Source organism: Melozone crissalis, unplaced genomic scaffold (genome assembly GCF_028551555.1).
Source record: "Melozone crissalis strain CALT ecotype California unplaced genomic scaffold, PUWL_Pcris_2 ptg000042l_1, whole genome shotgun sequence".
Lineage (NCBI taxonomy): Eukaryota > Metazoa > Chordata > Aves > Passeriformes > Passerellidae > Melozone > Melozone crissalis.
In genome coordinates, this window is record NW_026535820.1 from 51,543,621 (window position 1) to 51,684,289 (window position 140,669).

At 39.9% G+C, this 140,669-nt stretch overlaps 1 protein-coding gene across 2 annotated transcripts; it reads left to right on the forward strand.

Moving 5' to 3' along the window:
- Nucleotides 1-18,051: 18,051 nt before the first annotated feature.
- LOC128942753 (cadherin-6) lies at nt 18,052-115,387 on the forward strand. 2 transcript variants are annotated; one of them, XM_054285434.1, is made up of 12 exons: nt 18,144-18,227; nt 69,372-69,728; nt 91,025-91,319; nt 92,727-92,846; nt 94,810-94,977; nt 96,500-96,687; nt 98,018-98,271; nt 104,023-104,159; nt 108,659-108,780; nt 109,580-109,697; nt 109,785-110,036; nt 113,842-115,387. In XM_054285434.1, exons 2-12 carry the CDS (start codon nt 69,501-69,503, stop codon nt 114,330-114,332), a joined length of 2,373 nt encoding a protein of 790 aa, XP_054141409.1. In that variant the 5' UTR covers nt 18,144-18,227; nt 69,372-69,500; the 3' UTR covers nt 114,333-115,387. The 2 variants fall into 2 exon arrangements, with proteins under 2 accessions (XP_054141410.1, XP_054141409.1); XM_054285435.1 differs by lacking the exon at nt 69,372-69,728 and having other exon boundaries at nt 18,052-18,227.
- The last annotated feature ends 25,282 nt before the right edge of the window (nt 115,388-140,669 follow it).

Here is a 140,669-nt window from a genome sequence, read left to right on the forward strand (position 1 = left end):
GTTCGTATATCTACTTTAAAGAGACTGTACCAGCTGAGAATCAGTAGCCAAGATTCCCAGATTTGAGGGAGCATTATGATGCCTTTGTAACTAGTTCAAAACGTAGCCTTCTGAACTACTCTTAATAAAACAAAAAAAGTCCTTGAAAGCAAAAGCTTTGGAATTTTGTAGATGCCAAACATTATGGTGAGTGTTGGGCCCTGACACTGCTCACTGCACGGCAAGCACTTGGTCCAGTGAAGTCCTTCCCATTGGCATTAGCAGATCTCCAGGTATGGCTTGACATTGCAGCTTCACCCATGGCTTCAGCACAGTGTGGAGAGACTTAATCAAGTTTCCACCCAATTAGTGTGAGTACCAGGCACAATAAACACAGCAACACAAAGCTCAGTGTGGGTTATTCACCCACACTGAATTGACTCCAACCCACACTAGTCCTTGCATGATAACTTTTCAGATGTAGTCAGTGCAGCAGAACCAGTAGACTAGAAGTCCTGAATAAAGTCTGAATATAAACCCACATGCTTTCATTCTCTCTCTCTCTCTCATCCGTTATCTCTAATCCCAGAGTTTGGCAATACTGAGATGCACGACTGCAGCACACACTCCCCCACATGGGCCAACCTGCATAATGAGCTAACATAACCTAGAAAGGCTTCAGAAAAGCATGCTTCCCATCTGTCTGGGATTGGAATACACAGTTTGCCTCAGGTAGCAACACTCTGTATTAAACATATCTAAAAAAACTCAAAAACACCTGCAGCAGCGCTTCAGAGACAGCAATGTGCACTCTAACCTCCAGTGTCACTGCCAGATTATCCACTGCATCCTTCTATCTCTGTCACCTGTTCTTTTTCCCTTTCCCTTTCAACTCCTAACTGCTTCTGTATTTGAAATCACTGGGAGCATTGAGAATCCAAGCACTGTGTGAATGCATTTCACTCTTTCTCCTTTCTAATGTATAATATTTTGGTACCCAAAACGTGCTTGTTTTGGAGTACTTGAACACATAACGTAGGGGGAAAAGCACAAAAACAGAAAGGAAAATGGTCCTTGGCTAAAAGTCCAGCAGTTTGTGAACGACTGCAAACTGACAGGCATGAAGTAGCACAGTTTGCTTGGAATAATTTCACAGAATCACACAATGGGTCAAGTTGGAAGGGACCACACTGGGTCACCTGGTCCAACGTCTCTGCTCAAGCAGGATTATCCTAGAGCACATGGCACGGAATTGTGTCAGGGTGCTTCTTCAATATCTCCCATGAGGGAGACACCAAAACACCTCTGGACAATCTGTTCAGTGCACAGTCACCTGCTCAGTAAAGAAGTTCTGCCTCGTGTTCAGGTGGAACTTTCTGTACATCAGTTTCTGCCCATTGACCCTTCACCTGTTGCACAGCACTGCCGAGAAGAGCCTGGACACCCTCCCTTAGATACTGATAGACATTGATGAGATTTCTTCTTGGTTTTGCCTTCTCAAGACTGAACAGGCTCAGTTCTCTCAGGCTTCCTTTGTAAGAGAGGGGGTCCAGTTCCTTAATCACGTTTTTCGCCCTACTCTGGACCCACACCGGGAGCTCCCTGTCTCTTTTGTGCTGAGGAGGCCAGAATGGACACACCAGGGCTGAGCAGAGGGGCAGGATCACCTCTCTTAATCTGCTGGCAACAATGCTCTTCCTAATGTACCGCAGGATACCTTTGTCCTTCTTGGCCATGAGGACACACTGGTGGCTCATGGACAGCTTGTTGTCCACCAGGAGCCTCAGGTCACTCTCTTCAGAGCTGCTCCCCAGCAGGTCAGACCATGCTGGTCCATGGGGTTATCCTCCTCCAGGGGCAGGACTCTGCCTTTGTTGAATTTCAGAAGGTTCCACTCTGCCCATCTCTCCAACCTGTCGAGGTCTCTCTGAGGGGCTGCACAGCCCTCTGGGGTTGGCCTACTCCTCCCAGCCTTGTACCATCAGTGAATTTGCTTATCTGGAAGCAGTTTTTCTCATTAGAGGAGGGCTTGTATCACACCTATGAAATGTCCTTCAATTTTCTTCTTTTCTTCTGGTTTTTTTTCCATACTACTTAGTTCATGGAAGAGTTTGTTTTAAATACCTCTAGTGTGACAAAAGGGGAGAGAATCCATATGAGCAAGACATTTCAGGGTGCGCTACCTACATCTTTAACTGAAGAAGTCCCTCTAAAATCAAAATGCTCTGTAGACTTTAAACCTAATTTTGATTAGAACATAAACTAAGACAAAATAACATACAGGAAATCTTGTGTACATTTTAACCTGTCAAGGGACATTTACCAAAATAAATAGTTCCATGGCAGAAGTGCTGCATGCCTTCAGTGAGTCCCACCTCAGAGCACAATATGAACTTTTTCTGATGAAGTTACAGTGAATTGAAAAAATTCACTGTAACTTCATAATACCTCTTAAATGCTCAGATATTATGATATTACCCATGCAAATAAATAAATAGATAGATTAATTTTCTTTTTCGCAATTGAGATCCCTGTTTAGCTCACAATTCTTTTTTACTTCAGTCAATAACTTTTAAACCACTTCGCTTTTAGTATTCTCTTATCCTGAAAATTTCCAATTAAATTTATGGTTGGAAATTATAGAGCTTTATATAAAAAAAGATTGTATTGTTCAGCTCACTCTACAGTATAATTCAATTGGCAGCCTACAGCTTGATTCCTCAGAGATCCTTGGACAGGGGAACAGGGGGAGCATTTCTCAATTTCCTGTGAATAGGCAAAAGCAGAAAGATAATGGCATCTGCTGGAGTACTCAGCACGGCACTCTGGGCAGATGCCACTCCTGCCACAGAGGCATTGCTAGTTCATTTTCCTACTGTGGAGCTGCACTGTCAGCTGGAAAGGGACCTGGGTAACCTTGCTGCCACTCCACCCTCTGCAGGAGTATGTAAAACTGCATATTCTCAACAATAAATATTGCTGTCTAAATGTGCAACTTCACCCTTTGTTCATACACCTTGACTACTGGTAATGGCCTGAACTGGAACTAATCCCCATGGAACTGGAGAAGTCTTGACATGTGTTTAAACTTTGTTGCAGAGTTGGAATGCTCTTGATTTGAATGCAGTGGCAGGGCAGGAGTGAAAACAGAGCTGTCCTGGCAAATTACGGAAACTTCTCTTAGGTGATTGTCTTTCAGGAGCAACATTTTGGAATAGGTTACTTTGCATAATTACAGATTGCTCATGCCTGGTTAAATCAGAGAATAACCAAATCAAAGAATTACAGAATGATAGAATGGTTGAGGCTTGAAAGGACCTCTGGAGGTCATCTAGTTCAAGTCTCCTGCTTAGGCAGGATCACCTGGAGACAGCTGTCCAGGGCTACATCCTGTTGTGGTCTCACAAGCACTAAATAAAGGGGAAGGATCACATCCCTCTACAGGCTGGCAATACTTTGCTGAATGTAGCCCAGGATAACCTTAGCTTTCTTAGCTACTAGGGCATGTTGCTGGATCACATTCAACTTGGCCTTCAACAGAACCTCCAGGTCTTTCTCTGCAAAGCTGCCTGCCAGCTGGGTGGCACACAGTGTACATTGGTGCATGGGCCTGTTTCTCCCCAGGTCCAGGATTTTAAACTTCCCCTTGTTGAACTTTCTGAGATTTCTGTCAGCCCGTTTCTCCAGCCTGTCACGGTCCCTCCAGCTGCAGCATGACCCTCTGACCTATCAGCCACTCTTGCACTCATTCATACCAATACCAGAAAAACACAATGGTAAACTTGAATTTTCTTTTAATTCATAGGTGGAGATGAAAAAAACCAAAGTGAAACACTATACAGGTAGACTCTATTGAGCATATTATGGGTAAGAGTCAAAAATGGGATTGGTAATGACTGATGCAAGTGATAATCTTTCAAACTATAATAAAAATTGCTAATAAAGGAAGGAGAGTGACTATTTAAAAAGCAGGATAGGGTTTGGGCTATGTTTTCTTGTTTGGTCTTTTTAAATTTTGATTTAAAGACATCTATATGATATCAGTAGGAATTACTGGATACACAGCAGGGAGATGGATTTGCACCTTATTAGTGATTCCATTCCAGAGAATGCACATATTTCTGCAAACAGAATATGGTAAGGTAATATGGAAAGACAGACAGAAAAGGATTTTGTTCTTCACTGCAAAGTAATCATGATGAGCTTTTGTTTTCTGTGATTACAAAGCCAATAACACAAAAAAAAGTGCCTTGTAGCTCAAGAACACCTTGGTGACAACAATAGATTATGCATGGATAGGTGGCAATGTATCCACCATGCATATAGTAGCAGAGGACAAAGCACTGAAAATGAGAGATAAAGAAAGTTTGTCTACTTCCCAACTTTGTAGTCATCCAAGTAAACAATTACAAAACATCACATTTGTGTTTTTCAGCTTTTGTCTGCTCCACACCATATCTTTCATCCCACTTCTTGGATAACTTAGTGTTTGAAAATGAAGTCTAAAAACTCAATGAGTTTCTCATGATTAAAGGACCATAAGGATCCAACTTCAAAGCTTCATGCAGACAAAATAAACGGAGTTACTGTGTGAGACAACTGCCACCATGCTGGGCTTATGATTCTGGCAGCTACTTTCAATATTAAGGAGCAGGAAACAGGATGACAGAGGCCTTTCTCTACATACCAGACAGATACTTCGAGCCTTTTGTTAACATTCAGAAGAGTTTCTCTGTGGTCTCAGAGGAGAGAACAAACAAGAATAGTATCATTTCTGCTGCAACTACATCAGTTGATGATGATGACAGGGAAACAGGAAAGGAAGAGTGACCTTACCTCCTCTGCCTTCTGCTCATCAGCAGTACAAAGGCCTGGAAAGGCAGAGGGAAGTATAGAATGAGAAATTCACATAACTACAGTCAGATCTAAAGAAAAAAAGAGGTATCTTTTTAGCCTGTGTTCCATCAGGCAAACTTTTATTAAGTACTATTCATATGCACTGTATCTGGATCATAGTATGCTAAACCACATCAGCAAATATGAATACATTTATTATTCCAATTAGTTTCGTACTCCCCTGGAAGATATTAATTTGAGATCTAATGAAAAAAATGGGATAAACAATTCTTTTGTTGAAAGGATGATGAACAAGACTGGTACAAAGTTGATTAAAATAAGTAGAAATTGCTGCTTTCTAATCTGGGATTTTGGCTAATTCAGTGGGACATTGAACACCCATTTTACAATCTTTTTAGCCCCAAGCAGGAGACATGAGAGAGAAAATCCCCAGCAGGGGGTAATGTAATGTGACCTCATTGGGATATTCCTACAGAGATGATAACAGAGGGTTTTGATCATGACAGGGCACCCTGCAAATGTACTAGTTGGCTAGGATTTGGTAAAAATTTTATGTGTGTGGCTTTTTTGGTTACAGAAATGACAATATTTTATGGAGTTGCTATTGCAATACTAGTGGGAGAATTGTATATTTACCTGATCCCTCTAATATCAGAACCATTCACAAAATAAAAGGGGAAAAAATACTGCCTGGAACCCTGTCAATATTTTAAAGGAAGAAATAAGACTTTACCACCCAAATGCCACTGAAAAGTACAAGCAGTTTGGCATCCGAGTCTTAATGTTGTCTAAATCTGACGAGGCTAAATGTTTACGTGCAGTTACATGATCTTTTAATTGAAGAGAAACTGGAAGAGTCATAGATGAGCCTGAATCACAAATTAAATACCACAGGGCTAATTTGCTCCATCTAGAGCTTTTGTTTTAGTGTAAACAAACATCTTTTAGCCTACTCTATTTTAAGATGAAGACTGTACAGCGAGAAGTGGCTGTTCCTACGATACCTCTGGGAGCAGTGCTGCAAAATATACACTATATTCTTCAACTCTGACACGGAGGGATTGCCAGAGAGCTCAGAGTGGCTGGGTCAGCGCAGCTACCCGCTCTGCCTCTCACTTCTCACTGCAGCCCTGCTCTTCCTGATGAGCCACAGCAACTGTTTATCTGACTGCTCTGTAAACCAGATCACTCAAATGCTTGGGGTTAAAAGTTACCCTGAGAAGTTACAGCAAAATAACTTCCGTGACCGAGCTCACTGGTTCAGCTCTCATCGAGCTGTGTCAGCAGAGCTGGAGGAGTTGGGATGGTGAACTGCAATGCAGTCTTCAGCATTTCCCAAGCATCCTTCCCAAATGTAACGAGTAATTACACCCTCCTCAGCCTCTGCAGCCCTAGGAGCTGGATGCCTCTTACCAAAAATCCCAAAACTAACAAAGGCTGTGCTTTGGCAATATAGTACATTTGGCTTCAGAGTTCATCATAGATCGTGGATGTAATGTATTAACTTGCTCTGCCAGTGGTGACAGGTGAATTTTTACCAGTTGGCTGTATCAGCAGTTGTCTGTTGCCCTATAGCCAGCATGCAGCCGCTGTACCAACACATCATCATTCATTACTGTGAATCTATGCTCTGTTCAACAACCAAAGAAAAAGCAACTGTGAGCCGGTTGTTGATCCAGGCCAGATGTCTGTTTTGCAGCAACCCAGCCCCCAGATCCACTGCTCGGGAGTGTGGAGTTACAGGCTGGGCAGGCTGGCGTGAAGGCAGCCTCACTCGCACCCTGTGCCTCACGCCTGGCTTGCCCCAGCTCTGTGCCAGCAGGATGGGCCCACGCAAGGAGGCCCAGCAGCTTTCACCTGATATCACACCAGCTCGGCCACAGGAGCTCTCAGCGCTGCTATGGCAATGGATACATCACCGTGCAAGCTTGGGAAATTATTTTCATCCGGCTCTAACAGCGTTTTCCTTTAAAAATTTGCGCACTGTGTAAGAGAGTGAAAGCAGTGATGGATTGCTTTCTACCTGGCAGCTGACACAGTTGGCGAAGGCCAACTGGAAAGGCCTTCTTGAGGAGGGAGAGCTGATGTGCCATTCCAAAAGCCGTACTGGAAGGGGAACTTTTCCATAAAAGGTAATGCTGCAGCTCGGAGATTTTGCAGGGAGATGTTGCAGTGTGTCTAGGGCAGCTTCTGCAACAATCAGTTCCCAGGCCCAAACCAATCCTGGGAACAACACTGCTTAAGTTCTGATGACTGGCTCAGAAATAACAGGGACCCTCTCCAAAGCTCTTTGGCCATCTTGTGACACAAACTATACTTTCATGAGACTACTTTGCACTTTCAGAAGCAGTATTCACCTCCTTAACAGATATGGAGCCTTTGTATGTGTCACTTTTCATTTCAAGATTTTGGATCCCTGAATAAAGCTCACCTGTCTTTTCACTATAATATTTCAGATTTTATTTTTTTTCCTGTTGATTATGCCCCTACTCGTTGCAGATTTCAGAGAGCCAGGTTTTCTCTTGCAAACTACCCAAGAAAAGAAATGGAAATATCTTGTAAATCCCAAACCAAGCCAGCATAAGCTAGTAAGTGCAAAAAGGACAGAAAGAACCATGATATTCTGTAGATGAAATGCATGGGTAAGAAAGGATTCTGTGTGTCCTCTTGCCTCCTTACGTGCATTAGAGATTCATTGCAGCCTTTAATTGCTGCTGCGGGTGGATAAAATAGAAGGGTTGAAGAAGAGAACTAAGGAAAAAATAATGGAAACCTGACCAGTGACAGGAGCTGATTACTGCTGGCAGACTCTATAGGTTTCAAATTCATGCTGTGACTTAGGAAATAAGGCCTGGCTGGGATGCATTTTTCTGGAATATCCCTAAGGAATATCTATCAGTGATTCATCTAAGCAGCCACTGGATATCATTACCACTCTACCAAAAATGAGGATAAAATAACAATCTGGAAGAAATGAAAGAAACAAGTGCCCCAGATTTTCTCTCCAGCTGTAGTAAAGAGATCACAAGGGTGGGTAAAGAAAGGAGGGGGGAAAGAGGAAAGGGCTGAACTTTTCATCTGCATGTCCTCAGTTTGCCTTTAAGCTGTGCACATCTAGTTTACTCTTGTCAGAAGCTACCACCACCGTACTTTGTAGCTCTAAAAGAAAGAGATAATTGCCTTTTTTTCCAGTCACATGCTTACTAATACAGAACTTTATTTCTTTTTCCCCGGCCCTACACAGTAGGACCTCCATCATTCAAAATAGCATAAGCTTTGCTAGAGATGTTAATGCACCATCCAGAGCAAATACAATGCACAGGCTTTGACAGGTTCACATTTTGAAGTCCCTTTTGAACTCACAGTTTCTTTCTTTTTTGTCAGATGAACAGTGGCCAATTATAAATTATGGCTCTTTCCAAAGGCCCCATCCCAACAGCGCCTATGAGTTATGTTCCTACTGGGTGTCTGCTACATTAGGCTGATTTTATGTCTCCAGATAGTTGTTGGGCATTTTCCTTGCTGTGGTGGTTAGCTAATGTATAACTAATCTTAAGGGAGAAAATAGAAGGGGAAATTAATTCTAGTAATAAAAAGCCTTATAAACATTTTTTTTTTTTAAGGACATGCCAAGAAACCTATTTTTATCCATAGCATCAGATACTCAGCTGGACCTCGAACAGCAGTTCACTAATTTACGTCAGATGCCCCATAGGGTCTCTTTGATTTGCAAGTTTAAATAGAAGACTGTTATTGAAATCAGTGTTCTTATATATAATATATAGCTGATCCAAAGAGAATGTAAATATCTACCACAAACCAAATTCACCCTAGATTATCTGAACCTTTTAGGAATTAACTGCAAAAATTACACTTTGGAGCTTTTAAAACAAGAGATAATTGCCTTTTTTTTTCTGTCATGGGTTTACTAACACAGAACTTTAGATTTTCCCAATCCTCCACAGTGGGACTTCCATAAGTCAAAGTAATGTAAACTGTGTGAAAGATGCTAATGTTAAGCACTACAAAAATATTCAAATAGGCTATACAGTATTTCAAGTGTGAAACAAAGCCTGTGGGTTCAGGAAATATTTCCTCACCCAATTCAAGGAGAACATGTAAACAGGATTTTTTTAACTCTTCATAGTCTGCAGTGGAGCTTTACTGTAGTGCTAATCCCTATAGTACCTTGAGCCCTGACTCAACAAAGATGTAAGTGAACACTCCAGACTTGGGTGGACTACTCTAGTGCCCTAAGTTTAGTCTGTTTCTATTAACTTGCAGAGCTGCAACCTAGGTCAATAAACTAGAATTTCCAACAAGAATCCCAAAGCAGCTACTGTCTTCCCCTGCATTTTTATGGAGTCCTTGCTAGAATACTTATTTTCATTCAACTACGAGATGGTCTTTTCCTACAAGAGCCCAACAGCATCACTCTAATTCCTGTTAAAATACTTCCTACCTTAAGAGAAGGCCATATGAATAAAAGGTGTGAAGGAGGATCTAGTAGAGGATGTTTAGCTTTTTCCTTTTCAGTGTAGTACCTATTAATGGGATCTAGGTGTGTCCCACAGCATTGCAGTTCCTGAAATAGCTGCAGGAAAAGGAGACAGTGAAATGCAGAAGGCAGTGTGTTAATTCTCTTGTGAATTACTATCACAGTTTGCTACTAACTGAGAATGTAAATAAAAAAGGTCCTGAAAATACATTCTTTCCTAGTGGGGACTATTCTCATTAAATGCAAAATAAAAGGCTCTTCCTGCATCTCTTTCTGAGGCAAGAATACTTCTCTTCATTCAACGAAAAATGGCCTAAAATCATATTAACACCAGGCTGAGTAGCCAGCTGCATTATGCAGTTTCAATATTTCTTTTGCATTTCATAGCAACCATTAGTGAGCTGCCTCATCCTTAGGGACTTTACTTCTAATGTCACACATAGTTGTGCAACTCCATTTGAAGGGAGCCATAAAATATTCTGTTAAGAGTTTGGCTCCTGGTTTCTACAAGTTCCTTCAGAGTGCCAGGGTTTGAGGATGCAGGATACAGGATGACTGGGCAACCATGTAACCCTGGAGGATTAGGATGAGGGGTTACAAGTTACCAGCATGGAAGCAGATGAGGTGGAAATATTTTAAATTTTGCAGCCTTCTAAGAAAAGTATATGTATTTATAGACACTGCATGGACATTTTTACACTTTCAGCTTCAATCACACTATTATTTGACATTCAGACATCCACTTAAATCCAAAATACCCCTGCCTTCATATGATGCAGACTGAGATTAGTGCCTGTCTCCTACAGTAACATGTGTTACAGTCATACGAGATAGGGACAAAAAAGTTATGAAAATGTCCTGGTCACTGGACCTCATAAACTAGAATCACAAAGTTTGCCTTGTGGCTTCAAAGAAAGGCAGAAGGAGTTGCAATTTCCACTCTTCAGACGAAGGCTTTTGTGACAAACCAGATGAGAGGAATTCCAAAAAGAAAGAGGGGGAGGAAAAACACCTATTGAAGGGAACAATAAAATAGCCCATGTGAAATGTCATAAAAAGAAATTTGCTAGGCCCTTGCGCCTTCAGTCAAATGTCAGAAACAGCAAATTATGTTCTTAGATAAAGCAAATAGCATACAAAGAACCCACAAAGATGTGGTGCCAAGGGTGTTCGTTTCTTCTGGGATGACAATATCAGTTGTTAAGTAGAAAGGCAGCAGTAGATCCACTGATTAGCTCAAGTAAATGCTAATACAAAACCCTAGGTCACTTCACATTCTGTATATAGCTAGAGAACAATCTTTCACAAGTGTCCTGGGGATTTTTCATCATTTTTATTACTATGCTGCTACACAACTTCTCCTGAAAAGGGAATGTATCTCTTAATGTGTAATATAACACTACATTTTTTCCAGTGACGCGGTCTTTAAGAAATTTTCCCCAACCACCATTCTCCTGCACATACACAAAGGTGCAGTAGTTCACAATCCACTCAAATTTACCATTTCAACAGGTGACCCAAATGATCCAAACTAAAAAACTAACTTTGCCAAGAATCACTTCTAACCATATTGATTTCTGTGCCCAGGTTACAGCACATCCCATTGATGGTTTTGATGACAAAACTGGAGAGAGGTGAGCAGGGGCAGAGGCAGGAAGGATGAGCCCTCAGGTAGAGGAAGGGGAAATGACTTAAACTGCTTTGTCAAGAAAAATGCAATGTGCATTTGCAGCCTTAGTGTAAGGGAGGTTTGTGGGTGAGTGGGTGTGTTGCAGAATTCAGTGCTGGTAAAACCCCACAGGTCACTGCAGCCACGCAAGGAATATCCTTGGGATTATATGAATCAAAAAGGGGAGGAGATGGGGGAAAGCAAAGCACCACTTTTTAGAAAACTACTCAAAAATTATCTATTATTCATAATGTAAACCACCCAGCCTAATAGACAGAAAAGTCTCTATGTGTCAACACTGTTATCAGGCAAGATGAAGATTTGGGCTAAATCCTAATCCTGAGAAGGTGGAACTGATCAGCCTGGGGGAAAAGTGTGACCTGTGGTTCTCAGCAATACTTATCTGAGAAATGAGAAAGATACACCTGGATTGAAACCTTTGGTAGGGACCAGCCATGACAGGCACTCTGAATAAGAGGATAAAATACAGTTTTGAGCTAGAGCAGAGTAGGAGCCAGGTTTGAATTTTATCTCCAGATCTAAAATGACCCATGACATGAATCTGAACTTACTTCATCTCTTCATTTTCTTTTTTAGCATTTGCCTTTAATCTCTATTTAGGTGACAAATCCTTTGGGCCAGGAAATCTGCAAATGGATGTGTATATGTGTGCACTACTGAAAAATACACTGTGATTTTGACGTATTAATTATCTGCATGACTTTTTTAGTGCTTTTTCTCCCATTATACTATATATACTGTGCAAGCTGAGGTAGAAAAGACAGTTATTTCCCCAGAGGTTATTAAAATACAAAGTATGTTCATGTCAGACTCACAAGCAAGTTATTACTGCACAGTGAGTAGCCTACATCAGCTGAGGCATAGTACCTGTTCATAGAGGTACTCTTAGTCAGGAACACATGGAAGATAATTCTTTTTAGCCCAGTCCACAGTGGAAAGGGATTGACAAAATCAAATTACATGGTGTTTTCTACCATCTGACAGTACATACAGACAGTCACTGTGGCTCAGGCAGTGAGAAGTAACTGGTTAAACCATGGTAAATTACACAGAATCTCTGAGCCCTTAGAGAAGAGAGAATGATGGATACAAACAGACAGGGGACTGGTAAGAATGTTAGATTCACACAAATAAATAATAAGTTCCTTGGCCAAAGTGCAGCTTTGTGACAACAAATGCAATCATGTAGAAGAGTTCTGCAGTCTGCACAATAAATTAAAGGATATTTTTTACAGAAAATTAAGTATTTCTTGAAAAATATTTATATGTATCTTGTAAAATATTCCCAAAGCATCCAAAACTTTGACCAATGTAGAAAAATGCATTGCCTTCTAATTTTGCTTCAATAACATAGCATGTGGAAAAGGGCAGTATCTCCAGATTCTGATAGTGTCCATGACTAACAACTCCTACAACATCAGCACTAGATTATTACTGATAACCTTTTGTATCAGTTCCAGGGAAGCTATCAAGAGTCTGACTGCAGCTGGATGATATTCAGTGAAATTTGGTCATGAACTGATTCTATTGTATAATGGTTATTCAGCTAGAGGGATAGAATCTGATTTTTCATTTGCTGGCATCCCTTGCATGTAGATGTGTGCTGGCTTCTCATTTATCCTAATGATGTAAGCTTTCATTTTTAAAGACCATACCAGTTGAGGTTTAGTTGATCTCCATGGTGTTTTGCATGGAAGAAGTCTCTGTCCTTTCAGGCCTTTCTAAGTCAAGTGGAAGGGCTGGTTGCTTGTAGGAATGCTGATTAGTGCAATTATAACTTCATGTACCTGTTGAGGCAATGGAACTCCCCAGGCATTAGCTGCTATTTACCCATCTTATTTGTTACACTGACACTTTATGCTTCGGTCAGGAATGATCAATCCGACATACTGGGAATGCAAAAGGTGAAGGATGCTGTTATATCACTTTTAAGAGCAGAGTTTCTTGGTTGCTTGCCATGAGTGAGGGGTGAACCCTGAAACACAAAGGTTTGGTTCAGCTGAACCTATTGAAACTATCAGTGTGTGAAACTTACCTGCCACCCTTCAGCTCGTTACTTTCACTACGAAGTACTGTAATTACTGATTCCACAAGCAACACAACAACAGCTGTTCTTGTGATATTTTAATACCACTGGAATTAGGAGAGCTAAGAAATTCAGAGGTATATGACAGTTTTGAAAATATCTGTTTCAGTATGAGTTTATTCCAAAATGAAATTGTTTTTGCCATCCCTAGGCAAAAAAGGCATGGACTAAACACTGAAGAAAAAAATGGTGAGGGATCATGATGATCAGGTTTATTCAATTCAGACGTAAAGCTATTCCTTAAAGAAAATCTGTGTTTATTTGAAACAGTACCCAGAGAAGGATAGGAATAGCTACCATTCTGGAAAATCAAATTTCCAGATTAGTTTTGAAAATAAATTTTCATCTTCAACCTTGACAAAAAAACAAAAGTTCCAGTTTGCTCAAAGGAATTGCACAATTAATGAATAAATACAACTACTTCAAGGATAACCCAAAAATGCTATTACTACTTTCTAATTGCTATCATTCCCTGAGTCACACCACTGAAATGGGGAAAGACAGACACTCAAGAAACCATAAAACTGCAAGAATTTGCAGTATCAGGTTCCCTACTTGGGAAGCAGCTGAGAGGTTCAGACAGCAAGCTAAGAAAAAAAAAAGGCAGATTTTATAATGTTTCCACAAAATCAGCAAGCTCTGATTCACATTTTGCTTCTTTGTTCTTTTGTATCTCACAGTAGGAATCTTTTTCACCCTAAAATATCTTTGGAGTAGGCAGAAATGGAGTAGTTCCTTCTTCATGTGGTTTATGAAGGAACCAATCAAACCATCTGCTGCTTTTCTTCATCACTTCTAGAAGGGGCTAAAACATGTAACTAACTCAAATTAGAACAAGGCATTCAGATTCAGTGGAATAATCTCCTCCTACAATTTTGGGGGCCTCACTGGAAGAAGGACATTGACAAAGAACAAAACTATTCAGAAATTGAGAACAAATATGCTACGCAGGGTTGCATGCAATCACTGGAATCCTTTGGGCAAACCATTACTCTTCAGTGGCCAAGCAGATCAGGATGAATTGACAGAAAATGGGAAAGTGGTTTGCGCTATCCTGTTTCTTAAGTATCTGCAACAAACTGGGACTAGGAAGACACCAGGGCTGCTTCAGTGCTGTGAGAAGCACACCTTGCTTGAAGAATGGTAAAATGTGACATTAACTCAACCCTTACAATTGCCTGGCTAATCCTTGATCCCTGCATATAGATCTACAGGACTGGGCTTAAACATTTGAAAGATGTGTCATTCAAGCTTGAGAAAGCAAGGCTCCCCACCCCTAGGAAAAAAAAAATAAAGCAGAAAAGAGGGAAGAAACATTTTCTTAGACTGAGGTTTCCCCTTTATAAATTCAGAATAAGGTCCATCTTTATTCTTGGAAGAGGCTGGGCAAACTCTGAAGTGTGGAGTTACAAAGTGAGACATTCAGATTGTTTTGTAGATACTGCAGCTTGTAGTGAACCATAAGTGGCTGTTCACTCTTCAAATCCCACATAGACATGTTCTATTTTTTGGAAATAGCATTTCACCTAAATAGTTTAGAGAATATTGCCACATATTCCTAGCTCACACTGCTGCATCTCCTTTTTGCGCTAGTGACGGAGACTCATGGACATTATGGTCACAGTCCAACTCTCGGTTTGGTTATTCCACAGAGGCTGCAGAGGCAGAAGTTGCCACCTGAAGTCTTTGTTCTGGCTAATTCTTGCCAGTCCATGGGCAGGAATGATTGCTTAAGAGAACAGCCACAGACTAGACAGGCATTGAGACTGTACATTTTACCTTGAGTACTGATTCTGGTTTCCAACACAAGATTGGTTCAAGAGCTGCAAACAATGTTTGTCTCCTTTCCAGCCTTGGAGTCTTAGACTCATGAATACTCAGTTCTTCTTTGAACTGTCTTATATTCTCCACCTCACGACAGGGAAGTTGTTTTCAGCCAATCTTGATCAATTTTCACAATCCTAGCTGAGCCTTTCACTCAGCTAATGTATCAGGCATACAGGACTCTTCACTGGCTAATGATGTGATCTAATCTGCTAATTCTATTATCATTATAGCTGTCAATAGAAGAGGGCTGAGGAAGAAAAGCATCATCCTGAAAATATCTCTCAAAAATGAAAGAAGTTTTCTTCACACAGCTATGGACTTCAAATTGTGAACCACAAATTCATATAATTGATTAGACGATAAATATCTTATGCACATGTTATGGAGAACACAACAGTTCCTGCACTAACTTTTCCTTTTTAACAAAAATACAGAAGACCTTCTTGGATATTATTAATTTCACTCTGTCTGAGAAAATAAAAATTAAATTAAATTAAAATAAAATAATAAAAGCAGCCTTACCAAGGCTAATCAGAATATGACGCATCTAGGAATGAATAATGCCCAAGGAGACCTCAGGGTTAGAGTGGGCAGTGAATTCACAATGCAATATGGCAGGGAACAAGAAAGCCTGCAAATGTGGTCTGTCATAAAGAGAGATAGACTGTGTCCAGAAAGGTCCCGTGGGAATGCTCTGCAAATATTCACTCGGTTTCTGACCTGTCATTGCTGAAAAAAAAAAGAAAATAATGAGGGAACCAGGGGAAGTTCAAAGAAGAGCAACCAGAATGATCTCCAGGCTGGAAAAACTCAGCCATGGAAAGACTAAAATAGCCAGATAGTGGCAGTGGTACCTAAGTGGGTTTTCAGGGTGATTTGCTTGAGTTCACAAATATATGCAAAGCAGAATGCAGCTTCTTTACACTGCTTTGGCTTTTGCAGTATCATACAGAGTCCTTAAAATAATTAATTTTGCCAACACAGTGGCTGTGGGAAATAGCTTGAAGGCTTTCTTAAGGAGCCTGTTGGCCACAAAAATCAGACTCGTTACCTGGTGTGCAACAAGCCAATAATTATACACTCAAGAGAGACATTGATTATTTATTTCACAGTTGCACAAGCCTGGGTGCTTGGTGGTATTCCATAAACCAAGCACACCAGCTATCAAATTTTCATGATTTGTACATTTCGGCAAACAAAGGAGTTAGTGTTCATTGGTGACAAGTTACATAGTTCTCTATTAGTTACTATCCTATCTTCTATTGGTTAATGATTCTCTTGCTTCTCATGCTAATTAATCTTTATGGTCAATCTTTCTCTTCAGTTGTTGGGTTTCTTGGGTCGATGATCCATGAGTCGGCGGTCATGATCTCTCCCTGCCAGAATTACCTTTTACCCAGCTGGAGCTGATTTCAGCACAATTGCTGAGTTATCTTTATTAGTTTCTTCCTTACCTTGGGAGTTCTGCCAGTTGTCCTTGTGGCTGGCAAATTCTGCATTCTTTGTGTCCACTAATGGAACATCCTTCCTCCCAAGCTCTGGTAACCTTCCCCTAGGTCCAAGATCACTGAAGCATGTCAGGCCCTAACCCTTAACAAGTCAATTCTACCAACAAGTAATTTGTTTTTCTAACACCTGGACATCCCTAAGAGCATGATTGTTAGCTGTGTTTCATGGATTAAATCTCCCTTCTTGTGGACGAGTCTTGAGAGTACACAAAGATCAAATATTAAAGAACATCTTTCCTTAAAAATTTTTACATATTCCATATTTTACAACAAGCCCAGCACCAGTTTCAGCTGTGCTGTGAAGATGGTGCTGCAGCACTGAGCACAAGCAGCAAGATTGCTACCTGAATTCCTGGTGCTCAGGGTATTTAAATTAAACTAAAAGCCTTGAAATAGTCCAAAAACAGGACACAAAGATGGCTTAGAGCCAGCACAGACCCATCCTTAAGATATACAGCATGTAGAAATTGTGAAAGGTGGATAGGAGCAAGGGAAGAAAAAAGGAAGAGAAAAATAAAGAAAAACAGGATGTCTTTAGATTTACTGGCAGGGAAAAAAATCATAAAGGTCAAACCTAAGACGGTGGAGATGTGAGAGGCAAATGGCAGAAAGCTTCAGCTCATGCAACATTTCCTATGAATCTTAAGGGGACACCGTGCAGCTGAATTGGAGTGGACTCTTGTCAGGTAAATAATAAACCGGCTGGCAATTTCCATCTTGTAATTTAAAATATAGATTAAGTAAATGCAAAGCCTTATTTCAGGCTCTATTTAGGGGTCTGGGGGTTGTGGGGGGGTGAGACTGTACAAAAAGCATGTATGCAGAGGGCTTCACGAGTCCCGCAAGCAAAAGCTGAGATTTCAGTTTGTTCTGCATTAAGATTAGTCATAACCTCCTGAGTGGGGAGCCCTCTGGGGAGAGAGGGACCAAGCAAAGGCAGGCACCTGGAAAATCTCCCTCCGCTGCTTTCCATTCACATAGAAACCGGCACATGCGACCACGAAGTGTCATCTCTATCAATAATTCACCGAAATATCTTGATTCATCAAGTCCAGGAACTTCCTGGGAAGTGTGGGAAAAGACCAGCGGGGCATCTCAGATGTCGGGAGAAGGACTTAAGACCAGCTCGGAGGATGAGAAGCCGCACAGCACAAACACACAGTTCACAACACAGGAGCGTGCCTCTGCCTCCTCTTTATCCCCCCTCCCCCGATTTTATTCCGCTTTAGCTATCGCTACCAAACGATTGGGAAGAAGCTGGCTGCTCTCCACCTCAAGCACGGAGCTGCTCTCGGGGAGGAAGGGGGGCTCGCTGGCACAACCCTCCCCCTCTGCCCTCCCACCGCATTCAGTTGCAAATCCCTGCCCGCCCGGAGGAATCGGCTCCGCGCCCGCTCCGCGCCCCCCCGGCCCCAGTGCGGCAGCCCCGGCAGCCCCGGCAGCCGCAGCGCCGGCGCCAGGGGTGCGGGTGCGCGTATGTGCGGGTGTGTGTGCGCGCCTGCCAGGGAGCCCAGCCGAGAGGGAGGAGTTTGGCTTTTTTTTTTTTTCTTCCCTCCCCCTCCTCCTTTCCTTTTTTTTTTTTTTTTATTAATCAGGAGCAGTGAATGGAAACCAATCAGATAGAGAGCCCCCTCGGCTCGGGCTGCCTGCATGCCGGAGTTAAAAAGTGCTGCTGGCCGAGCGGGAGCCCTAGTGCGAGGCGGGGAAGCTGAGCGGCGGGAGAAGGGGCCGGGGAGCTGCGCCGACCCGGGTGAGGCTCGGCCGCGTCGTCCCTGCGTGCCGGTAAGGAGATGCGGCTCTGCACCTCTGGAGGGGCAAGTTCTGGCTCTCACCAGCCAGCCGCCTTCTGCTTTTTTTTTTTTTTTTTTTTTTTTTACCTTTCTTTCTTATTATTTCTGCCGTGCTTATTGGGAATGCTAATTAAGGGGGGTGACGAGGAGGGGGACAGCACTTATTTTGCAAAGTTGGCAGCTGTCTTGCTCTTGCGGAGGGCTCTGGCCCCGCCGCCGCGCCGGGGTGACCCCCCCGGGCTGCGCGCCCTGCCCGGCGCTCAGGGGCGTGCGGGGACCGCGTTTGCTGGCGCTGCCAGTCAAGTGAAGGGATGCGGCGTTTTCCTGGGATTGTCATCGCCAGCAAGACACTTCAGGCGAGGAGAGGTGGTGAGAGCGGGAGAAGGGGTCGTGTGTGCTTGGAAGAGACTAACAGTAACAATCAGTAATAACAACAGCAAAAGGATGAGTAACTAGAACATAATTATATTTAAAGTCTGTCTCTGTTTCTTGATACTGCCTAGTTGCTTTGAAATGAATACAGGGCAAAGCCCTTCGAATCATGAGCGAAATCCGAGGCAAAGTGCAGAACTGAATGTAGAGCACAGTTGAATTGAGGCGCTCCCTCAGTGAAAAGAAGGGGGCAGAGCGAGCAGATCGGGGGACGTTACAGGAATTGACAAATGTGAAGTCTTTTATTTGATAAAAGAACGGGTTGAGGAGTGCTGGAGGAGGTGGAAGTAAGAGGGTAGGCGTGTAGGCATTTTTACAGTAAAGAAGTTGGGTAATTGCAGAAAGCAAGCGCTGAATTTGGTGGTGTAGTAAATGTTTCTAAGGAGCTGGTAACATACTTTCTGTGTCAGCTAGGTTGAACTATTTATGTATTCATATGTAAGTAACACCTACTTACATGCACGCACAGGGAATACAGTTTGCATACTACATCTGTGTATTCTTATGCAGAAGGTCGAGTCAAGAGATAAGCAATAGCAGTAGAGGTCAGTGGCTGTGGAAAGGAGTCCTGTCACTGCTGCAATAAAATCCATATTTTACGGAGAGTTAAATGCAGCACTTTTTAAGTGCAAGTGGATGGTCACCTAAGTAACTCCTGATGACATTCAAGGTTCGAGAAGTTTAACGACCGAAATTACTCCCAGCACGATGGCACAGCTACTACTTTTATACAAATTGAGAAGATAGGGCACCTTTTCCCTTTTACTTGTGTGTGTTTTGGGATTTTAAAGTTCTGTTAGCCGTGCATGAGAGATTGAGTAGCACAGATTACTTACAGAGTGTAAGGTCAGTCCTTTCTCCAAATTTATTGTTCTTCTAGCACAGCTGGAATAAAGAGTACAGTTCTTGTCTATTCAGGAATCTCTGAGGATGGACTGTACATCCTACATGTGTACCTCATGATCTACATGGATGAACATTTATGCAAGGAGAACATTTCAATCAAGAGCAAGGTTATTTCCATTCCCTTTTGTCACAGGACCGTGTGTAGTAGCATTCTGGAAATGACATAATTCCAAGGGAATAAAATTGCTTGATCGTGCAGACCTCTTTGGTTTTAATCAAAAGAGACATAACTCTCCCAGTCAAGATAAAGACTTATCTCCTGTATTTGCTGGGCTGAAATCTCTATTATGCAGACAGTTCTTTACAAAAGTACTTGCATGTTACTTAAAACATTCCATAAAATTGATTAACATCTGTTCCTGAGCAATATAATGCTATGGGTAATGGTGCATCCCTGTTCATTTCTTTTTTTTCTAATTCCTGTTTAAAGGCAATAAGTTTGCATGTCACAGGAGAGTCGGGTAGAGCTCGGAGGCTTGTGATCAAGATTAAGTAGATTCCTTTATCATGGATATATACAGTTTTAAAGGCCTGGCAGCAATGACACAATTGGATAGCTCCTTTAAAGAGCCCAAACATGCTAATAAAGCCTGCAAAGCTGAATCTCTTTTTCCTCTTCTCTCAGATGTTATCTGACACAGCACCAGTAAATATATAATCTCATGCTTCTGGCTTTCAGCTGCACCATAATCTTTCTGGACATATTTCTGGTGCTTTGCAGTTGACTTTTGATCTGAGGGAGGGAAGAGGAAAGCAGGCAGTCTTTTCAGAATAACGTAATCAGAGCAGTAATACTTTTCTTTCTCTTTTCTTTTTTTTCCCCTGGAAAATGGCATTGATTCAGTCCTGTTGTAGCTCTCTGCAATTATCCTTTGCAGCCATTTAAGTAACTGGGGTCCCCGAAGGGACTTATTAGTCTCTCTAGGTATTTTAATTTTCACACCAGTTCACAGCTCTTGCATATCTCCATGCCAGCACTCTAAAGATTATATTTATAGACACGGTCATCATTTTCTAACCAAGTTGTTCAGCTAGAAATGGCATCTCAACTTCTGACTCTTCTCTCCCTTCATTCCTCCCTTCTAACCTTGCACAGCTCTTCCACGCAAGCAGTAACCTGCCACTCAAGGCAGCCTTCCCTTTCATAAAGTTTGCATTTTGCCATCTGCTGTTTCAATAATATTTAGTTGAGAGACTTCCTTCAAAGCAAAACATACACATGTTAAGAAGTGTGGGGTTTTTTTCCCACTGCTTTCTGCAGAAGATCTCGAAGCTAATGTGAACTTGATAGAAGTTATGAATGTGCCTGCGTTCTCACCAGCTGAGATCCTTCTCTAAATGAGCAGCCCTCTTCTCAAGGGCATACTGGATTCCTCTGGGCAGGAGCCTCCAGTCCACTGTCCCCTCGAGTGTGTTACATTTTTGCTTTGACTGAAGAAGTTTTCAGCAAGCTGATATGCTGCTCATTAATGGACTACTGCCATATTTTGGGTTTGGAAGGAACCACTGTTGGGTTTTCTGGTGGTTGCCTGTGTGCTGTGTGGGGGTCAATCAACTATATCTGTTGTTAAATGAAATGATGGTCACTGCCTTATGCTTAACTGAACTTTTCAGTGTATCACCTTCCCTTTGTTGACTACTTTTAAATTCTGTTACCTTTCTAGTGCAATCTTGCAGCATTATGGCTCAAGATGTGCAGGAAATTACTTGTGGATCTCCTTGGAAATGGTGGCTAATTGCTGAAATAAAAGGTAGCTGAAATCTATAAAAAAGACTGGGTAGAATGCATTTGAAGCAGCAGGCCCCACTGTGATGGTGCCTCATCTTACATAATGGTTACAATTCCTCTAGTGGCTCTGCTGCAATTATACCAGAATGAAGTAGAATTGGTTTTCAGTATCTTTTGATTATCATAAGCATGTGGGAAAGGCTTTGCCTTGGAAGCTGGGTGTTAAGGAGACTTTCTCATTAACCCCTTGAAGACCTAGTTAGCTGCAGTAACTGTTCCTGTGTCTTCAAAGGCTTTGCATCATTTGGGGTTTGCTTCGTTTTTCCTTTTTCTTTTCCTTATATAATTTCTTGGGTTTATAGCTCTTAGAAACAGGGCTGATAAACTCAGTTGTGGTTATCCTGACTGCCATGGTGGGGCCAAATGCAGGATCTTTTCAATGTGAGTCTATAAAGTGAGTCTCCCATCGTGTGCACAAAGTGAAGAGTTCTGTGGCACACAGATCAAATCTCTTCTGCTGACTCTATACAGAATTCAGTTTGCAGTATGAACACCGTTCTCTAGTTTAAATGTGTTCTGGTTGAGATAAAAATCCAGTAGCAGCTGGTTTGCTCATGCTGCATGCTTAGTCATGGCAGACCTTTCCAAGGGGTCTGAAAAAACTATGCTGTGTGAGGAGAAAGGTATGGCATCTTGCCCTGTTTCATTTGGGATGGGGAGAGATGAACGTTTAGTATTAAATGCAGCTTTTAGTTGTCTTTATTGCTTAACAAAAGGTACACGGTAGATTATTAGTCCCTGTTTTAAAAACACCCTTGAAGAATGCATAATTAATACAAAACATCAGCAGAAAAATCGTCCTCTCTGGGTTGTGCTGTGAGTGTTGCTGCAGTGGAATTAGGTGGGGAAAGTGCTGGATAAAAGCATTTTTAAAGTTTGACTGTGAGTACTTCATAGCCAATTGTGCTTTCTATGCCATAAATCTCAGCCTAAGAATCTCTTTTTGGTTCTTCCCCAATGACTAGCTGGTATGTGCTGGGAGTCCATCCAGGTTCAGGTTCCTAAGCTTCTCTAGGGCACTGCTGTGTGTCCTGATCCTGATCACCCATCATCAACTTCCCCATCCCATTTCAGGCAGGTTTATCCCTCTTTGTATCCCTGACCATCTCCCTATTTGAGATGGGGCTGGCTGCTACATTGTATTCCACTTTATTTTCCCGTTGTGCATTTGGCACTGAAAGGCCCAAACAAAGACTGTAAATATTTGAGTTTATGCTTTTGTTTGTTTGTTAGCAAGAGCATTCCCATAAGAAAATAGGATAACTGAATTTCAGGAGTGTTTATAGAGTGGTGTGAACTAATGTTATTGGTCAGTACATCCAGTCTTGTGGAGCTGCCTGCTCCTTGAGTATTTTTCTCTCTCAAAACAAACGAGAAAGGATAGTTTCCTCTGGAGCTGCAACCCTCTGAGCACATGGAGGATCAATGCTGATGGGAAAGAGTGAGGGGAGCCTGTGAGCCCTGTCAGGATGAAAAACATTCAACTGGCATGGTGTCCTTCCTGAGTCTGGATGTTGAATCTCCAGAAAAAATCTTTAAGCAAAAAAGTGATTGCTTAACTGTGATGGTGCCAGAGCACTTGATAGCACCATGCTGAAACATCCAAGATAGAGTGATACTGCATTATCTTTCTTCACACCCAGCCACAAGACACCTCTCCATAGCCTCCTCTGCACCAGGCGCATAGACAAAAAGTGCATATACATTTCCATCTGGTCTCATTCGAGAACACTGCCAGCCTTGCTATGCTTTAAGTAACCTGTTCAATAATGGCTTTATTCTGGCATTGTGGGCAAATAATTTATGGGTTAATTAGCCTGTCTTGTCAGGATATGCATATATATTTATATATAGTCAGAAAATTCTAGTCAGAATATGACTCTTGGATTTCATTTGCAACATAAATACCCATCATAGCCCCTCAGCTCTTCCCTAGTGACACACCGCAATGCACAGAAGAGAGCACTTTATGAATGAGATCCGTCCTGTACTAACTGGGTACCATAATTCCTCTCAGCTAAACTAATTTCATTATCATGCTGTAATGTTTACAGCTGCCTCTGAGATAATAGGTGGTGTATCTTTCCAGCATTCCCACTTCTGCATCTAATTGCAGAGTCAGAGCAGGAGGACCTAGGAGAAGGGTCAGCAGGAATTGAAAACTAGCACAAAAATTAAACACCAGTCAAGTTTCCCCAGGTACTGCAGGTTCATGCCTGTCTGGTGGAAAGCAGAGCTGCCTGTTCCCTCATTACAATTGTCAGCTAATTGCTTTTATAAGCACAAAGGCTGCTTAATCAACACGATCATTACCATGTAGCTCTGCTTTGTTGTGAGAGTGGCACCAAACTCAAAGAGAATACTTGCCTCTGATGGTAACTCCACTTAGCAGTGAAGGTCATGGTGATCCAGACTTGCCTGAGAGGCCCTGGAGTGGTGGGAGAAGCACTTGTTCCGGAGGGCCCCAGCTGGGATGCTGGCACTGCGGCACTGGGGCCAGCCTTGGTACTGACAGGCTCACTCCAGGGAAAACCCTCTCTCTTAGAAAGATGTCTCCTCCTCCCTCATCCTCTTAGATCCAATACCATAGCAAAAATAATTAAAAGCACGGTTCCTTTTAGTTTTGCCCTGAGGACTCAGGTGAAATCTGTTTCCTCACTGAATTGATTCACTTTGAGTGCCTGATGGTTTGTAACTTTGGGGTGTCATTAGTCTGGCAATCATTGTTTGACACAAGTATCTTCGTGGACAAAAAGAACATTATATAGCTTATTGTAGTCTGCCAAACTCCCCCCAAGAACCCACAGATACTCTGTGCACATTTGGGAGTTTCACTTCAAGTAAGGGACAAGGTGTAGTTCATTGACGTGAGGCTTTCACTCAAAAGCTGTTCAAGTATTCCAGAATTCCACATTTTCACCACATGGCCCCACTGTGAGGCTGGCCTGTATAATTGGCTGTGTTTTACAGCGGGGGAAGCGAATCACCACGAAGGTGAGTGACTTGCCCAAGGTCACAGGAGGAGATCATAACACAGCAGGGCTGCTGAACCAGGATCTTCTAGCAAGTACAGCTTGCATTCAACCCACCTGCCTCCCTCCTGCTCTCTTCAGTTGTTGTAGCTGATCAAAGAATGGATGGGAGGAAAAAGTCAGATTTGGCTCTCTTTTTTTCATCCAAAAGAAAGCCAGTTATTTTTCTCAAGGACTCCTTGCATCTGCTTTGACACTCTCTCCCCAAAGGATTTTCTGGATATTTTTTGCTTGTTTGTTCAGCCATGTTTTCTGTGGTGAGGAAGGGGGGGAAGCTGAGTAGCTCCAGAGCTGTCTGAGACAAGGCTGAGTATCTTATTCCCAGGAGAAAGTAATCTGAGCTGTCCCCAAGCAAGGTGGCAATGACCTTACTCTCTGCTTTGGCCGAGTTGGACTGGCCACAGAGTTTCTTTACCATTCCCTGCCTCATACATTCCCACCTACTTATGCCTGTGGGAGAGAAGGGGATAAAAAAGAAATCTCATAAAAGGCTGTCTATTCTGCATGCTGCTCCCTGTGGTTTGGGGCAGCCAGAGGTCATACCACACTATCTCTTGTTCATGTCCATGCCTGCATGAATTCATTTCAAAGCACCCCTGCTTTGTAAATATCTAAGGAGTAGTATTCCTAGCACATAGATATGAAGGTGAGTCAAAGGGAAGCTACTTGAATGAGGACATGGTGTACACCAATACCCCTGACACGGGTATTGATCTTAGTGTAAATAAAATAGAGGGAGAAGTAGAAAAAGACACATAAAAAAGACACATTAAATTTAAAAGTTATGTGGCCAGTTTAGATCGAAGCAGTACCAGGTCCTGAGCTCTGTGCCACCTACTATGACCTAATGTTTTTGGAGCTGGCCTGACAAACTGATCAAGCTCTACAAGAATTCAAGAGAGCCTATTTCCTCACTTTCATAGTGTGAAGAGTGCCCTGGCAGATCACAGAGCAGGAATATATAGAGGTAGAATCTCTTTCAGGGAGCAAATTTCTTTTGTGAAATTGGTGCTCAATTTAGCTGTCAGGGCTGAAAGGGAAAAAGATGCAGAAGCAACTCTTAAGTCCACCAGCTACATCCCTTTAAGCAATTCATGCTGTGCCAACCAGTTTTATAAAACCCTGTATTTCATCTAAACTCCATTTAAGTCTAAATAATATGAATGCTCTGCTATGGTATTTCCCTTCTCACTGCTGATAATTACCAAGTTATTTCTGCCATAAACAAAGCATGCTCTTCTCTCTGACTTATCATACCTGGTCCCAGAGCAGCTTGCTTTTAAAAGTACCAATAAACTGCACTGAAGTCTACAAGGTTGTTTGAATATTTGAGTGTTGTTCTGGATCAAGATGTCAGGGTTTGTAATTAAGTGTTTACAACTTTGCAATTACTTTCATGGTGACCACAACACAACTGCCAAATGTTTGTATAATTTGTATCCCTAAATAATAGACTACACTAAATGAGGATGGAAAGAAAACCTGTGTAAGGAATAACCATCATTTCCCGATGATGCCAACAGATGATCCCTGGATCATCTGTACAGCATGGAGAAGGATTCTCTGCAGTCTCTGTCAGCTCCCATCAGCAGTTGCAGGGGGCATAGAGAGGACTGGACTGAGATTTTCACTTCCTGGCTGTTTCTGCTGGCATGTAATGAGAACATCCTTCCTTTGTGCAAGTGTCACTGCGTATTGCATCTCTAAAACCAATTCTTAGCTCAGAATCTTCCTCCTGGTGTTTGTGTCTTCAGGTCATCTGCACTTAAGAGGAAGAAGAGCATAAGCATCTGAAAACAAGCTGGCCCAGTGTATCACATTTTAATATTTACAGCCATCAGCACAATTCTGCAGACAATCTAATCTCAAGCAGCTTTGAAATTCAGTGCTTTTCAGAGCGGTGTTTCCCATCAGAAACAGAAGTGTGCACTCTGATTTATAGGAAGGATTTCTGTTCCTCTTGGAAAAAAAAAAAACAAACAACAAAACAACACAAGAGGCTCCCACTTTTCTCAGCACATAATTTATATTGCTATTAAATGAAATGCATTACCATACTGTAACATTGTAAGGGTCTCTTTTGCAGGATTTCTGAAGCAGCTTCTCATTAATCCACCGTAATTCATTTGTCGGATATCTCAAAGCTACTTGATATTGGAGTTACCTTAATGTATGACAGAGTTTTCCTTGGCAGCAGGTTGTAATTTCAACCAGGCTGGTAAATGTGAGGTCAGAGGCTTGTTGCTGCAAATCTAGAAGGTTAAAATATGCTGCACATCCTTCTTCCCTGTTGCAATAACATCCTGAGTCCTGGATGAGCAAAAGTAAATACTGGAATTATTCAGTAAGAACAAGTTTCATCCTCTTGGAATGGTCACTTAATATTGTGTGTTTTGTGTCTATTGCAGAAGTATTTGTATTTGTCAAGCTGGCATTAAAGCAAGCCTCTGTGTGATGCAGACACCTCGGGCTCAGATTTAGTTTCGAGCCCTGACCCGAGCAGGAGCAGGGATCTGTTACCTCTCCGAGGCTGTGGGTCTCTGTGGAGGGAGCTGCTGGAGCTGGGGTGGTGCCTGGGGGGGTCACAGTGTTAACAGCAGGATCCTGGCATGGGCAAGCAGGTATCCCAGCACTAGGAGCAGCCAGGAAAATTACTTCTGAAGGTTGAGCTGAGCAAGGCAAATGGAAAGACTAGCACATATGAGCAGCTGCAGCTTCAGTGAGTGATTGACTGGGGCCAGATTGGTGCAATCCGAAACACCAGAGGTCTTTTGCTAAATCCCACAGTTAGTGTGCTTTGCTGCAGGTGCTGTAAAGTACCAGATTATGGCAGCAGCAGCAGCAGTTTCCAGCTCTATTAATGGTGGGGCCAGCATAAGCAGGAGATATTCAACCAGTTAGTGTTCAAGTCCTGTTTTTCACTTCCTTCAAAGATGACATGGTGGAATGTTTGATGCTTTTTTATATACACTACTGCTGGTAGTGCAGGACTCATGCTCATTGCAGCTTTATTTCCAGGATATGTTGCATAAAGGTTAATGAGGGCATTCATTTCAGATACCACCCAACTTCCTGTGTTCTCCTTCCCTGACAGATTTCTCTTCTTCCATGGGAATGTTATATACTTGTCTGTTGTTTTATAAGATACTAATTCTTTGCTCAACCCTGTGCATGTTCTAATCACAGAATGTTTTAGGTTAGAAAAGACCACTAAGATCACCAAGTCCAAGAGTTAACCCAGCACCGTCAAGTCCATCACTAAACCTGTCTCTAAGTGCCGTGTTTCCTCAGGAAGGACAAGGCACACCAGGAAGCCAAAAGTTCAAAAGACTTCAGTGTGTTGGAAGTATGTGTTTGTTGTCGCATTGTGGATTCATCATGAGGCTGGATGAGCTCGCTCTTATGATTGCTGTTTTATCATTGACTCCAAGCTGCCCAAAACAAAGCAGAGACCAAGCAGAATTCATCTGCAAACTGGGATAGGATGAATTATCACAGAATATTCTGAGCTGGAAGGGATCCATAAGGATCTTGAAGTCCAGCTCTTAAGTGAATGGCCCATACAGGGATTGAACTCACAACCTTGGCATTATTAACACCATGCTCAAACCAAATAATTGAACTGAGCCATTAGAAATAAGTTGCTAATGCAAGCAAGATTGACTTGATATGCTGCCTGAAATGAGATGTTAGAGATGATAGGGAGGAGAGAAAACTTTTAATTTAGATGGAAACAGGACTGATTAATTAAGCAGTAACGAACAGGGAACCTTGCCTTGAATTGATATGAGGCTTGCAGTGCTAATTTAACACAGAATACAGCTTCCAATTTGTTATTAAATTAAAATGGCTTTTAAAATTGTTTACTTTTTTTTTCCCCTTTTCTGTTTCTGTGTGGCAAAATGATTATTCTGGCTAGTTAGATAAACCAATCAGAGAGGCAGAAAGTGTAAGTTGAAAGAGGAAAGATTGTTCTGTTGTGTAATTAAGAAATATACACTAATATCCATGACATCATGAATAAGCACTTCAAAGTAGTGAGTATGCTCTGTATTGCATATTAAATGAAACAATCAGTATGCTAACAAGCTGCCCTGGACATACACTAAAAAAGACATCACAGTTCAGGAAATGATTGTTTCTTATTTTTTACTCTAAGGATCTGCTCACCTGACTGACAAATAGTATTAAGAAATAATGAGGAAGAAGCATTCTTCCTTTTCATCCTTTCCTCTTTTCTCGGAATTTTCAAAGCAGTTTTAATTTTGAAGACTTTGTGGTTACTCCACACAAAGGAGCTTTTTCTACCCCAATCAAATTATATGGTGGAAGTGTGAGAGATTGTATGTGATAGACAAATCCTATGGAACAAGAGGGAAAACAACCTTGTAGCAACATTGCTTTTTTTAGTCTCAAACAAAATACACTCTTGACAGGAATGATTCCTTGTAATTTATTGTAGGATAGCTCAACAGTAGCAATTTGTCATGCGTAGTTATGTAATTTGATGGGTTCATTTCTTAAATGAATTATGGATTATGGATTACCTCTGTATATCAACAACAGAGCTGTATCTTTTATGTAAATATTCCCTCAACTTTTTCTTCTTCTTCCAATCCATTTTCCGTCATACAGAGATGACTTTTTTCCATCTAATCTTTCAACTAATAAGGTGTTTAATAATTTAGCAACCTAAAAAATGAGCATATTTCAAAGGAGTTAGTATCAATGGTAGTGTAAGAGCCTCAGGCTACAAAAAAGTGGATGAGGTTACCAAAGTTTTAGAGTCAGGATCCCAACTGTCTTTCTGCTTCAGGCAGCTATTTTATTAAAGTTGGTATTAAACAACACTGCCTAAGGTCTGATTAACAATTTATGACTTCCTAAGAAGGATTAACAGAGGCCTATCATTTTTATATTTAAATCTTGATTTGCATCTAAGAGAAATCATACCCAGGTTTATATTTTCATTATTTATTATTTTTAATATCATTATTATTATTGCTGCCTCTGAAATGTTATTTTTGTGAATATTCCAGGCACCAGTTTGTTGTGCTGATCTGTTGGTACCTCATCCCCACACATGTCAGAGGGATGACTTGCTTCTTGCATCCTGGGATGGGCTTGATCCTGCAAAGCAATGGCTTTTGTCTCATGCTGGGCTCAGTTGCTCTTCACTGTCCCTGAAGTCCATTGGGACAGGATGATCTGCAGCTGGCAGTCAGGCTGCAAGACCAGGAGCTGAATGTTGTCCAGCTAACATTACTTTGGGGAGAAAAATCCAGATGTAAAGGATCAAAGCTTGCCTGACATACCTTCCCAGAGGGGAATTTTCCTGTTTGACATTCACTTTGTGCAACCAGTAGCAACTCCATCCCAGTGTCTCAGTTTTTTATAAGCCTCACAGTCCTGCTTATGAGGCTGCTTCTGGGCCACCTCTGCTAGGAGAGGAGCAGAGGGTGATTCTGCTGCTGTGTTCTGGGATGCAACAGAGCAGGAGCTCTGTTGTTGCTCTTTGCTCTTACAGAGGCAGCCCAGAAAGAAACATGCTACCCGGTGGGAAAGGGGTGAGGGGCAGATATCTAAATCTGCTGGCCAAACTTTGTTCACTTTCCTGTACAGGGAATCAGGCCAAAGACATGCAGCTTAGTGGAGCAGAGTGGAATTTATTCTACTTCTGGCCAAGATGTTTTTTTATTATTTTTATTTTAATGTTCAAACAGAAAGCAGTAACAATGGCCTGTTCTGTTACCTCTTTTCAAAATGTCCTAATTCCCTCATTGACTGTCTTTTCCAAGTTCAGCTGCTTTAGAAAATTGTGTGGCTTTTCTTTTTTCTTCCCCAGTGCATTTCCATTTCTGATACTCTTCAGTGAATTTAAGACTCATTTCACCAAGGGCTGGATGTGGTGGTCATAGCATGTAGAGCTAAGGGAAAAGATTATCAGCTAGGGGCTATGAGCTCCATTGGCTCACAGCAAGGGAGATGGTATTTTGGTTTTCCTGAGCTTCTCTAGTCAGTAAGACACTAAAAGGTTCTGAAGAAATGTTGATATTTAAGGATCTTCTTTACTTTATTAGAACTCTCAGCATATCCGTGGTTTTCCTTATGATCAATAGCATGGTTTTTGTCTCGGTCTTAAGGGCTCTTAAGTTTTAAAATACTAGAGCCATAATCTGAAAACTGCTGGTTCTTCAGAGCAAAAACAAGCATTACTACATTCAGAGAAAGATTTCTCATTTTCCTGGCTTTTCAGGATGTGCTAAACTGAATTTAAGTTTTAGGGCTGCATTCACATTTCAATAATCTGCTGTTAGAAAGACTCCAAGAACTGCAGTCAGAATATTTTCTTGTGACACTTGCCTTCGGCCTGTGCTTGTGGGTCATTATTGACAGAGGGATTTAAACAAATGCTCAAAAGATTGTGCTGAATCAGGGAGCAGTACCTGAGAGGAATAAGCCCCTTAGATGCTGGATTAACAACACTCAAGGTTTCTAGCTTATTCTTCAGTTCTGGCTAAAATTTTATCCAGTCATATTCTCAGTCAAAAGAGGAGAAACGAATATTATTCCATTGACTTCCAAGGAGCTGTAATGATAAATAGGAGCTGAAAAACCAGACCAAGGAAGCAGAAGAAAATGCATGAATAAATTATCAACAGTGGACATGCCCAGGAACTTAGAGCAGTCAGCTCTCCCCACTTTCTCTTCTGTCTCTCCTATTAAAAAATCCTCAGCCACATATCCGGAGAGCAGGAGCAATATCATGGGACTTCTGTGGCCAGAGACACAGAAATCAACTGTGCAAGTGGATAGTTCATACTTAATCTGTGTGGTGAATTAGTTATCAAATATATTCTACAGCAACACATGTTTATTTGTATGACATTAATGTCCATGGGTCCTAATTGTGGGAAACAGTGCTTTAATCTAATAGAGTCTCAGCTGGCAAATATGTTCAGAGAAATCAGACTTAGCTGCAGGATTATTTGACCAAAATATGGCTAACTTCACAGGAAATCATATTAGAAGAGAGTGGTTAAGTGAGTTCTACCTTATAATAGATGTGTAAGTTAAACATGTCAGCTACACTTTTGTCCAATTAAAGCATACTTATTAAAAAAGATAGCTGAATACCTGCAGTATTGTGATTCATTCTGTAGCCACTGAAATGGTTTTAAAGTCTTCTGCGCACAGAATTTGCAGGTGAGGTCTGTGATTTTTCACTCACAAAAATGGCTCCCTGGTTCCCTTGAATGAATCAGAAATAAAAAAAAAAAAACAACACAAAAACAGACCGTAAGACAGACACAAGAATGTCTTATGTGTAGGAACAGCATGGTATCAGGCATAACACAGAATGTCACAGTTCTTTAAAGAAAATAACAGAAAGAAGTAAGAAATAAAAAGTGAGGTACAAAATGTTTGCTGGGAGTCACAGGAGACCATACTATGTGACTTCCATTGTCTTCAGGATAAATTTTGCTCTGAGAATGACATATCTTTCCCCTGTATTTGTGGGTAGGATTGTTGCCAGGAAAAAGACCTCTTCTCTGAGCTTTGATTTTCATTTTATTCCTATTCTGTGACTACAATCTTGGAACTACATAAGCTGTTCAACCTTAGTCAATAGCTACTTTTTGGTTATCCCAGGTTACCTTCTGCAGCAAGGTTAACAGAGTTTGGAGGGAAAGGTTGACTGTGTCATCACAGTTTGCAGATATGGGTGCGGTATATCCATCAAAAGAACTACTAGATGAAAACAGTCTGTCAGCACCTGGTTTGTAAACATCTCTCAACATCTGCTTTTGGATGCTCCTAATGAGTTGATTTCCACCACACAACAGTGCTCTGAAATGTTCTCATGTGGACATCAGCTTGCAGCGGAGTGTCAGCTAGCCGGAATCCAAACATAAAGCCAAGTACCTTCCCATTTTGAAAGTTTTGCAAATGGTCTCATCTTGACATGACTGAATGAGGGAAATATATAAAGTTGTGATCTCCTAACATCTGCTCCTGCCTTATTTTCTGACTCTCTTCATAACGAGCAGACACCCAACCCTGCATTCACACTGCCGGCTTTAAATGGGTTACTGGTATTCTGCACTTTGCTGCTTGAGTCTTTCTGCAGCTTCAAGCCAGGTCTGAAATGTGTCCCTCCAGGTTAGCTTGCATAAACATAAAGCCCCAAATTAGCATTGCAAGCAACCATTGCCCTCAAAAACCAGTAGTTTTTCTGTGCTCAGTGCATATTTGCCATCTGCTAATGCATTAAAAAAAAAGAAAAAAAAATCTCGGCCAAGACCTTAATTTGGAGTAAATCCATGTCTAACTCTAGTAACTTTAAGGAACTGTCATTGCCTTTACCAGCTAGAGAACAGACCTCTGTGACTGCAAAGTAGATGATGCTTTGGAGCATTTGGGCTATGTATTGTTTCTGCCTGCCTGAAAGAATGCCAAAAAGACAGAATATGTTTTTACAGAGGTAGTTTTCTGGTTGTTGTCCACTGTGCAGAACGAGGTGTGTTCCTATACAGTGCAAGTCTTCTGTACTGCTTGGCTCTAGGCACAGCTCACATACCTATGTGATATAAATACTCAGCTTTGCTTTCTCAGCTCTAACCCTTTCCCATGCAAAGTCAGAAGCGTGGACACTGTGCCAAAAATAGGATGCTGAATCCTAGTTCTTTGCAGAAATGATCTCTTTAAAAGCCACAAGCAAAGAGGGAAAATGATCTGCAACCATCTCACACGGTAAGGGATATTTTGGTTTTTCTTCTATCAGGGGAAAAAGCCCCAAATAAAATAAAAGACTGTAATTATAACATCAGTTCTTGTAGACACAGGAATGAACATTTTACCCAGAGTCCTGCTCAGGACAAGTACTGTGTGACTGTCTGGCTTGTCCTATACCATTACTGTTCAGGCCACTGGCACTGGAAAAAAATACAGGATGTCAACACAAGAAATGTAGAAGGGTAAGAATTCTTAGAGGAAATGGTGGTATTTTACATCTAAAATTCTGTCTATCTTTAAAAAGAAAAAGAGGGACTCCTAGAATTTTTTCCCCCCCGCAGTATGATGGATTGATTAATCACTCTGGGGGAGTGATATTTTTGGACAGAATAAAATACTCTTCAAAAGTTTTAAGTAATGCTACCTGGACAAGGTAGTTCAGTATGAGTGTTTTAAAAGGCCTCACAAGAAATTCTGCATCTTTATTTCACAGCTTGCCCTCGCTTGCCTGTCTCTTTCAATAAAGTGTTACTCTGCCATTGAGGGTACCTGGCTTGCTGGATGGTGTCACACATCTTTCAGTACATTGATACCAGTGTAGTTGTTATTCCTCAGGGGATTGGCAAGCAAAAGGATGTTTGAAAGCCCTCTACCTTCAAGGCCCCCACTCCAACCCCATCTAGAGCAGATGCCAGCAGTCAGAAGCACCATTAGTACCACCTAATGGCTCTTCACAGGACTGTGTAAGCAAAACAAGTATTTTATTCCCTTTCATACAGAAAAAAAAAGATAAATAGTAGTGGGTTGTACTAATAGCATCATCTGTTGAGAACTTTGGTAGCACTGGCCCATGAACCAGAAGCAGAAGTGGCGTGGAGGATGGCACTGCCAAGTGATATCTAGGCTCCTGGGTGAGGTGGGCTGAATAAACTCTCATTGCTGCTGTTTTTCCATTATCTGTTCTGTGGACAAATAAACCTTCAAGCTCTGAAGCTGACAGTGTCTATACTGCAGAAGCATTGCACCAATAAAAAATTTTAAAGGGAAAAAGAAAAAGGACATTCTGAGGTAGCTGATTTATCATGGGAAAATGTCCTGTACTTTTGGGCCCCTGACTTGCTCAAAGAGCCTGTGGCCTGTGTTTTCTCATATCTGCAGAGAACTACAGGGAAGTCTCTAATCTGAGGGTGTAATTCACTTGTCTCACATTCTAGTCATACAGTGAAAGACCTGCAGTATATAAATATGTACCTGATGTATTTAGGCTACATTTTTAAATTTGAGTGTAGAACTTTGAGTCTTGATATCTCCTCTGATGGAGGAGGAACAGGAAAGGAGCACAAAAAATACAGTTTTGCAACCACCCATTAGAGACCACTTTTTAAAGAAGGAATTGGATAACTTGAGGTTTGAGTGTCAGCGCCCTTCCTTTCATGAGTGAGCTCATGCTGAGTTCAATTTTTTTTTTCCCTAAAGTGCATTTTATCACTGCCTTTTAAGGTCTTTATACCCCAGAGGAGATCACTTGCAAGTTTACAATGGAAAATTATTTCATGAAGCTGGTGATGACTCACTGGAATAGGTATTTGCAGACCTGGACACTGGGGTTTGAGGATTGTCTGAGTGCACAATCTTTTTAGATATGCACCCCAACAGAAGCACAGGCATATACAGAAAAAGACTATGGCATGTAATTGTAAGTAGAACTGATTTTTGCCCTCACACAAATAGATGTATATGTGTCTAGAATGCATGTATCTGTTCTCCCCACACAGACATCTTTTTCTTCCACTTATATCCAAGTCAGATCTATAACTCAGCCTTAAGTTTCAGTTAATCAGACAAGCACATCAGTATTCTTCCAAGGAAAAAGAAAAGCCAAACCCAATGAAATTTATAAAAGGACATGATCCTGTTTTCTGTCATTTAGATTGTCTGGCCGAATGACAGAACCTACAATCACTCTTAGTTAAATTGAATTATTGGTCCCCCACTCTCCACCAGGAGATCCTGGTGACATTTTCAGTGGACTTCTATGAGTTTGCAAGGCTGAGATTTTAACTCATAGATTTTAAGGAAATTGTCAGCTTATGTGACTAGAATTAATGAATATTTAATATTTTAGGGTTTGGGTGGTGTTTGCTTCTTCTGAAAATTTGTTGTGTATATCATTCCTTGTCTACTCTTAGAATTTATTTCCTTAAAGCTCTGACCTGTTAAGGTAAGAATGTTATTAAACATGGATTTTACTAAAAAAGTTAAATCCTTAGCTCATGCATGTGAAGAAGGCCTTGAAAACATGAAGCCTACCAAAGGAAAAAAATATAAAAGAAAAGTCTCAAGATATTTTTAAGTCAGTTCAGCTTACGATTAATTTGGAGACTTGGGGTTCGCAATATAGTAAATTTAATTAAAAACATTTATAATTTCTTGCTAACTAGTTGCTTATTACCAGCGAACTGAACTTATAGCTTTCTGGAGCTAAGCATATTTCAGGACTCCATTTTTGCATCCCTGTGGTCTCACTAGTTCACCCATGTGCAGCCTGGCCAAAGACTCGTGGATGCCTTGGTCACAAGTAGCTAAATAAAACAGAAATGTATTAAGTAAAGGTGAATGATAATGACTGTAACACTTAACACTTGCACGTTCCTCTGTGTCCAAGTGCTTCATAAGCAGGAACTAATTACCATACATTCAGTAATAATGGTATGTTCAAAGAGTTGTTAAACTGTGCTCTTCTTGAAATAAACTGCTGTGCTGGGAAAGGAAATCACTAAATTACAAGATAAAAGGCAGCATCTTTAGGATATTCCCTCTGTAACCTCATGCACCCAGGTCCCTCCCATGAGAGGGCACACATCCACATTTTCCCACTAACACCTGCTCGGGAGAGGTTTGTACCTTGCCTTTGTTGCCTTTGCTTCAGCTTTGTTGGTGCAAAGGGGCTGCAGGGCTACAGGAACTTCTGCCTTTGTCTCTTTGTGATAGGACACAGAAACAGCGTTGGGAAAACATTTTTTAATGGCCATGGCTTTAAAGAAAGCTGACAAACCCCTAAAGCATTTTCAGTTACATATTGCAGAGCAAGACAAAAAAAAATCTCTTTGCTGCTCTGCTGTACTGCTGTAGCAGAGTCATCCTGTGTTTTCTCCTTGAAGTATGTGATGTCACCAAAAATTGATTACTTGGGTAAAAAGAAATAGGATTGCAGGGAAAAAACAGATTTGTTATATTAACCTGATTATAGCTTCAGGTAATAGATAACCTCGTGCTTTATTTTGTGGGGAAAAAAGATAGCTTTTCTAAACACCTAAAAAATTACACATTTTTAATGAAGTATTTAGAAACAAAATAAAAAGCATTCTCCTTTTTGTTTTGTTTTTTGTTGTTTTTGTTTGTTTGTTTTGCATTTGCTTACTTGTAAGAAACCTTCAAGGGACAATTCACATTTTAATATAATCTTTTTTTAACTTTAGCCAGTAAGCCTTTCCAGGAAGGCTCTGCATGAGAGAGGTGGTGGCAGATGCTTTCTAAGAGGTAACTAAATGGTGCATGTTGTGCTTTTTCAGTACTGAGCTCCAGGCTCTGTGCAGCTGCCCTGGAGCTGCTCCTTGGGGGTGCCAGGACACGGTGATGCAATTGCTGTGGCCCCTCAGGGAACTAAGGCATTTTGGATAAGAGGGATCCTACAAAGTGTTAGGCATTAAACTAACTTTGGAAATGAACAGGAGTTTCTGTTGTCTTGGCCATGCCCCCAGACAACATGTTCATGGCATCCCTGAGCTTGCCCAGCACATGTCACTGCAGGCAATTTTGCCTTTCCTTGTAAGGGATGGTGTGGAGATGAGCTTCCTATCCATGGATGCTTCAGGCATGGATGTTCTTAAAAAAATATACAGCCACTAAACAGCAGTGGTGGATATCTTAGTTACAGGAAATGTTCATGGTTATGGAAGAACACCCACCCCCAACTTTAGTTTCTTGACATTAAAAATTGATCTTGAAATACCAGCCCTGTAAAATCCATTGATCAGTCCTTCTAATGCAAGAGATAAGGCATTCCTGAACCTCTTCAGTGTTTATAATATAGATTTAGTGAAGGTGGATGTTGCAAGTTTCATGGGTGGTAACAGCTTGGGTTGTTTTCTTTCTGCTTCTTGTTCTTAAAGCAGCATTTGATGGCAGTTTCCCTGGGCTAAGATGCTGAATGTCTTTTTCTCTTCTCAGCTTTCTAAAAATTAAGTGTAATTCAACTCCTGTGAACGATAGCCTGCAGATAACGACCTAGCCAAAATTCCAACTGGAGCTCATTTAAAGAGGTCATTATTCCTTTTCATTAAAAAAAAAAAATAGAAGTTGGTGCTTTCTGATTGTCAAGGAGTATGAATTCTTTTCTCATTGATCTATGTTCAGTAAATCCCATAACTACGTGAATTCTAAAAGTCATTTTTGAAGGTATTACAGCACAATTTTTTCACAAATAATGTAAAACCTTATCCTTCTTTGTCTTTTTTATTTTTTTTTTCAAAACTTTCCTAAACCAGTATCTATTTGACCTAAGCTTTCACAGTTATCAAAGCACTAAAAACATGGAAGTTCTTAGATTATTGGCAGGGTTAGCATAGCTCATGATCTATTTAACTAGAAGAAGTTAATTTTCTAAAATGCTGATTTACGAAAACAATAGCAAACAGAAGGTGTTTACAATCAGACGAGGGTAATACATTAAAAAGAAAAAAACCAACAAAGCAGGGTCAAAAGCAAACAAACAAAAAAAATCCCTAGCTACCCAAATAGACTGTGGAAAATGGAAATGATTAAAAAAAAGTCTCTGATCAAAAAAAACATCTGCATGCTAATCCTGGTGTTTTCAAGTGGAACAACAGAGTAAGAGGAAAAAACCCACACATTTAGAAAGAAATGTGAGGAGCAAACAAAAATATAATGATGAATGGAAAAATAAGACCAAGTCAGAAAAATTCAGAGAAAGAAACAGATTGAATCTGCGTGTTCTTTCACAATAGAGCTTCTGCTGGTGGGACTGCATATTCAGCAGTGTGAATATTATAATTAAAGAATGTCAGCTCAAGCAAAATGTTTTAAAACCTTCCTATTAATAAGCAGATAAACTGCTTAAAAATACTGATTACATTAGGAAAAAAGGGAAGTGTTTGGGTTTTATGTTTCCATTCCTTTCATCTGCTGGAATACATTTAAATAGCAGATGTCTTTCCCAGGCAGTGTTTGACGGCGGCAGTGTTGATTTTGATGCCGAGGTGATAAGACCATCTCTGCGGAGGGGCTCAGTGCTGTGCTGCAGGTCCCGGCGCTGGCTGGTACCTGTGCGAGCGCCAGGCCCGGCGCCAGGCACAGATCCCTCAGCAGCAGCCCGTCAGCAGGATGGATGAGGTGCTGCTCCGGCGGGGCTGGGGGCTCTGCTCGGCGCCCTTGGCTGCGCTGCCCTGCGGAGCTGCGGACAAAGAACACGGCTCCTGGGGATGGCAGGCAGCGAGGGCTGCGCAGCGCCTGGTGCCGGGCTGGGAGCGGAGCAGGAATGCCTGACCTCCCTGGAGCTGCGAGCTGTGGATGCCAGGTCAATGCAAATCTCTCTCCTCTCAGGAGTCTGGAATTTCTCCCCAACTGCGTTGCAGTTCAAGTCGCTGCTTCTTTTTGTACAGGCAAGGCAAAGCTATGAATGTACCGGACGAGTGCAAAAAAAAAAAATATTTTAAGCTAGAGTGAGAATTAACTCTAGTTCCCTCAAGTTAGCCTAGACAAGCCCAATCTTGCAAATAGTTACACACATAGATAATTTTAGAGAGACAGTCTTAAACCCTTACACGTATTGCCAGTTGCTTATCATTCAGAGATTTAGGGAAGATCTAATCATTACATGCAATGATCTCAAGGAAGATCATGACAGTGTAGCTTAAACCCACACCTTCTTATGACTCTTTAAGATATTTTTCCAACACAAATAATTCAAAGCTGTCTGAACTGTGAAAAAATAGCAGTTGAAAAATAGCTGCTGATGTATATATTCATCCTAGGCTCGAAGGAAAACATTTGTCATTTGGAAAGCCACTCTGAGCTTGCTTTTTTAGCACCCAGAAGTATCAGAGTATCTTAAGGTTTTGTCAAGTTCTGCATGTGAGGCTGCAATGCACTTTTTTCCCCATTGTGGCCAAGCTCTGTGTTGTGAGCAAGACAGTTTACCTGAGGTGTCATTACAAAGCGTGAGAAAATTGTCATCATAAATCATCAATGTGAAAATAGAGACAGCCTCGGGAGTTGCAGGATTTCTTCCAAATTTTACTTCTAGCTAAGAGGAGAACAGTAAGCTAGCACTAGGTTTCAGTCTTTTTTAGTTGCTAAAGTGCTGTTCTGCATTTCCAGGTTTCCAGAGAGTCACCATGGCAGTCACACTGTTAACCTAACCTTGAAGAGCAAACAACAGCACCAGCAACAGCCTGGTTATGAGTCTGTAAACATTACCTCATCCATTTCAGAGAAATTTTAACTCTCTTCCCCACTCCAGACAGTGACATACAAACTGCCCACTCCAGTGTCAACTGTTTAGAGAACAAAAACTTTTAACGTTACAAAAACCAATTTTAAAAATTCCAGAGTAATAAAAATGCACATAATCACAGTCTGGTGACACCCTGATTAGGCACTTTTTGAGTCAAAGACAAAACTAAATAAATGTTTCTTGCTGTATATTGTATTTAGCTTTCTTTTGCATAGACATCTCAACAAAAATGACAGAAGTTTCGAGTTTGCCAAATGAGTAGAGAATAATGCATTCCACTACACATTAGTGTAGCAGAGCTATGTGATGCAATATGATGAACATCTAGATGAACAAAAGCTTCACATTTAATGGGTAGGGTTAGGAGAGAACAGCATTTAGTTATGGCAGTTCTGAGCATAATTCTCCCTTCTCATTCGTTCATCCAGTTGTTGACTTTCCATGCTGTAGTAGTTTTATGGTTTTGTATTGGGAATTTATTTACCTCATGTTCACGGCCGGTCTCTCTTCCTTCTACAGTTTGGTCATCACAGTTTGGCCATCACTGTTTGGGCACTACTTCTTGCTGTGTGCTATCTGTTTGAGGCTGCTTATTTAGAAATGGTTAATTGTCCTCAGTTCTTATGTCAGGGAAAATAACAATATTTTAACTGTATTAAGCTCCAACAAATATTTCACTTCATGCTAAATTCCTTGCTTCCAGCTGAGCTAAAACGCTAAAAAAACCCCACCCTTTTTTTCTCACAGTTCAATAGTTTACTAGGAAATTGTGTAAGGATTAGCTGTTTGTAGTTTAAAATGTGTATCAGTGAAGGAGATAGGAGGGTTGTGTGTTTGTTTGGGGTTTGGGTTTTTTTAACACTGGCCATCCTTTCCCTTTCGCTCTTAAATTATTTGCCGATATCCCATCAGAGCACCGATTTAATTATTTTTTCCCCAAGTGTCGGCGGGCCGGGCCTGAGGCCGGGTGAGTCCCGGGCCGCTGCCAGGCCTGGAGCTCCCCCGCGTGGCGGCCGCGGCCCGAGCGGGGCCGGGTCCCGCACCTCCCGCCCGGGAATAATGCTGCGCGAGTCCACCGGAATTTCAGCCCTGCGAACATCGGTAGTTAAACGTGCACCGAAGCACCGTTTTCAATTTTTATTTTTATTTTTATTTTTTTAATTGGAAGAAACTTCTCTTTTCATCTATTCTGCCGTGCGTGGTTTTGCAAGGTTTCCCCCCGGAGCAGTGAGGAAGAGGAGCTAGTCCAGAGTGTAGTGCAGTCACACTGGGGAGGCCTGAGTTCCCCCTTGGGCTGTGCCTCGGCTCCAGCCCCGGAGGGCCCGGGTACCACAGCCCGTGGGTGTGATCCAGGGGATGCCAATGCCATGGCAATTGTAAGGTCACATCCCCTCACAGGAGAGGAGCCTCCATGCAGGGAGAGCTGACAGAGCAAACACAGCACAGGCAGGTAGTGGGGGGCTGAAAACACCCCCTCGTTCTATTGAGCATGAACAGGGGAGGCATTCAGCCAGTGGGACAGGAGGGCACCGTGGAAGTGGCTTGGAAGGTTTTTGACACCAGCTGAATGTCATCATGCTGCTACCAGCAATTGCAATTGATAGAGCACAGTATTAAGTTTGGTGCCTGGACAAACTCAAACTATTCTCTACTGAGAAGTAAATGAAGTGTGCTTTGTGGATCAGCAGCACCTGTGCAGACCTCGCTGTGTTCGAGTGTGGGGACAAAGACTTTTCCATCTGAAGTCCTGTAACTGACCTGGTCTGAGCCCTGCAAAGCCCTGCCTCCACCATCTGACTACAGCCCTTGCCTGAGCTAGCTCCTGAGCACAAGTAGTCACAAGAGCTGACACCATCAAACCCTTCATCAAGTTTTTCAGTGTTATTCTTTCAATACATATAACAAGGCAGCATACGTTTACCTGGATGCACTGCTGCTTCTCACAGCTTCAATTTACAGCTGCCGAGTGTCATTTAAAAAATCCTGGCTGTTGAATCACACATAAAGCTCAGAGCTTAGAGATTTTCCCTCAAACATCCCAACCTTTCTTTACTTTTTACTACCCATAGTGAGAGTATTGAAGGAGCAGTATATCATGCTCAGTACATTATGCCCATGTTTAGAGTAAAAGTGCAGTAATATGGACACAATTTTGCCTATCCATTTCTATATGATGGTTTCTTTTACAGCTTGTTAAAGCACTGATCCAATTGAGTTGCATTATGAGGGACTGAAAATGGGTTAACAGTTTAATGAATAAAAAAATCAAATACCAAAAAAAAAAAAAGCCCAGCTTCCAGCCAGCCAGGTCTGAAATATCAATCCTTGGCTTTAAATGGTTCTTCTATTGTTACTCCCTTTCCACATTTAGACTCTGTTTGCATTATTGTAGATTTGCACTATTCATCTAGTATAAATCTGCCCTCACTCAGCCCTGGAAAGCTTATTCCAAAATAGGTGAATTCACAGACTGAGCAGAGCATTCCTAGCAATTTTTGTATTACCTCCCTGCAGAGAGTGTAAGTCAGGACTTCATCTAAAATGTCCTTTATCACCCTGTTGAATCCCTGCTGTGTTTAGCAGCTGGCACAACTTAAAATAGCCTTCAGACTACGCTAAATATTGCTGAATTTCTAGTGTACTTTCTAGTGCTATGTTCCCATAGCACTAGAGGAAATCATTGGGGACACTGAGTCCAGCTCTTCCGTAAGAACAAGTCTCCATGTATTACACATCTAGTTTGTGGGAGAGCACAGTTCACCCTTCACCTTATCCTGTAGCCCACCTGACACCTGAAGTATAAGATGCAGAAGCAGTTTAAAAATGGCAGAAATATGCAGTAAAGGAAAGGAAGGGATCAAGGCTATGACCTGGCAGAAACTGACAGAGAACTAGTAATATATAAGGATGTCATAAAGCCACCTTTAACCTTACCTTTGCTCCCCAGGCTGCTTTTTAGCCACAATTTAGCATGAGTCAGGCTCCCCTATGCTACTTCTGTGCAGTGTCAACTCTGTAATCCTTTCTAGAAGTCCAAGGCACTGACAAAAAGATCTGTGGGACTCATTTTAAAGCTGGAGTGCTTTACAGCCATGTAGGAGTTTGTGCCGTGTGGTTTCTGCTGAATCATGTAACATTATACTGGTGAGCTGAAAAATGCATGATAAAATAGGTTGGTTTGATACTGGCCAAAAGCAAGATCTTCCTCACCATGGTGATGTATGTCCAAGTCTTACATTCCTGTCCAAGTCTTACATTTCCCTTCTGAAATACAGGAAATACATTGTTCTAAAATCTTTGACATGACAATAATGACTTAGGAGTGCATTCCCTCAAACCGTACCTATACTTTTCCTACTTCCTCGCTACATTTCCACTAAAAAAAACACCACCATAGGCATAGTTAATATCTGATTAATTTTTAGAGCCCACTGAGAAGGATTGTGATCCTTTCAGTCATTCTGGTTTCTTTTAATGAATAATTAAATATATGAATGTGAAATGGATTCAGAAATTATTTTCAGGAGCTTGAATTTTACTTGCCAGCTTTTCTGCTGCTTATTAGTTCGATTGACAATGACATGTTATTGCTCACCCAATAAACTTGTATGCAATGCTGACACAGTGGCAGTGTTTTTTTCATTTTTCATTTTCCCCAAGAAAGGAGCAGTGCAAAAGCAATAACAATTTATCTTCTTCAGAAGTCTAGGTGTTTGCAAAAGTCTGGAAAAGTTTATATCCTCATTTAGCAGTATGCCTACAGCTTTGTGTTGCAGTGGAGCCAGAAGAGTCAAATAGAAAGACATGTTTAAGAGCACTAATAGGAATATGCCCAAAAAAATAGTCTCATCAGGGCACACATAGCTGTTAGAATAAGTGATAACAAGGGAAGGATCTTAAAATTTTCTTGTATATGAAATACAGCAACCAGAAGGTCTTGAGGAAGGACTAAAAAAAAAAAAAAACAACCTGTTAGCAGTATCTGTAACATGCAGGAATCCTGCCTCCGCTTCCATTCCCTTCTCTCCCTCATGTGCTTGCAATATGTTGTAAGGGTGCAAGTGTGAAAACGAACACATACAGAGCTACTTGTAGGCAGTGCAGAGACACTTGTAGCTTTTCTTGGTGTGTGTACTCATTTTTGATCGCCAAACATAATAATTTGGCCATTTTCATTGAATTAGTTGGGCAATGGAGTTTGCATCTGACACTTTTTCTTCCCTGAAATCTTACAAAGGTATTAGAAGTTATGGTCTCATCTGAGATGGATCACTGGGACCTAATTGTCCCTGTAATCTGAATATACTTTACACTGAAAGTCCTCCTTATACACATACTAATATACTCATGTACTGTCACCATTCACTCAAATAAAACCTTGTAAAAATCAGTTTTATATAACTATATGGATAATTTCCATATAGATATGAATTTTTTGACTTTTATAATAAAGCAAAAGGTCTTATACTGCTTTGTTTGGTGGACAGGGAGTGGATAGTTTGGTAGGGTTTTGTTTGACAGGTGCATATTGTTCCACATGTTGTCTGGGCTCGGCTTGTCTTGCATGTTTGTGCAACTCTGTGGGATCAGCAGAGACAAGCATTGTTTGTCAGATATCTGTGTTTCCTTGGTTCTCATTCACATTGCTGTTGTAATTCTTGCTGTGCTCTACTCTTACAGCTGCTTTGCAGAACCTTCCACTGCTCTAAGCGTTATGGCCCATCCCTAAATGTAAAAATTCAGGTTAAGGAAATGTGGGGTTTCTCATCTAATAGGATTAGGTACTGCAGGAACTGCTGCTACACAGAGTCCTGCTAAACCAAATTTTACTAGTGTCTGAAGAGGGGTGTGTGTGTGGACAAACAGTAAACTGGGAATGAGAATTCCTCAGGATCCTCATAACTACTTTTGGGAAGTTCATAATACCTCAGATTTTTCAAGCTGAAAGAAGTCTGTAACTCTAGCAGATGAGGCTCCCCATGTGGAAAGCAGATTATCCCCATAACAGCCTATTGCTGGGATCTTTGACCATTCCTCTAAATGCAGGTCATCCACCAGATGCTGGCCACCTTCAGAGAAGAGGCATCAGACTCCATCTGCCGTGTGCTGTTCTCACACCGCTCAACAGCTCTAGTCCTATGTTCCTTTTTTATTTTTTTCCCCAATGGTTCAAGAGTTCAAATTCCAACTCCTGTTGAACTCTGCTATAATAAAATAGCCATTGCCTGGAAGTGTTATGATAATCAATCTTTTAACAAACCAGGTAGAAGAGACAGAAGTGCAGAGACATAGCAAATGCCACTGCACAGTGTGCTCTCCTGTTACCTGGAGGCGTTAGGCTGTACAGAAACATAATGTCAGCAAGCACTTGGCTAATTCAGCTCCTCCTCATCCTCAGTACTACCTTGGTAAGAGGTAGATAATAGGGATAGGGCTCTTATTTCTGTTCTTTGCAGATTTTGTTGCTATGTGTTTTTGTAAAGTCAAACAAATAGGAAAACTAATGACAGCATGTGAGTATACCAGAGAATAATATTACTTAGGGACCGCTGTGCCCTTGTTTCCAATTAACCTTAGTGTTCATCATAGGTTGCAGCCAGCTGCATCTATCACAGTTACTTGGGTTGGGGGAAAACATACATCATTATTACAGCCACACAGAGATATATACATTATTTTCCTAAAGCATCATAATCCTCCACTTAACCAAAGAGGGCCTGGGGTAGCTGGGAGGAAATGAAACTCAATTTTCGCTCACATCTGCTTCAGACTTCAGTATAATCAGCACCACATGCACTAGACAAGGTCACAAACTTTGGCAATGCTCATCGCAACATGCAATTTCTCCATTCTAGTGCCATTAACTGCTCAGCAACCTTTCTTTCTCCATCCCACTGTTTTTAATCTGCTAGAGCACTTCAGAGCAGGAATAGGAGAGCTTGTCTTGCAGACCAGTTTCCAAGATCACTGCCACACACCACGCTTTGAGAAATAGTCAGCAGTGAACCAGTACCCCATTTGTTTCAGTGGAATAAGGAAAAGAACAGCACAGTGGGATGCAATTTCAAGTTTGCTGGCCAGAACCTGAATCTGGAAAGAGATTCTGATGGCACCAGCATTACAGGCATTGTAGTGTCTCCTCTGAGTAACACCCTGATAGTTTGTGGGGACCTGTAGCTGACATGTAGAGACAATGGCACCAAAAGCATATTTTTTCTTTTATTTTTAAAAGGGTAGAGAGTCATTGTTTTTATTGCCCTCTGTTACAAAGCTGTTTATTTGCAGGATGGTGCGGTCAATGATGCACTATTTCTGAGAGCCTCTTGGCTTAACCTGCATTCTTTTAGCTGAATCTTTGTTCAAAGCCTGTAGTTTGTTTGAAGCAGAAATGAAATCAAAGCATGCATCACTTGAGACAAGGGGAGGAGGTTCTTGTGAATCTTGCCTTACACTATTTCATATGGTGCTTTTTGTGCTGCAGTTGCTTCCTTCATAAAAGCAGACCTTTCCCAAGCTACCTCCCTGTAAAAACAAAGGGTTAAATGCACTCCCATAGGTTTTGCTGACTACCTCCCTCCCAGACATTGACTGAACTCTCCTTCCATGGAGGGCCTTTCCTCCCCATTGCACGAGGCAGCACCTCCACACGCCACTGCCTCACTGCCCCTGGGTAAAGGTTTGCTGTGTCCAAGGGTCAGAGCACCCAAACATCAGCCACTTGTTTTGAATCTGCCCTTAGCTCAAACAAGGGGATGTAAAAGTGAGTAGAAGCATTATGAAATAGGCAAGACAGGCCACAGGTGCACAGAGGTAAAAAGATAACCAAGTCCCTGTCTTCCAAGCAGCAACATCAGCTCTAAATAGCTCTCTCTGTATGTATCCAGCTGATGATGAGCTGACAGATACTTCACAGCCCTCTGGCTGAGGATTTGGTTCTTATGTAAACCTTTGACTTCAGATTGCATTCATGCAAGAGGATCTGGGATTTTTATAGAACCAGATGCATCTTTTGGCAGAAGGTGTATAAGCATGTGTGTGGAGGGGGGCACATTCAAATTCAAATTCTCCTCTCCCTTCTTTTTCTCTGTAAGGGAAATTGTTAACCAGGGAAGACATTTATGTTCCCAGAACATTGTTTGCTTTTCCTAGTTTCAGAAATGCTGCTGTGCTTAGCAAATGGTGTGCTGGTCTCCAGCACCGAGGATAAACAGACATCCTACTCCTGGTTTGCAAACATGTAGAACAAAATGTGTTACTGGAGAAAAACTAAGGCTGCTCTGAACTTGCAGGACAATCAGAAGAGTTCATTCACCTTTGTTCCTACCTGACTCAAAAACAAAATGCCTGTTTGGAAAGAATAAGTTAAATAAACTTACTGGAAACATAAAACCATTTGTTTCAATGAGTGAGAGATAAGATGCAGAAATCCATTCCTCACCTGTAATCCCTACTGTTTTTATGTGCACTGAAAAAGTACTTCTATCAGCATGATGCCAGCCCATCATTTCTTAGATAACGATCAACATTTTCTCTGTTTTGCTCTCCTTCTTAGGCCCCAATTCAGCAAAGCGTTCAGGTACATCTTTATCTGTAGGTCCTCTAGCAGCCTTCGGTAAAAGCATACAGTTTGAAAGTAAAGTGCTCTGCTAAATTGGGTCTTTCATGGAACTAAAGAGAAAGCTCACACAAGAGCAAAGCAGCTTTGCTTTCCTTCCAGTCACACTTGGTTTATTCACTTGCTCTTGCTGTGTACAGCTGTGGATTGCTGGCAGCGTGCTTGGATGGAATTTGCAGGATTCACAGCTTCAAAAATGAGATGTGCCAGCCTTTAGAACCAGCTTGTATAAACACAGGCAACCAAAGCCTCCATGTAAACAAAGGGAGGTAATACATATATTCACACCTGAGCAAACAGACACACTCGTACATGCAGCAGCAATGCTCCAGCAGGTTCTACAGCATTCACTGTATCAGCAGACACAGCTCTCATTTCTGCTATTGCTTTTCTCTTGGCTTTGTGATCAGAGAAGCAGTGGAGCCAAGTCTGCTAGTTTTGCAGCACACTGTAAAATGTATGAAGAGGTCTCAAAAGCTCTGACAGGGTCTCATCTATACTGAGCTAGCTTTATAGTTGTGCTCAGGGAGTGCAGCATGCTACATTGAATTCCTACCTTATTTTTTGTTGTCCATGTACTTTTTGTGTTTTCTGTAATTTTTGCCTGTGGGTGTGGATTTGCCCGCTGTCTTGCTGAGATCTTGGAGGAAAGGAGATGTTGCTTGATTTTTGAGGAGACGAGGAAATTTTAAAATATATCCTGTAATTTGAAAGACATGGTTTAGAGACTAAACCACTAAGTGATGTATAATCATAGAGACCAGAAGAAGAAAGAAACTTAGCATCACAAAGATTGAACATTTCTGAAGTCAGGCACAAAAAATCTCCCAGGTATCTCAAGACTTCAGAGGAAGCAGGTTGCTTTATTGTAGTCTTCACTGTCTCAGTGCCTTCCTTGCCCTGCCACAACCTACACCAAGAAGCCACACTACCTTCGTTACTGGTGTAAGATGAGCTAGATTGTACTTCCTGCTCCATTACAGAGTGGCATGTGCAAGTCACCCCAGAGGTGATTTAGTCTTTTGTGGTCTACCCAGGGCCACCTTCAGTACCAAGTAAATGTTGATCCTGAACACACAGTCAGAACATGTGGAGCCTTTCATGTCTGAGCACACTTGGCCAGCTAGTGTGGCAGGCTTCTGGATTACCCAGGCTCACTGTCATCTCCTTAGAGCTGGATAGGCTGACCTCTTGTATAGCCACAAGTCCCACTTACTGCAGTGAGAGGTAAAGACATTCGCCCACAATCATAGTTGGCTCAGACTTGACATACTCTTCTGTATGAGCTTTGCAAAGATTTAATGTTACTTCAAGAGACTTGCAAAAGTCCCTGAGGGAGTTCATCCACAGGAGTTAGATTCCTTCATGGGATGCATTGAAGTCAGATGGGTGCCTAATTCCCATTAAGTTGCACGAGTATTTTTATAAGTCCCTCTCGGCACTATTCCCTCCTGGCTTCCCTTCCCTCTTCTCCTTCCCCCTTCAATCTTTTAAATAAAGATAGCACTTAGCATAAAGATGTGTTGCAAAGCTCTTCTCAGTGCCTATAAAGTGCTTTTAAACTCTGGCAGAAGTGCCTAAGTGTACAGTGTTCAGTGAAACTGGAAACAGTGGGGATTTTTATGGAGATGATGTGCAAGCTCTGTTCTAGCCGATACATTCATCTCAAATTTCCCAGGTGTCAACGTCAGAAGCCTGAAAGATGGTGCTGATTCCCCAGGGCTCTCCTTGCCTTTTGGTGCTGCAATTAAATCCCCTAAGTCTGATTCCCATTTCATCCATTTCTGCATGACTGAAGCGGGAGATGTGGTTTTAGCAACAACATAACAGGAGATATTTTAGCTAAAGCTGTGTAGCTAAGGCTTAGTTATACTTTGTCATCTTCAAAGAAAAGACAGATAATATACAACCACCCGCAATACAAACAAAAGATATAGGAAGAAAGTAGGGAAGGGCGGAAGCAGACAACTGACAAACCAGTAATTTGTTAACAGGGAGATGAAATGCAACAACAGATTTATTTATCAGACCATTCTGTTAACCTCTAATGCAACATTTCATCATTTATAATTAAGCTTCCCATTTTGTTATTAGACCTTAATAGCTAAATTGGCATCTTGCAGACTAGGCCAGGAAATACAAGCAAGCACAGGAGTTCAGGCGCAATTCAGTCCCTTCATCAGTTCTCCTCAAAAGCTGCATTAGCCCCCATTTTTCCATGTTGCTGAAGTCTTGTTCCTATATATCCTCTTCTGCCTATGCTGTGGTGGTGAAGGAGACCTCCTCACTCTCCACCTGCAGGCCACCTTCCCAGAACTGTTCACATGGACCCCTGGGACCCCTCCCCACCTCCTTTGTGTCGACTGTTTGCTTTGAGATCTGCAAGCTGAAATTAGCTTATTTCAACTGAGATTGGTTAAGGCATTGTGCAGCTTAACAACCTCCCTTCCTGGCAGGGTGTACAGATGAGCATTTGGTGACAAAAACTAAGCCAACGCAGCTGCAGCTGAGAGAGAACATGTGGACAAGACTTTGCTCCTCCATCTGAGCCCATTCAGTTGTGTAAGGTAGAGCTGCAGCACTCTTTATGTTCCATCCATTTATACAGGAGCAGGGAAAAGGAAAATAAACAGGAGACAGAACTTGAGCCAAAGCTTTCCCTTTGCTACCACGCCAAAGAAAGGCTGGAGAAGAGTCTCAGATGTGGTGGTTGTGCAGTCAGATGGGCAGCTTGGGTGCTATAAATATTAGAGTGTGGTACTCAGCTTTAGCACAATGTGGTTGGAAAGGATTTTCCTCCGAGAGCCCCACCAGATCACAGTGGCTGGAGGTGGGAAATGGACTTGCATGCCATTCCAATTTGGTAGACACAGTTTGATGTCCCAGCTGAGGCTCCTGAGGGGAAATAGGAAAATGAGGGTCTAGCTTGTGAATCATGCCAAGTGTTAGCTGCCTGCCACATTGCCTGCCTGCATCAGATTTGCATAATTTTGCCCTTTCTCAATAGCAGAAGTGCGCGCACCTGGAGGGCTTTGATGACAGAAGTACAAGTGCCTGGGGAATTCTGGCACCACCAGGGTCAGCTGGCAGCTGAGAAGAGGTTCAAAGGCTCTAAATACTGAGCCTCAGGGTCCAAATTCTCTGTCCAGGAACACTGATCATATTGGCTGTTTCATTTCAATGATTAGACAAGTATTACTTCTATTATATGAAAGTTGCTTTTGCACTTTGAGGAACCCTCTTTTTTCCTTGAATGTCACCAATCCATTAAAAATCCCACATAATAGCCACTCTTATTCCATTCCTTTATCCCATTCTTCCTGATGTGCTCATCCTTTTAAAAGTGGACAAATTATTAAAGCTTGTTCTTAAAACTCTGCCAATTACATAAGTGGCAACTGTTATCAGCCATATTTGGGAGAAAAAAGGCATCAAATTGCCTAATGCCTGGGCAGATAGTATGCAAAATCGGGGTGTTCCAACCAATGATTCTATCCAACAAACTAGGTCACTTCATGACTGTCTCCCATGGGATTGTGACAGGTTTCATGAGGTAGGGAAGGAAGAAGGTACAGTTTGCTAGTTGGAAACAGATTCTGTCCTACTCCTCTTGAAGTCAATGTAAGAAATCCTATGAATTTGAGTAGGCATAAGAAAAAGGCAAAATACAATGAGTAATAAAAATTATTTTCTGGCCAGTAAGAGGTTTTTATTAAAACATTACTGAGTAGTAAAAAACAAACATGAAAGCCACAGAACTGCACTTGACATGAATGTCTTTTTAAAAATAAACAGACATGTTTGATTATTTGTAATCCAGTATAATCCACTGTGTAATATTAAATATTTTAAGAGAATTTTTCTTCCATTTGTTCTCAGCATGGTTGGCCTGAAGCCACAATCTTGTTATTTTTAAAGGCAACACTCCACTAAGGGTTTTGAATTTCTTTCATGTTGGCTCTTTTTATGGCATTTTGAAATTGATTGTACATAGCAAATTTATAAGAGGGGAAAAAAACCCGAAACCCACAAACAAACTATGGCAGCATATTTCTCTCATGTACATAAACTCCTGATCTTGTTTCCCAGGTTTCTGCAGCAGGAGAGACTCTACAAAATAGTTGCTAGGAAAAATAAACCTGTAAGTATGGAAGAACAGTAAAAATCCTGCTTCCACAAGGCCGAAATATAACCAGTTCCTCCCTGTGCCACTACCAGAGAAGGGGAAGCAGGTGGATTTCTTAGAACCCTTCAGAGCTGAGAGTGCCAGTGGTGAAAGAACTTGCCTGAGCCTCAGCCAGATATAGAGGTCTGGGGAGAATACAGCTTGGCTATGGACTGAAACCAGGGCCTAGTTCATTTTATACAGTTTTGAATGCACTGTTTAATGGCATTTTGGTGCCAAAAGATCAAGTAAATCAGTCTCTGCAAGAAACTGGATTCTTCAGTAGAAGGCAACAAAGCAATTTTTTTCTGATGGTGTTTCACTCTCTGGCAGAAAGCATGCTTTTTGCTCTGTGTCCTGGATGTACACCTAGCAGATCAAGTTTGCTATGACTGCTGTGTTGCTCCTGCTCACAACAGGTATTTTGCACCCCTGCCACATCCTCCTTCCCATGACAGCCTCTTCCATCTGCCATTCTCAATCTCAGCAGGATTCAGGTCTTGAATTTGAACATCCAGAATTAACTCTACCAGATTTGAAAGTCTGGGGCGCAGCTCCAATGTGTATTACTTTGGCTTTCCACTCAAGAGGTATTTTGTCTCAAACAATGAAAACACATTGTACATTCAGATTAACTTTCATTGCATTTGAGCCCAGATAGCCGGCTAGGACACAGGTTATATTTCCAAATATTGTTTGGCAAACATCAGACTAGAAACATGCTTTCCTAAAAGAAAATGGAATTTCTCCAACATTAACCCATCTCCAAGAGCTGGGACTTTAATTAAAATAACAATTACTGCAAGACTTGTAATGAAATTGGGAGTCTGATCATCTCGCATTCCTGCCCTACTGAGGCTTCTAAGGTGACATCCCTTTCTTCCTAAAACTTTCTGCAATGTAAAAAATTACCTGCATGAGCAGCCCAATTCTCTTGTAAGATATTTGTATAGGCCTATAACCTCTTTCGGGGATTTCTTCTTAATTTGTATTCATTCGCAACCAGCAGAGAGAATGAAAAGTGTGGCAGGGAGAAACTCATTCCAGCAGTTCTGCAGCACCCTGCAGCTTAGCAAAGGTAATTTGTGTAGTTACAGCTCTGCTTTTATTGAACACATCTGCAGCAGTCATTGGATTGGGATGTTTCCTTTATGCCTCCTTGAGAGCTAGTACATGTCCTGGGCGGAAGGCTGAATTTGAGAAATGTTCACATAGCCTGTGACCAGCTATGAGAATACAAAAGTCAGATTACTTTGTTCCTATTAAACCACAGAGATACTATAACACACACACACATACACACACACACAAAAAAAAGAAACAATAGAAAGGACTCATGGGTAAATAGCTATTTATTTGTTATGATCTCACCCTAAAGATTTTCACGTTAAGGCTTAATGTGATTTGGAACAGAGGTGAGCTGGGGCATGGGGTTGGAGATCAAGCCTATAAATAACAGTAAGTACAAAAAACAGTTTAAAATTTTGTTCAGATCTTTTTTCCTTGTCTAAAATAGAATTTATGGATTTTTCCCTTCTACTATTAGGATGAAAATAAAGTAGGATAAAGCAGCTTTAAAGTGCAATTAGAAGCAATTCAGGATAAAAAGCTCATCATGACTAAACAAGTGCAGCTGCAGGCAAAAGGCAGAGAAGGACTGACCCACAGCCACAAGGTTGATTTTACCCAGCCAAGCGGATTAGGAGTAGGGTTAGATACCTGGAGTGTTTGTGGCATGCTGTCCCCCAGAGTGGGTGAAAGATATGCAGTGGAAGCACACACTCCCTTTTAAACCCAGAAGGAAATTCTGTTTGACCAAACCAAAGTTGTCTACCATTCCTTTCCCATCCCTCACAGGCTCTGAAATGTTCAGAAGCAAAATAGCGACCCGTTCTGCTTCTGATTTTCTTACTGCAGTTTTGCATTTTAATATAATTCTCGCTACACCTAGCACTACACGTATTATGTTCACATATATATGGGGAAAGAAAAAGACATTTAAAAAGTATAGATCCTACACTACACTACATAGAAGTCTGTCAAAATTTTGCACAATAGACCAGCCGACAATTAATCTTCCTTTCACCCCCAGCCACAAGCTGTGCTTACATCCCTCTACGTCAGAAAAAGCACATTCATCCATTATCTGTCTCTTTCTCGTCTCATTCACCAAACAGCTGTAATAAAAAATCCCACCTTATAAATTACTTCAGAACACAAAGGGAAATCTCTCCATTTTGTAACAGATTGGCTAATTTAAAATGGAATGAGGATTCTATTTCCCTCATGTTTTATGCTAGCATATACTTTCTAGGACATCATATCTTGTTATCAATTTACAGCAAGTATTCATCCAGATTACTACAGGGTCCTCCAGCAAATGCAGAAACAAATTGACATTAAGAAGCCACACATTTTCTGTAGGGAGTCACCTTCTGCAAACCTTGCCTGCCCATAAGTATGCATAAAAATGCAGCTTCTGGAGAAAAAAAAAAGATTGAATTCTTATCTTGGGGGAATGGAGGAGGGAAGTTGGACTATTAATAAATCCAAATGTTAGGCTTAAAAAATTATGCAGAGTTTAAGAAGAAATGATATATTGTACTCTCCCATTTGAGAAGGAATGGCAAGGCAAGACAGACATGACCATTTTTTCCTTGAAGACAACTCATTTTCTTTCATATGCTTATTCAGGACTCAAGACTTGAGTGCCTTTTAAGTGGGAGTCCCCACAGGAACTGCATCCTGGCCTTTCCCCACCATGTCAGTTCAATGGGTATGCAATTCCACTGAAGTGAAAGGCTCTCTTTCCCTGTTTAGCTTTTAAGAGCAGTGAGGCATGTTATTTTTTTTCTTTTTTTATGAGGAAACCAACTTGTCTGTCTCACCTTTTGCTGCAATTGGATATGAATAGGGACCCAGCCATCACTCCCAGATTCCCTGTATTTACCAGAGGGTCTATTTAAGGAGCTGATAAAGGAACTTTAGAAGCCCCAGATACCATCAGGAAGGACACGTTCCCTCAGACTTCGTTGCACAGGAGCTGAATTTCAGCAGCTCTGCTCACATATTTTGTCAGCCATGGGTGCATGTCCGAAGATGTTCTTGGATTTGGAGAGGTGGAGGTTAAATTGCAAAACCCAGGCTGGTGTGTTGATTACAGAGCTACTCAGGACAGCCTAGGCTTTGTCAGAGGCCACTTCAGGCCTCAGAGTATGGCAGAAAGCAAGGCTGCCTAAAGTCACCCTCATCCACATTTTCCTCAGGCATCCATATGGGCTGCACCTCTGTGATGTGGCTCCGAATTTCAATCAGCCTTGACTAATGAATTGACGCTGTCTGTTTTGGCATGGGGCTTGTCCCTGCAGTGCAAAACTGCTGAGAATAGGGGCTGCTTCCAGAGCAAAAATTATCTCGTGACCAAGAGAGCAATCACAGCCCTGGTGACGCGCACAGTGCCCTTCCTTCAATGCTGCTCCGAGAGGACAGCGCAGGGGAGGGGCACCCACTCAGATCATTGCTGGGCTGGAACCCAGCCCCTGCATCGGTGTCAGAGTGCTGCTGGCATGAGATTAATATAAATGCATGAAAAGGTACATCTGAGGGGTGTGCCCCGAGTCTTCCTTGCCTGGCTGCATCCCAGGATCACAGCTGGATAACCAGCTGTGTTCCCAGCTCTGAAGCACTGCCAGGCTAGAAGCCTCTTTGCTGCCACTCCTCTTTCTCCTTGCTGCTACTTATTATTTTCCCTTTTCCCACACTCCTGTTGCATAAAAATTGCCCATCTGACAAAGAGTATTACAGTCAAAATCCCATTATGGGCACAGGAGGACACACCTTTTATGCAGAGCCGACAATTAGAGTTTATTGTCAGTCTAATTATTATTTCAACAGTAAAATCAAAATTAATCAAACAGTTACTCCAAGTCCAGCTACAATGAGGCTAATATTTACAGTTCGTATTATCTAATTATTGCTAATTCCCATTAACAGTACAGCCCAATTTGTTACTCATCAACTTCCTGGTATTTACCTCCTTTGTTATATCACACTCACCTTTCTTACGAGTAGAAACAGCAAATAATTAGCACCTTAAAATCTTCACTGGGAGGAATACTGTGAGTTACACGGCTGCTTGAGATTTTTATGCAGTTTGTTAATACCACTTTTTTAATTGGTGTGCAACTTTAGCAACCAGTTACTCACTTAAGAGGTGTTGGAACAACATGCATGCTGTAATTTCATTAGGGTAAAACTATGACATTTTACAGAGTGAAGATAACACCAAAAATAAGTTGGATATTAGTAATCTGTTGGGCAATTGCTGATTCAGCCAAAACAAGCTAATGTAAGCTCAGGACCAGGCAAAGACTGAAGTGGCCTATGTTCAGGTAAAACAAAATCTGCAATTATTCAGTAGCAATGGTAAGATCTTATTTCCTAAGGTGCAGGGCTATAAAAGCTGTGCTCACGCTGGTACTGCTGATGCAGCCTTGTACGTGCCAATTACATCAGTGCTGGTGTCAGTAAAACTCTTCTTGTCTGTTCTTTTTCCAGCTACAGCCAAATGAACTTCAGTCCAAGTGTTCCATGTCACTCCCCCAAACACCTGAGGTTTTCATTCAAGCTGTTCACATCTGATAGAGTCACACTTCCATTCTGAGGAACAGTGGCTTGTGATTTGAAGCCTCCATCCTATTCTGGATGCTAACATCCACTGAATCCACTGAATCCAATGAATCACTTCAGCTATTCAGCATTGAAATTAAAGTTCATTTCCTACTGACAATAGTAAGATTGCAATAGCCATTATTAGTTTAGTTACTAGTGTATAGCACACAGGTACAGGCATAAGAGAGTGTGTGTGTGTGTGTGTGTGTGTGTGTGTGTGTTTGTGTGTGTGTGTGTGTGTGTGTATATATGTATATATATATTTAAATACATGCACATGTAAACTCAACACTTAGAATATGGTACTAAGTGACCATGTATCACATTTCTGACAAACTTCAGGCATAGATAAACAGAAAGAAATGTACATTTAAAACATAAATCTTAGACTGGAGTAGATTGGATCTTGTTTTTCCATAGATAGACTGAATCTTGGGTAATCCCTACTGCTTTACAAGTACCCATACTTGGAAAACAGTCATATTACCACCTACAAGCTAAAACAGATTGCAGTAAATCAGAAAATAGGGGTATTGGTTAGTGATTATGAGAAGGCAGAAGAGGCACATAATACTGGGGAAGAATTCCCCTCACATTACCTGTGTGTACCCAACACGGGTGTGGTGGCTAAGTTGGAAGGGTTTTGAGTAGGAGAAAGAATCTCATTTCTGGTTTAAAACAGAAAAATAATGGATTTTTTATGTAACCGAAGAAACAACATTTTGTCACAATACAATTCAATAGATAATGTGTTGGTAGAGCTAATAAACTGCTGGTGTAACCTCAATTTGTTTTTAAACTTGTCTTCAATCCAGCAGGCAAGAAACATCATAAAACTTTAAATGTCTTACAGCTTCTTTAAGAAGAAATCATTAAAAGGAAAGTTGACAAGCCTTATGTAGAAAAAGTTTAAATCTTACAGAGTAGTGAAAAAGAAACATGTATGTGTTTATGAGTACATCCATGTTCAATTTATAATAATTTCTCAGATTTTTTTGGTGTCCATATTGTCTTCTGTTTCTGCATTAGGTCTAAAATGTCACGGTATAAGAGGCTTAAATGTCATTGACTTGATTGCAGTAAGAGTTAGGTTTTTAAATGCCTTTGAAGTTCTGGTCTTTACATTCACTTTGTATGTTCAGAAATTGTTCTTTGCAATTCTCACAGCACTACACTGAGAATAAATACAGTGAAGATTATTAAGTGATCAAACGCCTTGGTAATAGAGGTTATGTGGGTACCTTAGGTGAATAAACACTCACAGTTTGCAGGACAATTTGACAATTTTTGGCTTACATCAGTTTGCCCATAACTAGAGGTGAGAAGGAAACAGGAAGGCAGAAACTGGGAGGACCTTGGGATCAAAGCTAAGTGACCTTGACAGGAAGAAGGCTTTTATCTGTCCAGAAGGAAGCAGCCCAAGCTGATGATAGTCAAAATGCACTAGAAGTGCATGTAATATTTAAGATACCGAAGTGGAACATGTTATGAGTGCAAATAAGTCCAATTTTTAGAAATGTATGGGATTTAATTAATTGCATTCTTTGTTGCAAAAGCATGGATTTCTCTGGATATAGTCAATAAACATTTGATCACTTCAAATCGTATTTAAGTTCAGGTCATTTAATCTCCTGTCATAAAAACCAGGCTAACAGAAATTTTGCCAGTAAGAGTAACAAAAATTGAAAAAAGCTATGGTAGAGCTAAGAAAAGAGCTTGTCTCAAGAAAATACTTAAGACACATGGAGTCTTTCCATTAATGGAAAAATAGATGATTTAGCCTTCTCTGATGTGAAGGCAAACATCAGAGATTATACTGGCACCTCAGGTGGTCGTGTTTCTTTTCTTACCGGAAATAATTTTCTTGAGCATTAAGTGCTCAGAGGAATGCCTGATGAAAAGGATTTTCTGAAAAAAAAAGTCTCTCTTGTCCAGATTGGTATCTCCTCGGGTTTTTTTTTTTAAACAGGGACATCTGTTAATAGGCAAAAAAGCTAAAATTATACAGAAATTATTTCTTTTACTTCTGCTCCTCCCAGACTACTTTTCCAGTGTGTTTGATCTTGGCTATCAATCCCAGCAACTCCATAGAATTTATTCAGAATCAAAACCAAAAACTCCAGTGAGCAAAGGCCAATTTTGCTGTCTTCATTGGCTTGCGCAGAGCAATGTTCTACTGAATCCTGGACTGAGAACAACCACTTGAATCATATATTCTGTATTTTTAGGATTAGCTCCTTCAGTTGTCTAAAACATAAAAGCAGAGCTGTCCCAGAAGCTTCTAATCCCCAATTTGCTGCATATGATGATCACATAGTTATTTAGTGTTAACAATATAGTTAAGAGTTGCAGGATAGCTCCAGTTCCCTTACATGGAAAACAATAGAAGAGAGTCTGTCTGGAACAGATTTTAAAAATAAAGCACCAAATTCAAGTCTCCATTACACAAGGGGAAGATTTCAGTAATTCCATTATAAACTCCACTTGCAAAAAACCAAACTCTCTATACACCAAAGAGATTCCACATATAATTGCAAAGAATTTAGTGATACCAGAAACTCCAATTGCTTTAAGTCAGATTGCAGTCTTTCCTGACTTTTGTTGATGTTCTTTTTCTTTTTTTTCCCCCATGCATAAGAAGAAAACATTTTTACAGGGATTTGATCACATACATTTTATTGGTTTCAATGCCCAGAGAAAGCTCCTCACCAGAGAAGTATGCTTTAGCAAAACAAGCAAAGGGTTTAGCCACCTGTATAGTATTTGATTTTCACAATGTATTTATATAGAGCTGTATGAACCAGGAGAAAAAAAAAAAAAAAAATTGTGCCATTCAAATTTCTTCAGTATTTCTAATTAAGCGACTCATTAAGATTTTTCAAAGAAATATTGATGTAAGTGGTATTATTAAATGCTTCAGAAGCTATTCAGTCACAAGTAACATTATTCTTTTATACATTTTCATATTCTGAGAAACATAAAATTGCTAGCAAAAATATATTAAAAAGCCCTTCTCAAAGAACAAATCCACCTCTCAGATTAGTGATTTGAAAAGCAAGTATGCATGTTTCCTATTCAAGAAACTTCAAGAGTTTCAGAAACATCACTCACTGTTCACAAAACCTCAGTTAAATAATGAGTCATCATGGCTGGAAATACACACTGAAGTGGTAAAGTTTATTGCCTCACCTGAAGTCACAGGTTGAGTGTAGCTGCTTCTGCCATGCACTTGAACAATGAATAAATATCATCCTTCTGGAAATAGAATGTGCTACTTGTCAAATTGCTAGAACATCCCTGCCAGCATAGCATGGTATTTATTCACCCTGAGTGAACCACAAGCATACCTTCTTCCCATTTTAATATCCATCATTCTGTCCTAATAACTGAAGTCACTCAGAAATGGTCAGTCCCTCTCACTGCTGCAGCTGCTTCCTCATGCTAGTCCTCCTGGGCTATCCTGGCTATCTCATCCTGGCTATCTCCACCCAGTCTAGCCCTGCTTGAGAGTTCCTAGATCCTTAACAAAATCACAAGTAGGATCAAAAGATCTAAGAAGGGAGACCAGCCCGTCTTCATTAGCTCTCCTCTCTTGCTACAGCTTCTTAAGCTGTGTAATTAATAAGGGTAACATTAGGAAGCTTTTATAGATTCTATAGTGTTTAAGTGTAGCCAGTTACTATCATGATCAAAGAAATAACAGACCTTTCATCAAAAAAGAGGCATGACCTCCTAATCTACAGTTCTTTTAATAGCACATTCATAATGAAATCAGTCTTAATGGGCATCTCTGCATTTTCTAGTTGACTTCTCCCATTGGAGTATATCTGCACAGATGGAGTTTGCTTGCCCACAATGAGCTGAGCATTGCAGGCATTTCTGATTTGGTAGCACTCTGCACCCATTTCACATTGGTTAATGGCCATGAAAGTCTGTGAGAGAGAGAAGAAAGCTCCTGACAATCAAATGCAAAGTCAAAGTTTAGCTGTTTCTATCATGCCCAGGTTCCAGTACCTTGTGTCCCACCTCGTTTGTTTTCCCCTAACTTCAGAGTGGGAAATTAGCATATGTTTCTGTCAAGAAGTCAGGAAAAATGAACTGAGCACTGAGCCTCTAGCAGAGAGGAAGATGCAAGCAGCAGCTGGTGAATAGGAAACTGCTTAAGAAAGACAACTGCTTTGCTGTGCCACAGATGAAATGGGGCTCACTGGGAGCAGGGGTAGTGAGGAGAGTCCCTGTAGCAGGGAGCTGTGAAACGTAGGCAGAAAAGATTAGAGTCACTAAAGGAAAATAATAAAAAAAAAAAGATACAGCAGCCATCGTATTTGGCATTGTGGCTATCCTAGAAATGTGAATTTATGGACAGCTGTAAATAAAAAATACAAAAGAATAGTATAAAAGAATAATATAAAAGAATAATCTCCTTTGTACATAGGAAAAGTGCATAAGTTCTAAAATGCCTAAATTAGAATTGTGGGAGTTCTGCTTACCTGTTTGCCCTCACTTGCTAAAATGATTCTCTTGTTACAGTATCCAGGTTTCTTTGGAAGGGAATAAATCAGGATTTTAGCAATTAATGTCGTATTTCACGCTCTGCCCAAAACACCCTTGTCAAAGAATTTTCTTTTACTTGTGTCTGTTATTGAACTGCCTAATTGCTACTGTCAAAAATAGTCAGTCTTTGATGAGAAGATATGCCTGTGCCTATTGAAAAAGATGCCTTGCCTCCCCCTTTATTTTATTCCTGGCTGTGCATGTGGCAGTGTAGCCTGTGCCTTCATTATCACACTACAATACTTCAGGGAGAACTGCAATGCCACTAAAGCATCTGCAAGCCCAGATTTTTCTCCTGTGTTTGGAGAGTATCGCTGACACTTTGGCTTTGAGTAATTGCTGATCAGCACAGAAAGGATCTGTTGCCTGTAGTTCTGTCTTATTTATGGGAGTTTGTGGATAATTTTCCTCAGATGGCATGAGGGTAGATACCTAATAAATGGTAGGCTGAGTGTGCGTGGAATGAAGCTAAACAGGGTATCTCCCCTAGAGCGAGAGAAACCGTTTTAAGGGAAAAGCTGACCATTTTTCTTATTTTTTCTTTAATGTGTCCAAAAATTTTTAATAGTTTCCTTACCAGATATTTTTGAATGGTGGCATCCCATACCGTTCTCAGAATGGAGTCTTGTGTAAAATAGCTCTATTTTTTTTTTTTTAAACAATGAAGAGCCTAAAATGTCACTGATCACTTCAAAAGGCATGTCCAGGAGACTTCCAAATTCCAGTGTCCAAAAAGAAATACAACAGCAGATATTCAGACCATGTAGCTTTTTCAGTGGGAGACAAAGAATTTTAAATTAGACACTTGATGGTCACCGAAGAGTCTTTCTATTATCTGGATAGGAAGGCCAGGCTCCTTTTCAGACATCAAATTTTGATGCATAGCATAGACTGAATTTCTTTTTGATGACACACCTGTTTTGAAGAACCTGCAAAGGGTTAGGGAAAACCATAACTTTATAATTTGATAGCAGCTTAGTGCCTGTCTGAGGAAAACAGTAACTTACACAACGAGATGATAACGCTGCAGACTTATATCAAGAACTGCAACAGGAAATAAGATTTTCCTACATTTTCATGGCTTCAGGGTTACTTTGAGTGCTGCTGGAAACTCTGGCTGTAGTTCCATGCACATCTGCTACTCTCTGCCATTAAGGTACTCATCAGGAATAAAAAATATGCATATCAAATATGCATAGCAGTAGGAGCTCTACTGATTTGTTCTTCTACTAAACATAGTTGATTGCTTGGCTGTTTTAGTCTTCTATCAAGGAACAACTTAATGTAATTTACAGTGTTAGTCTGTACTATCTGCTAGTCACATACCTGTCCCTGGTTTAGATTAGAACACAGCATTAGCAGGTGCTTCCTGCTGCAAGGGGACATGGAAATGCTGCGGAGGCCTGTCCCCACATCACCTGCAAAGGCAGAAGAAGCTGCAAGCCCTTTGCAAGACCAGCTCCTGCTCGGTGTTAATGCCACCCAGAGGCAGCTCACAAAGAGGACGGGATCAGCTAGGGCTGTGTCTGTCCTTCCTCTCCCATATCACTCCTTGCAGAGGTGACCAGCCTGTGATACCTACCTAAGGTTGCTGCTCCTGCTTTCACACCAGGGAATGCCCTTTCCAGGTGCTCCAGCTACAGTGTCCATACACCCTCCAGCTCATACCAATGTCCAGCATTGTGCAAAAGGTGCAAAGCTGCTTGTGCTGCTTAGAGCACAGACAGGATGACTTGGACTTCCATCAGAAAGGAAGAATAATATTCTCAGGTTACAATACTGCTGTAAGCCTCAAGAATCCGCATCCAGATTCCAGCCCTTACACAGAATATCTTCCACAGATGTTCTTGAATGACCACAGAAATGTCACTTAATGCAGCCATACAATGAAAACAAGATTTCCTTTTCTGTGCCATTCTTCTGTCTTGTGTGTTGAGACTGTTTTTGCACAGTGGATAAAAGATACACTCCCAGTGTGGCTAACTACAGAGACTGAGAGTGGGTATCTCTGGAACAAGATGGCACTAAGGATCTTTCCAAATGCCAGGTGAAAAAAAAACCAAAAATCTCTGAGAACAGACAAATACCATCATCATTTCACACAACAGCTATTGAATAAATTCATACAGTCATCTTTTGGCATGGCCGTTCATGACCTTAAGAAGGAGACACACTTCTCACTTCCCCTCTTTTGTCAGTGTGTGCTTCTGTGAGGCCTGGTGCTCTCACTAGGTCCACTAGGATTAAATCAGTTGTATTGTACAAAACCACCATGTTAATAGTTCCCAGTGCAGGATGGAGGTAGTAGTTATCTTAGTATTTCTACTGCATTTAGTTATTTTTATAGTGCTGCACCTTTTTTCCTGCTGAGAGAACTGAATAAAAAAATGACTTTGAAAGACATTATAATCAACGGCTGCTGGCTGCAATTACATTGTGTACTTGATGTCTTCATAAAGTACTTCTAGTTTAAACCCACAAATCTTTCAGTTTGAATTTTCTCTTGGCTCTGTTCTGTTTTGTTATTTCAGTGGTGTATTTACAGGAATGATCGCTAGAGTATATGGGTTTATATAACAAAGATATAAAAAAAGTTATCAGAAGATTAAAATTTCATCAGCTATCTTTACACTGGAAAAGTGGCATTTTGTTCCATTTATGACTGATATTTACAAAGGCAAGCCTTGTGGACAATAAAGAAAAAAAACATTTGGGTTTCAGTGCTGTAAAAGCTTATTCACACTTGAGAAAACTCTTAGATGAAGACTTTCAGATCTAAATGTTCATAAGAGAGACATAATTGTAAAGTAAGCTCAAACTTAACAATGGCGTTTTAAGTCCAAGTCAATTATGGACAAGTCTGCAGTGTTACAGCTTCGGAGCACATGAAACTTAGCTATTACTGAAAATATCCAGCAAGAAATTCTTTGCTATATGTGAAAATGTATTAATATGATTTATTAAAATGTATTAATATGATACTGAAAAGAAGTGAATATGATAAATTTGGAAGCTTCTATTTTTTGAAGTTAGCTGGAATACTTTTTTTTTCCTCTGAGCAACTAATGTCACTTTAACCTTTCCCCCTCCATGGTAAGAAAGTAATTTTTTTTCAGATTTTCCTCAGAGACTTAATAATTTCCTTGCAGTCTGCCTCCAGGCTAGCCGAATCACATTCTTCACATTAAATAGGATGGCCCCAAGGACACCCTAGGGTCCTGGCTTCTCTGACTAATTCAAATTCTCCTAGGGACTTGGACATTGCTCCTTTGGCTTTGCAGTAAGGTAAAATCCAAGCAACAGATCACCAGATCATTACCTAGAATGCCTCATTCCATACCCCAGACTCTCACATCTGATGCAGTAAATGCAGAAGTCACCATTTAGCCATTTTCCTCCTCCCCCATTAATGCTTTCCTCACCTTTGGTTCCTCAGGCTTTGACAATGAGTTGTTGATGTCTTGCCCTGTCACAGACCTGACAGATTTAACACTTGCACGTGATGTTTGAGCCAGGGGAGAGTCCTTCCAGCAAGACTACATGACTACAGAGGGTCTCGCTGGGGGACTGGGAAGTGACTCTCCTGCGTAGGGAAGCTGTGAATCCAGAGCCTGCAGTCCAGGTACTGCCACTGCCAGTTGGCTCTGTAGAATTGTTTGGGCTTTAAGCAGACTCAGTTAGCCTGACAGACTTAATTGGTGCTGATTGGGTAAGCATCTAGATAATGATGTCAGAATATTTTTGATGTGTTCTCATGTCATCTACAAAATTAAATATAAATTAGAGCTTTCAGAGTAGAATCCTTCTTTTCTTCCAAAGATACTGCTGGTAAACACTTCATATGATGATGAAGCCAGGGAGTAGTTTGTATCTTTCTAGCAACAACTCTAAATTAGACCTGATTTGGGGGCAGTAAAGGTACATATACTTGTGCATTCATAGTGTAATCTGCTAGATTGAGACAGTAGGGTCTATTCTTCATCTTTGTGCATCTTTCTCTAAGAACTTAAGCAAACTCCATAAGGATAGAGGCAATTTGTTGTGTCACATAAATAAATATACAAATAAATAAAAATGCCTCAAGCCCTAAAACATCTCCCATGCTCAGTTTCCTATATGCAATGCCAAAGCGTATATTAGCTTTCACCTGCTCATTCAGCTTCTGTGACAGAATAGGGAGACATTATCAGTGCTTCAAAACACAGATGATGTTCATTCAGTGTGCTAATGGACCTTAATCCAAACCTGTGAAGCTTTGTATGCAGAGCTCAAACAGTGAAACTGTACCTCAATGGCCAGGGAATAAAGGATATATTAAACTGCCAGTTCTGTTTGATTAAAGGTTGTATCAAAAACTTTAGAGACGCTGATTGTTGCTAGCCTATTTAGAAGCTATTTAAAATCTAATTATCAGCAGCCCATAACATCCAGGATGTATAAATTCATACAGTAGCATATTTGAATGCATGGGTTCAGAAAAGAAATTATCCTAAAGTCCAGACTCTAGTACGCATTATAAAGAATATTTCTTTGAGAATCTGCTGATGGAGTGACCACTATGGGGTTGAACAGAAAAGAATGAGGAAAAGCTGTTTTCCCTCTCCTTGCTGATGCCCCTCATGGGAAGGCTCTTTGCTGGTCTGGTTTATTTAACAACCAGCTGGGAAGACCATTACAATGCACAGAGCTGAGCCGGAGCAGAGGTGGAACCTCTTTGGGGTTCCTCATGTCAGGAATCTGTACCTGATGCCTGTCACTATGCCAGAAATGCATCTCCAGGGCAGGGCTCCCTGATTCATAGGAGTAACTCCAATGGATGCATTTCCTTTTTGGTTTATATTTTAAATACTTGGATATTGCTCTGAAAGGATGTAAATTTGCACTGAGTTCTCACATTAAGACATTGCATTAATGAAGTGTTGGAGAGGGTGAATAGAAAGGCTGACTATGACTACTATCACCTGGGGGAAATAATTTTGAAATTGATACTTATAGTGATTAAGCAATTGTCTGAGGTTTAAATCTTTCAAAGAGGTGTGAACATAAACTTCAGATCTGCAACTTGTCACACACTGAAGAAAGTTCTGTAGCTGCAAGTGACATTGCTTTTATCCTAACTACGACCATAGCTAAAGTTAGACTGGGATTTTTTTTTTTAAGCTTGGATGTGCACATTCCTTCTTTTCTTGTAAAAAAGCCCATATTTGCTATAGATTTAAGCGGGCAGAGCTAAGCCAGTTGTCTGAGGCTGTTGTACACTAAAATTGTTTTTCACTCTTGACAGTTGATTACACAGCAAGCTCCCCAGCCACCTGACCAGCTGATGGTTGAGAGAAATGCCATGTTTAAAGTGCCTCTTTTTACCTGACTTTGTGCAATGTGAAGAAAAAGTTTCAGCCCCCATCCCTGGGTCCCATCAGTTATATTTGCACATCTACACTTAAAGAAAAGAAAATCTCCCTGGTGAATGACTTGTTTTCAAAATAAAGAGTGATTGCACAAAAAAACCGATTGCATTGCAAAGACCTCTCTGGAGCATGAGACACTGGGACTGGAGCACAGAATGGCATTTAAGAGCCACAAGAGCTCACCCTACTAAAGGCTCAGCTCAGAGTGTAGTGCTCTGTCTTTTTTATTTACTCTACTAAATTTGTCACTATGACCTATAAAAGAGTAATCAGCACCCATAGGGCAGAGACACCCTGGATTCAGCTGGTACTTACCCCAGTTGCACGCTTAAGCCGGGGTCTGTACAGGTGTGCCTCCTCTCCTGCCTCTCCCAGGAAAGCTGCTGGGGCTTAGCTGCTCTGCTGCATCATGAAGGCTGTGCAGTCAAGAAGGACATTACAGATCATGCCCTTACTTCAGCATTTTGGACACATCTCTGCAGGGGAGAGTAAAGGGCTGTATTTCACAGCTATGATATCATTCTTGTAAGCTATAATTCAGCATGAGCCACTATAAAACCTTTCCCATGACATCAGAGCTGTGAAATATAGCTGACTTCAAGTGCAGAAAATTCCCCCACAGGAATAATTGTTTCCTGGCAATTGGTATTTGAAGGACTGATCCTTTAAAAGGCTGGCACAAATCCCATCTAGGTAATGCTGGTCCAGGCAGCACTTCTCTGGAAATGTTATGTGCGGGAGCAGAGGTATGGAGCCCCACCACAGGATCTGGCCATAGAGGAGCCTGTCAGGTGATGATTTTCACTTCCTTATGCCTCAAAAATACAGGCAGACCTCCCTAATAGCAAAGTAGTAGGTTTGCTGGTGTGCTGTACTCCCTACATCTTTCCATATCTGCCCTCCAAACACAGATCATCCTGATATGTCCATCCTGGTACCTGGCAGCTCACCAGGTCTGCCCCTGCTTGGGGCAGTACTTAACTCACCTGGGCAGGTCCCACAGCAACCTGGCAAGAAAATGGAAGTCAGAAATGTTGTGTGAGACACAATTTCCTCTTCCATACCACATGAAGGAGGATGTCCACTTGAATACAGTCAAATGGGAGCCAGGGTAATAATCGATGTTGGCAGAGCCATAAAGGACAGGACCTTACACGGATCAGAAGGGTACAGGAGGAGGAGGAAAGAGACTATAGACATGGAGAGGGTTAAAGCCACCTCAGCTCTCCCTATCCTGGTGTCTGAATCTGCTGAACCTGCTGCTTGTGTCCTGCTCTAGCAAGCTGCACTCTGGTTTGCTGCTGCTCCATCAGTTGAACTGAAAGCAATTGTTGAACACATTGTAAAGCTTAGTTATGCCAGCTTTCCCTGTTCCTCCTCTGGGAAGGTCTTGTTGTGAATGCAGCTCTGTTCTTGCTCTTCTCTCTGTGTCTATGGTTACGTGCATGTGTGAATACACCCAGGGGTCTGTGTCTCTCTCACAAACTCTCAAAGCTGTGTGTGGACACAGCTCCCATGACCTGCAGGACAAAGTTATCTTTCCCTGGCTAATAAGAAAGCTAGCTACAACCCTTCCCTCTTCTCCAGAAGAAATTACACTGTGTCAGAATTAATTGTATTATTTACATTCTTCCTCTTAATGCTAAAAATCTTACTCCTTCTCACACAGAAGTTACCTCTTAACAGTATTTTACCTTTTGAAACAGTAAAATGATATTGTTGGAACAGTCCTGTTCTATTACCTACTATTCATATAAAAGCTAGGTGCTATTTTTTTATAGAAAATTATTTACTAACAGGAACTCTAAGAGACTTGAGATTATTTCATACAATTTATTACCATGAACAACGGCTGAGAAAGTAGTTAATCCAAGGCATTGCAGGTGCTGTAACTCCTTCAGCATATCTCAAAGGCTAAATTCTGTCTAATGTACACCTTTAAATAGACAAAAACATACTATAGGTGAAAAAATCATCTTTGATGTAGAATATGATCCATGTAGTGTTTTGTGAAGCACAACAAAACAAAAAAATTTTCTCTTCAATTTCGTATAGTCAGTGTTATTCCACAGTCCAAATACTGAGAGATGCTGTATTGAATCTTGAGCTGGTTCAGAATGATTTATTGGATTTTGATCAGAATGCTGAAAAAAAAAAACTAACTTTTTTTCAAAGAGCATCAGTGAGAAAGAAAATGAAAATTAATCAAATTATCCTTCTCTGAGGTTATAGATCTGTTTGAACTAAAAATTCAATGAAGTGTTTACAACAAAAATATATGTTGTGGAATGTTTCTGTCAACTAATTCAGATTTTTTCACATTCTAAAATGTTCCAAAGCTGTTCATTAGGCACTGGTTAACTGAGACACATAGAGTATTTTCTTCCTTTTGAATAGAAGCTTTCAGCTTTTTCAAAAACAGAAGAGCTGTCCACAGTACTCTGGGGTACTGTATCTGTAGTACAAGCTTTTTGCATGTTGAAAATTATGCGGTATTCAGAGACAGAGATAATTTTTGTAATTATTTTGTAGGTGCACTGATATTTAGTATTGTAACAGTAGGAAGCAGTAGATAGTAAAAACCCACAGGTAGCAATGAACTAGCTGCAGTTTGTTTTCTATTTTTAGAAGTTATTCGTGAAAGCATTTACATTCATAACTATGTATTTAAAGATTCAAAACTCTGGCCATAGATAATGGGAAAACCAAAATGTCCACTTCATCTCCTATGCAATAACAAGCAAGTCTATTATGTGTGAGGTATTGATTTATTTATTTCACTAACCTGTTAAGCTGGGTTGATTCCTTTCTAGACAGAGTAAAAGACAAAACTCCTTAAATGTGAGGGAAAAACTCTGAAGTTAAGTCCAGTCTTTTCAGTCCATAACTATAGCAACAGAATGCTCCTGGGAAGACAGTGTGCAGTTTTGCTAGCACTTCTTTAATGTAATATGGTAACCTCATCAAGATCCCCAGTAAGAAAGTAATCAGTTACATCCCAAAGTTCAGACAGTAAAAAGAGAAATACTTGGCTTGCCTTTATAAATGAAGGGAAGCAAATGGGATTAAAGGGGACCCACACATACCCTGAATCCAAACATCATGACTCCTTCCCCATACTTGATATGGATCCACTCAGATCATTTATAGGACCATTTGCAACATTTTTGAATCAGAAACAGCCCAGGTTTTCAGCAATCATTATTACTCATTCACCTTGTGGACTTATTGCTGCAGTGATGACAGTTAAGTACCTTTGGAGATGCTAAAAGAGTTGCTATTTTTCTTTTCAGAGATCCTTTGAGACTGCAAAGACTATTTAAAGAAGGAAGACGGCATGAGATTGGATTTAGTGCAGTAAAGTAGGTTAATTTGAGGACAAGACAAAAAAATCATTATTTAGAACTACTGGTGTTGCCGTGATGAGAACTTACCATTGCTTCTGGCTGCTGTTTTGGGCTGGTCAGCCCCACCAAAGTTTCTTAACTCCATTACCCAAAAGGACTAGCGGCTTTCCAGAAAAGGAAAAGGTTTTGGTGTTGTCTGGAAACAGCAGGCAAGACTTCCATCGTTCCAAAAGGAGCTGGATGTGGAATCAGTTCTTTTTATTGGAGGAATACACAGGAACTGACTACCAGTATGTTGGCAAGGTAAGTTACTTTCATATGCATCTATATTTTGATTTTAGAAGCACTGGAAAGCCAGCATTAGCAAGTAGGGAAGTACAATGCCTGCTACAACTTTTAGTTTGTGTTCTGTGTGCCCAGCCTCTGCTGAGGAGTAATTCAGTGGAAATGTCTGTGCACTTCAGTTTCAGAATGTAATCAACAAGTCTTCATTTAACCAGGAGGTCCCATGGCAAATCACTGGCAATTCTATTAAAGATTTTGCATTTTGTTTTGTGTCTGGAAATAATGCAGCTTAATTATAGGCTAGATTTTTAGCTTTAAACTGGGATATGTGTTTTCCCATGTGCTTACTAATTTTGCTGTAGTCAAACTATGTAAATCAGGAGAGGTTTAGAGCTAAGTTGGGATTCACAGTACTTACATTTTTGGTGAGGATTCTCTCTACCCAGCTAAAGGTAATTGTTTTCCTTTTTATTACCCACTGCACACAGCAATGCTACAGCCATTTTCTGATGAGGTTTTGTGGTGCCACCGATCTGTGTGAAATGACCTTCACACCACCAGCCATGCTACTACAAAGCATGGTTGAAGCACACTGTACACTAAGAAGCAACAGGCAGCTGAAAAATTCTAATCTCAAAGCATACTGTTAGCTGGGAAAGGGTAAAAAAAAAAAAAAATTTAAAAAGAAAAGTCACAGCTTTACTCTGAGAACATCCACCTCCCTGAGCAGCAGACTCACATATAGGTGACAGACTTTATGTAATCTGTAGAGCAATGCACCTGTGTCAAGAGCCTAAAGAGAGTCTATACTGCCCAAGGTGCCACAGTCTATAGGAATATGTCTTGCAGAATGCAGAAATTATGCTACTGATGATGACATTCAAAGCAGAAACAATACAGCCTGGTTTTCCAAACAAAAATGGGGTTGTATCTGATCTAATTTGATCTCTCAAGCCTCTTAGCAAAGGCTGCAGATCACAGTGATTTGACATTTTATCTCCCTCTGCAAGCTTCTGAGCATTCCCATGAGAGATGGTGGCTGCTTTTCTTGCCTGCCAGTCAGCTGTCAGTCAAAGTTGGATGCAGCATTCCTTTCCTGCTAAATGGCTGCAAGGCATGATTCAAATGAAGAGCTACTCAGCTGGTGTAATACTCATAGAACTCCAGCCAGGATAATCAGCATTCATGAAAGGTACCATTGAGCCCAATCTACAGGCAAAGGCCAAAGGCAGAGAGTCCTCAGAGAGGAGAAATAGAGAAGGAAGATAAGAGGGTAAGAAAAGACACCAAAACAGAAGAGAGTAAGAGGAAAGAACTAGAAAGACAGAGATGGAAGGAACGGAAGCTTTATAAAGAGGAATCAAGATGGAAAGGAGAGGGAAATGCCATTAAACGGGGGTAGACGATAAGAGTTGGGACAAAATTTACCTAAAAAGAGCAAAGACAAAACCAGAAGATGAGACAGTGAAGGAAAAATAAAACCAAACAGGTATGAAACATGGAGTCAAGGATGAAAAAAAAGGCAGCGAATTGAAAGACAGCAGTCCTCCATACACTCCCCTGTTTCACAGTCTGCAGAGGGGAGTCAGGGTAATGGGGATCTTTTTGTTCAACAATAAAGCATATGGTCCTGAGGTGATCCTACAGTCTCATTGTCACGGTGAATTTTGACATTAAACTTCATCAGCCCCCCATTTTTTCTACTGCAGAATTAGGGTACCAGCTATTGACTTCAGAGGGACTGATGGGGAAATGAATATTCATGCAGAACAAATTTGCTGAGAGACGGTTTAAAAATGGTCTAGTTGGACCAGAAAACCAAGACAGTTTCAAAAGGAGTCAGAAAGATAAAAAAAGTACGTTATTTTTAAAAGTTGTTCTTCCACCTATTTGTACTTTATTACACTTTCTGTTGTAAAGCATAGAAACAACACATAATGTATAAATGTCATTGATTTTGTGTTCCTAAGCCATTCACAAGTGGCCTTTCACACATCTTTCAAATGCCAGAACCACTCACACTCTTGTAACTGAACAATTAGCCAAGAGGCATGAAAGAGCAGCCTTTTATTATTAAAGTTGAGGATTGGTGTGAGGGGAAATGATAAAAACATCTAAATGTCTCTAAATTGAGGTAACTAGGCAATTTAACTGAGCAATTAAACTTGATTGATGTGGGCAAATGAGGATTATGAACATTTTTATGAAGCATATTTTTTTTTCTCAGAGGATTAAATGTTAACCTTAAATATAGATTTAAAAATGGTGGGAATATAAAGATGAAATTTGAACAGCAAAATATTTTAAAACAATAGCAATATATGTATGTAAAAGGGAATTGTGCTTATGCCTTACTGTATAAACAGATAGACATTAATCTTCTGGGGTTTTTATGTTTAGTGGTTAAAGCTAGGTAGGCATTAACGTCATAACCATAAAAAGAAAAGATTCTATATGAGCTACAAAAAAAAATCTTTTACTCATGCTGGTTTCACTTTTGCCTCTTCATTTTTTTAACATCTGTTTAATCCAAACATCTACATCAAAGTTTGAGATGTAAGAAGTCTGTTGTGAAAGATTCTAAAAAACAGCTTTATTTGTATGATGCCCAAATTACAGTTGTGAAATCCTGTAACTGTTTAAACTACAAAAACCAGATTTGCTTCGTAGTAGTTTTAGAGCGTAGGAAAAGAACAGTGAAAGGGGATGCATTCAGTTTGGGATAATAAAAGAGAAAAGTAGTATCTCTGAAGAAAGAGCTCAAGGCAGTATTGCAGACAATGCTGTAGCATCATCTGAGTCACAGACCAGAGCACTGTTGCTGTCTATACGCTGCATACTCTTCTATTCATTGAACCCAAAGCATTCCATGCGTTAGGAATTAATTGTCCAAGTACATTTGAAACCTTTTTTTTTTTGATAGCGGTGGGTACTGTCAACTGTTAAAAAGTGCTCCCCATTTTGGTATGCCTCACACTTCATTGTCAGCCCAAACATGCAGCTATATCTCACTGGACAAGGATGTGCAGCTGCCAACGAGATGCTCGCAGTGTTACAAACACAAGTTGATTTTGCTGTGGTGCTGACACCGGATCGATCGCTTCATTGCCCATCCTTCTATTCCTGAATTTCATTCCTGTGTATTTGTGAAATAAAGTCTTTTTAAAAAGAGATGAAATTCACACCCCCAGTCACTGTAGTCACAGACCTGAAGGAACTTGAAGAAAAGTTCTAGACTAGATTTATTCAATGCACTGCTGAATAACTTGTGAACTATGGCTATGCATTGAAGTGTGACTGATGGGCACAGTCACATTTTAACCTGAAGATATCTTTTCTTCTGGTTCAGAAATTGTAGCACTTGGCAGGGACTCAATCCAAAAATGAAATAAAAGAATTGCATGAGCATCAAAGTAGAGAGTTGTCTAGAAGTACTACCTAACCAAAATTTGCAACACCTGAGTTGGGTTTTAAAAGAGATCTAGTTGTACACATGGTTGCTTAGTACAATTTGAAAGGGCTGTGGTGAATGCAGCTTTAAATCACAGGTAAACAATGAAGTGATAGTGCAACTATATATAAAAATGTATGCTGTGTTTCCTAGAGATCTTCAGATACTCCAGGGTTAAAAAAAAAAAAAAAAGAAAAGAAAAAAAATCTGCCCTGTTCCAAGATCATACTCATAGGTACAGTTACTCTTTGTATGCATTTGACAGCTTTGACATGGCAGTCCCACTGGCTACATAAAATCCATGTACTGGCATCCATCACTGAGTTTAGAGCACAAACCTAGAATTATCCTTACATAAAGGGATGAGATTCCACTTTCTTTAAGACTAAAGATAGATCTGAACAAGTCTTAAATCTTGCTCGTTAACCCAAGAACATCTTTTGGCAGTCTGCAGTGGGAAGGACCAACCCGCTTTCCTGGTAACAAGAGGCACAACTGTGGATTGGTTTTGTAATGCTCTGGATGGCTGGCACTAAAAGGAAACTTCCAGACATCCTTTTCATTTTTGCTGTGTCTTATTGATGTTCATATAGTTCAAGCAGTATGCTCGCCTGGAAGCTATCTGATGTTACTACCTGTACAACCCATCATAAACAATCAACCTCTGCTGACAACTCCATTTTCCAGGGAAGATAAAGTCAAACTCCTGCTGGTATGTGGCTTGGCAAAGCAAAAGGGATACTGTGTTACTGTAGGCAAACCCAGAATCTTTTTGTTTGGTGTTGAAAGGACCTCTTGGAAAGATGAATTCCCCTCTGTCAAGAAATGATTTAAGGTATTGTTGACCCTGCTTTTGAGGAGGGGATGAATTAAATTTTATCACAGTATCGTTTCAGCAGTGTTTTTCTTTTTTTGTTGTATGATTTTACTTCTGGCTACAACTATTCTGAAGGCAAGCACAGCAGTGTATTTCAGCAGAAGCAAATGAAACAAAAGGCAGAATCTCTTCCAAGCCATTGCAAGTAGAGGGAGTAAACAACATACTGAGGCAAAATTATCTGGCTGTGAGCACACACAAGGGGCTATTTAAACAATGAAAATTACTGTCATGTAATACAGTCCATGCCTTTCCAGCATTTTAGGTAGTAATGGGTAACATTACTCCAATGGTTAAAAGGTATCATATCTTAATTGGATGGCATGATAACTAGCAAGAGAAATCTTCACTTTGTCTCATATTTTACTGCACTAGTGTTCTGTACTTACCTTTAAAATTTTTGTACCCTAAAAAAGCAAGATGGGAAAAGTCAAACTAAAATGACTCCCCCACCTGCACTTCTAACATTCTTTATGCAGCTTTATTGGCACTTGTTCGGTATTTTTTTTACCTTGTCTTGTAACTTGCACTGATGTATACTTGATGCCTTCAATTTCCTGTTCCAAGCACAGACTTTTTGTTATTTTTACAACGCCTAAAGTTAAAAGTTACCTTTGTAACTTCTGTTTATTCAGAGAGTATCACAAAGGAATTTTCTATTAATTTCTGATTATTAGAATAGGCTCTTTTAGGGTCAAGATTTTGCCTTCTGCATCCAGAGGCAATGCAGACCAGCCTTTTGCATGTGACAAAACTGATGTACAGGGAGGTTAAGTGGCCTTCCACACAGCCAAAAGTCAGAAATTTCACAGCAGAAGTTGGAAAACAAAAAAAAAATCAGAGTTCTTAGCCTCTTCCCTACGCCCCACCCCCCTCAGTTTGTATGATTAGGTCACCTGCCTCCCTCTTCAGTAGGCTAGTACTTGTCATTCTCCTAAGAAGCAGAACAAATGCTGTGGCGCATCTGCGCTTCCATTATTCCTCATCCATCAGTCATATTTTATGTTCCAGCACTTGACTTTCCCAAGTGCCCTTCATTTCTATATTGCATTGCACACACATACACACACTTGTCTTGTATTCCTCTGTGAAAGATTTACGGGCGCTGGTGGAAGTTCTGTGTGCTGTCGGTCCCTGCGGAATAGCGATAACTCCGTAATGAGGGACAGCTGAGAGGTTAGAGGCCCACGACGACAATCCAGAAACAGCTTGCAGGTTTTAAACCATCACACGGAGGCTAAGAAAGGAGATAATGAGCAATGGGTGGGATGGGCAAGGATATTATTCAGAAAATGAAAAGGCAGGAAATACAGCATGGTTAATGTTTACGATCATCATAATTGTGAATCTACTTGGCATCATCCTTGTATCCAAATATATTGCACAATATAAGAGCCTTACAACCATCTGTTTCAAACAAACCACATTTCCTACATGATGGCACATGATGGTACTTACAGTGTAACTATACAGAACCTCCTCCCCTTCTTCCCATTCCGCCTACCGAAAAAAACAAATCCTGGGACCCTCAAGGCAATATTTCTGTTAATTCTTGTTTTTCATTTTTGTGTCCCAAACAAAACAATTTTGTTTTCCACATGCTAATTACCCACTCATACCGGTGCTTATATTTTGGATCACATCTTTTCCCAGATTATCCTGTTCTACTCTTGTTAGCAGTCTGCACAAAGTCCGGAACTGTGTGTCCCTAGTCTTCCAGCTATAGAAAAACAGCTGAACATCTTAATCTTCCTCTCTAGGGAGAGACTACATGTGAAGTTCACGCTTGATTATGGATTATTTAGATTGCTGTTATGTGGAGCTGCATTACTATTTTTTTGTTTGTTTGTATAGTACAATAATGTTCCTGCTATGAAGCTGCAACATCATGAATATAAATTTTGAAGGCTAGGGATAGCTGAAAAATAAAATCCCTCCTTCAGGCCTAAGACAACCATTGTTACTCCACCATTTGTTATTTACAGTTGGCTTACCAAATATAGTAAACCATAAAGCTTAGAGAAATCTCTTTATTAAATTAAATATATTGTCTGTGCCTCCCTTTTCTTTTGCTGCCATTTCTCTGTCTGGTGAATATCAGTTCACAGTGGGGCAGCAGGAGGTTGAGAGCTGTGGCCAGTCAGTGTAACATTTCAAAACACAAACTGAAAATGTGTTGTGATGTGAATGTCTACTGTTGATCCGTATGCACTAATGCAGACTGTGGCTTGCTTTCACCATTAATGGGGTGAAAGAAACCTCAGCATGCACTTGCAAGTACTTCAGGATGCAGTGAAGCTTGTAGTTGTCATGAAAGTCTGAGGTGGCAGATGAAGGAAAGGAAAGAATTGTCCTCTGAAATTTCAGAGGAGGGAAAGACAAGGAAAAAATCAGTCATTTCTCTTCTGTCTTCTAATTTCATAAAAAATCCACCTCAAAACAGAAAAACACAGTTTGTAAAGAAATAAAATGCTGAGTGAGCTTGAAGTTTAAAAATTTTTTACATTAAAGGACAAGGGGGAGACATTAGCAAATGATTATGTTAGAATTCTAATCCCCACTGTTTTATCAACAGAGTAGTTTATTTTGGAGTCATATCTGATGATGATTGCAGTCCTTCTATCCCCAGCTTGCTTATACCATGTGGTACAGGGCAGGGCTCCTGTAGAACTCAGCTGAAATGGTCTCTCTTTATAGCAATATCATCCCTCTGGCTTTATTTCATACTTTGTCTCTATGAAACATTAAGTGATGTTTCACATTAGATGTCTGATGGAACAAAGGAGGTTTTAATGCATTGCAGAGGCTCACATAATGATCATTTAGTCATCTTTAGCATATTGGTCCTCTCTGCCCATTCTATATATTCATGTTGGAAGGCGACAAAGTCATTTGTATAACTTTTGTGTTTAGCATCATGTTGTCGTTAGTGGAAAGTTCTCCCCAAGAGACAGAACCTAACAACATATGTGTACCTTTGGCTCTTTGACATATTTCCTTGTGCCTAACAGCCCTTGCAATCAAGCTGATCAGGGCACTGGCAGAGGATATAAAGGACATGCAAACTGAGGTGTCAGAGCATTCATTCATAGTTCCTTTCCACCTCACATAGTTTTGCACATTTCAGGTCAATTGCTTAAAACATAGTTAATGCTGCTTACAATGGCTAAAATTGCTCCAAGAATGGAAATAACATAATTCCCACATCTTGGGAATAACAACTGCCAAGGGGGTTGCAGGCAAAGAGTCAATGCCTGTGGAAGAAAACCCTTGCATGTATATTTGTGGTATTTGTAAACTCAGGTGAGCTTGACCCTCAGCTACTTGCAGGTAGATCCTGTCAGGATCTACACCATTCACCTTATAAATATCTGTTATTTTACCTGCACAAATATTTTATGAACAATTTCCTTTAGAATTTTAGACTGATAGTATCACAGCAATTATATGTCCTTCAGAGAGAATTCTTTCCTTTCATGAATACTAGATATTATATAATTAGGAGATCATAGATACAAGTATTTTCACCAAAGGAATTCCAGATTCTCCAGTCAAAATTAATAGTCGTTCCTAGATAGGCTATCCTGGATCTTGAACCTGAATTGGTGTTACTTTCCCTATTTTCAGAATTTAAGAACCTTCCCCAAAGACCATGAGACCATGGCTTTTCAGACATTATAGAAAGAGATATTTCATCCCTGTCACTCACTGTCCTTAGATGCATCAATTTTTTTTTTTTTTTTTAATGGAACTGTGTCCAATTTACTTAAAAGGCTCCTGATTTATTGGTTTTTCTCTGCTGTGGATAATGCTTCACTCTACCAGAATTTTCTGCCTGCCTCAAGGCTCTTTGGGGCCTGTGGGCAAAGTGCAGTTCCATATCCCTGAGCAGTTCTCCTTTATTCATGATGAATGGGTCCAGCATAACACACCCTCTGGTCAGCTCATTAATCACCTGGGTGAAGGAGTTGTCTTAGGACATTGTGCAGAAACCTGGGTTGCCTGCACACAGACGTATTGCCCTTCCAGCAAACATAAGATTGATTAAAGTCCCCCAAGAGCACAGGGGTTTCCTCCATCTGTCTAAAGAAGGCTGCATCTGCTCCATCTCTCTGAGCAGACAGTCTGTGGCAGATACCTAATGTGATGTCTTGTGTTGGCTTGTCCTCTTATCTTCAAGATCTCGACTGATTTGTCACCTGTTTCACAGCAAAGCTCCACCTACATGTGCTGATTATTTGCTAATCAACCTCCTTGCGTTTCTGACCTGGCCTCTGTAAGGATCTACATTCTGCTGCAGCATTCAGGTCACTTGAGCTGTCCCTTCACAGCCTCACTAATGGCACTTTGAGGAATACTTATTTGAAAGAAGAATCTACTCAATGCCAGACTTGCCTAACATTTCCCATAAACGTTTTTCCATGTTGAGGAGTCTTCATCAAAAGGGTCGTGTTGAGAGAAAAATGTATGGCCTTTTGTGTTGTATCTACTGCCTCACAAACCTTTTATTATCTGGTTATATAACACAAATTTATGTTTAGAAACAAAGTTGGAGAACATAACAGAATGGAAATATATCTCATTTTCCCAGCTTCTGACCTATAGAACTAAATGACAGTAGCATGAAAACAGATTAAAGACTCAATTAAACTTGTAGATATGAATTAGTATCCTTTTTGTTAAGTCTTCATTTAAATCAGAGTGTGGGTTTTCATTTATTTTAGTGTTTGTATCCTCCCTTCTCCATCCTGCTTCTTCCTCCCAGATACACACACTTTTATACAGCATATAAAATTCATACACACATTTCAGGGTTTGATTGTCAGCATCAAGCACTCAGAATATCAAAGGGTCACCTTTGTCAGTAAGCAAAGGATGAGCATTTGCTTTCAAGCGCATCCATCAGGGAGTAGTCAGAAGCTGTTACTTGCTGAAGAAGCCTGATGTTTTATTCAACTGTATCCCAGTAAAAACATTTCTGGATATTAGGCCAAGGTTTTGGGTTTTTTTTTAATTTTGTTTTGCTGTTCATCTTTCAGACAGATTCTCCTGTACTACCACAGGAGAATAGAGGTTTTCACGGAATGAGAAATGTATGTGCTCATATAGCTTAATTAAGGTGCTGTATTTGCTTACAGTTTAATTATGAAGCATTTTTGAAAGTTCGTGATTCTCAAGAAAATATTTTGTCAGTGATTAAGCAGATAATTCTGACCACTGATAAAGAGTGATCAACCATCTCTGGGTAAATTCCCAGAGAAATCAAAGGTAAATAAATCTGGACATATAATACAGACCTATTTCACTAACTATACACATCACATAATTTAAAGACTAAAGCACATACACTAAAATTATTATTGAAGTGCATGTTGGCTGAATGTACTCTTTTTAAAAAAATATTTTCTCCTAATTACAACAGAATACCTGCTGCCATCTTCTACTATCTGAATTCCCTTTTCTAATTGACTAATGCAGTATAGGACAGAAATCCCATTATATTCAGTGGAAGGATATCAGGATATTTGAATTAATTTCCTCTGACTTAGGAAAAAGATGAAAAGAAATTTGGTGCTCTTGAATTGTAGGCACAGTTCTAATTGAATAATGGGGTTTAAGCATGCATCCTTTATGAACTCTTTGTATTCTCATCGAATGTCATTACAAGTCAGGCACCTAATTTTCTTTAACTTCTCACATGAGAGCACACATACTCCTTTTCGAGGAATTTTTAAGATACCTCAAAATGCTACTTTAACTAATATAGCCAGCCTTGGAATTCAGAAACTTCTCCACCTACCCATGCAAACCTTTAGTGATGGTAACCTTCAGCTGTGGGATAATGACAAAAACCTGAGAACAATTCAGTTTTCTACCATTGCAGCTGCATTAGGGAGAGGCCATCTGCCCCACCCTCTAAATACAGCAAGCTATGGCAAAACCACAATGTTGCTATTCTTGATTCCAGTTAAATCATACCCATTCTTTACATAAACACGGAACAAATTATACCCAAGGTTCTCAAATCATGTTGTAATCTTTACATACAGAGCTGGACATTGTTAACATTTTACTGCAGGAAGAATGTAGAAGCATCAGATAGTGATCTGTCTAAGATCAGACAGGAGGACTGTGACAAAAGCCATATTAAAACTTGAAGCCAATGACTGACTATTCAGTTAATGTGGCAGATATGCAATGCTAGCAATGTCTGTCTCCTAAAATGACTTGTACAGCTTTTTCAAGAATTCAGAGGCTTGATTTATCATTCCTGATAACTGATTTCTATACACTAGATAATTTTTTTTTTTAATCTATCCTACTATTCTGCTCGGCTATTCAAGAGAGTTTTCTTAGTACCTGAGCTAGGTTGTGAGGAGTCTGGAGTTGGCTCATCCATTTATACTCTTTAGTAAGTTAATGCCAATGTCTCAACTAAAGCAAATCCTCGTATCTACCAGGTCCTTTTGCTACCCCACATTTTGAAAACACTGGCAAGAAGAAATAATTCTTGCTTTGACAAAGAAATCCAGATGTTTAAATAGATGTACCAAAAGCATAAAACAGGGATTTTATACTGCCTTGGCCTGCCTGGAGAGAAGAACAAGATCTTCACGCTTTTGTGAAGGTAATTGCAGAAGTCTGTATAATGCTCTATTGTTACCATCACTACTGTTTAGCTGAAGAGAGCTCTTTGATCTTTCAAAGGCATAATGAAACCCAACTGCTCTAAGTAAAACTGGGAAAATTCAGTATGCAACCATGATTTTTTTTTTTTTTTTAAGTAAGAGGTCAGTTATTACTCAGAGTCAGAATTGTTTTGAGTTCCTTAGAGTCTGAAAGGAAGACTGCTTCTTTCTAGTGTTATACAGTAGTTCAAAGAAAAGCAAGAAGTTTGATAAAAGGACGTGAAATTCAAGAGCCCATATGTATAGAGATAAGACTTGACACCATGGTCTCTTGTTCCTTACAAATTAAAGACCTATTTGTCTTTGTAAGGGCAAACTTTGTAAATTCCTGCTATAATTTGACTTAGAGATAATAGGAAGAGGAGCAAATAAAGTGCATTACCACAGAAGTGCTTAGCAGCACTCAGCTCAAGAGAACAAGAAAATACCTTTACCTAGTTTGCAGCTTTGCCTGATATTCATTAAGATCTGATAATCAGTTGCCCCTGGAGACAAGGGCTGTCAGCATAAGGTACCTTGCTAGTTTGGTGTACTGCAGTGCAGGACAAAGGCTCTTGTGCCACTGGCCCTGTTTAATCACACCGAAGAGCAGAGGCAGCTGGAGAACCCAAGAGGGAGAAGCCTTGAGAGGTCCCAGGCAATGTTGAAAGGATTGACATATTCCAGTTGATTTTTTGCAAAGCTGATTAGCTGTGGCTTCATGTTTGCACTTCAAGTTAGAAAACCCATTTGTGGTTTTGAAGGGTGTGTAATAAAGGTGTGAGTCACCAGAGTATGGATGCTTATTCTTAGCTCCATACATTTAAAACAGAACACCGGGTTCCCAATTACACTTTGGGCAGCCTATTCCTTAAACCAAGGATCCCAACATCAGCCAAACTGTGGTCCCTGTCTGTCTCAGGCCATGTGGCCTCCCATGTGGCCCTCACAGGAAGAGACTTCCAGCCTGCCTGAAGGGTGTGAGCCTGAGGTTCCAAAGTGAGAGAACACCTTACGTCTTGTCTCTGATCTAAGGACAAATTCTTATTCCACTGCCCTTTATATTTCTTATATTTTTATTTTTTTTTTCACTCTAGCACCCTCTGTTCTTATTTTATTGACCTTTCTGTGTTGTATTTGTTTTGAAATCAAATGCCACCATCTTTTATACTCAGTTTGCCTTTTGAGTACCTGGTTGCTTCTGAATCTTGAAATATGCTTAGTGCTTTTTGATCTGTTCATTTACTGAATTTTTTCATCTCTATGAAACTGGTTTTAGCCTCTTTTGGTGTCATTCATTTACAGGAAACAAATTGTCACTGCTACTTTTGCAAATGAATGAGAAAGTTCACTGACATTTTGATACTCTCAAGAAGCAGAAAGACAGCATCCTCATGATATTTTTTTAAAATTCTCCTGCAATTCCTAATATCAGGACAATATGTTTTGCAGATGATAGTGCTGTTGCAGAATGCTTGTAGCTTTTTTTAGTGTTTGCAGTGGGTGCAATTTTACCTTTTTTGTTGTTGTTCTTGAATCTCATGGCTGCCTCCTTTTTTGTTTTCTTTTAAAAAGCCAGTACTTAAGTTAAAGGTTACCCTTAGAGGATATTTTTGTTTTACCCTTTGCATGTTCTGCACCAAGGTTGTTATCTTAATAAAGCATTTGACTTTTCTTTAATAGTTCAAGTATTGAATTCCTATATCCTTTACATTTTTCTTATTATTATTTCAATATCAATTTTTCTCCTAATTTGCCTGTTTGAATGCAACCAGGGTTGCTATGCTTTTTATAAACAAGGTATCTTGCAGATGTGTTCTTTCTACAAAAACACAGCCTGCTATGTATTATTATATTAATAGGATTCCACAGCTGAATGAGATGGGTTTTGAGGTATTCTTGGGTTTGCTATACTAACTCTTATGGATCAAAAATGTAAGCACAATCAAATAGACATAGTATATTTTTAAATAACTCCAAAAAAACCAACACACTAAAATGCAGGAACCTCCTATAACCTCAGTAATTCTTCAGTGCTCTATTTCATCATTTTTTTAGAGATTTAATGTTTTCAATCAAGATTTGGATTACTCGACGATCCTTTTAAATCCCTTCCAACTCAGTGATTCAATGATTCTTGATTTCATTTTACCCTTTTTTATGAGAACATACTACAGTAGAAAAAGAGAGCTATTAAAAATGGAAGGAATAGAAACAGGAAAAAATGCAATGTTCATGAAATAGGAGTCATTAAGAAAAAAATCTAATAGACAATGTATGGTCATAAAATGGAAGGAGAAGGAACAGATGAAGGAGAAAAAAACTGAGTGTTTTAGTCTAGAAGAACTATTTTGATATAGCAATGAAAATAGCAAATCTTTGTACTCATTTCTAATGCAGGTAGGAAAACATTAACATTCCAAAATCTATGTCCATTTGTACAGAAGAAAGGGCAATTGAAATGCAGCAATTACGGAAAACCAGCTAGGTACATCAGCCCTCCATATCTGGCCTTTTCTTCACTGACTGTTTTTGGAATCCACTTGACTTGAAAACAAGATGCTGAGGTTGTAAACAGGTTTTCAGCCGAGGACTCAGAAGTGCCTATTTTGTAAGCAAAAGCCATGTATAGGCTGGGAGTCTAGGAAAAAAAAAACAAAATAACAAAAACAAAGCAAAACAAAAAACCAAAATTCCCAAAAGCATATGGAATTATTATCTATAAATGCAGGATGAGGAAGAATGTATGTATGTGGGAGGAGGCTCTTAAAAACAGAAACACAATGCTGGCACAAGAACAACACATCTAGTTTGGAAAACGAGATCTTTTCTACCCTCGAGAGCAGCTATTTCTTTGAACAGGAACTGTGAACCTGTTACAGCTTTTTCTTTGCTAGATATGATGAGAGCCAAGCAAGATAAAACTAGATTAATAAATTCAAACACTCAGGAATCAGTCACACTGAACCATATTTAGGTTAATGTATTAACTATGGTATAGGAGCTGTACTTACCTTACTAAACCAATCACTTGCTATAGTTAACCCATTCAGTTACTTCATAAACTGTGACATCTGTAAGGGCAAGAAAGTGATTAAAAATCAAGACTGCTGGTGGCTTAGGACAGCAAATCTCAGGTTAGTAAGGAGATACAAAAGAGTGTGAATCTGCTTTAAGCACATATGGTAACAGTTTAAACACAGCCCCTGTGTGAAAGCACTGTTCCTGACAGCTGTGCATGAGGCATCATGGTGCTGTGATCTGCTAGCACAGGTCTATTTGCCTTTCTTTTTAATCTTGTCCCTTTTTTAAATTGTTTTATTTTCTTTGAAAATGGCAGTGTTTGAACCTTACTTCAAAGTCTACCTCTTGATTTTTGATGCTATAGTATATAATTCTTATTATAATCTTCAAATTGCTTTATATAAGAATGGAAAGGAACCATCCCTTCTAGTTTCTGTAAGCACCAAGAAGATTTGGAATCACTGTAGCATCTTTCTCCCATTGTCTTCAAAATTATTTTTAATCATCTAGCTATCTAATAATCAGGTTCAGTAGTCTAGCTCTATCTCTGCCCATTGGCCTCCTCTAAATAGCTCTATGGTCCATTAACTCATTGGAGTTTAATTTTGTAGAAGAATAAAGGTGTCAAAATCATTATTCTCACATACAGTTTGAAGAACAGTCGCTACATCAAGCAAACAAACCTACTTTTAGCCTTGACTGGCTGTTCAGCTGGCTTTTCCATAGATACGCAAATAAACTAACATCCACTGTGGCCCGTGGTGGTTCTTCTCCAGAAAGTATGTAAGGAACATGAGAAGCAGCACCATTTTGCAGTTTCTAGAGGATTTAAGGACAAGGGCCAGAGCAGGAAGTATCCAGAACTATGCAGTGATATGAGTGATATGAGAGAGACAAGAGATTTTGACTTAGGGCTGAGTTATGTAGCTTATGTGGTGTATGGAAGGATCCAGAGCTTAGCATGGTTGAGACCAAAAAAACATGGCACACACATCCATTGGAAATCTGACATTTCTGGTGATGCTGGATCTCTTCTGGAATATCCTCTGGAAGAAAGCATCTTTTATGTCTTGAAATCAATTATTTGTGTGGGTGTTTGCCCTGATGATATGGGATATATTTTGTGTATGTGGAACCCGTATGTTGTATTTTGGGGTTATTTTTTGTGAGTTAGAAACAAGTGTGTACTTAAACTTCACTAAAATACATATAAATACTTATTACCTAATGTGCAGAGCCAGTGACATTTTCCTTTTAACACAGTCACCTAATAGAGTGAAAAGTTTGGTGCTGATTATTTGATATTACTAAAGGAGTTGGTTATTATAGTAATTGAGGGATTTTGTTGGTGATGTAGGGGTAAAGAGCGCCAGGAGTGCCAAGGAGGAGTGCAAGGTTGTTATTGCTTTTATTATTACAGCATTAGCAGGTTTTTGCATGCCTTGTTTTCTCTAAATGCTTCAGTATTGCACTCTGTAACCTCAAGCAATACATTTGGTTGAATTTGTTTGTTTCTAGACTGTACTTTGGTGTTTGGATGTAGTAAATTTGGAGCGAAATCGTGTGCTATGAATATTCCCAAGAGTAAAACCATTATTCACTTCACTAGCTACCTACCAACTGCTTGCTTACTATTTTAATAGTTGGTCTCTATTTCATTAATGTGTTAGGAGACAAAAATGGGACCACACCAACCCCAGAATATCAAATCACTCTTAAAACCACAAATGAATAATAAGACACAACAGGCAGCTTATTTGTGCATAATTGTGGGTTGATGGTTCAGTGTATATATCCCAAGGTCAATTGACTTTGATCTTTGCAGAGATTCAGTAACTGCTCTGAAATTCAGCAGCCAGCATGTAATATTCACAGAAGGGAAAGGAGCTTGATCTGTAGGGTGAATAGAAAACCATTTTACCACTGAATTGCCAGGTATCCTAACCAGCAATATGACATTAGTGGGAGCTAAACTGCAATTTACAGCTGTCTTTCATAACCTAAAGCCACTTCACAAATGAGATTAACTATGCTGTTTAAATCAGTGTTACAGAATGAGGTAGAGGAGGGGTGTTATTTAACTCTGGAGAATAGTCACGGCCTGCAATTTCAATTTTTTGGAATTTAATTACCACAGCTGTAAAAGTACATTTTCAGTACAACCTTGTTACAAATATCCGTGCTAGAAAGCCACTTCTCTCTGGTGTATTCCATTTAAACACACAAAATAAGTTAGTGGTTGGTCTTAACCTTTTAAAACAAATGGGATCTCACTTCAATTATTTGGTTTTGGTCCTGATGTTTCATAAAGTTTCACATCAAGGTGAATTTAGCATGTTGAGAAAAGGGTCCCGAGTTCACTCCCCAGGCCTGGCTGTCCCTGTCCCCCTGCCCAGAGCCCAAGACTCCAGGTCAGCCACATGGCCCTGCCCCAGAAACACCACAGCAGGGCCAGTCTCCAGCTCCTGACAGCCCTGCCCAGCCGTCTCCATTCCCAGGAGGCTCCCAGTACCCAGCACCAGGGCTGTCCTGGTCACCTGTGGGTGCCCTGCTCCTGCCTGGGGTGGTGGGACAGACCATGGCTGCCAGGCCCTGCCGCTGTCCTCCTGGGAGAGGCTATTCCCTGCACCGCAGCAGTTTAGAGTCTAACTGCAAAAGCACTTGGAAATGCCCTTAAATTCTTCCCATATCTTTGCTGAAGGAATTCCTGAGTGTGTAGAATGGATCCAACTTAATTCTTAAAATCCTGGTCAAATTTTCCTGTAGTATTACTTTTTAAATGAAGCAGTGCTGTCTGTTGATATGATGTGAGATGAACACAAATGCTGTCAATATATTCAGCCCAGAAATAATTTTTTTTTAAAAAGCTTGTGTAAAAATACTTTGAGCAGAGATTTCACTTCCCTTTTCTTTGATGTTGTGCCAAAGACAGTCCATTGCTACTACCCTTGGAGATTTTGGAGGGCTCTGCCAGAGATACTGTGGAGAACAAGGCTACTTAGATTGTGGCTAATTTTAAGGGGAAAAAACCAGAAAACAAACAGCTCTCACTTTAAAATAATTATGTATATGACAACAAGCAGAACGTCCAATCCAGGGAGCTATAGCTCCAGTCCTGAGTGCACTTTAAACTCTTCCTTCAGGGGGAATGCAGCCTTCCCCATGTCCAGGCAAATGTATTTGAATGGTTTGGCCCAGGACATTTGGGAGGAGCAGAAGAAAGATAGAGGCTGGAGAGTTTTTATCTGACTGTAAGTCATTAAAAGCAAACCAGATGGCTCACTTTACGGTGGTATTAAAGTAAAATGAGTAAAACTATGCCTAGGGCATAGTAAAATCTTAAATTTGTCATTCATCCTCAGCCTTAGCCAGTGATTGGTGGACAATGTCAGAAGAGTGTCCAGATTAGATTCTGAGGGAATCAATTTATTATAATATTAATACAGTGCAATTGCTGATACATTTACTTTTCATTGCATAGACTTAGCTCTTCACCATTTTGCTTACCTTTGGGGTATTGCTCAGTTCAGCCACCAACTGAAATGAAGATCACTGAGTAGCGCTGAGTTCCAACAGAAGTTAAAAATCTGTCCTAAAGTAAAGTACTTAAAAAATTGGCCGCACTAACTTTGTCTTGAGGAATGGTTATATGGTGCAGCCCAGATTACATGAGGGTTGTGTCCCAAACATTTTGTTCTATTCCATGGCTATCTGCTATGGCCCTTTTATTTGTCTAACTTTATGCAGAGGATAATGGACACCTTTTTGCAATACAAATGAGTAAAGAGAGTGAAGCTATAATATCATGTATTGGCTAGTGACAATCCTGATAAAAGCATCTGCAGTATAATTTATGCACATATTTCTTTACAGTAAACTTTCTTCACAATGAGATGTCGGGGTAGTGAAATATAACTTCAACTTAAAAAGAAAATAGGGTTGTTATTACCATTTATTTCACACTCATTACCTCACAATGGTGTTAAGTTTTATATGCAAAACCCATCAACTGTAGTTTTAAGTACATCTCACCTCCAGGCCTTTCTTCCAGACTCAATTTGCACCATTTTTTTGTTGTTTGATATTATTTGCAATTTTTTTCTTTTAACTTGGTAGTAGTAGCAATTTCCCTCTTCATATAGGTCACGCAAACAAAATATTTCTTCCAAGATAAACTGACACTTAAAAAATGAAAAAAGAATATTGTCTTTGCCTGGGTAGATCTTTTCTACCAAATAAACAGTCAAGGATAGATAAACTATTCTAAAATAATAAGTCTTTTTTTATATATATGTATATATTTTCCTCACTAGGGGATGTTGCAAATTTTTCATCCGTGAGAAACTCTTCTTGAGATCTGCTTGGCTTTTAATTTTTTTAGTATGTATATATATTTTTTTAATTTTTTTTTCTGAATAGAAAGGAACAAAATCCAAAATATTTTGATAATAAAGTTATTGTCCCAGCAATCAAGCAGGTGGCGTGATACAGGTCTATCCCACAAAAACCTTATGGCGAGACTTATCCTCCCTTACTGAAATCAAATAGATTTCGGTCATACTTCTGGAGGCCCTTTGTGAACCAGGTTGATGAGGCCACACATGATGATATGCAGCACATTCATTGTTGGTTTGAAGAGCCAGTTTTGAGCCAGCCTCAGCTCTCTGTAATACACATGCAGGACATGACCTCCCGCAGGTCAGACTCTCACGGTAAATAACCCGCATACAACCTGGCTAGCTGAGCACGTGGTTTGCTCTGTCGTGTCTTAGGAAAGTTGTAAGACTAAAGATATTGGAAAAGATTTTATCCAAGGGAGAATCTTTTTTTAAAGATGGTGATTTAGATGGAGGTCTAAAGATAGAACCATGGATGAGGATCACCTCATTCTCACTGTTGATGACACCGAGATGTATTTTGTCTTATTATCCAGAGTCACAGTGGGTCTTACACAAGTGGGTTAATTTTGGAGGAGAAGTGAAAATTTAATGAACAATTGATACGAAAAAACCATAAAAGTTTCCATTTTTAGTTCTTTAAGTAGTCTTGGCTAGTTAAAGAATATGATGGAAAACTAGTTATTCCCAGTGGTTCCAACACCTTTTCTATCTTGACCTTTTTTTGCTACTTTGTTCATTGAAACCAAGTTTAATTAAAATTATGATAAAAATGAGCTTGGGAGTTCAGCCTTTATCAAGTCTCAAAACAGCACATTCCATGACTCATTCGAATTAATGATAGTCTGTTACTGAGGGCTGTTTTTGTCCCGTTCTGAAACAGACAAAGTTAAACAGGCTTTCAAGGCAAACAGAAGTTGAATTTTTGATGTGAAACAATCATAAAAATAGACAATTTTAAAATTATTTTCATGCCTTTTCTGTTGCAGGTTGCCTTTGAGGAGAGTTCTATTCAAATAACTAATTGAAATTACTTCCTGCACTAGACTTCTAGTCTGACTTCTTAATAAGCTGGTCTGATAGATGTTTTTTAATCTGAACTTATGTCTAGTAAATAATATAATTCCTCTAGGCCCCCTGGCCAAGGAAATTTGCCAACTGAATGAGACTCAAGAGACTTCAATTCTATTCCAAATTTCAAGACTAGCCTTCTGGGAAACTTTGTTATCCAGAAAACAGAGCAAATGGTATTGACTGGTTTTGTGAAGGGATGTGAAAACTGTTTAGGAAAAATTCTGCACAGAACCTAATTATTGCTATTCTTATTGTCAAGAGAAAGGGCTCCGTGCAAAATTACACAGAATGCCCATTTTCTCCCTGAAGGAGAAAATTAAGAAGAGTGCTTCAGCATTTGTGCTAATGATTAACCATGCCACAGTTATGATATTTTGTATTATTGGACAGTCTTGGAATGTGTGGTGATGGAAAGTTTTGCCCTTAAAGGCAGACTTTTTGCTCGGAACATGCTTTCTCTAGGGATCATTGGCATATGCACACACAGTGGAGCGCTGTGCCACCAAGTGTGGTGTCTGTGGATTTCTGATTTGAGCAGAAACTTGGAGGAAGCTGAAAACATTGACCATATGGTCATGCTGTAGGCTGCCCTTCCAGCATGGTAGGGCATAGCCAGGCAGAGCTGGCATCTAGGCCAAGATTCTTTAAATCTACAAATTTTTCTGTCTTCTGCAAGCTATCCAGCAATGCTAAGTGCTTTGCAAAACACTCAACAGGGGATTTTTTTCTTAACTCTTATTCAGGAAAAGATAAGCAAAGAGATGGTTGAGAAAATCTAGGTCTCCTGACTCTTAAACAGGATTTGTCTATGAAAGAAACAATTTCCAGGAATCTGCTACCTAACAGATTTTTTTCCCCATTGTCTTCATGACCTATGCTCTCACATTCGAAGCCATTTTAATGTTTCATTTTTTTAGTTTTTATTTTTGCTAATGTAACAATAAAATATGTTGCAGTTGAGTAGCCTGGATTTTAAGGCCAGGGGAGTAAATAAGGCTTTTTTAAGGAATACTCATAAGGGTATGATTTAATCAGTTATCCCGTTTGAGTCACTCAACAGAAGTCCAAGAGATGTGGAAATCATCTGGGGAAATAAAAGATGATGGTTCAGGCAGCGCATGCTTTGTATGCTAATTGCCATCATTCTTTTCTTTCCCTTTCCCCCACCATGTTTCAGCTTAATCTATGGATAAAGCAACTGATCTCTTCACTTCCAGTGCTGTAATGGTCTGTTACACCTGCCTGGCTCTGGCCTTAGTTTGCCAGAACTGTGAATGCATGTATTTATCTGCTGTTTGTGTATGTATTTGGTAGGTTACTTTATTGTGCATTATATGATATATTACATAATGCCCATGGGACATAAGGGCCAAGCACCCAGAATTTAAACTTAAGAAATGTCTTGACTGGCCACTTTTTAATTCTGTGCTTACTGCAATTCCCAAACACACTGGTTTTTCACTGTAGGATATCATTGCCCTATATATTCCTAAGATTCCACCTCAGTCACTAGAATTTGGATTTGATTGATGTATATTTAGCTTGGGAAAGTGGTCTGCAGCTTTAGTTTACGGTTATCCTCAGGCAACTTCTTATAATATTGCTGACCATTTCAATTCTGACATCAAGACACAACTCAATCTATTCACTGCTTCTACTGTAGTATCAGCTCATTTCCCAAAAGCAGTGTGCAGCCTTCTGGCTGAGTATTACTGATAGGAAAGCATATATAATGATATCGGTTAAAGTATCTAGAATTGTGTCCCAATTATTTATTTCTTTTCCTTTCTTTTTTTTTTTTTTTATTCCCATTTCACCACCAGCTGCATTCAGACCAGGATAAAGGAGATGGATCACTTAAATACATCCTTTCTGGAGATGGAGCAGGAGACCTCTTCATTATCAATGAAAACACTGGTGACATCCAGGCCACAAAGAGACTAGACAGGGAAGAAAAGCCTGTATACATACTCCGTGCCCAGGCTATAAACAGAAGGACTGGAAGACCAGTGGAACCAGAATCTGAGTTCATCATTAAGATCCATGATATCAATGACAATGAGCCAATGTTCACAAAGGACGTTTACAATGCCAGCATTCCCGAAATGTCAGATGTTGGTAGGTGCTAACTAATAACTGGTTTCAGTGGCTGGTCTGGCTTCTTTCCGTGGAGTTATTGAAGGACCCAGACTTTACAGGTGTTGAATAGAGACATCTGCTCTTTGAGTCTGGACTAAAGGCACCTGAGACATTAAAAAAAAATTAAAATCCAGGAAAATAGTGGCAACAGTTTGCTGGAATCAGAGGTGTCTGCTGGGTGAAACATGCTCTCTCTGTTTACTACAAAAAAAATGCAAGTTAATACCATCTGGTTTAATGTCAATTAAATTGAGTCGAGCTCTGTTATGTGATACCTGGGTTTAATACATATTAGTAATATGGTATTTCAAGGTCAGTTGTGTCAATACCACTCCTAGATCTGTTCAGCAACCCTTATTTAGTTCAGGAAGGTAAACAAAATGGAAAAGGGGGTACAGAAGGGGTTGTGCACATTTCTGTCATCCATTCGTTCTGAGATATGCCGTTAACTTCCTATGACCTCTGTTGTTCTTTCCATGCAAAAGAAAAGAGCTCCAAAGTCACTTGAAGTCCGCTGAAATTTTTCTATTGATTTAAAATATATTGAGCTGTAGAAATCAATCAAGACAAGAAAAAAAACCAACTTCTTTGGAAAATTATTTTAAGATGAGATCTTTTCCTGAGAAGCTGACAGGTTTTGATTCTTAGGGGGGGTCATTTTGATTTCTTTGTCAGAGAGCAATGGATGGTTAAATTCCAAGAAGCACATTTCTAATTTGAGATAATGTCCAGGGAGAGAAGCATTAATTAATCATGATCAAGAGTGAGATTAAAATAAAGCTCAAGCAATATGAAAATAAAGACTTCGGGGCATACACTCTCCCCTCATTCATGGGACTTGTCACATGGATGAAAACTCATCTGATGAAGTGAGAACCTAATATTCACATTTTAATATGTGAACACTTTATTCACAAATTATTTTAAATGCTAAAAATCTAAGCTATTTTTTATGTTTCTTAGCACCTTGCCTATGATTCAATACCATTTTTTTCCCTAGAAAACACCCGAAGAACCATAGTTACATTCTCACGTCAAATACTTTACAAGTATGAGTAGATTTGCAAAAGTATATTCTTGGCCTAGATTCAAGTTCTGAATGCTTACAGTATCTGCAGAGGGATGCACTTCTGCTTCATTCATGACGGAGGGATCCACATACCCAATCAATAACGGTTTTTTAATGAGTTGAGAATAAGACAGGTATCATTTTGAGTTTATGTCCTTCATGAGCAGAGAAAATTCTACAAAATACGGATATTTCTGCCACTAACTTCCTGCCACAAGTCTGACCTGAACATGAATTGTTTTTTTCTCTGCATCATAAGCTGTCTTGGCCGTGAATAAAACCTAATAATTTTTTTTTTCTTTGATTTTTCATTGCAGGTACCTTTGTTGTGCAAGTCACTGCAACTGATGCTGATGATCCTACATATGGGAACAGTGCTAAAGTTGTCTACAGCATTCTCCAGGGACAACCATATTTCTCCGTCGAATCTGAGACAGGTCAGGGGACCTTATCTGTCATTCTGTGACAATGTCTGTAATTCAAAATGACATGCTAAGCCAAGCTAGGATATATTGCTAAACAAACTTTGAAGAGATTACATCTTACTCAGTGCAAAATCTGACAAATTTAATAGAGCGATACATCTGTAAACATGACACCTACATTATTTTAATCTTACCAGCAAAGTCTAATAAATACTATTAGTACAGTTGTGAATCAGTTTTTAATCATTTTTAACAAGCAGTGGGTACAGAAACTGCAGTGGCTGCTTAAATTAAACCAAATAGGTTGCCTTTTAGATGAAAGAGAGAAACAGGTGGGTGTGGAAAAAAGTGCTTAATCCTCATAGATCTTCATAATAGCTAAATTAAGACTGAGGGTTTGTTCAGGTGAGTTTTCTTTCTCCGTCTGCTTCTTCAAAACTTGTTTAAAGTAATTATAATTTCTTGCATCTGCAACATAACACTTTAATGCTAATTTTATGAAAGAAATCTTAATTAAGAGTAATGATAGAAGAGGTAAAATTGACTGTTGCGCTAAAGTAGAAGATCACAAATAGAATCCCAAAGTTCTGAGTTCTGTTTTTGGAAGATGTTTAAATTATACACAGTGACTGGAATTTTTAATGGTCTGACTAACAGACAGCTTTGGAACCTGTGCATATATATATTCTGTCTGACTGAATCTGGTGTACCATTGACTACCTGACTACATAGATATTCTCTTCCCGAGCTTTTTGACTAAGTTTTTCAAGAAAAATCAAACTATCTCAATAAACTCCTTCAGTGGAACATCCACTGTGTTGTGTTGCTAGAAGCTAGGGAAATCGGTTCTCCACAGCATCCTTACAGGAAAGAAATAGGTTATCCCAGACAATTCATCAGGTTTAGGATTGTTTCTTAGATAAATCATAGAGACTCGGGCAGGGAAAAAGAAGGAGAGACTATATGTCTCAAAGTGAAACCTGAGTTGAAAGGGTGTACACAGTTCTGAGAAGAGGGAGAGCCAAGATCAAAGGGAGCTTCCCTTCAAGCATAAGGTATTAGATAACAGAAGCCAGGATTTTTGCACTGATGGACTCTTTCTGACATGGACAGTGCAGTGTGTACTCCTCTAGAGTTATAATAAGGATAGAGTAGCTGGGAGTTCGCCAGTAATAAACTTCTATCAAAAGGTTTGTGTGGGGGACGGGAAGTTAAGTAAACCACAGTCTTGATCTTCCTGCCATGGAAATCAATTGCAGAACTCTTAGAGTGAAACATGTCTCTTTCAAAGCCACTGTGAATTTTTTCATGGATTTCAGTACTTGAATTTCACCTCTTTTGCCTACAGAGGAGCCAGTTCTTACCTTGAGAGACCCAGTGAGAATGCAAACACTTTGCTTCATGGTAAATCTGAATGATTGAATTTCAGTAGTAGTTGGCCTTGTAACTGTTATTTGTGCCTTTGAAGAAGGAAGTAACTGGCAAATCATTTCAATCAATGTATAAATAGAAGTATATATACTCAGGCATGTTTGAATGCTCATAATTTTCTTAATTAATTTCTTTTCTTCCATTTACTGTTGCTGCACTCTTTATTGGTGCTTTGCTGAAGTTAGCTTTACTTTCTTTTTTTTACCACATCTGTCAAAATAATGAACAAACAACCTTTTTCCAGTTCAGTGAGAGATTTTAGCATGGAACTGAAAGAGGGTAAATAGTTATGTAAAATAACATGGCTCACAAATAAGTGGAACATTTTTCTGTGGGTACCACTTATACTGTGTCTGTCACACAGGCAGGAGCCTGAGATGTGACAGGACAAATCTGTAATTTAATGAACCATCTCATAACAGTAAATATTTGTACTGGGCAAAGTTTACTTACTACGCAGAGATTCTTTTTTGTTCTTTTAATAAGAATTTCCATCAAAGTCACTACCTGTGAACTCCCCACTCTTTAATTTTCATGTTTACAGGTATTATTAAGACTGCTTTACTGAACATGGACCGTGAAAACAGGGAGCAGTACCAAGTGGTTATCCAGGCAAAGGACATGGGAGGCCAGATGGGCGGATTATCAGGAACCACCACCGTGAACATCACCCTGACTGACGTCAACGACAATCCACCTCGCTTCCCCCAGAGTATGGAATATTTACATTCTGTGTTCTAACACTAAAATGGACAAAAATGGTTCTTGTTTTGTTTTTTGTTCACCTCAGATATTATTTCTTCTATTGTGACTTTGCTGAGTATCAAACGTCCTTTAGGAAAGCAAAAGAGAGCACATAACTAAGCAATAGCATCATGCCAAGATTAATTGCAATAACTGGGAAATTAATATTTAATATTTTTTACTCCAGTTGCAATTGACAGTCTGAGAGGTGAATTATTGTTCAGAAGCAACTTCTACTTTTCCTACTTTTTAGATAACTGATCAACATAATCTGTATTTCTTGTTCATTACTATTTCTTTCAGACTTTGTGATTAATTGCATTTTAAGGTATCTGTTGTAATCTAATATATTGAAGCTTTGAAACAAATTTATTAAAGTATGCAAAAATATCCGAAGAACAATTCTATAGAAGGGAGTATTTAAAACAAGAAAGCATTTGCTACAATGAACCTTGCTATATTCTTTGCATACAGAACCAAAACCACATACTTAAATACACCAGGTGTTTCTGCCTATTTACTTCCCCTCTCTCAAATAATTCAGAAGACATCTGTGTGATGCTTATAGGAATCAATTGCACAAGCTCTCTTAGAGAGTAATTTCTATTAATGACTGTTCATTGCTGTAAGGGATTCAAAGTGATTCAGCTTTCATCCTCTTCTCTTTCCCTCTCTCTCTACTTCCTTCTTTCTCTCTCTATTTTTTTTTCATTTTTTACTTTGTCTAACCACTGCACTCTGTATGATGTGTGTGTATTGCAGTGTCAGTGTGTGTCAAATTCAAGAGCAGCTGTTACAGAAAATAATTGCAGATACTATCAGACAAATCAGTGAGCTTTGGCAGTTAAGTCACTGGGAAAGTTATTGGAAGCAACTTGTCATTTAGGTTCAAAGTCTGTTCTTAGCTGTGGGCAAAGAGTTTCCATTTAAATTAGAGCAACTTAAGAAGAAATATAACACTCTGCACCCCATGAGTTAATTATACATCTCTGGACGTGAGTGTCTTCAATGTAAAAAGCAAAGATACAGCTTCACAATGTCAACACTCCAAAAGCAGAGGTTTTTTCTGACAAAAATTCAATGTGGTACATTTTTAGTGGGTATTTGAGCTGGATTCAGTTTTAGTGATACTAAGCTGCACTAGCTTCTGACAATTCTTAATATTTGCCCTTTGGCCTCAAGACATTTTTCATACACATTTCTGATACAGCCAACAGAGACCATGGGAGCACCCAGAAAGGGACATCTGTTGCTAAAGTTACATGTTTATAGCAAAGCAAAATGCCCATCCTCTGCATGAGCAAACAGGTAGAAAAATAAGTAACTTTTACCCCCATGAAAGTACATCAGAAGCTGAAGGCCTTTGGCCCAGGAAGAGCGAGTGACCTCCTAACTTACCTGCACATGCCCAGCATGGACAGTGGGCTGAGAGATGGTGTCCAAAGCACCTGGAGACTGCCTAACCAGATATCCCTGTCTGTCTGCTGTAGGCACATACCAGTTCAGAGCTCCTGAGTCGACGCCACTTGACTCCCCGGTTGGCAGGATAAAAGCTAATGATGCTGATGTGGATGAAAATGCAGAGATTGAGTACAGCATCACTGAGGGGGACGGATACGACATGTTTGGAATTACCACAGACAAGGACACACAGGAAGGAATTATAACCGTAAAAAAGGTACAAATCTTTACACACTTTATCCTAGCCTCTACATATGTAAAGTTTCTTTTATGCAAGCAATTGGTATCCTTCCTCTTATACCTTCTTTACTGAAGCAATACACAAACTTTGGAGGACGTGAGAGAGTAAATTACCTAAGGAGTGGGGTACAACTGAGAAAAAATTCTGCAGCCTGAATATACTCACAGAAAAACTCAAGGAAGCTCCACCATCCAACTGTGATTTTCTCCCTATGATGCTTACAGGTTTTGCTCACTTAGTAGAAGATACTGTGTTAAGACCACAGAAATAATTAGTATCACATTGCCTATTTTTCCTTATAAGAGGATGTTGATTCAGCAGCTATAATATATTAAAGTAAATAGACAAATTTCTTTTTACTCACATTTTGTAAAAATTTAATATATCTATCAGCATGCTTTTGCTTTAGAAAAAAAATATCAGTGCCTTGCGAGATCACAGTGGACATCATCTACTAGGTTGCACATTGGTTGTCAGAAAAGGTTTGAGAAATATTGTTTACAGTGGGTTATCAGGCAAACTTGATAAGGTTACAGATATCATCCTTCATCAATTCAAGTTCAGTCATCACTAGATAGACATTGTGTAGATTTTCCAAACATGCACTTGCTTGTTGATATCAGTACGACACCTGTCATTACTTGTTTTTTAGGAGATGCCTTCCAGGGCCTGATTATGATATCAGTCTAACTCTGTTTGTATTTCTGTCTGTTGCTGACAGAAGCTGTGAATTTTCTACAATGTAATGGAAAAACGGGGTGACTACTCTCTCCCCACATTTCTCCAAGTAGTAACAAAGAGTCTCTAAAAGCTGTTTCTTTGTAGCTTTAAGGATGTGTGCTGTAGTCATAGCCTATCATAAAATCATGTTTGGTTTTATGAGTAGTCTTGCATATCCAGACGCTAGATGCCACAGTGTTTCATTTCTGTGATGGAATGCCAGTATCTAAACAAGCAACACCTAGAAAATCTTCCCTCCTTTAGTGTGTGGTGCCTATGGGCAGGAAATAGATAATAAATCATCAAATTGCCAAAAATGACAGAATAACCGGCATGAAGAGTTAAAGCTGGATGAGAAACCTGCTTGATGTTTAGGAGTTCAAGGCATAGAATTCCTTGAAAAATGTGGTTTTCTTCCTCATGTATTATCTGGGCATATAGCCCTTTCTCTGGCATTTTAATTCCAGTTCAGGCTCCTGTTATCTAGCACAGGCCTCTCCATGACTTACCACCATTCACCCTGCTCATCTGGCTGAGAATCACAGCTATCTGTACAGACTTCCTAAACTTTTTTTTTCCTTCCCAGGCACTGGATTTCGAAAGCAAAAACTTGTATATTCTCAAAGTAGAAGCTACCAACACTCATGTGGACCCTCGATTCCTGTACCTGGGGCCATTCAAGGACTCAGCCACAGTCAGAATTCAGGTGGAGGATGTAGATGAACCCCCCATGTTCAGCAGACCAGCATACATAATGGAAGTGAAAGAAGATGTTCCATTAAACAGTGTAATAGGAACAGTAACTGCTCAGGATCCAGATGCTGCCAAGAATCCTGTCAAGTAAGCATACACTACTTCAACTTGCCTGTAAATTTTTGACAGCCTTGATTTTGCTTTTATCATGTCAGCACACACAAAAAAATCGTCACTTGTAACAATGTGAATTGTAGGGTATGCTTGAATATGGGGTATTGTACATGGTAAATGATCTCTCGTGCTTGAACATATTTAGATATGTGTGAATGTGTTTGCATGGCCTTTGCATCTTGAATTATATCCTAATCTCTTTACTAACTAATGTATGTGGTTATTTCTACCATGAAAAAATTTGCTGCAAAGAGACCACTGAGAAAATCTTAGTGTTTTCTTTCCACCTTTAACATTTTCCAGTGCAGTGCAGTGCATCCTCTTGGCTATATGACAGGGGGCTGATCCACCAGCCTTTTCTTCTTCTGTCTTCTGTCCAGACCTGCTTAACAGAGGCCACAGTCATCTTTTCTGAATTACAAATAGAAATGCCTCAAAATCAGCTCATGTGCACACCCAGGCTCTGATCTCACCTGTATCAGTGCTAGGCTTGTAAGAGAAGAGTCAGTCTCATGAGCTTCATAAATTAAACTTGCCATGAATCAATAAACTGTTCTTTGAGGAAGTGGAGGAAATGTTAAGGTTGGAGTAGCTATACCTATGTCTTCTTTTTTTGTGAATTGTGTGTTGTTTCAGTGCATACTGGAGTACTTAAGTCATGCTGGATAGAGGTATTAAATAACTTTTAAATATTTGTGTTCTTTAATTAAAGTTCATTTCTACTGACAAGACAGCAAGAGGAGGAATCGAAAAGTGCAGCAGTATTAAATCCAGGTCAATTTTCACCAGGTTTCTGAGTTAGACACCTTGGAAATTCAATAGTAGCCTTTGATCAAAATAGAACAGTGCAGGTTTAATAAAAATCTAGTCCATCAATACTTTACAGTTGTGCAAACAATTATTTTTCATCATGATTTTTTACAGTAATGAGTAAGTTTTAAGCTCTTAGCTCATCTTGTGAGAGCAGTAAATATTTTAATGTTAATTTCCTAGATGAACAAGCTAAATCTAAAATGTTTCTGGCTGAAATTATCTTCAGTTTGCATAGCATGACCTATACATGAATTTTTCTTCAAGACTAAGCCTTCTAACTTTAATTAAAGTTTTCTTAAATTTCTGTCATGACATGCAGCAATTCTCTGGCATTCTGGGCCAGCAGAGCATAGTCACTTAAAGACCAGCATAATGTTTTGCTGACTTTGGTGAAGCCCCAGGACAGAATGAGCATCTTCTGTAGCACGTTTTCATGGGCATGGGCATGCTAGCATGAAGATCAAAAATTGATTTGGGTGACACCCAGGCCCCTTGCAGTCTTCATAGGAACCTGCTTTTTTATATCTAATGGCACAAGAGAGAAAGGGGAGCGCTTCCCTCCTTCCCTGTGGTGATAACTACAACCATTTGCATTTCACACCAGCACCAACTCCTAATTATAAGTGATTTACAGTGGTTAGGGACTGTGCTGTTCATTGTTGAGTACTGCCTACCGGCTCTTTGCTATTAATTGAATGTGTGTGCTAAAACTTAGCTAACTTTCAAAGGGCACTTCTTTAATACCGTGTAAGTGCTTTGCATATTTTAGTATCCGATAGTTATTGAGCAAAATTTAGCAGAAGTGTCAAAACTGATGCAGTGCAGCAGAAAGCTTGTCTACTTTTTACCTTAATAGCATGCAACAGCCAAATGCAAGTAAAAGAAAAATGAAAATCAGAAAGAGGTTACAGTAATAGAAATAAACATAGCAAGAAAAAACATGAAAATCAGTAAGAGAGAAAGGAAATCAGTGGAGAGCAGTAGCCTGCGAGATGTTAACTTGCAATAAATGTAATTTTATGGTGCTAATATCTTGGGTATCTGCTAGAATTTAGGGTCATGGGTTGAGTCTGCATCTTTTTGACAGGGTAATTTTTTTTTTCTATCATGCAATAGAGATGCGAAATCTGATTTTCACTCTGAGCTTCAGGGAAGATGCAATTAGACTGTATATATATGACTTGTCACTTGCTTGTCAATTTTTCTTGACAGTTAAAAATAAAATCTTTAGACACTTGATATTACAATGAAAACCTTCCATTTTCTCCTCTACTCGAGTGAAGATTTCTCTTCTTAAACAAACTGAGCCCTAACTCCGTTAGATGAAAGCCCCTTTGATCTTCCATTAAAGGAAACCTTCACAATATCATTATGAAAATGCATTATGAAAAATTCACACACACATCCCTTCCTGACCCACAAATCTTCCTGACTTGTGGTTGCATTAGGCAGCAAGCTGCTGAGCATCAGAAGACAATGAAGCGGTAGCAAAATATGAAGTGGATGTCTGCCCTGGTTGTAAGGCTGCACAACCATTTGTGACCTGTGTATTGGCAAAGCTAAATTGCATCAGGCTAAGTCTTCTAAGTTTTGCTCTGATATGACATTGAGAAAATACAAAAATACACCAGTACATGTCTGGCTATATTTGAATATGTGTCCAAGTATAGTAACAGTAAGATGCTCCTGAGTAGCACTCTACAGTCCAGAGGTGTTATAAAAAAAAAGTTTTGCATTCTACGTGTGTTTGATCTACACATAAATAATATGAACCTCTGCATACTGATTTAAAAAAAAACAAAAACAAAAACAATGCTGAAACTGGCACTGCTGTATTGTACATCAGATCTTTTTAAATTGCTAGCTGAGTTTTTTTGCTATAGTAACTCCTCAGAGGCATAATGAAGTTCATCAGTCACTGGAACTGTCTTCCCGCTGTGATTTGATTTACTAAAGTACCCCAGATGAGAATGATCTGCAAACAAATGTAAGGCTAAATTTTGTTTGTGTATTTTACTGACAACATATTTGCATGTGTTAGATTCTCTCTTTTACCCTTCCCTTCTTCCTGTTGCGTACAAGGAGAGACTGGAGTCTTCACAGACACTTTTTAACTTCCTAGCTTGTCAATTCCTCAGAGCTTGAAAGAGATGAAGTCCTGAAGTCTGACAAATATGCACCCGTAATTTCATTAAATAAATGTAAAAATTAGTTTGATGTTGTCTACTTAATTCTTAATAGGTTGTGATCCAGAAGTCAGAATCAGCACCAATTCAAGATAATTAAAAATCCTTGATCAAAAGAGACTGGATTATGCAAACTGAGAAACAGAAGTGACAGTCTAGCTTATTAAAATCATCCTTCTAGAGCAGATTTAATGGTATAATTGGAATATACTTTAAATGCACTGACCTTGTATGTATTTTCTTTGGGATATGAAGAAATAAAATTAACATTCCATTAAGAAACTGTCTCTGCTGGGTTTTTTTTATGAGTTTGAGCTTCCACTTTACAAATGACTGAATATACATATGGCTTTATAAATACTTGTACTTTAAAGTCCTTAATATCTTGAAGAAGAAGAATCCCTCAATGTTACAACTCTGATAATCTTAGAAAAAGTCCAGAACCTTTTTTTTTCTTCCAGATACTGTACCACAGTCTGAATTTGGGAAATCTTTCAAAGATAGTGATTGCAATATACCAAGGCATTAAAATGTGCTGCTAAGACAGTAGGATATTGTAAGTGCATTCAAAATATGAAGCTGGAGTGAAAGTAAAATTGAAGCAAAAACCCCCAATGAACAGACAGCTCATGCCTAAAGCTGGTTGCTTATTTAAATGTCTTGCTGAATAAGAGTTTGAAACATAGTATTACAGTTAGCTGGAACAGCTAAACTGTGGAAAACCCTGATATTTCATTTCAAAGAAGAATACAGAATCTATATTTAACTGCAAAATGGAAATGCCAAAGTATTTCAGCTGAAAGGTGTGGAAATGAGCTACAGAATATCTGAAAATAATTGAATTCACAAGATACCAACATAACATTATATAAAAGCCCGAATGAATGAAAGTTAAAATGAAATGTTTACCATATCAAATACTTAGTCAAAATATAAAAGAGTCAGACCAGTTTGTATAAACTCATTCCCGTTACACATTTCAGCCAAGTCAACAATTTCACGCATGCTGTTTAGATTTAGACATAGCAGCACTTTTCAAGCTGATGGTAGCGTCACACTGCTACATAAAGGAACTAAGTTAGTGACACCACAGCTGACTTCCTGCAGCCAGAATTGCAGTTAGCTGTCAGTGAAGTGACAGCAATGAATGAAAACGAAATCTGAACTCCTGAAGAATTAGCAAAGTGTGCCCATGCAAGTCCTGCCAAAATATGTTAGCTTTTTGTGCTAGTACCTTTGAATGTCATTTGAGTGATTCCCTAGGAATTATCATGGAAAAAGAAAAACAGTTTAGTGCAAATAAGTAATATTTGCCATTGTTTTGTTTAGAAAGGTAGGCTTCACTTCAATTCTTATTTCGGAATAAGACCTAATAACTAATTTACTGTAGGCATTATATCCCACATTTTATTTGCAAAGAATAAAGTTACAAGACAATGAACAAGTTAGTTAATTTTAAAATTTTGGCAGAACCACATTTCAACTAGCTTCTTCTATTCCTTCCTTCTTTCATGCAAGGTGTTTCTCAGAGGTGTTTAAGAGACACTGCACAGGCACTAGGAAATCTGTGCAGAGTGGAGGACATGTCTTGCATCTGCTTCTAGGGCAGAACAGAGGAGAGAAATTCTTCTTCAGCCTCTGCATTCCCCTGAATTCTGTGGTGGCAATGAACTCTGCCAGCCATTCCCTGGCCCAGTTTTCATCTGACTGCTCACCAGCTCAGCTGTTGTCCTTACCCTTGTGTGGGCACAAGGGACAGCAGTAGCTGCCTTGTGTCCATTGATGTGGCGTGCAAGGAGACCCAGGCAGCACACTGGGCTTCCAGAGGATCTGTCCTGCATTGTACATGAGCACACAGTTGGGCTGGAAACAAGAGCAGAATAATGCAATTGCATTCTTGCTTTCGCAACATCACAGGCATATTTCTGTCAAAACCCTCCATAATTTATGCAAGAATTTTCCCTTCAGGAGAGATGAAACCAAGTCACAGCATTTGGATCAAGGTGGTAGTGCTCTCTCCCGGGAATTGGAGAGTTCTACTTTTAAACTTGGATTTAGTTCAGCTGAAAAAGCAAAAGATCAGATTGAAAGTTTGAATCTGTATTTAGACTCTGAGCTCATCCAGAGCTTGTTAGCATTCCTTTTCACATATAGATACCATCAAGCAGGGCTGAGAATGTTAGTTTTAATGAGTTACAACAAACCTTTTTGTGATATGTGGAATAATGAATCTCTGTTCTGTGCTGACTTGGTTTGGGAGGGCAACCTTTTTAAATGCTGAGAAGGGAAAAGTACAAATGCACCCCAGCTGTCACATTTTGTATCAGAAATGATTTGGAACAGTTGAGATATCAATCCATAAAAAGAGGGTTTTATAAAGGAAAAGCCAACTCAGCCTTAAAATAAACTTCATATCTTTCAGGGCACAGACTTCACATTTTTCAGTAAAAACAAAGCTTTGATGATTCTCAGAGGTATGTAAATTCCACAGCAATTCATTTATTCAGTGACAATACTCCACCTTCTAAATCAAACCTCCAATGTGTCATTATCCAGTAGTTCAGAACTAGCTCTTTGTGTGAATACATAAAGACTCTGAAGCCTGTGCTGAAAACAAAAGGAAACCCCATTTACTAGCTGTTTGATGTCTAGTCTTAGAAAATGGTTTTAGAACATAGAAATTAAAATGAAAGCATTCCTCTAACCCCAGTCTCTGTATTTGCAGGTACTCTGTAGATCGGCACACTGATATGGACAGAGTATTCAACATCAATTCAGGAAATGGTTCGATATTCACTTCCAAACCCCTTGACCGGGAAACACTGCTGTGGCACAACATTACAGTAATAGCAGCAGAGATCAGTAAGTTAAACCTAAATATGACTCCTGTCCCTGATGTAATGAATTTAGCCTTCTAGCTGAGTGTGTGGAAAGCGCAGCTGGGCACATGTCAGGTTTATGGATAGCCCACTCAATACTAATGAAGAAGCAGTAACTCTGCAAGAGGTCGTCTGCAGTTTTATGTTTATTAGGGACACAGTTCATGAAGAGGTAACGGAGCAGGGAGAAAAGGTGGCAGCTCTGTGTTCTCTGATCATTAAGCCACTTTACATTTTGAACGTGGTTGTTGAATTCTGAAACTGGTATGCAACAAAACAGGTGATTTAAAGCCAAACTGCATTCCTTGGCTGAATTCAGTCTCATTCAGGCTGGATGTTTTCAAATAAGGCTAAAGTAGCTGGGCTGAGCTGGGTGCCCAGATCTAAGTCCTTTTATGAATCTCCATTTTTTACTTTGTGCACATCTTTTGAAATTACAAGCTGCAGCTACAAATCAGTCTGTCACTTAGTTTAGGATTGTTCCAAAGTATCAATTTTGTGATAACACTAGACATGCTGATTTTAGAAGTCGAAATGCCAGGGGTCTAAGATAAGGACATATGTTTGAGATGGCCTTAATAAACAATCCGCTTTGTTTTAATTCATTATCTATAAGTACATCACATGCCCGAATATCAGGGAATGCAATTCTATTTGCTTTTGCAGAGTCACAGTGCCTATGTTTATGGTGGAATGGTAGATAAGTTTAATATAAGCACCAGTTCTGTGACTGTTACAATGCCTCTCTGCAACCCAAAAGCTAAAAAGCTTTTGATTTTTCTGAGACAATATAAGCTCTACTTTCTTTTTTTGTATGTGTGTATGGCTTGATTACCTGCTTAACGGTGAGATGAGTATAAAAAGCTTGAAACTACTTGACTCAACGTTCTTTATTGTGTAAGTCTTTTTTAAAACTGAAAACCAATATAAAAGGATGTTATTGAGGCAAGCAAATAACATGCTTGCCTCATGGGGTTATTTGAAGAAGTAGTGGGTATGAGCTTATAGGAATGACAGGACATTAATAATTTTCTTCCTGTCATGAAAGTTTGCACCTTCTAATGCTAGGTATGGGATTTCAGCACACCAAACACTGAATGTTAGTAACGTGGCTGTGTTTCTGTTAACTTCTTGAAGGTGGGTTCTAAGGTCAAAATTTGTACACTATAGGCAGCTCCTGGGTAGGGCAGAAGGGAAAAAGAAATGCCTAAAAAGGAAAGAATAGCAAGAACATTTAGCATTTACAATTGCAAGAACACTTGCATTGACACCAGCTGGGCAGAAATAACACGCAGTATAGAAAACTGTCCAAAAACCAGCTTAGCATCGATAGGAAGTACTCATTTGGTTTCTTTCTTCCGCCCCTAAGCACAGACCTTCTACTGCACCAAACCTTCCCAACTTAACCTCTTGTGTCTAAGACACAGGCTTCTGTCTTAATTACCATCCCTCTTTAGGCTGAATCCTTTCAGGCTGCAACAAACCTGCTTCCCAGGGTGTGCTTTACTAAGCCTAGACAAAATTTGGAATAACTAGGGTATATGTCTTCCAAAGGCTTTTGTTGTTGTTGTTGTTGAAATGTACTTTTCTGATCCAAGACACTTCACTAATTTTAGTCTCAAGAGACTAGACTGGAAAGTACCACTGCTTATTGTTCCTGGCAAACCCAAACATTTCTAGCAAGGCTACTTAAAGTCCTATTTCACTAAATTCCATAGAATCACATATTACTCTCAGTGACATTATCTCATCAAGCTCCAAGTATATTTCACTGAAGTAATCGGAAAAAATATCCAGTCAGCTTACAGGCAGGATATGCCTTCAAATGAGTGGGTGCTCCCTTTCATATAGGAAAAAAATAATTATAAAGTCATAAAGAGTAAAAAAATAATTATAAAGTCATAAACACCTTTCAGTGATGACTGCTCTTGATTTGATTTTACAGTTAAAAAAAAACCCACAGAAGTTGTTTTGCCTTTGTCTAGAATTGTCAGTAAGTGTAGATTGCTCCAGTTCTAAATGTTCTCCTTTTTCACCAGCATGAGCTGCAATTGCTCAGCAGCCCAGAGAATCAATCATGCTGTGACTGCTGCACATAAATAGTTGGTGGAATCCCAGGTCAGTACATCTGCCACAGCCAGACAGCAAACTGGCATTAAAACAGGGGACACAGGGCTAGTGAGCCACAGCTGCAGAATTACAGCTGATTTACCAAAGACAATTCCCAGAGTGTTTTTAAATATTTGCTACTTAACACTTATGGGTAAGTCAAACATTGGCAGGACTATGAGGCTGTATTCTGAAAAAAAATCGCCTCTGTAACAGTTTTATTGCTGGCTCAGCAGAAAACATATCCCTATGCAAGGAAATATATTTAAGCAGTTTGTAGAGTCTGTGGAGATAGAGCCCAGCAGTAATTAAGGGATAATGCTAACAAATGAACCTACATGAATTAATTTGCACAAATAATTTGAAAGATGATGACACAAAATATCCAAAAAAAAAAGACTTGAACATGTATATAGATTTTCCATTAAATCGGAGGAGTATGTTAATAGAGCCTAGAGTTTATATCAAGCTTCTGTTTATTACAATATGATTTTTAATTGTGAGAACCTTAAGCACCTAGAAGTAAAATGAAAATATGTATGTTTAGATTTAAAAAGCAGGAAAGAAAACAATTCTCCTTCTTTAGAGGAAAAGAAACATGTTTGTCAATATATTTGAATGTATTTGTTTGCAAAATGTGCCCTACAAAATAGTCTTGCCAATAGTCCTGTGACTTCAAATGAATGCCTTTGATTTCTGCCTGTTATAAAAATTCAACTTTTATTGATGTATTTTAGCAAAGAATTCAGCTCACTCCATATTACACTAAACTGTTACTTTATACATCGAATGAATTTAGCCCAATGGCTGATATTAGAAAGAGGTTTATGCCTAATGGAATCATATTAACTTCAATGGGACTGTGGAGCCTTAAAGCACAATATTTTGTCCAAATGACTGAGCTCTGTAATACAAATAAGCAATGCCAATTTTGGAGAAGGCATTTTCACATTTGTGAAAGGATGATAAACACATTAATAGGACTTTTATTAAAGTCAACAAGCTACTATAATGAACAAATAGAAGCTGCTATAATGAATAAATATAATAATAAAACCAGCAAGCTACTATAACGAATGCTTGTAGAAGAATATAGAGTCTTAGATCTGCTATATTTTATTGCACTATTTTTTCATTTGAATGATAGGTTAAAATGCATTAATAAACCATATTAATGTGGGTAGGAGATCAACGTAGGAAATTCAGTATAAACCCTCATGTAGGAGAGGGGAAGGTATTTATTTTAAAATAAATTATCTCAATCACACTCTTTTCCTCATATTTTTCTCTCTCACATTCCCAGACCCACATAATCCTAGGTGGATGTTTTGTGATATGCAGCACAATGCAGATCAATGGCAGTGTCTCTTGGATTTCTTTCAATTAGGGATGACAAATTTCTTTGGGACCAGATCTTGTACATTTTAGGAGTCAGTGGTTGTTATGGTGTGACTTTTTGCCTCAGAATCTTGCCTATTTCACCGTGCATGGCCCTAGGCAAGGTTACTGCCGCTGCTTTTCTTCCTTATTCTGTGTATCGTTTTGACTTAAGCCTGTCTCCTCCCAGCAGGAAAAGGAATGGTCTATATAGTATGGTGTGCTTTATTTGGTGTTTTTATTTTTATCCAGAAAGATGAAAGTATTTTCACTAATATTCTGTGCTCAGGAATATCTTTGTCAATTTCAATCTCTTGGCACTATGCAGACCTTATAGGTTAAAAAAAGATTGTTTGCATAGGGGGGTCTGCAGGTTCTGTATAGAGTTTATGTTTTTCAGCTGATCCACTTCGGTATTTACTCTAGAACATCAGACAAAACAATTCACAACAGGTTAGAAGGCATCTGTGATCACAGCCGCAGTTATTATATCATTTCTATAAAATAATGATAATCATGGTAGCTTGAGGAACTGTGCCACAAGATTTGTAGGGCACAGAGTATCATATTTAACAAGTGGAGAAGGAAAAACCCACTCAATCTCATCCTCATGACTTTTCCTGTTAGAGAGCTAAGGAAGGGAATATGTTCTAGATACTTCACTGCCACCAAACAGTATCAGTCAGGCTAATAAATAGATTTAATTTAGTTCCAGTATTATATTTATGTATATCACACATACATTCATAATCACACTTGGAACAATCAAAGGAATTTATAAATCCTGGACTCCTACTCCATCATAACTCTATATTTACACAGAATTAGAGTAATGATACTACATTCATCCCATAACACACTCATCAGAAATCAAAAGAATGTAAGCAAAGTGCTCTTAGTGAGAAGAATTTAACCACCAAGTCTGTCCTTTTCTTCCACTGCACTGAGTCAGTAACTGGGCTAAATAAAGTCTCCATTCTGGTTTTGTCATTTCAGACAACCCCAAACAAAGCAGCCGTGTCCCCGTGTTCATTAAGGTCTTGGATGTAAATGACAACGCTCCGGAGTTTGCCATGTTCTACGAGACCTTCGTCTGCGAAAACGCAAAGGCAGAACAGGTGTGTTGCCTGCTCCTACTCAGAAAATATTCCAAATTAAATGAGTTTTGCTGCTACTCTTGCATTACCTCATCAAGCGGTGTACTTTGCATTGCATCAAACTTAATTGCAAAATTAAACAGTGACTGCACATTATCTGATTTCACTCAGTATTCTTCCAGCTGACACGATGGTATGTTTTTGAATGTTATTTTCTGTACTGCACCTTGTTGCCCCTGATTTATTTTCATTCTTTCATCCTTTGCTTTATCCAGGCACCTCCACTGTCTCCTTCAAAAACAATTTCATGTCTGTAAATGTTACAGGTTCTGTCTGTGATACAACTATATCCTGCTAGATAGCTCTCGCCTACCACTCCTATTGTGAAGTAGCTCAAAGTTGCAGATGATTTGGAAGATTCAGCCAAACTATTTCTGTGACATGAGATTTGGGTAGATAAACATAAATTCAGCTTGGACTGTCTCACCTTTCATCTCTATTTCTTGTCTCATGCAAAGGTTTCCTACCCATCTGCAGTGGCATTAACCCAAGCCTTCTGGTGAAATCAACATGATTTTCCTGCCAGCTTTCAAAGTCATTATGTCACTCCCTGATGGTATAGGATATAATAGTATGGTGACCCCAAACAGCATCAGCAGCATGTGGATATCTTTTCTTGAGCTCACCATAGCAACATCATCTGCCTTGAAGCAGAATAAAAAAATTAATACAAAAGATTGCTTTTACAGTTTTTTTTAGAGTATGTAAATGAATATAAAGTTCACTGACTTAGGAGATAATTTTGTTCTTATTGTTTCAGCTGATACAAACATTAAGTGCTGTTGATAAAGATGACTCTTACAATGGACATCAGTTTTCATTCTCCTTAGCTCCCGAGGCAGCCAGCAGCTCAAACTTTACACTACAGGACAACAGAGGTGAATTTTTAGGAAGACTTTTCTTTATTATCTTATCCTTGCTTTCAGTCTTCAGATGAAGATTTAATGCATGCTTTGTGTTTCCAGACAACACAGCTGGGATTTTCACTCGGAAAACCAGATATAACCGGCATGAAACAAGCACCTACTTCCTGCCAGTGGTAATATCAGACAATGATTACCCCATCCAGAGCAGTACTGAAACGGTGACCATTCGAGTGTGTGCTTGTGACCATCGAGGGAAGATGCTGTCCTGTAATGCAGAAGCCTTGATTCATCCTACTGGTCTTAGCACTGGGGCTCTCATTGCCATTCTTCTCTGCATCATTATATTACTTGGTAAGTAACTCAGGGACATTTTGTTCCTTTCATGGTCATTTTGCATTGTTGTAATGATTATTCCAAGACTAGAACAAAGGAAAAGTAAAGACATCATTGTCTTATCCTGTACATATGTTACTGCATTTCTTCTTTTGAGGGCTGCTACAGATGGGGTGCATAGGGCACAACCAATCTAAATTTAGTTATCTGAAAATTGGTGATAAATGAGGGAGAGGAGACAGCTGGGCACCTGTAGAGAGACATCCATCCCATCCCGTCCCATCCCATCCCATCCCATTCCATCCCATCCTTTATTAGTATCTGAGGAGGACCAGACACATTACTCATAACCCTCTGCAGGTGTCCATCCCTTTCTGTTGCCCATAGAAAGAGGGCAGATAACTTAGTTTTGAAGAATTAACTTTCCATTTCTAAACTGAGGAGAAAAAAGTCTCAATGGTTTTTTTTCTCTTGGAAAGGGATGCTGAATGATACTGAGGGACTCTCTCAAGGGCTACAGGGTCCTCCATTTCAGCCACCATTAGAAAGAGGTTGGACCCTGAGTGTGGAGGATGTGCAGAGGGCTCTGGCTATGACACTTACAGGTGGTCAACTTTAAATATAAATATAAAAATTAAAATAAAAATAAATATAGATATATAGATACATAGATGGATATAGATATATATATAGATAGATATAGATAGATAGATAGATATAGATATAGATATAGATATAGATATAGATATAGATATAGATATAGATATAGATATAGATAAATAAGGACAGTTTGCAATGTCTCTCCCATACCTGCTAGGTTCCACCCCTCTTGTACTGCAAACAGAGGTAGTTGGTCACTCGGCCATTATCTGTACCTGTTCATCTGGGGACAACTGTACAATACAACATTGGCTGTTCTCTGGGAGATTTCATTAGGATCTTAGGAGAAAAGGAGGGAGTCAGACCAATTTTACAGCAGTAGGGTCATGCAGGGGACAGAACGTTTCCTTTATGATTCTACTTCTTTTTACCATACCCCTATCTTCCTTGGACATGTTTCTCACCACTGCAGAGTCATCCTGATCTTTTCTTTTAACAAAATTTCCTTCTCCAGTAATGAGTCTAAGATGAGGTTGTAGTTCTCAGACTCTAACAATGTAGTCATGGCTTGCTCAAATAAGCTCTATCCCATTTTCAGAAAAGATTCCCACAATAACAATCTGATCTTTAATTCACCATTAAATTCATTTTTCAAAACATGGTATCATTGCCCCTAAGGGCTGAGCTCACTTTGTATTAAGTTCCTTACCAGAAAAAGTAATGTAATGCTGCAGGTAGTCTTGCACTCGTTAGTACAACTGTGCTCATTAATATCAATCTGACATTAAACGATTTCCTGTTTTATGTCAATCGAAAATAATTGATTCTGTGTGCTAAGCAGCACTTTATGTCAATTACTGCTCATGCCACCATGCACCATAAGCAGATTTTCAATTAACTCAGCTATATAATTTTCTATTTTCAGGTTGGTTGCAGGGTTTGAATGTGCAACCACTACTGAGTGAAAAACAATACTCTGGGCAGACCTGAACCACAACTCAAAGTTTAGCAGCAACAAAAAGGGCCTGTAAATTGCTAGGTTTATATGCAATTTGAGTAAGTTTATCATCTTATCAGGAGGTTTCAGATACTGCTGAACACAGACATGCAAATAAAGGTGATGTACTTCAACATGTAGCTTATGATGGGGTCTTTTCCCTGCAAGTTCAGCACAAAGCAGTAAAATCCACATATCAGACATGTGATGTATTTATCAAAGTCTCATCCTTGCGTGTTCTGTGTAACACTGTTTTTGTAATGTGGTACTTCAGCAACTCTTTGATGTAAAATCTATCATTCCTGTGCTTTCTCAGACCATTCGACCAGTCACTATTCCAGAAGCCCATTCCAAACTGATATTGTGTTTTTCAAGTTCCCAAAATGTTCTCCAGATATCTCTCTTCTTTCATACACACCTTTCACCAGTCCCTCCACACAGTGCCATGGCTTTTTGCTCTTGAGGAAGACAATCATCTCTCACTGCATTTTTGCACAGCAGCACAAAGAAGCATCCCTCTAACTAGGACCCTTCTCTGACACCATAAGTAAATTCTCATCATTAGGCTGAGGTCCTAATGCAATCTAAACCACCTCTCCTAATCCTTCAACTTCATCCATTTCCTTTCAACTCATATTTGCAGATGTTCTTCCTTATTCACAGTATTCCTGTGGTAAAACACAGCACTTTCCTACTTTATCCTGTATTTATGGTGACCTTCTGCAGTCAATCTACAAGATGCTTGGGCACACTTAGAGACAGTATTTTGCTATAAGCAATCCTGCAGGGGAACTCATTATTAAAAAACCAAGCAATCACAGAAAACAAAGTAAAAAAACCCAGACCAAAAAAACCCCACCAAAAATCCAACCAAAACAAACAAACAAAAAGAAACAAAAAATAACCACTTTCCCTGACCAAAAGAAAAAACTCTCCAGAATTTGTCTGTCAAAGGAAACTAAGAATTATAAGGTTCAATGGAATAAAGTTTTGGGCTGGGAACACCCTTAGTCCTTGATGTTGGCCTTAAAAGGTTACAACTGAGGAAAGGACTGGAAAAAAAATGTTTAACAGTTACTGTGCTTGACTCACACGCCATTTTAGAAGCAAAGCTGACATGAAGGGTCATTGTGATCCACCTTATCATCTCACATCAATGAGTTTAGGCATTTCTGCTTTGCTTTGCTATGAAAAAACTGTAAAGACAGCAAGATGTGTCCTTCCTTGGAGTTTGCACAGCAGAGCTGGAATGCTGGGCACTGCAGACCTCAGAATACCAAAGCAACACTGACAGCAGAAATACATCTCTGCTCCTTGCTACTGTTCATTTGTCAATATTCATCCATTTACATCTTAATGTAGAATCCAGCTAAGAAATGGGAAACTAGCTTCTGCAGGAAAGTGTTGACCATATCCCTTTCCACGCCCTGTGTCCACTTCTCCGTCACTACTGAAAATCATTATTGAATAAAAACATTAAAATTTGCATCAGGATCATGGAAATAATTCCTTCCCTCCAAATAAATGAAAAATATGTGTGTGCAAACACACACTCTAAAATGAAGGGCATAAAATATCTTCTAGAAATCTGCCTTTGTCAGATTAAAAAATACTTTTATCATATCTCATCAGTCTATTATTTAATTTGTATACTTTTCAAGGTGATGTACACTGTAAAAACATTCCAGGGAAGTTGATAAAACTCAGATTTTGTGCTGGCTGAAAATCTGTTCCATATTCCAAGCTTTTTTCCCAGAGGAGCATGGATTTACTTATCTTGAAATTCTGCTTTGCTAACATCAGATGATGTCCATAGCAGAAGTTGTATATTGTTCAAGGGGTTCAACATAAATAACATCTGATGCTACTTATTTTGGAGAAAGTGTTTACTCTTTCCCAGCTATCATGAAACTAGTTCTGTTCTCAAGGTGACAAAATTAGGATATGGCTTTGGGTAACAAAGTGCCTACCAGAAAAAGACACTCTGCTTGGCTTCCTACAAGCTTGAGATCTCCTTTCTTCTGTGCATCCATGCAATTTCATCTCCCAAGGAGCTCACAGGCAGAGCAAGCACAGCTTGAAAATCTGATGTGCACATTTTCAGTTTTTCAAAACATCTTCTCAAACTTCAAGCTCAAGCAGAGGCACAGCATTTCTTCTGGGCTTTAATGGAGTTGGGGATTAACCTTCTTTCCCTTTCTCTTTCGCTGTTGTTTTTGTTTGCAGTTACTGTGGTGCTGTTTGCAGCACTAAGACGGCAGCGGAAAAAAGAGCCTTTGATAATTTCCAAAGAAGACATCAGAGACAACATTGTCAGTTATAATGATGAAGGTGGCGGAGAGGAAGACACCCAGGCGTTTGATATTGGCACGCTGAGGAATCCCGAAGCCATAGATGATAATAAATTACGCAGAGACATTGTGCCAGAAACGCTTTTTCTGCCGCGGCGGACTGCAGCGGCACGAGATAACACGGATGTCAGAGATTTCATTAACCAAAGGTTAAAGGAAAATGATACAGATCCAACAGCACCCCCGTATGACTCATTAGCAACCTACGCGTACGAAGGTAATGGTTCTGTGGCCGAGTCCCTCAGCTCCTTGGAGTCGGTGACTACGGACGGAGATCAGGACTACGATTACCTCAGTGACTGGGGACCTCGGTTTAAAAAGCTGGCAGATATGTATGGCTCAATGGACAGTGACAAAGACTCTTAATATGTTGTCTTTTTTTTTTTTCTCTTCTTTTTCTGTTCCTCATTCCCAGAAACAGCATTGGGATATGTGAAGTGGCTATTTCTTTCTGTTTCTCCACAGCTGTTTGAAAGGGTTCTCTATTCTACCCATTTGAATTGTCTAATGACTGCAGTCTGTGTGGGTTAGCCATCAGTAAACTTTCTCTAGTATCCTTTTATGAGCTTCCAAGAGGCAAAATTCTTATTTTTTGAGTACATCCAGTTTACCAAGCCAATCTTACAGGCACAGCAGTAGTGGAGGGGAAAAATGGATCAGATGGGGAGCAATATTTTTACTTGTTCTGCTTATATTGTAAATTGGAGTATATTACTGTTTAAGCTCACTTGCTTTTTACTTGTATTCAGACTATTCAGCTCAGACGACTGCTCTGTCAATTGTGTATTGCACATCCCAATGTAATGAGGTACCCTAGTTTACCCTATGTATTATAGTCAAAAGTAGTGGTGATGGAATGAAGGTTTATTATACAAGTAGAGTAAGCTGAGAAAAGAACATCAAGCACGCATTTTACTCATGAAGAGGGTAGAGAGGCTTAACGGTCATTTAAACCTGAGTGTTTCTCTAGAACTCACCATTTCCCCATTGCACTGAATCATACTAACACACACATATATATAGTTCATTGACTGCTCTGTATATATTCTTTGGACCTAGCATTGCTGGAGAGATGTGTGTGTGTGCACGTGTGTGCGGTCAGTAGCCCCAGTATATAATTCTAGATGGTTTCCTCATTCTAAGCCAGGCTTGCTTTGTGATACAGGGAAGTCATCCAATCCAGCTCCAGATTAGGTCATGACTTGGAGGAAGGAACAGATCATAACTGGGCTATTGCTTGCACTTCCTCAGTTGGCCTCCACCTGCACATCAGTTCAGTGATGGTCACTGTCCTGGGGACGTTTTCGTCAGGGTATTCATACCCAGCTACTCCTGCCTGTCCTCATGTGCAGGTGGGGAGGAGTGACCTCAAGCTGACTGCAACCCTCTGGGGCAAAAGGAGCAACTGCAGAGGGGGAAAGTGCTTTAAAGTGCTTTATTTTTTGCCCTGACCTTCTCTGCCTGGATGTCCGGAGTGGATTCCTGACTGACTCTCTGCCCAGTTTTGCTATCTGTCAAACGGGGAAATAATGCCTACCTCATCAGGATGTTGCAAGAACTAGGTAAGACATTTGGAAAGTGCTTTAGAAATTGAAAACACTGGCATTCTGCCAGAGAAAGTAACTTTTCATGCTTTTGGGTAGTTGTTTCTTTTTTTTTTTTTTCCCAGACTCAAGCCCTGAACAAACAAATAATGGTCATTCCGGTGGCCTGAAAGGGAGGTTTATAATTATAACTCATTTTTTTAAAATAAACTACTCAGTAAGGGTTGATAAAGACTTCAATGAAAGGTAAAATTTTAACCACAGCTTTCTCTGTGTGTGTTTATCTGGTTTGCCAAGCTAAGTAATTTTTTTCCAGGTGTGGAGTGGGGGAAGTTGCCATAATCTTGGGCCAAAACAGTTTTCTTTATAGCTTGCACACCACTCAGTATTTCAGCTGGTTTTTCAAATGTGTAATGGCTGCTCTTCAAACCCAGACATCTAGGAGAGGCTCTCTGGAGAAAACCCTAAGGGTCTGCCATGGGCATATCCCATTCCAGGAGTTAAACGCCGCCCTGTGTCCCAAAGTAGGGAACCAGCCCATAGCACTGTGCCAAGGAAAGAAGGAATTGCTATTTTTAAAATACCTCATCTGTAACTATTCTAATTTATTTCTTGAAACAGTATTTAATACCAGAATTACAAGAATGGATCTAATTTCCTGCTCCCTCAAATTTTAAGTGAATAATTTTGAAAATTAAACAGTTACAATTTACCCCAGAAATAAGAGAGATGAGAAAAAAGTTAATAAACAGAAAACTAAGGGCAAATAAAAATTAATCCCTGGAATTCATTATTCCTTGTGAGTTAAAGAGAGCAGTAAGAGCCCCAAGTATAAGACTTTTACAACCACAATACCAGAATTTTATATTTTGTGGACCAGCTCAGAGTGAAGAGGATGAGCCAGCCATGCTGTCCCTGGTTGGGCAGGAAAGGACTCGTTGGGCACTGCACACCTGTAGGTATAGGGCACAGCAGATAGTGGCTGGCAGATGCCCAGCACTATAGATTGGATGCTTTCAGGGCAGAGGGGCCCAGATTTTCCAAGGGTCCAGAGCCCTAGGCCTCCCTGGTGGAAGCATCTCAGAGTGTTTAAGTCCAACAGAGTAGGGTTCCCTACTGCGTCACTTGGTAGGATGCTGAGCTGCTGCACCCATCATGATGGCAATGCCATGGCTAGAGCCTTATTATGTCCTCTTCAGGGCCCCTAAGTAATTTAAGATGCTACAAGCCTAGCTCTTCATGACTTCCTTGAAAGTGGAACTTCTAGGAAGCAATCTGTCCAAAAGCTGGCTCTGGCAGACAGGAGAGACCTCATGGATTTCAGACATGTGGAGGAGCAGCAGATGCTCAGCACCACCTGCCCCAGGTCCCTCACCTTGGGCTGCTCCCCTCACACAGTGTCAGTGGGGCCAGCACATCCCTCCAGGGGCTCTCCCCAGTGGCTTCCTAGCACATCCCTCTCTCTCCCTTCACTCTGGGGTTGCCTCCAGCAAATATCCCCAAGCTCAGAATCCATCTGGACGCCCAAAGTTAGCCAGTGAACTGTCCCTTCCCTTCCTTAAGCCTCAAGGAAGCAGACTGGTGTGTGGAGGGGATGGCAGAGCTGGCTGTGATGTGTTCAGCCCTGCCAGCCACCTCCAGCTCTCTGGGAAGAGGGAGTTGGTGGCACTTGGCTGAAGACCGCCCTGGTGCCCTGAAGGGGCTGGGCCCCTCTGCAAGGCAGCAGCCTGCATTAGTCACTTCTTGGGTGGGATAATGAGACAGCAGGACCAGTGAACTCCTTGTAACTATTTCCCGATGTTTGTACAGTGATTTAGTGGTTGCTAGTAGCAGTTCAAGCGCAAGTTTTAGGTTGGTTTGGGTTTTTTTTTTTCCTTTTAATTCAAAGCTGGTTTTATCTTGTCCATTGAGTGACACAGTAAATAATAGAGAGTGGCTACTCGTGCCTGTTATGTAAATATATTATATATATAAAATTATGTTATGTCACCACAAATATGGTGCCTGAATAGCAAATGCATTCTTCTAAGAAAATTTGAGGCAAACTTGCATCCAAATTATTATTTATGCATCTAAGTTTTAAGGTCTATTTTTTTTCCTGCAAATTAAACAGATTTAGCATCTCTCACACAGCAAGGAGAGTTCAGTTCTTTCTTTTCTTCTTGCTTGTCAGTACCACAAAGTGCAATTTATAAAATCAGTACTGCATTCTAAATATTGAAAGTGCCATATTGCAGTGAATACAAACCTTTGTAGTAGTATTTCTTTGCACTTTGTTGCATGGTGGCGTGCTAGATGATAGAAATGAGTATTTAACAATGCTTTCACACAGTGCTACAATTGTCATTTGTAGATAACCAGTTGTTGGACTATGGGCTATGAAGTGGCTTTCAAGGCTGTTTTAAGCCTGCTCTTCTTACAACCACACCGACTTCAGAAGAAGAAATATTATTAGGCAGTTTAGCTAAGCCAGGTAGAGAGATAAAAATGCAGTTGGGTTTTAACTTGGGAAAGCATCTGACCTAGTAACAGGAAACATATTAAAAGATGCCAAGGAATTCAGTGGAGTCAACATGAAACAGGGACCTGGTAGGCTATGCCAGCCGTGCTACTGCAGTACAATAACATCTCTACACTTGAAATGGAATAAGGTTTCTACAGCAACTATTTCATCTCAGCTCCCAAGAGAGTCACTTTACCCCAGAAAACTGGTGGCGAGTTGTTTTTGTTTTGTGTTTGCTGGGGTGGTTTTTACCCCAGGAGAACTACTTCAGGTTAAACCCAATTCTATCGCACAGCAGCACCAGTGTAGGGAGACACAGCAGCTCGTGCCTCCAGTGCAGCTGTTTCAGGACACCTCTCTGTGCTTGGAAGGGAGCTGAGGCAAAGACTTGCAGAGAGCTCTGCACAAGACCCTACCAGCAGTATCACAGGTCTGAGATGTGTTCCCAAACCTGACAGAGATGGAATTGTGTCTAACCATGAGAAAACCAAATTGTCTGTATTTTTCAATTATATCTGTTAAAAATCTGCTGGAAAAGATAGGTAGTAGAAGAATATGTCACCTGTACCAACAGAAATGTTTTCTAAATTTTTCCTAAGAAACATATTTGTCTGGTCTTGCTTCAGGTGTTTCCTTACTGTTAAATGTGAATGGAAGAGGCAACTTTCAAATAATCCACTTTAGGAAGTAGTAGTCTACATTACAAGTTACAGCTTTTCCATTTCTCTGTTATGAAAACAACAAAAAAAAATCCTAAAAAACCGAGAGAATGAATATCTGCAGTACCATAAACCCAGAACAGACATAGAGAAGTATAGCAGAGAGAAATGGCTTTAAAATGCATGTCTACACATGTACAGTTTGAAAACCAGAATTATGCATTTTGAGCAGGACCAGCAGTGGACTTCTAACACTTTCAGGTTTCCTCGCACATCAGAGAGAGATCTGCATGGATAGGGAGAAAGACATCTCTTTTACACCAAACAATGTAAATCCAGGCTGTTTCCATCCAGGCTGTAGATCTCTTGGAAAGAAAGGCACATGTTAAATTTCTGCAGCAGAACTATCTTCATGGTCTTCTACAGGGTGGTTCCTGACAGTGGTTTTGGGCAGGTAACTCTCTGCAAGCACCACTGTGTTAGTTCTACCTGCCACCATCTGTTAGAAAGGTCTCTCCACGTTTCCTTTGGCTATGAGAAGCATTGAAGTGTTTCAGAAGACCACTGTCCCAAATGGATGCTGCCATCCCCTGCCCATTTGCATTTCAATTAACTCTGCAGTCTGAGCTGCCTCATCAAATGAGAGCTGACAAAGTAACATTCATTATGCTGCTTCCAGTGAGTATGAAGTGTCATAAGCTGTGAAAGGCAGGATTTTTCCAACCCATCTGCACCTCTGAAACAGCAGCCTCATCCAATAAATGTCAAAGCCACAATATCTTTTGCTTTCAGTTCAGTCTTTAGAAATTCTTTTCTCAGAGATTGTTTCTGTACTTAAAGAGGAACAAAAGCATATTTAATGTCCACAGACTCATGTGTTGCTCCAGAAAGAGAGAAAAACACAGAACTCCAACACAATGCTTTAATACCAGTCTCTGCCCTCAGCAGTTTTATTTAAGCCAGCTGAAACAATCTTGATCCTGCCCATCATTTTGCAATATTACACTTTGGAGCCCAGACTTGTGTTTGTCATACACTAAAACAATTTCCTGAAGAGTTCATGAAATTCAGTGGTAGATATCCAAGAGTTGTGGCTGGGGTTGTAGGAAGTACAAGTGTCAGAGAACTGAACATTTCAGGAAGAAGAGCAGGAGGTGGATTGCATGGGGCGTGAGGGGAGGCAGGCAGTCATATGCAAGGTAGGCCCATGGCACTTAAAAGCCGCAAAGCTATCATCTTGTGTGTAAAGTTACTGGATCTCAAAGGAGGTTTTACAGAACCTGCCCTTATCCTTTTTTCTTCATGTATCTTTGGCTTTCTTCAAAAATAAATTTTAAAAGAAAAAAAAAAAAAGAAAAAATTAAAAGGAGCTGCTATGTTTAAATTTCTCCTACCACAAAGTCGATTTGACAAATAAGGCATTAGTCCAGCATATAGAGAAATCCTTTCCATTCCCATGGGCTTTTGACTTTTCCTATGAGACTGCACTATTTATGTAAATATACTTGGAGACACTTTCTATAAGCTTTTAGTTTTCTATGATCTATTACTTTAGTGTTTATTAAAGATAAAAACTTATAGAACTATTAAACATTCAGGTGAACACAATAAAGAAAAAACATTGCAAACACAAAATCGTTCTGGATTTTGACACATAAAAAACTTCAGAATCACTGTACTGTTTTAATTCTGTGATTACTTTCATTGCTTTGAAAAAATTAAACTTTAAAGAAAGGCCTTATAATAAATGCTATGTGCATCTTAACTGTGTTACTGAGCGAAATCAATCTGGCAAACTCCTATTGCGATTTGTGATTTTTTTTTTTAAACCCTTTAAAATAAATGCTTTTTGGTATTGATTTTTTTAATTAAAAATACTTCCAAGCATAAATTGAAAATGACGCCTGCACCTGGGAAGCTTTACTTGCTGGCACGCTCCAGCCACACAGTCTCTCATGATGTCATCCCCTGGTTGTGCCAAGGGAGCCTCAGCATTGGATGGTTCTGTCATTGCTCAGCAGAGGGCAATGAGATTTTGTGGGTGACAATTTTGTCACCCAAGAGGTTTGCACCTAGAACTTCCCTGTGTTGCAGAGGGACCCATGCTGGAATGATTATCTCTTCTGCAGCGTGGATGGGCAATTTGTTTTTGTCAGATGGAAAGTGTGCACTCTCTCCCTTATATTTCCTGTTCACTGTACTGGCTTCTTTTTTTGGGGTTGGGGAGGGCAGGGGGAGATGAAATTTAAGGATTTGATGAGAAACCAATTTGAACAACAATTTCTCACAGACAGAGTGAATTTGCCTTTTTGCAAATTGATTTTTGTAACAAGTTATTTATATGATATTACTTAATAAATTGTTTTTTCTAACTTGGTTTTTTTTCTAATTCTCTCAATCTATGTTATGCATTTACAACACTATCATAAAGATAAACCTTTGAAAAGATTCTCCAATCACTTTAAAACAAAGGGCGAAATTGACTCAGTCTTTGAAATTCCATTCTTAGTGTCTGGTGTGCACCATGCTATAAAAGCAGTAGGATCACTATTCTGTGATCATTGAGGCCTCCCAAGAGTGGTGTAATTCCAGAAGGAATCATCCACAAGGAGGATATTAGCCTGTGATCACAATCCTAATTTTGACTAGCCAAGGTTCCCCAGGAGGGCAGCAGAAGCTTTGTCAAGGTAAAGCGTGTAAAATGCCTTTATTTAAGCATATAAAGATCACATAATTTATAATAGCACTGCTCAGTTATTTGTCTTTCATCATGTGAGATTAAAAAAATTTAGTCTCATTGCAGTTATGGAGAGTCCAAATGTCATTTGCAGTATCTTTTTACACAAGAAGAACAATCTCCAGAGAAAATTCTTCATTTTAATACTCCCTTAATAAAAGAGCTGTCTATATCTCCAGAAATTCCATCATATTTTAAAGGACAAGGACAAAGAAAGAGTGGGAAAGGTCACAGCAAAGTAATATTTCATTAAAAGCATTAGAGTGAACCACAAAATCAAACAGTTTAGCACTGAAACCCATGTAGGGCTTGTGGAAGGACTAAGTTCTGTAACTGATGAGAAATTAACCCAGATATCCAACTGCAATCTTTGGTGAAGCTCCAGAAGAAAACCTTTGTATGAATGGCCAAAAACCCCTCAGCTTTTAAAAACAATAGGAGATCAAAAGGATATAAATCCAAAAGTCTACACAGTTTTTATTTACCTCATTGTCTGAGCACCAAAGCAGGGAAACCAAGCATGGCACTGTACAGGAGGATGCATCTACTGCCCACCCACTCCCTTCAACAGGGGCACACACAAACACACACATTTGCAGGTGCAAGCAAAGAGAGGCTGCAGTGACCCCACCTGTGTTACTTTGTGCATCAGAGCAGCCCTACAGGATTCACAAAACCTCAGATTGAGCTTTTCATCTTCTAAATAATGGCAGTAACAACAGAAGACATCCTGGCTGTCCACCTGCTGAAAGGTGGTCCAGACTCTCACATGTGCTGAGAGCAAAACCGTTTTATCTACACGATAGAGAAATCACTGATATTTCTTGTCTTCTTCTTTGATTCAACTAAAGGGTAGCATTTCAGCCAGAAAAAAATGTATTTGGTTTTCCAACATTAATTTACCAGGTTTATCTATGTAAAATTACTCCCCCCACAACAAGCAACACACCAACCACAACCCTCTGCAAATACTCATCTTTCAATAATACTACCAAAGTCATCACAGAGATAAGTCAGCTAGCCAAGCCATTAAAGCCAACAGCCTTTCTACTTTTTTAAAGTTCTTGTTGAATTTGTCTCCTCCTCCTCCTGCTCTCTGCTCCAGTCTTGTGAGACCCCATCTGGAGCACTGCATCCAGCTCTGGGATCCCCAGCTCAGGAAGGACATTGACCTCTTGGAGTGAGTTCAGAGAAGGGACGTCAAGATGACCAGAGGGATGGACTTCCTCTCCTGGGAGGGAAGGCTGACAGAATTGGGATTGTTCAGCCTGGAGCAGAGAACATATCCCCTAATTGCCACCTTCCAGTACCTGAAGGGAGCTGGAGGGACAAGAAAGGTGGAAAATTATTTTTTTTACAAGAGCAGGTGGTGACAGCACAAGGGGGAATGGCTTCAAACTGAAAGAAAGCAGGTTTAGGTTAGATGTTGGGAAGAAATTCTTTACTGTGAGGGTGGTGGGGGACTGGCACTGGTGTCCCAGAGAAGTTGTGATGCCCCTTCCCTGGAAGTGTTCAAGGCCAGGCTGGATGGAGCTCTGAGAACCTGGTCTAGTGGAAGATGATCTTTAAGGTCCCTTCCAATCCAAGCTATTCTGTGATTCTATAAGTTTCAAGGACAGCTCAAACAAGAGAACCCAAGAAAAGAGCAAACATTTAAGATGCTTTAAATCTTGCATAAAAATTGCAAGAATGATTACTTAAATAAGCAGTCAAGTGAATTCAGTGTTGATTCTTCCAGTCTTACTGTCATATAGTATTCTTTTTGATGCTGTAAAGGAAATTTGAGTTTGTTGGATAAGGCACCATTTAAAAAAAAACAACAACAACATATTCTTATCCAAAATCTTAGAAGCTTTTCCTCTTTCTTGCCAACACTAGTACATCTTTCCCTGATTGTGGTACAGTTACCAGCAAATACCCTCTCCAAACTGTTTCAGATTTTCTCCAAACTGCTACAACAACAGTTTTTCAGCAGCTGTCTATCTCCACAAGAAAGGCTGATTCCACTTCCTTTATTCCCCACACAGAAGCAAACATAAGCATCATCAGAATCCTCAGTCACTCTCTATTTCTAATTGCTCCAATATTCATGACACATTTTTTGACCTTGGCAAACCACAGAGTGCACGAAACCATTTACATTTTTACTAGTTGTGGAGACAGTTATGGCCTGATAGGGCCTTATAATCATATCCTACTTTATTTAAGCAAAAGAGAAACAAACTTATCATGATCAAGAGAACAGAGTCAGGAAGACTGTATGCAAGGGCACATGCCAGTCTGAAAATTCCAAAAACCTTTGGGGCTGTTCCTCCTTTACAGAAGGTAAGAACAAACCAACACCCAAAACGCAAAAAACACAAGCCAATATCCTCCCCACACCCAATCAAATAAAAAAACCCTAAAAATCCAGGAATCTTCTAAATAAGGCTTTCCCTGCACCCTTGTTGGAATTTTGCCTTTCTTAACTCAGAACTTCGTCTGGCTGGCTGCTCATGCATGCATCTTAATTAATAACCAAATGTATAAATCCCCTCCTGATTGCTTTTACATGTTTTTCTAAACATCTGCTTCTACCTTCATTGTTAGCAAAGCTGCTCTCTTCTACAGCTCAGCTGGGAAACTTATTTCTCTCTCTCTCAGAGTGCAATTGGGTATTTCATGTCAATTATCTTAATTGGAAGCAAGCTTAGCCCATTTCCCAATTACAGCTCCAGCTTATTAGAACAAACAAACTCTCAAACCTCCTCTAATAAAATAAACCAAAAAATGCCCCCGAAGAACAAACCTAAACTTTGGTAACAAAACATTGAAGACAGGACTGAATAAAAGAGCTCTGGTAAGCAAAAAGTGAGTAAGCTGGAATGTAAGGAGATGGTGTGGGTCTCACTGGCTTGGTCTCCAACACAGCATTCCCCTAATTCTGTTCTCTGCAAGCTCTCAGAGGGAGCACCCCTCAGCCTGGCACTGCTTCACAGACTTTTATACCCACTTTTATCCCCACATACCAAGGTGGAGCTGTCAGAACAAAAAGTAGAGGCAGGTGCATCTCTATTTTCCCACTTTTTTGAACTGTTCCAGTACAGAGCCAGGTTCTCTCTTCCTCCTCCTCCTCATACTGCTCCCAGACTTTATCACTTGTGTTTGAAGAGACATCGATTCAATGGCTGTTGCCAAAGACAAACAGCCAAAAGAGAAAAGTCATCCAGAGACAAGAGGGCCAAGCCACCTGCTCCTGCTATGAGTTATGGCTTGGTTAGCCATGGCTCTTCACACAGCCTTCACTCTATTGCTTGCCCATTTTTATGTTCCAGTGTCAAATGCACACCAGACATATCCTTTATTACACATCTGTGAGGACAACAGATTAAAAGCATACTATTTGGCTTCCCAGGGATGTCATCACCTTTTTGAGTGGCGTCTACCTTTTATGCCCACACTGGATACTAGTCTAAGAAGCTATGTGTAGAAATTATTCCACATGTTATACTATTTATTAGCACAGGATAAATGGGCCAAATATTTAGGCCATGAAGTTGAAATATTCTTGCCCACCTACAGCATCTGCCAGGTATTCATTCAGTGATGAGTGTTTCCCCCCTGCCAAGATTGCCTGTTCAGAGATATTGATTATGATGCTATTTTGATTTTGTTGTTTTCTGGTATTGTCAACATTTCTCTAAATAATTTCTACAGTTGTTTTTGAGAAGCAAGAAAAAGTCAAAAACATACTTTTGAGATTCACTGCTCTAATATCTTGGTATTTAATCAACCTGTAATATAATATTGATTACAAACACCGTGGAGACAAGATATTGCTGTTCGTCTTTAGAGCAAGTACTTTGTGTAGCTCTTTATTGCAAAAAGAGCCTTTCAAATGTTTTGCTACCAAATATCCATCTGGCCCATGGGCTCTCTCACTTTCACAGTCAAAATTTTATCATTGATCCTGGGAGAAGGGAGATGGGACTCCTGAAAGGCAATGCAGATTAACTGTTTGATGACCAGCACGAAGTGCAGCAGAGGACAAAAGAGGACTCAGATGACACACGTTGTTCCTGAGGAGTGTGAAATAAAAGAAATATGTGTGAACAAAGATCTGTGGCAGGAAGGTCATGACATATATAACATTGTGCCAAACATTCAGAATTCCATTATTGCTGCCCATTAACCACTACCTTGCAAAACCAAAACAAAGCTCTCATTGTTTGTCAGCTAAAACATCATCAAACCCTGTCAGCTGTCTGCTTTCCTCTCTCAATTCTTCTCCACTGCAAGGTCATGTCTTTCCTGGAGGCAGGGCTTGCTTTGTGCCAGCTCTGGTCACCCCTCCTGCGTACCCGGCCTCCAGACCAACTGGACCAAAGCTGAATTTCAAACATTTATTTCACTGAGCTCTTGTTCTTGCATCTCCTTTCTTTTATCCTCTGGGTAACCTACATACTTCCATAAACATTTACACCATAAATATTATACATATAGATATATTTCTGTTATGCTAATGGTTGCACAGTCTTATCATACTTTCCCCTGTCTTTTGAAATCCTGACAGCTGCTTTGACCATGCTCTGATTTACCCCTGCAAGTGTGAATAAACTATTCACATTTCATTGATGCAGACAGTTCTGGGCACTCACTAAGTACTTTTTAATAACTGGTAAACTCCAAAAGCCCTTTTCTGTATGTCCAGTACTGTCAGCATGAGTTGCTCCTGTCATTGCTGGTGCTAATATTGTGATGAAGTGAGAAAATGCTAACTCCAGAAGATGTTTTGATTACTCAAGGGAAAAAGCCACTTCCCCATTTAGGCTGCCTTCCCATTGCCCAATCTCTTTGGGACAGCAGTGAGTTAGGGGCCACCAGAACACTTTCGATGCTCCTTGGCAAATAGGGCACATATTTTTGTTTGGTGTAAGGGGTGTTGAATTTAGGAAATAAAGACACAAATATCATTCCTCCAACACTGAAAGGAAGACCCAAAAAGTAGCTTTATGAAAACCTTTTCCTATGCACACAGCAGCCAGCTAGTGTTCTCTTCTATTCCTCCATTCCCTTACTATCAGCCATGGAAGAGGGAGACAAGAGTCTTTGTTTGTCTCTCTTAAGTACAAAGAGGGCTCCCCTTGAGGGAAATTTAAAGGAGTGTTGAGGGGCAGCTAGAGAAACACTGTTCCTGACAGAAATAGAACTTGGACTGTCATAAAGTGTCAGTGGCCATATTTACATCTCTCCCATAAACTCGAACCATTAGTATCAGAGGAAGAAAGAATCAAAGGGAGCTCAGAGATTTGAAGACTGCTCCAAAAAACATGATGTTGGCTTCTATGACCTGGAGGCTCAGAAGCTGACTTCAAATTTCTTTGCATATGGTGATTATCTAGTCTGTCTGTTCAGGGAAACTAAGGGCACTAGTCCTGGTGCATAAAGTGAGAAACGTACATCAATCTGGGCAAGATTCATGCACTGCTTTCTTCCAGTCTGGAACATGGATTCAAACTCTAATCAGTCTGTCACTTTAAAAAGCACTTCCACACTGGTGAAGATATGCTAATACGCTTCAGGTATGAGAGTTGTACTTGTGACTAAATGCACACTTGTAATAAATGTACTGTTAGCCACTGGTGGTTTCAGGCCTCAGAAACCCTCCTGCTTTACTGCATCAGACTTCTCATCTGTTTGCTGCAGCAACTTCAAGTCATTTACTATAAAGTCCGAATAAGAATACCTAGACCAAGAAGGTTTAGAGAGAACTCACAAATATGAATATGCTCTACGACATAATAGGAAATTAAGCAGAACATAATTTTGTTATTTATGCAGAGGGGTACACCAGTACTTTGTATTAAGCCAGTCTCAATGAAATGAGCCCTGTAGCTGTCCCCTCCAATGGAGCAAGTTTGTAAACATGTCATTAATTGCTATTATTGTCCTGGATTAATGCAGTACCCTCGTTTGCTGCAAATGCTTCCGCACTTGTAGGAGGATGCTTGTCTAATCAGATGTTGCTTGCCGTGTCACAGCTTTATGAAGTTAGCTTTGTTCTGATGTACAGTAATTATATTTAAGTTGCACTAGGCTGCACAGTTTAAATGAATAAATGACACTTTGGCACATCCTGGCTGTAAAAGTTCTTGGAGTTAGTTTATTTAGAAGAAAAGAGAAGAAGGAAATTAAGTCCTCGGTCTCCTATTGCAGTGTGTGCACAGATCACTACATCTGTGCAGAACAACAGAGCAAGCCAAGGAATAATTTACTATGCTCTCAAAGAGAAAAAAAGAGAAGTTGATTTTACCAAATATTTAGTGTTAATGAAACATTTATAGCCCTTTCATGCAATCTATTCTGTACCTGAACAGCCTAAAACTCACATACCTGTAGGTATTCAGGTTCTTTCTGTGTTACAGACAATTCAAACTCAAGAGTAACTTCCTTGAAAAAACGGTTTTGTCAAGTTAAAAAAAGTCAAACTTCTTGCGTTTTCTCATATTCACTTCTGTATATATATTAGAAGAAATGAGTCTGCCAGGCATAAAGACACACTTTATGTCTCAGACATATTGATAATGCTGTTGAGACTTAATGTGAATTTGTATTTTGAGCTTATTTAGCTCTGGCTGAGTTGAAAGACTTGGTCCTTATTTAAAGTGGTTATTTATTTTCAAAATCATTTTAGTCACTCTAAAGAAAACTTCCATAAGGGAAGCGCTATCAGTCTTTTTAACTAAAGTGGCACAAATAGTATCTTTTTAATGTGGTGCCTATTGTACTTAAGGCTTGAGCTACAATAAGCACAATGCTCTTTCCAATTCCCCATATAAAATAAAGGTGATTTTCTTTATTCAAACCTCTTGATCCAAGAAAGAAAGGGAGAGAAGATAAATACAGCTCTTTGTAGCATTGCTTAGAAGTAAAGGTTAATCATGAAGTGCAGAGCTGTTTTTAGATGTTTCAAAATGTAAAACAGATGAATTCACACCTTCCTCATAAATGGGCTGCTCTAGTTAAAACTTTGAGAAATGAATTCCTGGCTCTGCTTCTTTTTACAGAGAAAAATAACATAGTGGCCTTCTGGGGCAAGATCTTTAAAGATTTTCGATGAGATTTATGTGGCAGAAAGAGCTCTCAGAGACAAATCGATATAACTAAGTACAGCGCTCTCATACAATCACGCTGATCGGGAAAACTGGCTGCATCATCACAGGGCTGTCATTTTCTCACTTGCACTGTGTGAGATTGCCTAAGGTTTCTTACAACGTTGAAATCAAACCCTCCAGTTGACAGCAGCCAGTGACAGCAGGGGGTTCAGGGCAAAGGAACTGTATCTTCTTGAGCTTGTGCCTTGTTAAACACATTTCTTTTTCTGACAGACTCGAGATTCCCATTCCTTGGCGCCATATTACCTGCACAGACACATTCTCAGGTTGCATCTCTCTGTCTATTAGATATTGTTTATACACAAATGTGAGGCCAAAGATTTCAAGGAAAAATACATTCCAACATTTTTTATGCATCCAACCCCTTTCTTTGTTTGAAGTATTTTTAATGTCTGTTTGCAAAGAACAGAAAGACAGTACCTCATCTTAAAGTGCTAAGATATTTCTGACCCTCATTTCTTCACTCCCTCATCATCGGATGAACCTGTTCTGTGGTATGTTTTTGCTTGGCTCCTTCTAGTTCATGCTAATTCCCACTGCACGCACCCTGGGCACTGCTTTGGTTTTGCTTTGCTGCTGCTGGGTACAGTCATGTTGGTGCTGCTGAGGAACTGCTCACAGCAGGGCTCTGCTGTTCTCAGTGCTGCATGGAGAAAAGGGCAGTTCCCACCCCCTATAGCAAACTATGGGTAGCAAACATATGAAGGAATTCAGGTGTAAATTAGTAAAATCAGAAAATGAGGAGCTCAGCCTGCCTAGTCACTGCTGAAAACCTGTTAGACGTGTACATGCAGGTCTTATATACACTTACATACTGTAAGCATGCAAACCTGCAAACCTGGACTGGCATCCCAGAAGCATCTGAAGGAGGACAGTCCCACTGAATGCCATTCCAGTCTTACCTAGCTGAGCACAGACTCTGCTTGTTCAAATGCACGCACCAGTCTCACATTTGTACATGAGTTATGCAGAACCTGTGCAGGTCCGGGCAGCTTGAATATAAGATATGCACCAGTGAGCTGTTGAAGAAACGGGAGCAGAAAGTCCTACTTGCAAAAAATGAAGGCTAAAGATATTTATTTGTGCATGTGTGTGTAACTGTGGCTTAACAATTCAAGCTTGCCGCTGATGGACATTGAAAGAAGCAGCGTGAAAAAGAGACACTATCCAGTATATTTTATGGAAATGTCCCTCACAGATTTTTAAGGTCAGTTCTGCTACTTAGCTATTAATCTTAAATACATGAAGAACAAAAACATCACATGAAAAATTAGTCAAAATGTTAGCTGTACTGGTAATAAGAGGTGGAGAGCATACAAATTAGGGAGAGAGAAGGAAGAAGAAAGGAACTGAGGGGATCGACACAGGGGAAAAGAGAAACCTAAAGAAGAAAATGAACATTCCCTGTAAATATCTTCAAGGTAACAATGTAAATGAAGGAAGGAAATTACACCAAGTCTCAGAAGACAACAGAAAAAGAAGTAATGGCCATAAGCAAAGAAAGGAAAAGTTCAGTCTAAACATGAGCAAAACTCTAAGAGTAATTAGGCTAGTGAAAAATTCAAAGGTAGCTGAGGTGCAATTAATGCACATATCCAAGAAGGCTGGACTAAAAATAAAAAGATGAAGAGAACACATCCATTAAAGTTGAGAGGAAACAAATTTAAACAATTTAAGTTTTGAGAGGAAACAAAGAAAAAAGTGCTCTCTGGCTCTCTTTGTGATTTTTCTCCACAATGACCTGGTAAACTTCAGATTGGCACAGTGATTAAATTGTGTTGCTTGCAACATACATGTTTTGTCATGGCGCCTGCTTGTTCATTATTTATTTTCTTTTTCTTTCCTTTTATTTTTTTTTTTGTGACAGCTGACATCAGTGCTATTCTTTTTTTTTTTCTTATTTATCTTCTCAGCAGTTTTAATTCAGCCATGGCATCTCCTGCTCTCATCATTTTGTTCCCTTTCCATCCAGCTCCTTCAATCATTCTGCTGACACAGATGTTGCTTTTGCAGTGAGCACTGAATGCTTGCTCCTTCAGTTGCACTTGCCTCAAATGTTTTGAATTCTGCCTTGTTCTGAGAGAGTCTGTAGCTGTTCAGGTGTGGGTGACTGATAAAAGCTGTGCAAATGGATGACCCTAATTCAACATGGCTCTCAACAGGCATTTTCCTCCTAGAGACATCTGTGTTTTGCTAAGCACACTATGATTTATCATGTAGCATAGATGCTGCTTCCTCAGCAGTATCTACTTGATGTTTTGTCAAACTGTAAATTCATGCTTTTAAACTCTCAGTTACCTGGATGCCAAGGTTTCATTTCAAGGTTTGACTTTCAGCTCAATACAGATGCTCATTAAAGTCAAGGGAAGGACCCTACTGATTCAGATGTGTTAAGAAAAAGACCTTATACTTCTATTCAAGCTTAAGTAACCCTGAACATAATTTGCCATTTGGATCCTTCACTGTGCAGTCAGTACAACAGCCTCCACTACTGCTGTCACAGATGGTATTCCAATCCCAGGTCTGCTTTAAGTCCTCACACAACTCTCCATACCTTTGTATGCGTGTGCTCAAACACCCATAACAGACTTACCCTTCCAATTCCCAAAGTCAAGAAGTGCTTCTTTCTGCCTTTCCAGATGGGTGATAGACTCTCATTTAAAAAAAGGAGTTGGGAGGCCACATGACTTTGGTGACCTGTGCCAAAAGAACTTTGTGGTGTCCTAGAAGCTCTTGAGTTTTTCCTGGAAGAAGCACTTGAACCAGAGTTTCCTACAGCGTGGCTGTAGCAAAGAGAAAGAAGGACAGAGCCATAGGCCTGCTATGGATGCAAGGGCAGGCTGGCTGGGCAGTAAGGAGCTCGTGCCTGCCCAGGGACACTGACAGGAAACAAAAGGGAGAGAAAGGAAAGACAAAGTTCATAATCCCTTAACATTTTCCTCCTTATTTTGCCATTCTAAAGTTGCCCTTGCTGGGGTTAATTAACAACTATGAATGCCAGTGCTACAGGAACAAAGTAGATTGCAGTTTTTACCCCTCTCCCACATTTTCCATCGCTGTGACTGGACCTCAGGATGTGACCTCTGTAAATGCTCTCTCATTACTTTCCTACTAATTAGTCTCATTTCATTTATGAGTTATATTAGCTGGGGAATTTATAGGGTTTAACACATTAAAAAATAAAGCTTCTTGACATTTGAAAATACTCTCACTTTGGAGAAACTGTCAGTCCTCTTCGCATCTGCACATAAGGGGATGGTTGAAAGAGTCATCTGGGGATAAGGAAGCGTTCTCCTCACAGCAATGGCTATGCAAAGTGTTAAGAAGGCCATGCCATGCTGGCTTAATGTGAGCACTTGTGTCTTATAGCTATATGCCACAAATGTTTAAAACCTAGACTCAGCTCATATAACTATGGGCGTTAGACTGTTCAGAAAGATAAAAGAGGTGTCACCCTTTGCTTCTCAGACAAGAGGGGGTGATTCATCCTGCCTAAGACATGAACTAGTCTCTGGAGACGTGGCTTTCTCTCTGCACTTATCACAGCAGGGGCCTAGGGGGGCCGTAGCTATGACTTCAGTGTCTGCTGCTTGGTAGGATGTGATTCAGCCTCCGAGTTTAGTGTGATAAAAGAACTTACTAGAAGTTCTTGGTTTTGGAGCATTCTGTTTTTTTCTACAGGTGCAACTGACTGCAAGTTCTAGCTTCAGACATGGCCTCTAACAGCTGGTTGTGCTCTCCACCCCTCTGTGTGCATACATGCAGGGAAACTGAGGGAAAATGCCACTGAAAATTCAGCCTAGAGCAGCAGCACCCAAATCAGCACATTTCCTCCCCTATGTTGGCTAAAGCACTTAAAAAACCAGAGGCCATTCTGAAGAGGCAGGTACGCTCACAGCTTGCTGGTGTTCACCTTTTGCAGAACAACAGCCTTCCATCTGTTCTCCAATATCCCCTCCTCAGAAATTTGACTGGGATTAAGAAGGATTAAACTTCTGATAGAGCCATGCCAGAAGTCAAAAGAGGAGCTTCTTTGTGTCTGTTCACTGGAACCTCTTCTGAAGGGGTGTCTCCTTCAGACTTGCGTACTTTACACATGCCTCCTTGTACGGAAAAATTGCTGAACAAAAGAAACTGAGTTAAGGTGAACAACTTCACTTGTATTACAAGTTTTAAGACATAAGGATGTGATCTATTCTGAAAGTCCCTGATGATTTATTTAGTGGGAATATTTCTACATTGTTTCCTTTAACATCAGAGAAAATGTGCCTTTGGAGAGGCACAGCTTTTATCTCATCCCTTTTAGAAATCACACCACTGATCTCAAAAGAAAGGCTATGCCATGTCAGAATTTAAAACATTCACCTTATGGCTGTCACCCAAAGTAGATGAAATATATGCCATTGAGTTTTAAATGACTGCTTATGCTGCCAGTCACAGTCAGATCCTGAGCTGAATCATGTAAATTTCCTCCGTTTCCCTGAAAGTGATGAAGCTGAATCTTTTTATACCAGAAAAGGACCTGGCCCTTAAGTTTCAGTGTCTTCCAAATCCAAAGTAATTTTATCCACTTGAATAATTTATCATCATAACCTATTTTTCATTAATTTGACTATGCTCTTGTTCCTCTCGGGCTTGGTACTTACAGCATAGCTGTACTGTGAAAAACAACGATGTGAAATTAGCACTTTCTTACTCAGCAGAACCCTTTCCTGCGAGAAGTCAGAAAGAGTGCTGCTTAACTTACCATGAAAAGTACTAAAATCTCTCTTTGCCCCTTCCCTGCTTTCCTCCCAAAAGGACCAGTGGAGCCAGGGGGAAGCAAACGGGTCAGGATTTTTGGCTCTTTCATTTATGTGACAGCCAACCAAGCTCCAGGGCCACCTGGGCAGCCTGGGGGTCTCTGGGCTGTGACCAGCGTGACCCTCCTGCTGCTGGCAGTGAAGCTGTAGCTGCCAGCAGAGCCTGCAGAGCTGCTGCCACTGATGGCAAGTGAAAACAACATGATTTCTCACTTCCAGCTGATGTGCTCAGCTCAACAGAGACAGACAGTCGTGTGTTTAAAATTAATCTTAGGCATAAGGATTGCAGGATGATGACCACTAAAATTCTAGGGACTGGGAAAACAGATGAAGCTGTTGGTTGATGTGCTGTAAAACATCTCATGTGTGAGCACTTCTGTACTAATCCTGAGGAATTTGTTTAGCTAAAATAGATTATGGAATCAGATTGGGGGGGCCCAAAATCAAGTAAGATTTGGGGACAATTTCTGAATAAACTGGTTGTTCATACAGAGACCAGTAAAGTAACATTGGCATAAGATCTCTCTAGGAAGACAATACATTTTGAGGCAGTATTCCCCGCAGTGCATCCAAATTTTTTTTCCTACTTTTCCAGATAAGTACTTTCTAAAACTCACACTGAAAATTCAAGATTAGTATTCCCCAAGAAAGCATATCAATACATTGTAAAAATAGGAACTTTCAAAAGAACTTGGAATTTTTCTTTGCCATAGGACATCATTTATTACAAGGATGTTCTTCAAATTTAGACAGTCTCTAACATATGACTAAGTCTGAAGTCACTTTGTCTGTCAAAAGGTAAAGGGCAAATGAGTTATCAGGGCAGCTGGGTCATCAGAATTCATTCTCTTAGGACCCGATGTAGTAAAAAATATCCTCAGTCTTCCAAACAACTGAAGTCCCAAAAGGCCACAAATCCTAGCCTTGCAACAGGCCAACTTATCCAACACAAAGGTCAGCATCATTAAACAGAATAAACAAACCAATCCGAGAGCCAGAATGACAGATCTGCCTGGGAGGGGAAGGAGTCATGCAGCTGTCTCTCTGGGCCTCCTTCATTTCCACACTTGCACGGTCCCAAACTTCTTTGCACACACCCACACACCCCCACACAGTTGCTCTCCTGTGTTTCATTCCATACAAACATGTGCACATATAAGCCTGTACAATGGGTGCATGCATGGAACCAGACAAAAATCCCCTCAAAACATGGGAATCCTTGAGATAGGCCATTTCCAAACAGTATGGAAACAGCAGCTGATGGAACTGGGCTGATCATGTACAGACCTCTGGCCCTCTAGTCTTATGTCACTCGTGCACCAGGGTCGGGGCAGGAACAGCAAGAGGCAGGGTCGTAGCAAAGGCCAAAAGGCTTTATTCAAAAGAACTGCACCGTTTTTATAGAGTGGTATGATAGATTCTATTCTGTTGGCTAACAAACAGAAGCATCTTCTCATACACTGTCCTTGAGAGGAAGAGAAAAATAAACTACCTGCAACTTGTTTATAGTCAACAGGTTATCACATCTTTCCAGCTCCTTAAAATTTCTCACAAGCTGCTTTGAGAAACGCTTGCCGTTTCTCTCTCTCTGTCCCATGGCATCCACTGCCTTACTCCTCACTGCCTTGCAGGAAATAGTGTTTTGGTCAGGGGTTAACAACAGTTTGTAGAGTTGAGTACTTGTTTCTACTTCTAGCTCTCACTACCATCTCACCAGTTTCTGCCAGTCAGGGTCAGGATAAAACCCATTCTCATTCCTCTGCTTGCCTTCTCACCAGCTGAACAGGCACAGGATGTGTTCCCACCAGCCCTGGTACTGGCACACAACACTCCCAGCCCAGGATCATGCTCCAGCCCACACCTCCACCTTCCATTACTGCCCTGGAGCCAGCAGCCACCAATCCTCCTGCAGCAACCAGCACACATGGCAGCACAAGACTAAGAAGAGGGGATGCTTCTCTCTTTTTGTGATGTTTACTCACAGCCCCCTCTACCTATCTGCAACCCAAAAATCTCTCAAACAATTAATTTTCAAGGAACCAAGGAAATAACTTAGGCACTTTGCATCCAAGTACTTTTCACAGATGAGAGCACAGCTGTTTGCATGTTTATTTCCTTCTGTTACCACGCTGGAAATGTATCCTGTGCTTAGAGTCATACTAACCTCTAATGAATTTGGTGAGGACGCAGACTTAAAGAAACTACAGGCATTAGCAGCAGGCTGTGAATGCAGAAGGGAGACCTGCTTTCTCCTGTGTGTATGTACAACAGGGCCAAACCTCAGCTCCAGCACAACGTGACAATGCTGCTGTTCCTACCTGAGTGACAGCTGTCACACACTGTCCCGAGGTGCTGAGCAGGGGCCTTGGAGCTATGAGCTCGAGCTGCCACAGCAGGAGCTCAGCAGCAAGTGTGAGCATGCTGGCTGTGGAGAGAAGCTCCCACCATGCAGGACCTGAGTTTTCTTTCACTTTTTAAAATTGCTTTTATAAGCTTTCAGTATGAAGGAGATTAGGCAAATCCCCATTCTAGGGTGCTGTGCATGAAATTTAAAATATCCATATTAATGCAGATATAAACCAACTACAACATCTAAAGCTCAATGCTGTAAATAAGTGTGCAGTACGAGGAGAGGACAAATCTCAGCTGGGACTTGACAGATTCAGGTTTTGTTCTCATTTCTACCCTTGACCTGTTTGGTGACTTTGAGTAAGTCATTGCTTCCTTTCTATTTCTTTCTGGGTCAGGGACTGCCTGTCATTTTGTGTTCATAGCAGCTGGCATGAAAAGCCCCAGTCTCAGTGAAGATCTCTGGACACTACTTCAATAAAACCAATATCCAAATACCTGCTAAAAATGGACCACAGGGAAGCCTTTTTCTTTTCTTTGTAAAAAGGTGTCATGTTGCAATGAGGGAAAATTTCAGATGCATCATTATGTAAATAAATATATACATGCATAACTGCATTTACACCAAATATACACATATTCAACTATGTTCCTAATTAAAATCTAGAAAACTATCACAACTTTACTAGATCACATCTCACCTCTGTATCTCTAAAATAGTAGTTTTATCATCTCACTTCTAATAGATTTGCTATATCTTACCAATAAGATTTATTTTCTAGCTTTGCATAAAACTCAACTCTGAATGCATTTTTTAAAGCCATCATTTTCCCAAGCACATGGCACAGAATTGTATTTATGTTACAATGAAACCTCATATTTTTCAGTCTGTATTTGAAAGTAGTTAACATTTTTCTATCCAAATCAATCTGCTTCTCAGCAGTCAGTGCTGAAATAAGCTTTTTTTCTAGTGTTTTCAGCATCTGTTCTGCCTTTTCTTACCTCTCTCTCCTCACTTACACATATAAATGTCCATTTATAAGCTTCCAGCTGAAATAGATGCCAAACTTAATCCAATTGCATAAATTCACAACACAAGCTGCAAAAAGTACATCACTACATGCCTCAAGAATTCACAGCCTCTCTTAAAATGTCTGACAGAATCCCTGAAATTGTACTGGAAAGATTCAGTACTTTGTTTCCACGGATGTGCAGCAAGGTTTTTGTTCTTGCTGTGGGCACTTGATTTCTGATATAAGTGTTGAGGTGTGACTTGCAAGAGCAAAGAGTTCAAGGTCATTTATTTTCTAGTCTCAGTGAGCAAGGCATTGATCTGCTAAGCAGAAGTAAGGGTCAGGGAACCTTGAAATAGAAGACAGTAGTGCTACAGATCACATTAAGAACAAATAAACAATGAAAACATCGAAAAATAATAATAATTAAAATAAAAGCAATGGGAACAAAGGTAATGGGAAGCTTTGAAAACCTGCTTTGGGCTAAAGCCATTGAGTTCTCTGAAAGTTTCGAGGTCTTATAAGGAAAGAAGCGTCACACTATTTTGGATGTCTGGTCAAGCCCTGGTTCGAAACCTAGAAAGCAATAACTTACAGATTGATTTTGATTGGTAATGTACAGACATCAACTGAGATGGGATATTGGTTGTAAAATCTGACACATTCTGACAGGTGGAACACACATTTTAAATGTTTGGGTTTTGGAAGGAAGCAGACAGCAGCATTGAATGACAGAAATTTTTAACACCAAGGATAAAGATTTTTTTTCCTTCAGATGGTATATTTAATTTTTCTTAATGATAAAGTTTAAAGACACATGTATTTTGACAATGTTTTTAACATCACAAGAACAAAGGCAAGAGCAACAATTTAGAATGACTTGTTCAATAAGATCATTAAAAATTCTTACCTTACATGATTTTAATTTTTTTAATATAAAAAATAAGTTTATAATTGGATACAGAATAGTATTAGTATTTTAAAATGCTGCTGGATTGAGAAATGGCTGCTTTTTATTTGTCAGTTCAAGCATCCCTCTGGAAACAGCTGAAATACTTGAATTGTAATTCTAGTTGGCAGCAAAAACTGGTCACCATGTCAGAACTGTTCTGACAGAGTAAATGACTGAAGGAGGAAACCTGCAGGGAAGTAACTTTATTTTTTTTGGAAAGAAGTAACTTTATTTTCTTTTTTTAGAAATGTTGGCTGAGCTAGCATCAGTGGGGTCCCATGGGTTCCCCTAACCATCATCCCCATCTTTAAATAAATAACAAGCTACCTCCAGTGACAAACACTTACCCACCCATCACTGCAGCAGCACTTCTGGACCACTGATGCTTCTGCCACCAGCAAAAGTTCACAATTTCTCAGCTCAAGAGCCTGTCCCTTGCTAATGGATGACTTTTGAAATGTCTGCTCAAAGTGGAAGGTTTTATTTATTTATTTATTTATTTATCTATTCTAAAGAGGTGTACAAGCAAAACTGTTTGGACTCTGGTTTCTTATACTAGAGTCCCCAGTCTTCTTGATGGCTTTCCAAGTCTCCACAGGAAAAGGCAATGAGGTGTCAGTGCCCAGCCTGCACAACCAAGTTCTTTTTTCTCCCTTGAAGACCCTCTCAGGCATGGCAAGAGAATCACAGAAGGCTTGCAAGGAAAATACTAAAGCCACAGACTAAATCATCCACTGGATGAGGAATCACTGCCTTCCCACAGATATCCTGAGCCCTGGCCCCCAGTGACAATTTCATCCTTTTCATCTCTTAGTAACAGAATAAATAGTCCCTCCACAAAGGCGCTGTGAAGAGCAACAAAACGACAGACTGACACTTCCAGGTAGATTGTATTGTAAGTCACAGGCAAATCACTTATACCCTTATTCAGGAAAGGCTTTGAAACCCTTTTGAGGAATGCAGTGATGACTGAGGCAAAGGGAAATATATTTACTTAGCAAGACTGGGCGCAAGTTGGTGCTCCCTTTGTCACCTGCAGCAGGCAGGTGAAGGAAAGGGCCTCTAAGGAAAGCCTGCTCCCTGATGGACAGAGAAATATGCACAGCTGGAGCATGCAGCTGATTTAATCTTAGTGCCTCAGAGAGAATGTCAATCTGTGATGTGGGGAGTGGGCAGGAAGGAGGAGAAGCAGGGTGGATGTATGGGTCACAGAAATTTCTGTTGCAACACCGTCCTCATCAAAGACAATGCACAGTGGTAAATGATGCAGATGAACAACTCCCTGAGCTCTTACAGGGCTTTACAAACTTCCACCAAAAAGAAACTTTCTACAAGTGAACCACTTATTTCATTTAAATATGTAGCCTGTATCATCAGAGTCTTTGAAGTAGGGAGACAGATGATCAGGATTTGCCTTTTGATGTTTCCAAATTGTTTTAGCAAGTAACAACTATGCCTGAAGTCTTTTCTGGGAAACTTTATTAGCAACGATGTTTACAACAATCTTAGAGACCAAGTTTCTCTTAGTACTGCTGCTGAATAATCCTCCAGAAACTGAAATCTTACAAAGCAAACTTAGGGTCTACAAATAACATAATGAATTTTATGTTAATTCAGCTGAAATCCCCAATCAAATCAGCTACAATTCTATTCAATGCTCTGTACATATTCACAATAAAAATACTCACAGGATCTTTTGGATTCACACAGATCCCAGTCTTGCTCTCTATTCATCTACTTGCACCCAGCTCAAGTCAATTGATCTTGCAGGAAAACATCAAGCTCAGAGAACAGAGAACAGGCTCTGAAGCAAAAAAGGACTGACTTTATCAGTAAATCAGAGACCCCCTCACACCTACAAAGGAGCAGCACAAGCTGCCTAGTTATGAGCTACAGCTGTTCCACTGATCAGCATGAGCGCAATGATAATTTTTACCAAGGCAACTTGAAGTAACTTGAAGAGGCTTCCCCTCCTTGGTGGCTGCTGTAAAGGACTGTGCTCACATTTCACATTCTACACAACTCCTGAAATCAACAGGAACACTCACAGCCACTGCTGCTAGACAGGCCACACACAGAAAGACACTGCGGTTTGAATAAAGGAAACAGGATTTTTTTTACCTTCTGTTTTTTGTTCTGAAGACAAGGAAAACAAAACTGCTTCAGGCACTCTTCCTAGCCCACACTTACACAGCAAAAAAGGGAAAATAGCCCACTTGTAAAAACACAGTTACCACCAACACTTTATTGAGGAAAGACTAAAACTCATTAACTGCAGTAACTGGAATGCAGGAATTATTTTTAAAAGTTTGTTTTTTCCAAGCAATTTCTGGGTTAAAGAAGAAAAAAAGAACAGATCTGGGTTCCTCCCCCAAAACAGCCTGATAAATTCAATCCAATTTAATGAAAATATTTATGAATAAGACTGCATTCTTCTTACAGCTGGAAAGTGAAATTGTATATAGGAATAATGAAAGTAATGTTAAAACTATGAACTAACAATTCCACTGGGGTTCTTTGGTGACGTCAAATACACTGAAATTTGCTAAGCAATCATACACCTGAAAATGAAGTAATTTTCTATTCATGAAACATATGAAACTGGTCACAGTTAAGAGGGAAAAATAAAATAATGGTTTACACTTGACCCTCTGGCACCGCACCATTTCATTTACTGCTAGAAGCAGATGGGCAATTATACAAAAGAATTTGAAATACAAAAGTCTTGTGGACAGAGGACTTGCTGGTGCGTTTCAAGCTTCCTACTCTTCAGAAGCATTTCAGCTTTCTATTTACCGACTGAAGCTAAAGGAAGTTACAAACTCTTCTCAAAAGTCAAATGGCAGCAGCATTCAGCAGAGAGCAGCTCCTTGCCTTTACCTTGTTTTTATTCCCTCCACTATTATTACTCTCTAAATTAGAGAATGTGTTTGTATTTTTCTTTTCTCTCATCCTCTGAAATGGATTTTAAGCATCAATCCATTAGGAAA

Excerpts from the sequence above, each read along its gene's own strand:
- LOC128942753 (XM_054285434.1), top strand. The coding sequence starts at position 69,501 with ATGAGAACTTACCATTGCTTCTGGCTGCTGTTTTGGGCTGGTCAGCCC. Across the intron at positions 69,729-91,024 it reads ACTACCAGTATGTTGGCAAG|CTGCATTCAGACCAGGATAA; the intron begins GTAAGTTACTTT and ends TTTCACCACCAG. Across the intron at positions 92,847-94,809 it reads CTCCGTCGAATCTGAGACAG|GTATTATTAAGACTGCTTTA; the intron begins GTCAGGGGACCT and ends TCATGTTTACAG.